This window comes from Lonchura striata, chromosome 1 (genome assembly GCF_046129695.1).
Source record: "Lonchura striata isolate bLonStr1 chromosome 1, bLonStr1.mat, whole genome shotgun sequence".
NCBI lineage: Eukaryota > Metazoa > Chordata > Aves > Passeriformes > Estrildidae > Lonchura > Lonchura striata.
Window position 1 is genome coordinate 140,742,295 of NC_134603.1, and position 131,170 is coordinate 140,873,464.

Genomic DNA, 131,170 nt, shown 5'->3' on the forward strand with positions numbered 1-131,170 from the left:
CTGCCAGTCAGTGACTGAGAAAGGCTTTTGGGATCTGCTGTGCTGTCCCTGGGATGGGAAACTCTCCCCACTGCCAAGAGTCCCCCACAAATCCTTTCTAGAGGAATCTTCTCCTCTTTGTGGGTTGAAGGAAGTCCAGGAGGAGTGCAGGGCTTAGAGCTGGGCATCCTAATGAGTTCTGATTCATTCAATTGAACTGATTCTCATCCGACAAGTTCCTTTCTCAGAATCAAGAAAAAAAAAATCATCAGTCAACTCTATCCTGGGATATTTGATTTGACCCCAAAGAGAATTCTTGTCTTTGCCATCTAATTTGTTGAAAAGATTAATATTTTGTTAGCAGAGGCTAAACAGTAAAAAGGAAGTGTCTGTGCTTGAGAAAGTCTGGGGAATTAAGTGGGGAATTCCCTCTAAAAGTAGAGACAAGAAGAAAAATACAGTACAGAGCTCTGGTCACTTGTGGGGAGTGTCCTTTGTCAACACAAGCAACAATACATCATTCCAGATTAACTAAGTTTTGTACAAGTTTGTGTGTTTGTGAAATGTTCACATTTTAACCTAATATTTATTCAATGGTAAATGTATAATTGTTGGACTGGACTGACAGTGCTTCTGTCTTGTGCAGCCCAGGAGATGGAGATCGAGACTGCAGATGAAGTTGCTATTGTTGGAATAGGATGCAACTTTCCTGGAGGTAACTTTGGGGTAAAAGCAAAGCAGGCTGTGAGTGAACATTGAAAAGCAGAGTCTTTTATTAATGTTGAAATGGAGAAAACCAACAGTTGTTGGTTTGTCCCTTAGTTGAATTCGTTGCTTTGCTGCTTGTGGGATCTTTTTGAAAGGTGGTGCTGTGGTGGAAAGGAATTAGTTTAAATTGTTTGCAGACAGACAAACAGAGAAAAGAAGCTGCAGTGCTGGCTGTGGGCAGGGCATTGGGCTGCACCTGAAACTCATACAAATGAGCTGGATGGGTCTGGGATGATTTGAACTTTCTGTGTGTTCACTGGCTGGGTGATTGTGCATTGTTACAGGACTCTACATGCATAGGAACAGGACAGATGAAGGGCTGGACATTCTTATCAGCAATGCCTGTAAAATCAACTGGTTGGGTTTTCCTAAAAGAAAGCTTTTTGCTTTGTTGCAGTAGGTGGAGTAGATAGAGTGAGAGGGTAGGGAAATGGGGAGAGAAGGTGGTTAAGGGTTTTGTGGGGTTCCTTTGCTTTTAGACAAGCAGGGAGGGGATCAGTCATGATTTTTCATTTTCCTCTCACTAAAGAATGATCACTTCTTTCTGTGGCAAGTCTGCTTGAGCAGCTTAGATTTACATGTGGGAGGTCCTTGTTGCTGATTGTGCATTTCTGAGTCTGCATGGGGCAGGAGAGCACATAATTTAATCTGTTTTTAAAACTTTGTACAACAGGAAGTGGAATTGACAATTTCTGGAAAGTCTTGGAAGAAGGCAAAAACTGCACTGTAGAAATCCCCCCCGAGAGATTTAATGTCAAGGAGTGGTATGATGCAGATGGCAACAAGCCAGGAAAAATCTGTACAACACGAGCTGCTCTTCTTGATGAGTGAGTCTCTTACCCTGCTGCACCACTGACTTTTGTAGTACTTAGACCATGGGTACAGAATAGCAAATTACAGTAAGGTCAAAAGAAGTGTCTTTTATTTGAATTCCTCATTCACCTAAAATCCTCAGGCTGTAGAGCTTCATTCAAAGGAGAAGTTGGCATGCACAGAAGAAATCTTATTGTCTCCTGAAATTTATACTTGGCAGGGTTGAATCATAGGACCCAGAATTACTTTAGTGCTTAGTCCCATGTTAGATATTGAATCCTGCTCTGAAATCAAGAAATGATAGAAGGTCATATAAATCTGATCTTGGTATACATGATTAAAGTTGGTCTTTTGTAAGCATGGGCCTATTTTGAAGATGCTTTTAAATACAAATACAAATACAAATACAAATACAAATACAAATACAAATACACACAAAGTATTGTTAGGGAAGCATTGGTATCTGTTGAAAACACCTGAGCTGATCCTCTACTTTTTGGTTTTAAATTGTAAAGTATTGGCTAAAAACAAGGTAGAAAACTTTTTGTGTATAACTTACTGGCAATGGCCAGATTATAGCAGAGGAAGTCTCATTCTGCACAGTCTGCACTGCATAGTCTGAGAATCAAGTTGGTAGTAGTGCAATAACCATAAGAAAAATGGGTTGGAGTGAGTTCTTAACTCTGAAATGCAGAATCATTGATAAAATGACATATCTTGTGGTGGGGCATAAAACATCTTTGGCTTATAAACATTTTCTTCTGAATTTCATAAATAGAAACTGTGGCCTAAATACCAGTTACTGCTTGGGTTTTCATGAAATTGCAAATAATGTGTACTGTGAGTCTAGAAGTAAATGCATCTTCTATACTTATGTCATATTTTATTCTGGTCTTTGTATTTCAGATTTAATTCATTTGACAACCACCTGTTTGGGATTAATAATATGGAAGCAGAACGCATGGATCCACAACAGAAATTACTGATAGAGTGCACATACAAAGCCCTGGAGGATGCAGGAGTTCCTGTGGAATCTGTCAGTGGCACCAAAACAGGTGTTTTCATTGGTAAGATGAAAATTTCATGGCAAAGAAAGTGTGTTTGAACCTCGCAAAGATTGGAGCAATCCTTTATAACCTTTCAATATCTTATCTAGCACTGAATCTAGGCTGGAACTAGACTGGAGTTCTAAAGCTACTCTGCTATGACACTAGTGGTAGGAATTACCAGGCTACTCTAGAAGTTCATGGTACAATTCATGTATCTCTTTTTGGTGGTCTTCTTCCTGTGGTCAGGCACAGAAGGGAATAGGGAACTGCAACTGCAATCCAGCCCTTCTTAGCAAAAATGTTCCAGCCAGGCTGTGATGTTCCACCCTTAAGGGGAACACCAAGATATGTAATTTTTCAGGTCTACAGGAAACGTTTTCTTAGTAAATTACACACTCGGCAAAGAAATTGGAATATTGACCTGATGTATCAGCACATGGCAGTGGGTTGTGGATAAGGTGTAACGTGGAAGAAAAGAGGGAAGAGATAAATTAAAGAAGGGGAGAGAGAAAAAGAGGGAAAAAGTGATCACCAGTCCTTGTTCCAGTGTTGGTCAGGCCAATGGTCTATGGTCCTGAAGGACCCCCAGGTTTGTTTCAGGTAGCTTTTTATAGATAGGCTTCCCTGCCCTGAGGACAGATTGCTCTCTTTCTATGCAAATTATTGTGTCCAGTCCCTTCTTTCAGACTTTATTGGAATTGCATCAGAGGCTTTGGGGTTCTTGGGTGGTCTTCATCCCCTCCCTCCCCATATTGAACTTGGGTCAATGTTTCATTCTTGTTTCTGTGCTGGTGCTGCCTTTTGTTGTTTGATGGGGTCAGAGTGGTGTGAAAGTGGCCCAGCGGAAAAGGACCTGATGGTACTGGTGGACAGCAGCTGAACATGAGCCGTGTGTGCCCAGATGGCCAAGAAAGCCAATGGCATCCTGGCCTATATCAGCAATAGTGTCACCACAGGAGCAGGGCAGTGATTCTTCCAACTGCATATGGCACTGGTGAGGCCACAAGTCATGTCCTGTGTCCACTTCTGGGGCCCTCAATTGAGGAAGGACATTGAGGTGCTGGAGTAGGTCCAGAGAAAAGCAGCAGATCTGGGGAAAGGTCTGGAGCACAAGTCCTGTGAGGAACAGCTGAGGGAGCTGGGGGTGTACAGCCTGAGAAGAGGAGGCTCAGGGGTGATTTTATTGCTCTCTACAACTGCCTGAAAGGAGGGTGTGGTGATGTGGGGATCAACATCTTTCACAGGTAACTGAACACAGGATGAAGGGACATGGCCTCAGGCTGTGCCAGGGGAGGCTTAGACTGGACATTAGGGAGAAATTCTCCACATAAGGGGTGACTGGATATGGGAATTGGCTGCCCAGGGAGGTGGTGGAGTCACTGTCCCTGAAAGTGTTTGAGGAAAGACTGGATGTCTCTGTGAAGCAGAACAAGGGTGCTTATCCAAGAAAAGTGCTGCCCTACCTTCTCATGGTCCTGTCTGGTTTTGGCTTTTTTAACAATTCTTGCTTATTACTGACAGTCCTTGGCTGGCTCCCTGGCTATCTGGCAATCGGTGTTTGACACATGCACATTAGCCCTTTATCTTCTGGGCTTCTACACAGGCCTACACTTTTCCCCAGTATGCTGTTTTCCAGTATCACTTTGGGTAAGGTATTTTGGGGATTAATATCCTTTTAAAGAAGCAGAAATCCTCCTGTGGCCATTAGAATGGTACCAAGGTGCACTTGTCCAACTGCCTTTGTCAGTACCCAAACAGTTACAGAGGAGATGATACCAGATGCTGTTGAAAGATATTTAAAAGACAATAGTAGAGTAACAGCACATTATTGCTGGTGCAATCTGTGTCTCTTTAAAAAAGGAGTTTTCTAGGGGTGTTTGACTGATGCACCTGTAGGGGAAATGCTTTAAATTACCTTTTAGTCTGAGAGATGCTCTTCCTCCACTGAGGGCACTATTCCTTGCTCTCTGAATAGAGCTACTGCACTTTCCACACGTGCTCATGGACTTGAGGATCTACCATATTTCCAGCACAGTGTTCTCAAAAAGAGGACACAGCTACTCTCACAGGTCCTGCTCTTCTTTACTATTTCTTACTGGTTTCAAGTGTGAAAAAAAAAAAAAATAGAGAATATTGGATGTAGTTTGTGCTGTGACCTTTAACTTGGAACATCTGAGGAACTGAAGCTAATGTCTTGTACATTTATGTCTGAACTACCCTCCTTGTAACTGGTTGATAAATGTTCTCATAGCTAAACTAAAACAACCTGAGTCTCAAAACTGAATCTCAGTCTCAAAGTGAGATACAGGGGTCTAAGCAGACTACAGAGATCTTAGCTGCATCATACAGTGAGCTAAGCCATTAGGAAAGGCCATTTCCTGGGCAGGAATTTCCTGTCATTTCTTGGGCAGGTAGGAATTTCCAGTGTTATGTGTGTGTGTGTAAGTTGGGTCCAGGGGAAATTGCTGAGACTTCTGCCTTTGACTTGTGTTGGAGCAAAGCTTCATGACAGGAGCCCTGATGCCATATGGTTTCATCTTAACACTGAAAACCAAACCACACCATCAGGTTTTGAGCTGTACATGCCTATTGTTGGCTTGGGTTAACTTGACATGTATCTGATGTTTTCCAGGTCTCATGAATCGAGACTATGGAATCATAACCAGCAGAGCTGTGAATGAAATAAATCATTATGATGGTACTGGAACAGCAATGAGCATTGCTGCCAACAGGATCTCTTTCACATTTAATCTGACTGGACCCTCTCTGACTGTCGACACTGCATGTTCGTCTTTTCTTTTTGCTCTGCACTACGCCTTGCGAGCCATTAAATCAGGTAATGAGACTGAAGAGGTGCTGGACAATGAAATCAGGATTGTTACGGTTTCTTCTATCACCAGGGCCATTTCAACATGAATATTTGTTTCTGTTTAACTCCAGGAGACTGCGAGGCAGCAATCTGTGGTGGGGCGAACTGCATCATCGATCCCCGCACATTTGTATCTCTCAGTAAAGCCAAAATGATCTCTCCAGATGGCATAAGCAAACCCTTCTCCAAAAAAGCAGATGGCTATGGAAGGGGAGAAGGCTGCGGTGTTGTTTTCCTCAAACCACTGAAAAAGGTAAGGTTGCTTGTAGAGCAACCTGAAATAAGACTGGTTGTGTGCTTGAATTTTGTGTCTTCAGCTTTAATAATGACTATTCCAGAGAGGTTTTTCCAATCAAATTGTAAGATTAATGAAGCATTTCTTTAGAATATATTCATTTCGGTATCATAGGGAAAGGATCTTGCATTTAAAAGTTAGCATCATGTTCTGGTTATTCCTGGCTTTGTTGTGGCTTTTTGTTGTCTTCCTTACAAAGAAACTGCGTTTATTAAAGACAATTTAACTTTTCATGGAACAGGCAAAGGAAGACCACAGCAAAATCTGGGGCGTGATAAACATCAGTGCAGTCAATCAGAACGGCAGGTCCACGACTCCAATCACGAGACCATCTCAAATAGAGCAAGAGAACTTACTGCGCAACATTTATGAAAGTCATGTTGATCCCGCAGTTGTGCAGTACATTGAAGCTCATGGCACAGGAACTGCTGCTGGAGATCCTGTAGAAGCAGAGAGCCTGGGCAGTGTCATTAGCAAAAGCAGGTCTTCCCAAGTTCCCATTCTGAAAATCGGCTCAGTGAAAGGAAATATTGGACACACGGAATCAGCTTCTGGAGCAGCCGCATTAATCAAAGTGCTCCTGATGATGCATCATGGAAAGATTGTTCCATCCTTGCATTACTCAAAGGAGATGAGCAGCATCGATACAGAGAAATTAAACCTTGCTGTTGCCACAGCTGTAGAGCCCTGGGAAGGATCTAGTGAGTATGGAAGAGTAGCTGGCATCAACTGTTTTGGATTTGGAGGAACCAATGCTCATGTTGTAGTCAGGCAGGTGAAGCAGCCAGAGCCTCTTCCTGCCTTTAAGAAGCCCCTGGAATTAGTTCTGCTGTCAGCAGCATCCCCTAAGTCCCTTCAGATGACAATGGCCGACACAGCTGAGCAGCTGAGCACAAGGAACTCCGTAACTCTCCCAAGCCTGGCCTATACATCTGCCTGCAGAAGAAGCCATGCCAGCTACAGGTACCGAAAAGCGTTTGTCACAAACTCCCTCCAACACCTGCAGCAAGAGCTTAAGTTGGCAGCGAGCACGGAACCTGCCATGTCCAAAGTGGAACCACAGCTGGTGTTTGTGTTCTGTGGCAACGGCGTAACGCTGAAGGAGTTCAGTGAGGCACTGCTGAGCTCAGAGCCCATGTTCAGAGACAAGTGTAAGGAAATAGAAGACCTTTTTCAGCAGCACGCTGCCATCAGCCTCCTGCCAGCAAGCAATCATAGCCCAAAGGACTTGTTGAATCCAGAGCTTTCTCAGCCCTTGCTGTTTGCCCTGCAGGTTGCTGTAGCTTCCCTCCTGAAGCACTGGGGTATTAAGCCTGTTGCTGTTGTTGGTCACTCGGTGGGGGAAGTTGCTGCTGCACATATAGCTGGGTACCTTTCCCTGGCAGATGCAGTCAAAGTGATTTATCACCGGAGCAGGCTGCAGGCAAAGACTGCCAGCGGCAGAATGCTGGTGGTTGGGAACATCCCTGTTGAAGAGATTGCTGCACGCCTGCATCCCTACTCAGGAAAGGTGTGCATTGCTGCTTTCAACAGCCCCATTTCCTGCACCTTGTCTGGGAGTGTAGAGGCTGTGGAAGCTGTCCAGAGAGAGTTAGCTGAAGTTTTCAGACAGAGAAACATCTTTCTTCATGTTTTAAATGTTCCAGCTGCGTACCACAGCCTCAGCATGGATATGATAGTCGAGGAGCTGGAGGAGCAGATAGAGCCTTTAGAAAGGCAGGAGGGGGAAATGGAAGTGATTTCAACACTGACTGGGGCGGCTGCATCTGAAAATGACTTTGCTCAGGGCAAATTCTGGGCACAGCATACTCGCAAGCCTGTTGCTTTCACACAAGCCATCCAAACTGCAGCCAGAGGCAGGGAAAACGTGGTGTTTGTGGAAATAAGTCCTCACCGAGCACTGCAGCGAAGCATAAAAGAAACGCTAGGGAAGGGCACAAAGGTGTTGTCCTCTTTGCAAACAGACGCAGAATATCAGACGCTCTTCACCCTGGTAGGAAATCTGTTTGAACTGGGTTTTAATCCCAACTGGCAGCACTTTTATGATGGGTATCAAAGTGTTCCTGTGGCCATTCCACGATATCAATTTGATCACCAAAAACTCATGACCTGCCTGGATATCCATCAACAAACAAACCAAGGAGGTGTCAGTTCCAGTCATCCATTGATTTACAGCATAAATAGTGACAACGTGGAGCTTGGCTGCCTGGTGTCCCAGGACACGACACCATACTTATATGAGCACAAGAACAATGGGGTGGCCTTAGTCCCTGGTGCTTTCTATGTGGAACTTGGTCTGGCCTCTGTGATGAGCAGGTCAGAACCTAAAGTGCCTCTGAGCACTTGCCAGCTGAGTATCAGTTTTTCTGCACCGTGTGTTCTTACACAGAATTCCCAAGTGCTGAGTATCAAGCTGAGTCCGCAAAAAGCCACAACAACCTTTGAAGTTCTCTCTTCCTCCAACGCAGTTTATGCTGCTGGCCAAGTGGCAAAGGGGATTGAAGGAGTGGTGGAAGAAAGTAGCATCTCCTTCCAAGCCATCTATCGAAGATGCAGGTCAGTGATTAGCAGAGAGGAGCTTTATGAAGCACTGTCTCAGGTTGGCTTTCAGTATGGCTCCATATTCAGGCAGCTCAGTGATGTGCATTACTGCCAGGAGCTAAAGGAAGCTATAACAAGCATCAAGGTGAATGAGGAGATTGCCAGAGACATGTACAGCTACTGTATCCACCCAGTGCTGCTCGACTCTTTTCTGCAGATGACCGCTGTCCTGACCTCAAGGACACTGCCGTCCAGAGCAGGCTTTCCTTCCGGGATAGGCAGCCTGGTGGTGCTGCGCCCGCTGGAGGAGGAAATGATGATATACATGAGAATGAGCAAATCCACTGGGAACTGCCTTGAGGTCTGTGGATGCTTTGTGGACAAACACGGCTCAGTTTTGGCTGAGCTCAAGCGCGTTGCCATCACTTTCATGAAGGAATCCTCTTCCAGAGACAATGAGTTTCTGTTTGAAAACAAATGGAAAGAAGTCTCTCTTTCACAGACAATTGGACATCTGGGGTTTAAGCCCAGAGTCCTTGTGTTTGCAGACAGATTTGGGATAGCTGAGCAGCTCAAAAAATACTTGCATCCTGCTTCGAGATATGTTATGTATGAAGGCTGGGAATGCCTTGTGGAAGGGGACACACAGAATAAAATGAGAGCAGAGGTTAAGGATTATGATGAAATTCTCTTCCTGTGGGGAATCCAAAAGTTAAATGAAGATTCCCCAAGGAAAGCAGTAGATCAGTTGGCAAAGTGCTGCGAAGCCTATCGCCAGGTAGTGGTGGCACTAAAAGAGAAGACGTCCCGCTGTTCCATCAGAGTGATCACCTACAGAACAACAGAGAGATATGTGGACCACGTTAACTGTGGGTTTGCATTGTATGGCATGACCAGAACTTGTACTGTTGAAGTTCCAGAAATCACATTTCAGTTGATTGACCTCAGCTCCTCCACTTCCCTGGACATCTCAGTGTTAGCAGATGTTCTTGTCAAGTACCAAGGTGGGGAATATCCAGAGGTGTGCATCAGCCAGGGAAGAATTTATGTGTCCGAAATCAGACGCACACCTTTTGTAGATGCAGATTTCATCCAACCTGTAAGATCTCTCCAGAAATCACAATCATTCACTTTGTACACTTCTGATCCATACACAGCAAAAAACTTGTCCGGGGAATTGTCCACCAGCACTGCTACTCAGCTTGACAAACAGAGTGTTGAAATTCAAGTGGAGAAAATTTGTCTGCACTCAGAAGATTATTTTCCCATTAGTGTTTCTAGCTGCAGCTTTGGTAAGACGCTGTATTGGAACTCACAGGCAGGAGACAAACACAGGCTTCTAGCTCTTGATTTCAGTGGCACGGTCACTGCAACAGGCAGTGATGTGAAAAAAGTGAAAGTGGGAGATCATGTGGTTTCATGTTACCCCACTGCTGCATCATCCAGAGTTCAGATTCCAGGAACAGTTTGTCTCAATGCAAGGAAATCGCCATTCCTCCAGAATGTCCCTTGTTTGTCATACTTCATCATTGCATGGGAAATCTTCACTCAGAGATTACCCAAAGGGAAGCATGGCAGAACATTGGGTATTATTACTACAGAGCCATCCTCAGTTTTGTGCCATGTTCTTTCTGCAGCAGCAGAAGAGATGGGTTGGAGAGCAGTCCTTGCTAAGCCCACTCCTAATGTGTTCCTGTATATCAACCTGTGCAGTGCCCTTGTTGTTCTTCCTCCAGTCAACAGACTGTCTCAGGAGGATCTGGCCCACATGTACTCTCTTAAAGATGTGGTCATCGTGTGTGGCAGTCAACAGTCTGAATGTATCCAGAATGTCAGTGAAATTGATCATGAAAACATCAGCTTTCATATCCTTGCCGTTGCCAGCCTTTTCCAGAAAGCACCGCTAAAGGACGTGCAGAAGACCGTACATGCCTGGATCAGTTCCATGGATATGAAAGGGTTTAGACATCTCTCAGGTTCTGTTTTTCAGCAGGCTGAGAACTTTGAAGGGCTAAATTCTGTAATGTCCTATTTTACCTGCACTTCTGTCCCCCTTGCTGTTCTGGGAAGGCAGAAGGACATCAGTGTGCTTTCAGATATCCCGCTGTACCAGCCCCAGAAGCAGCTGTTCAAGCAGAACGCTGTTTATGTAGTAGCTGGGGGGCTCACCGGACTTGGCTTTGAAACAGTGAAATTCATAGCTGAGAACGGAGGAGGGTGCATTGCAATCCTCTCCAGGAGAATTCCCAGCAGTGAGAAGCAAGAAGAGTTAAGGGCTTTGCAGCAGCAGTACAAAGGGAGCAAAGTAGTGTCCGTGCAGTGTGATGTGGCTTTGACCAGTGATGTTGAGAAAGCTTTCCAGTCCATTGCCAACACCTTTGTGGGGAGTCCGATCAAAGGGGTGTTCCAAAGTGCTGTTGCTTTACACGATGGCCACCTTGAAGTGCTGAAGCTGGCTGACTTTCATAAAGTGCTGAGCCCAAAAGTAGCAGGGACCCTAAATCTTCACTGGGCTACCAGAGACCAGGAGCTTGACTACTTTGTGTGCTACTCCTCTGTTACTTCTTTTCTGGGCAATGCCACTCAGACAAACTATGCAGCTGCAAACTCTTTCCTGGATGTCTTCTGCCTCTACAGGAGGAACTGTGGGCTTTCAGGCCAGGCCATTAACTGGGGCGCGTTGAACCTCGGCATTCTGCTCAACCAAAACTACATTCAGAGCATTCTGGGATCCAAGGGCATAGACATTCTGCAAGTACATGAAATTCATGACTATCTCAGGAAGACCTTACTTATAAACAACGCACACCAAGCTGTGGTCAAATTGAACTTTCAAGCTTTGTATCATCATGTTTTTACTCAGATTACTTCTCTCAAAAGTCGCTTCATATCACTTATTTCTGAAGATTTCAAGAACAAGATTGAAACGTTTGAGGAAACTGAAGTCCCAGATGCTGCCTTTCTCAAATCTGAGGACTACATCACCTCATTGGTGAGTGACCTCACAGGAGTGAACGCAGAGGAACTAACCATGAATACACCACTTTCATCTCTGGGCATAGACTCTATGTTAGCCATGACAATTCAGAACCGTGTCTTTCAGGAGCGAAAGGTGGACATCCCCCTTGTGAAACTGCTTGATCCTCAAACAACTCTGTCAAGCTTAGTGGTAGTGTTAGAAGAAAGAAGTGATGCAAATGGAACAGTTGAAAACAAGAATGCTGTGATTGAAAATGCAGAAAATGGGAGCTGGCTATAGGAATCTTCCCAATCAGGAATTGTGTAACTTTGACAATACTCAGTCCCTTTGTAGCATGTCAGAATGTGTGATCGCAGAACATCTGGTGATGCTGAATGTACTCATCTACACTGACTCAGAAAAACCCACACCAGGTTCTTCTGCCATTATTCTGCTAGCTGTGTTAATTTTGGTCAATTGTTTGACTTTTTACTTTCATTGTCTTTTACCTTAATTTTCAATATTTTTAACTGAAAATAAGTTGGTCATTTCCTACACATTTTATTGCACATTGCATTTTTAAAATTGTATTCAAGTTTTGATGAAAATTGTATCTTTGCACCTCTAAACGGTAAATATACACATAAAGGTGCATAAGCTTATCAGCATTTTTGTTATATTCTATTGTTAATATATCATTATTTTTTGAATATTACCAAATGTTTATAAATACAGACATCTTTTTGAAAGTCTGATGTTGCCAATTTCAAAAAACACTAGTGTTTTGCTCATGTTTTCAAAAATATTAACAATTTACCATTTGTTACCAATTGTGAAGCATACAGAAAAGCAAAGGTTTTTTTTATGAATTAACAAATTTTTATGAAAGCCCAAATAAACAGGAGTAGTAAAATGTTTAAAAAAACCCTGAAATGTATTTTTATCCTATTTGATTATTTTGGTCCCTTATCTGCTCTCCTGCTTCAAAATTTTGTAACCGCAATACCTACCCTTCTTTTGTTCCAGTGAGAAAAAACAGACTCTTCCTCAAAGACACTGAAGAAAACTTTGTTTATAGTCTTTTAATATGGGAATAGTATATTGTATTATTTCTCCCTTTTCTCCCTAATTCTAATGAGTTGTCCCTTGCAGATCTGGTTCTATCCTCCAGTGTGTGGAGTATCCATGGTCTGTGAGGTCCCCCTGAAATAATGTGATCTCCAGGCTGAAAAGTTCCTTTAGTCTCTCTTAGCTCTGATGTGTCAGCCCCAAAGATGTTGGTGGTTTTATGCCAAACGTGCTCAGGCCCATCTGTATCTTTCTCATAGTGGAGGGCCCAGAGCTGGACCAGGGTTCAGGATGGGATGTCATGAGTCAAGTGTGGTGTACTGGTGGTGCACATTACACCAGTGTGATGCAGAGTTCCCTGCCCAGCTGGCTGCTGGCTTTCATTGCTGTCAGTGTGTACAGTGAACTCCTGTTCAGTCCACTGCCCATCAGGACCCCCAGTCCTTTTCATCCCGGCTGCTCTGCAGCCAGTCAGTTCCTGCTCTGTAATGCTCCGGTGCTTCTCCTGTCTCCTGAGTGGAACAGATGCAGGGGGGCTAAGCCATCCCAGGAGCAAGGCCTTGCATTCACTATGGTTGGAAATAATGAAGATTCTGTAAAGCTGTTTGTCCTTGTGAGTAGTGGCCTTCCCTTTCAATGTGCCAGATGCTCTCACCTGACTTGATGCTGGCCAGGCTGTTAATAAAGAGCCTTCAGGGTGCTGCTATTGACTCACTGCCAGATGGACCTGGCACAGCTGATCTCACCCTTTAGGCCTGGCAGTCCAGTGAATACTCCACCCAGTTTATAGTTGTCTTCAATCTATCTAGCATCAGTTTGGCTACAAGGATGCATTGAGACACTGCTGAAAGTCTTCATGGAATCAAGATGCATAAAAGCTCCCTCTCTTCAGTGTTTTCATTCTTCAAGGTGATCAGGCTAGTCAGCCACCATATCTCTGTGGAAAATCCATGATGGTTGTTCCTAACCACTTTGTTAATGTTCCTTACTACTTGAGTCATTCTGAGCTTATGGTTCTGTATGGGCAGAGATCCCTGTGACCTTGCCCAAACATTTTGAAGGGAAATATAGTAATGTAATGAGGAGCAGTTACCTCTATACATACATATACATATACACATACATATGCAGAAAAGCACAGAGAGGATTTCAAATCCAGAGGGGTTCTAGTGTGGCATAACCTGACCTACAGCCAGGCAAATTACAAAGCAGAGAAACACATTTTTTGTACTCATTTTTTGTGCTGTTCCCTGTGCAAAAACCCAAGAATCTTGTAGCACTGTTGTCAAGGTCAAAGCAGTAATCCAACAGGGCTGCTTTGCACAGCAGGAGTAGATAAAGGTATGTTAGACAGATATTAGGTGTATGACAATCTCTCATAGATGTCCACATTGCACAGTTGTGACTGAATCTATTGATTTTGGCCGTTATATCAGACAGGTCTGATTCTGAAAGCACCAGCTTTGGCTGGCTGCAGCTCTTTGGTTTTCTCTCACCAAAGAAATCATTGCTCTGAAAGCACTGTGAAATCCCTCTCTTATCTCTTCTATGTGTTTTGCTTTTGACTGCTTCTGTGAAACTGCCATAAATGTCCCAAAAGTCAGAATATATGAACAAAAGCAAGACCATTGCCAGCCTCCAGAAATACAGTGAGAAACCTAAGCTCAAAAAATGCTCTGGCAAAGGAATTTTCAGCTGCAGCCAGGGCAATTAGAATTAGCAGTTTGTAAGACAGGGTAAAGCAGCAATGGCAGAGCACTGACGATTATTTCATTTGTGCCTGATAAATACATAGAAAATATGACCAGAAAAATAGCCCAGAAAATCCACACAGATGACAAAACAGCTCAGAGATTTGATTGATGTCCTGAAGGCAGCAACTAGCTGGAGGAGAAGGCAAAGATATCTACAAGCAACAGAATGGACTGCAAAATCAGAAACAACCCGCAGTACGGTAAGAGCAGTGAGAAAGTCCTAAGTCCTTTTCTGTCCTACCAAACATTATAAATGGAACAGATAAACAGCCCTTTGCAGTTGGAAATTATTTTCCTAATACAGCCCAGGGTACCATCGGCCTTCTTGGACCCCAGGATGAACTGCTGGCTCATGGACAACTTGTTGTCCTCCAGGACCCCCAAGTCCTTCTCCTCAGAGCTGCTTTCCAGCAGGCTGACCCCCAACCTGTCCTGGTGCAGGGCGTTATTCCTCCCCTGGTGCAGGACCCTTCACTTGCCCTTGCTGAATTTCAGACAGTTCCTCTCTGTCCATCTCTCCAACCTGTCGAGGTCCCTCTGAAGGGCTGCACAGCCCTCTGGGGTATCGGCCACTGCTGCCAGCTTTGTGAACTTGCTGGAACAGAAGAGGCCTCTGCCCCTTCCTTCAAGCCATTGATGAATAAGACAAACAATACTGGGGCCTGGTATTGAACCCTGGGGAACCCTACTAGTGACAGACCTCCAGCTACACCCTGTGCCACCGATTATCACCTCTGGGACCTGCCATTCAGCCAGTTTAGTTTAAATAGATTTAAAAGGTTTTTTTTCCCTTCATCAGCTCTCAAACATGATTACATGATTGCAGAGACCTGTACTGCCGCTTCCTCCTGAAAAAATTATGTTCTTCTCAAAACCTGAATTTTACTTAGATAAATTACTAGTGGAAAAAAAAATATGTATCTGTGTTTAACAAAAGGCTTTTAGTGACAATGTTCTTTGGTGTTTGCAATTAATCTCAGATAGTTAATCACATAGGGGCATTTTTAATGATTCTGAGCCCTCAGTCTCCAAACTCTCAATACTGTTATTAGAGGAAGGATCCCATTAACAGGATGCGTATTTAGTAATCAGATAAATGTGGCTCTGGGACAATACTTGAAAAACTATTAATTTTTCCAGGCAGAGCCTGAAGTGATATAACATTTGGACAAACTGCTAAAACACCTGGCTCCCCTTCTCTGAGTACAACCATAAATGCAATTAGTCAGATATGTTCTAAACAGAAGCAACATAAATACAGAATTAATGGCACAGAGCCCTAATGTTTCTTTGGAAAATGTGCTTGTGGATGGACTTTTTGCTTAGGCACTTCATCAAAACATCCTCCTATTGCGTAACAGGACCTTGCAAGCTGAACTAATAAATGCATTATCCTGTGAGTAAACCAATGTCTGTTTCTGGTTTCGCCTGGATCATAAAACACCTGATAACATCCCTGTTGGCCCCGAGGTGTGTTCTGCACCTGGATCAAGGGCCACAACCAGCCTGTGGCAGGACTACGACACGGCGCTGGCCGAAGCTCTGCCAGGGCCCAAGCCCAGGGCTGGCTGTATCCACAGCCTCCCCACCACCTCTGGGAGCCTTTCCCCGTGGGCCCAGCTGATCTGCCTTGGCCCCAGGCCACCAAACCCCAGGATTTCATGAAGCCAACATGTTCTTTCTCCTTCAGATAACACTCCAGAGAAGCAGGCATTCAGTTGATAGTGGGAATGATACTGATAATGGCTCTTCCAGTCATACCTTACAAGTGCCTCAAACATTGATTTTCACTGTAAAGCAAAAATGCTGTATCCTAAATGGACCCATGTAAATGTTTTACTTAATGTAGTCAACAGATTAAGACATGTTTTACTCAACAGGCTGTTCCTATGGTGCTGGTGGAATGTAATCCTGACTCTGCTATGCAGTGTTTGCACCTGTGATCTCAGAGCCAGTTATAAGAAATGGTGACATTAGTAACAAAACAAGACATACATTTTGCAAGATCCTTGGAAAGCTACAGCAAAATTACTCAGATACGTGAGGCTGTTTGGATGATGAAGGGACTGGAGCACTTCACACATAAGGCAAGCTGAGGCAGCTGGGAATGTTCAGGAGAGAAGACTCAGGGAGATCTTATTAGTATATATAAATTCATGAGGGGAGGGTGCAAAGGGGGCAGAGCCAGGCTCCATTCGTGCCAAGTGACAAAACCAGAGTTAACAGGCACAAACTGAAACATGAGAGGTTCCCTCTGAACACCAGAAAACACTTTTTTGTTGCAAGGATGACCAAGCACTGGCACAGATTGCCTGGAGAGCTTATGGAGTCTCCATCCTTGAAGATATTCAAAAGCCTTTTAGACATGAGTCCTGGCAACAGGTTCTGTGTGTTCTAGCTTGAGCAGGGAGTTAATCCAAATGGCTTCTGGAGATCTCTCCCAAGCTGCTGTGATTCTGTGAAATTCATTGGCAGATGGATTTGATCATCTCCATCAGTTCAAATCTTGAGTAATATGTGACACAACCACATTAAATAGAACTTTGTGGAAAAAAAATCCAATCAATTCAGAAGCCTGTGACTGATCTCCCTCATTCCCCTTTACATCCTTTTTGACCACCTTTCATGCTCTCAGGGAAGACCAATCCCTCACTGTTGAAAGAAGTGCCCAGAGAGACAAATTTAATTATATTTATGTATTAGTAAGACAATACCATAAATTCCAGAGTATTTTAAAAGGTATTTTTGTTAAAAATCAGACCATCATATTCAGTTTGACATCTAACTAGAGGACATAATTTTTATACTTTTAAGAAAGCATTTTCTATTGCAAACTAAAAGCAAATCCTATGCATCAGTAAAAACACAGAATACACTTTCCATGCATGCTGTCATTACCTGTGACTTTATATGCTACCTGGAATTCATTAGGAGATGACAGCTGTGGCATTCACATGCCCTCTGAACAGAGAGAGACTTAGCTTTCTCAGGATTTCTCCTGAGAGAAGCTGTGAGAGAAGCAGAGAAAAGAGAATCAAAACAACTCTTATCTCATTCACTGCTCCTGTTTGTGCCCATGTGGAATGTGGTATGGAGATCGTTTACCCAAGGTGATTGCTTGATTGGATTCTGCTGATGGTGTTTGGATTCATTGACCAATTGGATCCACGTGTGTGTCGAGATTCTCAGGCAGAGAGAGTCACGGGTATTCTAATCAGTTAGTTAGTGATAGCTCTTGTTAGTGTAATATAGTTATAGTATAATATAGTATAATAAAGTAATTAATTAGCCTTCTGAAAGCATTGGAGTTCAGACATTATTCTTCCTGCCAGTTGGACACTGCATTTTACAATAGACAGTCTTATCTACCACTTCATGCAAAGACCCTCTTCAGTTAGACTCTTCAGGTCAGACCAAATAATTCTTGAAGGGTGAGAACAGTACTTTGAGGATAGCTGACACACCTCACAGAGCAGACAGGCTGCTTGTTTCAGCTGCAGTATTGATTTTGACTCCTTGGACAACAGTATGGGACCCTGCAAGAAAGAAGCTGACCCATTCCTTCTATTATTTTCATGGATGGATTTAGCAGAGTGACATCTTTGATGCAAAGTTAGTCACAGACACTCCATGCACACATACACAAAGAAAAAAGAAATCTTTTCCAAGATAAAACCATTCAATAGATTTGAATGAGGCCTAATGACTCCCCTCTCTAAAATATCTGCTTTGCACTCATAGCAGGAGGCATCTAGGGCAGCTGGCTCACACAGTTCTCTCTTGGAGACAGCCAAACTGATTTTGTTCAATATTCATAGAAATTCAACTGGCATAAGCATGGATGGAAAAATCTGTAGCCTTCTGGCCTATGTTTGGCATAAGTCTGTGCAACTGGACAGGGGGCTGAGTATGGCAAATGTCAGACAAAATTCATTATGGTGTTACTCCAGTCTAGATGTATCAGTCCCCAGTAGAGGAGGGGCCTTGTCCATGCTTGTTACATGGATGAGAGCTGATGGAACTGCTTGAGCCATAGTACTGGCTCAGAAAGACACACTCACATCTTTCATGTAAGAATAAAGGAAGATTTTGTTCAATTGATGGGTTTCTTTTCAATACTCAGAACAGGAAGAACAGGCTTCTGTATAGAAATGCAATTTCTTGTTATGACACCACTTATTGCAAAACTATCAAGAAATTCTGAGAATGCAATGTTTCATATTGACATAATGTACCTTTACTTCCATAGGTGCACTAAAGAGAAAAAAGCTGGTTATTCTGCTTTTTAAGTAATAAAGCCACTAGGTGAAGGAACTGATCATTTCTGGGAAGAAACTAAACTAATATGATGGAAATACTATTAGAAAGATTTAATATCAAAACATTGTGTACACAGCAGAAAATGTGCATGGTGTGAGCTGTCTTCTTGTTGAGTAGATATGTTACTGCAATCTGAAACTTCAGGTTTTTAGCATGGAGACTCTAATACTGTTCTCCATGAAGTAAATAACTTTGTTTTTCATGAGCTGTGGAAGTCTGCCCCACTGACCATACAGACAGTCATTGCTTAGGCTTCCAGCAATCTAACCCTTGTTTTTTCTTGTAAATCTTCTTGGCTTTACATCCTGAAAGTGCCATAGGAAACAGTGGTGATGACTGGATTTTGCTCCCTCCCAGCTTCTTGTGCACCTGCTCACTGGCAGAGCATGGAGAATTGAAAGTCCTTGATTAAGAGTAAGAACTAGAAACAGCAAAGAAGCTATTAGTTTGTTATCAACTTTGTCCTCATAGTACCTCTAAAACACAGCACTATACTAGCTAGTAAGAAGAAAATTAACCATCTCAGCTGAAACCAGAACAAGCATGCAAAAGAAGAAATGTTTGTCCTTACCTTTTAGATGTCCCAGTTGTGCTACACAGCTTGAATACCCACTAGAAACCAAGGAAAAATAGTATTGTATTTAAACCAACAGAAGTGGATTCTGGGGGTTTGCTGCTTGGGATTGCTGCTTCTTCAGAGGAGGCCACTAAGCAATGCACAAAAAACTTGTTTTTAGGCAAGCAGTAGCACAGAAATAGGATAAAACCTCAAGTGTTTGTAGAAACATGTCCTCAGAGAGGTTGATATGTAGACACTTAGCACACTAACATTGGCTATCACAAACATGTTTGACCTGGGATGTACAACAGACTGGCAGCCCCTCTGTACATCATTTGTGCATCTCTTTACCTGAATCATTTCTCTGACTGTCCCAGTGCCCATTCCACAGTACCACTATGATCACAAGAAATCCATGGTCTGTCTGTATATTTCTGCTGCTGAGAAGTTTTGAACCTGGAACTGTCAAAGGCTTTTTCACTGCCAGGTCTGGACTACCCAGAGGACACAGGGGCAAAAATACAAAAGCTGAGTAAACCTGGCATTTTCTGAACTCAAATTCCATTTCTACATTTGTCAAATAAAGAGAAAGATCAGGTGCAGAACATCTGTCATGGTTTAATGGTAACTAAGCCACACAGAGCCATTCACTATCTACAGGATGAGGGAGTGAATTGAAAGGGTAAAAGTCAGAAAACTTTTGGGTTGAGATGAAGACAGTTTAGCAGGTAAAGGCAAAAGCTGCATGCACAAGAAAAGCAAAATAAGGAATGAATTCACTACTTCCCATTGCAGGCAGGTGTTCAGCCATCTCCAGGACAGCAGGGCTCTATCACACGTGTAACAATGACTTGGGAAGACAAATACCATCACCTTTACTTTCCTTCCTTCTTCTTCCCCCAGCTTTGTATACTGAGCATGACACCACACAATCTGGGATATCCTATGGGCTGGCTACACTTGGCTATCCTGGTTGTGTCCCCTCCCAACTCCTTGTGCACCCCCAGCCTCCTTCCTGGTGGGGCGAGGAGCAGAAAAGGCCTTGACACTGTGTAAGCATTGCTCAGCCATAGCTAAAACATCCCTCACTTATCAAGTTTCCAGCACAAATCCAAAGCACAGCCCCATACCAGCTACTGTGAAGAAATTAACTCTATCCCAGAGAAAACACCAAAAGCTCCAAGCATTAAAATTAAACTAATAAAATTGCTTTTATGGGGCAGAGAAGAAGCATTAAAATTTTGACTATGGCCATTAATTGTAGCATCACCTACATTTGTCTCTTGAAAATTTTATTTCCCCTTGCAGCTTTTACAGTGTTCATATAACATGCAGCAAAGCTGAAAGCAGTGGGAGTATCACTTCTCTTTGCCAGTGCAATGAGCTGTGAGCTGTATGTTTGTATTTGGGGTTTTTTCCATTTCTGTGGAAGGGTGGGGACAAGGAAGTGGGTTTTGCTTGCATCAAGCTCCTCCATTCTTTTCAGTGGGAAGCTCCCAGTCCCAGAGCCATTTCTCAGCAATGGTGCCTCCTGCCTGTGAGCACTTCCCAAGGCTGACCCCCTGTGCTGTGCAGCTGGGCAGGGTCAAGTGCAGCAGGAAGCCCTCTGCCCATCATGCCCCATGTCCTGGGCTGGGTGCAGTGCCTTGTTTCCACTGATGAAGCGATATGCGGAATAAATAAATAGACTCCACAACTTGGGGTACTTATGAAGTGAGCATGTATTTGCAGCACCCAGCACAAGTGAGATAACTCTCCAAGACTTGACACAAACTTTTATTCACAAAGGTGTTCCATATGCAATACATTACACAACTTTTCTATGCGTATTCAACCCCTGGCCCTGCCTGTCCTCGCCTCTCATGCTAAATAGGTCCACACCTTTCTAGTGGTTTGCCGTGGTGGTCCTGTGGGGGTCTCTGGTGGTCTCTTGGGGCTGAAGATCGTGGTCATCCTCATGGTTGAACTTTTGAACTTTTCTCCTTTGCGCATGCGCTTTTTGGTCTTTTGGTGCTTATCTGAATACAGTCTGTCAGTCTCGGTAGGCTTAGGGACAGAGGAGCCTCTTTATCTGGGTTCTTTGTATCTTCAGTCCTTTCTGGTATTGTTCCTTATGCAAGAAGCTTCAGAAATTTGCATTCTCTTATGCCCTTTTGTACCTTGGCAGAGGTTTCTTAAGTAAAAGGTTAAAATTCAACACATAACTCTACAAGCTAGACTATAAATTCATTTGGTTAACTTAAGTGAAATCCAAAAATCTCTGCTTTGCTGACCACAGGGGATCTCTGCAGTACTGCAGTGGCATTGGTCCAACAGTGCTTGGTATGAATAAGTGTTTAAGATTGCTTAAGAAATCACTGGCAAGAGTATCAGTGAAAACCAGATTTAACATTAAGCAACAGCACAACAAAGTTTGTTGCCAAGGTTCACTACTACTTACAGAAGAGTTAAGACAAAGTGAGGGAAAAAACCGAAACAAAATACAGTCAATCAAAACATAAATGACCTGAGAACTATTTATGTAAGTTTGAATGTGTGTGTTTAGTTGCTAGGGCATTTCTCAGATGGCAGTGCAGCCTGAAAAAGAGAGGGGAATGCACCACCACAATGCTCCATTGTCTTTGTTGACCAGGCCTCCATTAACTGTTAAAGACACTTAGACACTCATCTCTTGTGGCTGGGCTGTTCTAGGTAAAGAGGCTTCAATTTATGTGTGAAGATTTATTTGAATCTACAGCAGACTCCCCCCTTACAGTTCATGTGCCTGTCTGCCACTTCCATAAAGTCTGTTTAGAAGAAAAATATCTTTTAAAGATATTCTGCCAGTAAAACAAGAATTTATCTGTCCAGATTCTTCTGGGTCATTCTAAGGTTACAGGATGATAAAAACAAGATTTTCGGGAGAGGCAAATTGCCAGGAAGTATTTCAAATTCCTTTTCTGTCTCATGCATTATTGTGAATGGACTGAGTTTAAAATAAACCCAGTAAATTGAAAAGCAACAAACTCATTCTACCTGAATAGGGAGAACTGTTGGCATGGTCTCAACAGGCAGGCAGGCCAACTCTGTAGAGAATGTGTTTACAGCACTATATTGCCCAAAGTCTCCCTGAACATGTATAATTACCTGCCTTCCTCACTTTTGTGATTGCACTCAGAGTTGTTGTCACACAAGAGAACATAATCCTGGTGGGGAGTTCCCTGCTGAGGGGTAAGTTAATTCTCCCTTAGGGACACAGTGGGTCAAGTCTGTCTTGTGTTCTTCATGCTTTCATCTGAAGCAACATGATACCTGTCTGTGAATGGGGTCTTCTCTGTGATTTTGGAGGCTCTAAGGGGTGTTTTTGATTTTCCTTTGCTTTCTTGCTGCTGTTCATTAGATCATGCAGAAAAGTAGACAGGTGACAAAGATTAGATGATGATCCTGTGTAGGTTAACTTTTTATGAAATAGATTGTAAAGAAGTACCATTTCACTTGACTCTGAACTGTTTCTACAGCTTTCATCATCAATGATGAATGGTTTGAATATTGCTCAATATTTCAATATAATAAAGTGTAAGAGCCTGAGACGAGAGATGCGAGACTCCAGGCAGCTCTTCCAAATGCTGTTTATTGTATAGACGATGTTACAGCAGTCTTGGGTTGTGGGCAACAAAGCCACACCTACAGCTGTCAGCTCCAGGTACAGACAAGGCTGAAGATGTCTTAGTTTTGGTTACATTGCATTCTATATTTTTCTTTGCTGAGCATCTTAATACATTACAACCAATCAGCATCATATACCATGCTTTTACTATTACCTATAGCTTATCATAACTACTATCATTACCATATTATGGTCATAATGTCCAATCATATGAGTTAGTATGTTACAGTTAAAGCTTAAAGTTGTTTTTCAGTTTTCTTGTGGGAAATTTCAGTTTTGTGGGAATTTTCAGTTTTCTTGTGGGAAACTTCAGTGGGAAATTCTCAGACCTTTTTTTCTACTTGCAACATTGGCATGTTTGGTTGCTTATGGTACCTTTCTGCTTTTCCTAAGACCTATTTCTGCTTGGCAAAAATACATTTTTTGCTTGTGGTCAACATAATCTTTGGTCTAGTCATAAAACCTCCTTCCAATTCCACTTAACCTTTGTTTTCTTAGTTGTCCAGTAACGACTGGCTCGGCAATTGCCAATTCAGACATATTTTGTTCTTCTATGTCAAAACTTGCTTTCATCTCTATTCTGTTCTCAGGTTCTACATTCAGAAAGCTTTCTGCCAAGCATACATATCTGTGAAACTTTCTTTTCAAACTTTCATCTCTTCCAACAATAAAGAAATATAGGTCAATATGTTTTCAGGAGCTGTTTAATTTATGTGCCTTCCTTATAAAGCCTGTGTAATTAAGTTTATAGGCAATTATAAGTTTAGTATATTTTCCACTTTAACTTCTATAAACACTAAATGTTACGATTGTTTATAGTTTACCTTCCAAGAGAAACTGTTTTTACATGGGGCACACCCAGATCATCAAGGCAGCAAGCATAATGTGGTTTCTTAGTGGTTTTGGAGCACAGCAAAGGCACCTAAAATCCTCAGGCTGTAGAGCTTCATTCAAAAGAGAAGTTGGCATGCACAGAAGAAATCTTATTGTCTCCTGAAATTATACTTGGCAGGGTTGAATCATAGGACCCAGAATTACTTTAGTGCTTAGTCCCATGTTAGATATTGAATCCTGCTCTGAAATCAAGAAATGATAGAAGGTCATATAAATCTGATCTTGGGATACAAGATTAAAGTTGGACTCGGTCTTTTGTAAGCATGGGCCTATTTTGAAGACGCTTTTAGAGACAAAAATGCACATGCACACACACAGAGCATTTTGAAAGTATTGTTAGGGAAGCATTGGTATCTGTTGAAAACACCTGAGCTGATCCTCTACTTTTTGGTTTTAAATTGTAAAGCACTGGTCTGTATTGGCTTAAAATAATGTAGAAACCAAGGTTTTGTGGGGGATTCTTTGCAATGAAGAGAGATTGTAATTTTGTTTATAGCTTATTGAAGCAGTCTCTTTCTGCACATTTCATAGTCTGAGGAATCCAGCTGGTAGTAGTGCAATAACCATGAGAAAAAAAATGGGTTGGAGTGTGCTCTTAAGTCTGAAATGCAGAATCATTGATTAAATTGACATATCTTGTGCTGGAGCATAAAACATCTTTGGCTTATAAACATTTTCTTCTGAATTTCAAAAATGAGAACTCTGGCCTAAATACCAGTTACTACTTGGCTTTTCATGAAATTTCAAAAAATGTTTACTGTGAGTCTAGAAGTAAATGCATCTTCTATACATATGTCATATTTTATTCTGGTCTTTGTATTTCAGATTTAATTCATTTGACAACCACCTGTTTGGGATTAATAATATGGAAGCAGAACACATGGATCCTCAACAGAAATTACTGATAGAGTGCACATACAAAGCCCTGGAGAATGCAAGAGTGAGTTGAGTAGAGTAGCTTGTACTCTAAGGTATTGTAAATGCAGGCAAACCCAATGGGAAGAAATTATGATGTCTGACTCAATTCAGAAGACCGAATGATTTCTTTATTACAACTATGCTAAAATACATGAATATACTATATAAAAATGAAGATACTAAAACTGCATACTACTTTCTCTAAGTCTAACCCAACTTGTGACCCCCTCCCGAGAGTCACAGATGGATTGGTTTGGCCATCAGGCTCAAACAATCCTCACCAGAATCCAATCAAGCACTCACTCCAGGCAAACAATTCTCCAAACCCATTCCACATAGGAAAAACAAGGAGCAGAAATGCGGCTTCCGGGGGTCACTTGCTGCTGTCCCCCGTCCTTCCCCGGCCCCCTGGGACCCTCTGGCTAGCTGTTCCCTTTGGGGACCGCGGTTTGCCGCGGTCCCGCTGCCCTGGGCTCACCAGGCAGCGGCTGGGTCAGCACGGTCCGAGCTCCAGCATTGCCTCGGTCGCCGCAAGGGATCGGGATAAAGAGACAAAGAGAGGCCAGTGGTATGCGGTCCAGAGAGATTGTATTGCCTGAAGCATTGCAGGGACCAAAGGCCCCGGGCTATTGCCCAGATACAGTTTTATACAGCAAAATTAAGAGATAAGGTCTAAACAATGGGGAGATACTGTCCAGCTTAGGCACATCAGAATCACCCCAGGGGTCAGGTCCAATGGGAACTGCTCAGGGGTGGGGAGAAGGGGGTTTACAGAGGAATGCTGAAGCGAAACTTTCCCGAAACAAAGGGGCATACAGAAATGTATCTTTTCCTCAGTTTCTCATTCCCAAGGCCTTTCTAAAAACCCTTCCTCCATACTACCATGCCAGCATGATAGCAACACAGAAATAGAAATTTTTTTCTCTTTCATTTCTCTCTGTTCAGCTCTATGAAAAATCCTAAGAGTGAGAGAAATGTGCTTGCCACACTAAGGTATGTTACACAACAGCTGAAGCCATCTCCAATGTCCAGCTCACTTGCCCGGGAAGATTTGTGAGCAGGTGCTTCAGCTGCATGGCCAGGAGTCGCGGTCTGCCTCCGCTGTCCGTGCTCTCCGTCGCTGGTGCATTGTTCGCATGGCCCTTTCGCTGCCCCCGGGACCCCTCCGGGCGCTTTCCCGGGCAGCGCCGGGGGCGCTGCGGCGGCAGTGCCCGCGCGCGGCCAGCTTTCCCGGGCAGTGCCCGCTGTGCTCCCCGCTGGGGCTTCGCGCTGGAGCCTCGCGCCAGACCCGGACGGAGGGCCATGGTGGTGGGCTTGGCCTTTGGCAAGCTGTGCGCCGGGGTCTGAGGATGGAGGGCTAGTCAGCACCCTCTGCCAGTGGCTCTGATTTGTGCTGACTGCACTTGAAGTCTTACAGAGATGAGTCAAGGGCTCCTGAGGTAGTAGATGCTGCCACAAAAGTATCTCAATGTAATTAGGGGTGCTCCTCTTAAGAAAGCAACATGGCCAATATCGCAGCTGAAGTGTCTCTAGACCACTGCATGCAGCATGGGCAACAGACAGGAGGAGCTGGAAGCCACCTGCTGTTATAAAGTGAAAGAAAGAGTATCTTCCTTGTTTAACAAAGGCCAGCAAATGGTCACAAAAGACAAGGAGAAGGCTGAGGTACTCAGGTACCTTTTTTGCCTGTCTTGAATGGCAACCTCTCGTCTTACACCTCTTGAGTGGGTGGACTGCAAGATAGGGCTTTGGGAGAAAAGTCCCTTCCAGTGTAAGAGAAGAGATTCATGACCACTTGAGGAACCTGAGCATACATGTATCTATGGGACTTGACGAGATGCATCCCAGAGCTTTGTAGAAATTAGTTAATGTAAGTTGCCAAGCCACTTTCTATGCTGTTCAAAAAGTTATGGCAGTCAAGTGAAGTTCAAGGTGACTGGAAAAAGGGAAACACTGAACCCATCTTCAGAAAGGGTAGAAAGGAGAATCCTGGGAACTACTGATTTCTGTGCTTGTGAAGATCATGGAACAGATCCTCCTAACCTATGCTAAGGTGTGTCGAGGACAGAAAGGTCATTTGAGACAACCAGTATGGTTTCACCAGAACAAGTTCTGCCTGACCAACCTTCTGTGATGGAGTGACAGTGTCAGTGCATATGGGAAAGGCTATTGTTTTCTCTGTCCTTCTCCAAGGCCTTTGACATGGTACCCCAAAACACCTTTTTCCCTAAATTAGAGAGATATGGATTTGATGGGTAGACTGCTAGGTGGATGAGGAACTGGTTAATTGGTTGCATCTGAGAGGTAGTGGTCAGTGTCTCAGTGTCCCAATGGGTATTGGTAACAGGTGGTATCCCTCAGGGGTCCATTCTAGAACCAGTGCTATTTAATATCTTCCTCAATGATACAGACAAAGGGATTGAACAAGTCTGCAGATGGCACTGAGCTGAGTGGTGGAAGTGACATGCCTGAGGGTCAGGATTGACATTCAGAGGGACCTGGACAACCACAAGAAATGGAATCTCATGAAATTCAACAAGGCCAAGTGCAAAGTCCTGCACATGGGTTGGGGCAACCCCTGGTATCAAAACAGGCTGGGAGATGAAGAGAATGAGAGCAGCCCTGCTGAGAACAACTTCAGGGTACACTGCTGGATGGGAGGCTGGACATGACCCAGAAATCTGTGCTTGAAGCCCAGAAAGCCAATTCTACCAGGTCTGTATCAAAATAATCATAGCAACCAGGTCAATGGAGGTGTTCTGCCCCTCTACTCCACCTGGAACACTGCATCCAGCTCTGGGGTCCTGAGTATTAGAAGAACATGGACTTGCTGGCATGAGTCTGGAAGAGGCTACAAAGATGATCAGAGGGCTGGAGTACCTCTCCTGTGAAGATAGATGGGGTTGTTCAGCCCGGAGAAGAGATGGCTCTGGGCAAAAGGGGACCCGGAATAGTGACAGGGACAAACATTTTAGTGGGGCCTTTGATACAAGACCAGCAGTAATGAGTGAACTAAAAGACAGTTGACTTAATTTAAGGATTTTTTTTACAATGAGGGTTGTAAGACATTGAAGCAGGTTGCCCAGAGAACTGGAAACATTCATGGTCAGATTGGAGTGGACTCTGAGCAACCTGATCATGTTGAAGATGCCCCTGCTTATTGCAGAAGGGTTGGACTAGATGACCTTTAAAATGTTGTGGTTTGACACTGGCCAAATGCCAGGTGCCCACAAAAGCTGTTTGCTCAACTTGTGCTCTCAGCTAGGCACAGGAGAGGAAAACAAAAATAACAAAGGGCTCACAAGTTGAGATGAGGACTGGGAGAAAGCATTCTAAGGGCAAAGCAGGTTAAAATTTAAAGGTATAAAGTGAATTTATTATTAACAGAGTCAGAAGAGGACAATTAGATGTAAAATAAGTCTTTAAAACACTTCTTTCCCCCAGCCCCTCCATCTTTCCCACTGACAGCACAGAGAGATAGGATGTGGGGGTTTTGTTCAGTTCATCACCCAAGATATTTTTCTGTTCAGTCAGGAAGAGGAGTCTTTCTTCTGCTATGCCAGAGGGTCCCTCCCACAGGGGACAGTTTTCTGTGAACTTCCTCCAGTGTGGCTCCAATTTCCAAGGAGCAGCAGTCCTGCCTAAACTACTGCAATGTCTTTCCAAAACAGCTGTGGCATGAGTCACTTCTCCACAGTGTGTCCTCTAAGCAAGGGTCTTCTTTCTTGATCTCAGGAAGCAGGGGCACTCTCTCTCCATTTGGGTCTCCCACTTGATCACACCTTTCTCCAGTATCCACCCACTCCAGTGTTAGTACTTCTGCCATGGGCTGCGAGTGGATCCCTGCATCTTCCTTAGACCTCATGGTCTGCAAGGTGCCTGTTTCACCATGGTCCTCACCACAGCCTGCAGAAGAATTTCGGCTCCACCACTTGGAGCAATTCCTCCCCTTTTCCACTGACCTGGGTGCCGCCATGTTGTTTCCCCTCACCTGTCCTCAACTCCTCTTCTCTGACTAGAAAAAAAGCTGTTGCCTGTAGGTACCACTGCCAACAAGTTCCACCAATTAAAAAAATTCCTGCAGGATCCCGCAGTGCCGAGAGGGCCATCTTGTTTAGGTTCCTTGCCAGGAGTTGCTCGCCATACTTTTGCACCAGCCACACAGCCCTGCTGCCACTGATGGGCAATGGTGTCTGCTGCAGTGCTGGTGCTGTTTAATGCCTCTCTTTACATGCAGCACCGGGAAGGGGAATCTGTGGCAGCTGCCCCTGCCCTTCTGTCTTTGGCACAGCTCACTAGGGGTGGCCAGGCAGGCAAGGCTTGCTGTGGGCCATGCTGCAGTGCATTGCCTCATGCTGCCAGGATGGCCTTGGTGGCGGCACCTTGCCACCCCAGAAAAAAGCTGCACATGCGCTGTTTTGATTTTCTTCTTAAGTATGTCATCACAGAGGCATTACGAACCTCTCTAATTGGGCTAGCAGCACGTCCATCTTCAGAGCCATTAGAGATTGGCTCTGTCAGACATGGTGGAAGCTTCTAGCAGCTTCTTACAGAAGCTGCTTCTGTGGCCCTCCCCTGCTACCAAAAAACCAGACCATGCCAAATCAACATAAATGTCCCTTCCAACTCAAGCTGTTCTATGACTCTATGAATAAGAAGGATCTTGCCCTGTTTACTCATGAAACTGGCTAGATATCCACAGGGAACAGAGGCAGTCCCTGGCTTTGTCACACTTGCTCAGACTCTCAGAAGAAACCCACCACAGCAGCAGATTTGGACTGAATGATTTAATAAGTTCTACACCAATTTTTCCAGAATTACAAATACTGGTTACCATTGCTTATTTTATTTCCAATGGGCCTATCATGATACTGGCAACAAATTATGAACTGATTTTCACCTAATGCCTTATTCCCATGGGTTTGAAGATCATCTCATATATTACTAGCTACTACTCAGTGAAAGCTCCTCTGCTCTACCAGTGCATCCCAGGATGCACTGATGAACACAATGGAATTTATGAGTTTACAGTTTTAGGACTGATCTGCATAAACTTTGGGTTATTTTTCACTTTGTCCCGAATCAGGCTGCAATTGTCTCTAATGAATCCCTGCCCTCTCATACCATGCAACAACATCTCCCAAGGTGGTGGTAACTCAAGAGGTCCATGCAAATTGCAGTCTACAGAAGCACACACAAACTTCTTAAGGGTTGCAGATGTTCAACCTTAGCTAGAAAATGGGATGCCAAGAAAAAGCTTTGAACAGAAAACAGGAGTCACTTTGGGGTGAGTCTTCCCCAAGGTTTTCTTGTGCTGCATTCGGAACCTAAGCACATTTTGTCTCCTGAAGGCTTACAAATTATTACAGTCTGAGACAGTTCTGACCTCTTGTAATTTTGCTGTATTTGAGCCTCTTGGGTAAAAACTGTGTTTCAGCTCAGTGCTGGGATGAGTTAGAGCATCAAGGCAAACAATGAGGAAATACAGTCCAATGGGAGGTACTCTAGGACTGTGTCCTACACACATGTAACATAGTCCATTCACCTGATGCAATGGCCAGTGTTTGTAATAATTTTAGAACATTCAGTAAAAAGATCACACAAAAAAAAGATAAATAGCAACATTAAGGTGGTAGATGAACATACACAAAGGTAAAAAATGCAAATCCATTCTGTGCAGTTTGTTATTTTTCTTACCAGGCTTTTCTGAAGTCCTGAAGTTGATCTGATGTATTTATTCTTCTGCTTTTCATGTCGTGTATTTCCTGACAGTCACTGCATTTGAGTGCCCACATAGTAAATATATAAAATCTTATATTTAAATAATTCATGGACAGTCTTTATCATTTCTAAACCTATGCTCTAACTTTTTAGACACGGTATTGTGAGGTGAACTGCCAAAGTTTCCAAAAAAGGTTAAAAACACTGGAATAAAAACAAGACCATGAAGAGCCCCAAACAAAATAACAAGGAACATGATCTTGAAGAATGTCCTAAAGATATAGGCGTTTGATGCAGCCAGGACAACTACGCCTAATATCGTAGAAACTGCACCCTGTAGAACTGGGTAACCTAGCAGGGACAGAGCTTCAATTGACCTTTTATTGGCTGATGACTCTCCACTCGTAACAAAGGCATAGGAAATATGAGCAGAAAAATCTACTGAAAACCCAATGCAAATGACCAGGTTGATCATGGATATGGAATCGAGGTTGACGTTCCAGAATGTCATGAAACCAGCAACGCCAACTATAACAGAGGCTATAGCAAAAGTCACCCACAAGCAGCACAATGGGTTGGGAATGAGCAGAAGGGAGACAACGAGCATGGCCCCGGCAGCAATGACAACGTTCTGAACAGTGTTCTGCACTATTACCAGGTACTGGTCATAGTAGATGAAGGCTGGGTGATACACCTTCAGTGGAATGCTGCACTGCTTGGCTGCCTCCCTTAACTGACTGAGGAGATTCTTCTCGTCCACGGCTGATGTCACATTCACTGTCTGGATGAAGAAGCGCGAAGCCTCTATTTCATCCTGAGTCTTGTTTATGTCCCACTCAAAACTGGGAAGAATTCTGAACAGTACAGTTAAGTTATTTAAGAAGTCAGTCTTACTGTCTATATTTACCAAACCCCTTTTGGCAAGTCCTGTGTATACTCTCAGCCATGACTCCGAGTAGTTCTTATCTACATAGGAAATGTTCTCTAAATTCTGTGTGCAGCTCTCAATGCCAAGACGCACCGACTCATTCCAGTAATCTACACTCTCAGCAATGACAACCATGACCCGGGGTCCATATGTGGAGAAGTATTTGTCTTCATCATCATAGTATGGAATAACGTAGGAGGCATCATTTGCCAGATTTCGGAGATCGATGCCTTCCCTGATCTGAGTACACCCATAAATGCTGCCACCCAAATATGCTCCATACAGCAACACCATGAGCACCTTGATCCATTTATTTGTAATAAAAGGGCCATAATATTTTTTAAAGAATGTGCTCATTGGATGCTCACCTTCTGGCTGAGATGGCTGCCCAGAACAGCTGCCAATACAGCAAGCATTATACAAGCAGGAGTTCTCAGCCTGATCTTTACCTACATCCACACGCATACAAGTCAGCCAGTGTCGGTTCCCTTGCTCCCTTTTGTGATTTAATACCAGAACTGCCCCAAAGAAGGTCAGGGTATATACATAGCAGAAGACAAAAGCTGTGCCCGTATAGAGGCAAAAAGACCTCACAGATGGAAAAACAGTCCAGGTGCCAATGAAGAAGGCCAAAACATCTGTCAGAGTGGTGATGGTCACAGAAAGCGCTGCCTCTGTGTAAGTCTCAGCCAGCAGAGATTTAACATTGGACTTCTCTTTTTTCCTTAAACTTTGTTCCCAGGAAGCAATCATGATGAACATGTCATCAACGCCAACCCCTGCAAGAGGAGAGACTGTTAATGCTGCACTGCCAATGGCAGCTTCCACCAACACCCAACGAAACTACAACATTAGTCACATTTCATTCTGCCTAAAATCTGAAAAAGGAGATTGGGCTACAAACACTGCTCCAGTGCTGATGCAAGTTGCAAGAGAATCTGGAGAACAGATGCTTTGTATGTGGCTGAATGTATTACCTTTTAGCACTTCCTGGTGACCTAATGGGCTGTTGATCCCTCAGGGACCCCGATGAAGGATTGAGCACATCTACTGCAGCTCTGACAAGTGTCTTGTAGCTGATGTCCATTTGTCCCCTGATGCAGATGACACAGATTTCAAAGCATCACATATTCTGATGCTCAACTGTTCTTACTGGAAGCATCCCCCATTATCTCTGCAATCTCTTCCCCCCCCACTGCAGCAACTTAGACCAATAATTTCTTGTTCTGCCTTCAGAAGGCAGGAAGAGCAGTTGCTATCACATGGGAGAAGAGAGATTCCAGTTTTCTGATGGCTTGCTTTTTTTATGCTCTTTCCGTCTATTTCTCTCCAGTTTATCTTCCAGCACTTAGTCACAATTTATTATTCATTTTTGTTCACATTTACACCAATGTGCTCATAAATATTACCTGACAGGTCCCTGGGAAAGCCTGCCAGGAAGATTTGGGATTTTGCTAAGATGCCAGAGTGAGTGAGCTGAAGTTCAAAAATGAAGAGCAATGGGCTTCTCTCACCTCTGCTAACTCTCAAGATTATTATCTCACACTTTTCAGTATTTTGCCATGCTGTCAAGGGCTCTTCTATTCACTGAAAATTAATCACACAAAAGGGAAAACAAGGCTGCCCGAATAGCGGAGTGAGATTTGGCCAAGCACAGAAGAAGAGATGAAATCATTACCTGCTACCTGAAAGGCAATTGCCAGCAAACATGCAAAGAATCATTAAGCAGCACATCAAAAGGTATTACGGGATGGCAGCGAGCCAGGCTGCTTTGGAAAGCAAGCAGCCTTCAAAGCAAAGCCTCTGATGTACTGAGAATTTGTTTGCTTTAACGCAAGGAAGACAAAAGTCTGTGTGTTATTTCTGAAGATCTGAAGAGACTGGCTTAAGTCTTTTCCCAGGTATACAGAAGGGCCTCTTTGATAGTAAGAGCCACTGCAATTGATGAGCAAACAAAAGTAAATAAAAAATGCATTAGAATTATGCAGAAAACAAAGAAACAATGCCTGCCCAAAGGAGCATTTGCATCGGATAGCTTAGGATGATGCACAGCCTCTGTCAACCTGAGAGCTCCATGTGTTTTCCTCAGCATGAGACCAAGCCAAAGAAAACATCAGAAGAATGTATGATACTGGAGACCAGTAAGGATTTTAAAAGCAGTAATTTGTTTGCAGCAACATTATGTAATTGGAAACATGATCTAATTGCAGCAACACTATCAGTATTTGGAAAGTTCAGCACTGGCTGTTAAGCACTCTGTGAAGCAAGGATGCAATACCAACTTCCTTGGGATTTTGGGGGGAGCTGCTTGCACAAATGGTGCATCACTTCAGTTGTGCAGCCGACTGAGACTGGTTCGTACACAGATGTTATACTGCAGAGGATTAATCATCCTGGCTACATTTCCAGGGACACTAGAACAATGCCAGAAGTGCTAACCTTACCATTCTCCCATTTACAATCTTCCTGCTGTAGCAGTGGATCTAGATGAGGCCTTGTCTTCTGGGGAAAGCTGCCCTTGCACCAGAACCCAACTCCAGTCCCACTGAGCTGAGCTGAGGGGCTTGCCTACCTGTAGGTGCTCTGAGGGGGCTGCACCTCTGGGTATCTCCTACACTCGCTTCAGGAGAAAATGTTGTATTATCTGACATTCACATCATAAAAGACTGATACCATTACATTGTTTTAACTTCGCTCTGGTCTTCACTACTCACTTTTTCTACTCACCCAGAATCAGGAATGGTGCATTTGCTACAGTGACCACAAATGGCACTCCACAGAAGAGCAGCAATCCAAAGCTGCTTAATACTGCTAAGCCAGAAGAAAGCACTCCACAGCTTGCAAGCCAGGTGTTATTTCTTATGCAGTTCAGTCTGAAAATATTTCAAGGAGTATCTTAGTAATGTGTCATATATTTCCCAGACAATACCCTGTCTGAAGAGAACACCTGATGAATGATGTTCTAAGAGATCCTAGGTGTCAGCAGTGGACAAGATTAATTTCTCTAGGAAGTGAGCATTCAAGTTGGTCATGTCCACACTGAAGACTTGTTAATGTATCTGGTACTTACCATGAACCCCATCTAAGCAGTTAGGAAATATGCACAGATAGACAAGAAAAAGCAAAGGAATACCCTTTGCATATCATTAAATGTCACTGGAAGCCTGCAGTTTCAAGAATGCCTACACTCTGGCAAGTGCAGAAATCAACTGAAGGAAGGTAAGAAGAGCAAAGATCACTGCTCATTGAGCCATAGCCTACAGATATTTTACCTTAGGCAAGAGATGATTGAAAAGGTTATTGTCAGGAAATATGTTATGGAGAAGAGCGGGATCACACTCCTGGTATTGCCTTCAAACTCCTCTTGTCTGGACAGCGAGGTAAAGTAAGTCACCTGCCGTTAAAACAACAAGAAACGATAAAGCACTTTTCCTCTTCTTGTTCTTTTTACAAACGTACAGGCAAGGCCAAATATCACGTTGGCAGAAGAGCATTGCCCTGGCCCTCGCAACCTACTCTCCTTCTTCCGCCACCGTCCTTTTCCTATTCCTATTCCTTTTCCTTTTCCTTTTCCTTTTCTTTTCCCTTTCCCTTTCCCTTTCCCTTTCCCTTTCCCTTTCCCTTTCCCTTTCCCTTTCCCTTTCCCTTTCCCTTTCCCTTTCCGTGGCGGGGCCGCCCGGACATTTCGGGCTCGGCGGCTCCGCACGGCCCCCGCGTTACCTGAATGGATCCGAGGCGCAATTCCTTCACTTTGGCCGGGATGTCCTGCAGGAAGCTCTCCAGCCACTGCCGGCTGTCCTGCGCCTCGGGGCCGTCCTCCCGCAGGTAATACACCAGCTTCAGGGCCCGCGCCCCGAGCAGCCGCCCGCCGTCCGTCTCCACGCCGCCCAGCGCGGCCCCCAGGAACTCGCTGCCGTTGATGGGGAAGCGGAGGCTGCCCGGGGCGGGCGGTCCCGCATCGCCCCGCCGCGACAGCAGCGGGTTGGGGCTGGCACAGCCGCCGGCGCTGCGGGCGCAGAGCCGCTCGTAGTCGGCGTCGCGCACGGCCGCGTTCAGCCGCAGCACCTCTGCCCACGCCGCCGGCTCCAGGACCGAGGTCCCGTTCGTCGCCACGGCGATGAGGGCGGCGTAGGCGCCCTCGGTGGGCAGCCGCGGGGCGGAGAAGCGCTCCGAGTCGTCGGTGGGGAAGTGCCGCCGCACGAAGTCGCGCTCGGCCTTGGCGGGCCCCCACGTCGGCGTGAACTGCTCCTCGATGTCGTTCGCCTGCCGCTGCGGTAAGAAGACGAAGCCGGCGCCCAGCACGCCGGACAGCAGCAGCGGCACCAGCACGAAGGGCCAGGGGCAGGCGGCCACGGCGCTCGCCAGCCCTTCGAAGAGCCGGCGCAGCGGCCGCTCCACGCAGTTGGTGTTGCGGCAGGAGCAGCGCTCCGCGGGGTCCCGCGGCCCCGCCATGGGCCAGGCGGGCACGGGCTGCCGGCCGCAGCGCCTCGCCGCGGGGGGGCCCGACGGTGCGGCCTGTGCCGCCGCCGGAGGAGAGGAGAGGAGAGGAGAGGAGAGAGAGGAGAGAAAGAGGGACAGGAGTTCAGAGCAGCCCTCCGCCCGTTGGGGCCGTGGAAGTAACGCGGAGCTTTCAGAGGTGGGCGCGGCCGGGGCCCTCCCTCGCCGTGACTCACGGGCTCTCCGGGACGGGCGGGAGGGCAGACCGGGCTCCCCTTGTGCGCTCCGCCGCAGCCTGCCCCGGCTCCGTGTGCTCCCGTTTCCTGGCCCCTCGTTTACCCTACCCCACAAAAAGTGACATTTTCTGTGTATAGTGAGCTGAACAAATTCACTGGGGAATGAGATGTGTGCTGGGCCTGTTATGAGGCGAAGAGTCAGGTACAGCAGGAGGAAAGAGCATCTGGAATCAAGACTGTGTCATGCACAGTTGTCCATGTAAGCTCACATGTAGTGGACAACAGGGATTTCAAGTAAATTTGGGGCTAGTGCCTTGAACTTGGGGCTCTTGGGATCTAGTGCCTTGAACTCCCTTGTAGTAAACAAGATTTAATGTGATCTTTGGGTATATGAACAGACAACAAGCCTAGGGAAAGGACTTCCACAATATCTAATAAAATCAGTAAAGCAGTTGTTACAATATTAAATACAGAACTAGCTTCCATGTTGTAAGTAGGAGAGAGGAGAGTTAAAAGGCGAGTGGTGAGGTGTAGTGATCCTGAGCAGGAGACCATTGCCAGTTGAGGAGATGAAGATCATGTGGCAGTGAGCCTGTGCTGTGCTATATGCCCAGCGTGGCCCTTGCACCAGTGCCTGCAGGATAGCCTCAGCCAGCCCATGGTACCAGAGAAGCCTGCAATGCATCTCCCACTTGGTACCAGTGATCAGAAAAGTGAGACTTGAAACTTGTTTTCTTCAAATCTGCTGCAGCTGTTACTTCACCACTTAAGATTATTCTTCTGTCTGGGAGCAAAACACAGACAGTGGTGATGTGCATCTTGCAGTGTTTCCTCTTTCAGTGTACGTGTTTACAAAACAGGGCAGTGACAGCAGAAGAAATAAAAGACTTTGAAACAAGGGTTAGCGATTCCAGTTGGCAAGTCACAAGAATATCAGTGGAGTGATATGCCAGAGCTTTATGCAGTAGCAGTGATAGAAAGGGTCTTTCCAAGCCCAAAACCTATCCTGCAGCCTGGTGTTCTTGAACTGGTAAGTGACAGTGCTTTGAGTGGCTTCTGGCTGAGAACATTAAGCTCAGATGTGACAGTGCTAGTCAGGTGTCCAGATAATTAGCTAATACCTAACAGGCATGCACTTCTTCTCCTTGCCTTTGCAAGAAGCAACTATCTCGTCTTCTGCCAGTACTTGCAGAAAAGTTGTAGGTATTTCTTCTCCCCCATCTAGGGAAGACAGGCTTGACACCTGTGGGTATAAAAGAGCCAGCCAGGCTCCGAGCAAGATTATATATCTCCTGCTGCAATCAGCACCTAGAGCAGGTTGGATCCTGGTGATTTCCCTTTTCAGTGCACAGGTGTTCTGGGACAGGTATGTCAGCTCTGAATTTCTCTCTGGGAGACAGACACTTTTAAGCTATTTCCTGTAGCTCCTAACTTGTCAAAATCTAAGTAAGGAGAATTATCAAATTCTCAGGTGGCTTATTTCTGCCTTGCTTTTGTAATGCCAGAACAGAGGGACATTTCCTAATGCACCCAGGCCGCAATTGGAAAGTGCTTTGCCAATTGTGTGAGACACACTGGACACTGGAATAATAAAAAAAAAATACTGCCATCAAGAAGACTTTTATCCCATTTCTCCCATCATAATGCAGCATCAAGCATGACTGTGCCATTTATGAAGGAAATTTCACTAGCCTGATTTTTACAGTGCACACCGTAGCACCTGACAAAGACAGAGAAGTTGTCTCCTATCCTATCCTATCCTATCCTATCCTATCCTATCCTATCCTATCCTATCCTATCCTATCCTATCCTATCCTATCCTATCCTATCCTATCCTAATCCTATCCTTTCCATGCATTTTGATGAGGCAGGAGTGCACTGAGGGCTGCTTAGCTACTGCCGTGTTTGCATGCATGGCTGAAACAATAGGACATTGTTACCTGTGCTAGGCAGTGACAGCCTGTGGCCCTGAGGTTGCCTGACCACAGATGATGTGGGAAATGCAGTGCCTCAAAGCCCTGTGTCCAAAGGGAGCAGTTTAATTGTCAAACTGGGGGCTGCCAGAGGGAGATGTGTGCCCTGTGTGCCTTCACCAACCAGCGTGCAAGAAAGGATCACATTTTCTTTGGCCTTCAGGAAAATGCCCACAAGGAATGACCAGGGTGGCTGGGTGATGGTGACAGCAGAATGGGAGGTGAATTATTGGTTTCCTCTAGGGTGGCTTGTCTCTCTAGAATATAAGATTCCAAAGAAACTCCAGAAATTATTCTGTCACCAGGACCCAGAAGTAACAGATGTTTATTCATGTTGAGAAGCCACTTTTCCTTTGTTTTGGGAGCACACAGTGACACTGTGGAATTACCACATGCTGGGTGGTGGCAGGGTGAGTGGCTCCTCTGCTGCAGGATGAAATTGCATTCATTTGATTTTTCATTTTTGTTTTTGGGCAGAGTGAAGGTGCCTGAGTGTTTTAACTGTCTGGGTGATACTGTGGATAGAAACTGTTTCAATTGAACATTGTCATGATGAACAGAATTTCAGTTTATCAGTGTAGGATACCCGAAAGGCAAGGTATGTTGCCAGATTTTATTACTTTAATTCTGGGGAATATTTCTTTTCAAGCTGACTTAAAGAAAAATTCCTGTCTCCACAGTGATTTCTTAATCACGACTCTTCGGAAGAAGACTGCATAAAACCCTGGAAGGCAATGATATGATGTAAGGTGAACATCATTCTACCAAAAACCTAATCAACATTTGTGCTTGTATATCCTTATAAAGGGTCCATAACATTTCACTTTCCTTAATATACATGAATGATTTCCCAACTTATATCCATGAGAACTGCAAATTTTTTGCCTCTTTGACCAGTTGTTTTTACTAGGGAGTATGCTATCTTTGTAGTCTGATTTTTTTTTTTGCATATATGTTTATGGATTTCATCATAAAATGGTCAGGTCTCAGAGATCTTCAGGAACTGTAAGCACATTATTTATGGAGAAAAACCACAGCATAAAACTACAGAGCCTCTCTTTCACTCCTGCTTTGATCAGGAAATGTCTGCTTGAAATTTTTTGATAGTAGCTTTTATTTTAAACACTACTGTATAATTTTGACTGTGTATATCAGAGAATACTGATACTGGACATTAACTATACTTTGATTTATTAGAGCTTAGAGACACTGTTACAAGTTCAGGAGGATGCCCATGCACAAAAAACTCGAGACACTCAGAGTTACAAAGGAAATTAATTTTATTAGTCATGTTAACAATTAATATATACCAACCCCTGGATTCTGGAAAAGCCACTGAGCCACACAAGGAGATGGAGCATGGCTTCTGAGAGGGAGAGCTAGGAAGGTAGCACACTTTCAGGGCATCCCCTAGATGAAAATGATGTGCATCATGTCATCCTCTCCCCTCCACTCCAGGACCACACCTTGTATCTTCTCCTCAGGAGCAGCCATTTTCAATATCATCACATGTGGGGCCAGCACATGAGATGAGGTCGTAACAGCCCATAACACTTCCATGCCAACAATGGTTTTATTGTGTATTATTCCCCTTTCACAGGATGAATCGCACCAGGTGTCCAATGCATAGTATAATTTCTGAAGGTTAGAGTCCTACCAACTAACAGTGTCTTCTTCTACATTATCTTGTCGACATGCACAACAGTGCACCAAATATGGCAGGCCTTAGACACATTTTGGTCCCTGACACAGGCACAGTAAAGATATCCCAGGGGCTAATGTGAGCACTTGTTCTGTTATCTGATGAGGGAATGGCCTTGCACATCCCTGCCCATTTAATTTACTGGAAGAAAATTTTATACTTCCTTGTCAGGGAAATTTTCTGGCAAACACACAACTAACATATCATTGACCTGCACCAACAGGATATTACAGAAGTTATCTCCGTAAGTTAATCTAGTCTCTCCTGGCATATGTTGATTTATTATGGGTGTGCATGTCAGGATAATATCTTCTTTGGTTGCTGGTGCAAACTTGCAAATCTGCTTGTCTGGCTCTATGTGTGCCTGTGTATTTTTATCAATGTGTCATTTTAATTTTGTGAGCCAGAATGTTTGCAGAGGTGTCACTAACTGGGTGACTTGTTTTACATCCAATATAGAAGAACGCTCTAAGGAATTTCTGCTTTTTCTAGAATGCTGACATGTCAGATGGTGACTTCATGTCCTTAGAAAAAGATCTTTCTGATCCTTGGTTTTTGACAGGCACATCCAATGTTACTTCACAAAAATGAACCAGAGTGCATCCTGATCCCACCTTGGTCTTTCCCTGGTACCTTCACTTTTCTTCAGCCTTGGAATATGGTCCAGGGAAATCACTACTGTTCAGTTAGCAATGCTCTCAGATTATTAATTGTAAAACACAAATGTAATGCTGGCTGCCTTCCATTCCATTTCCCTATCATGGGTAGGATTTACCCTCTAACTAAAAGAGTGGTTTTCCTTCCTTCCTTTCCCAGGACATTCCTCAAACAATCATTGTGTCCACTTGGAGTGGGAGTGCAGTGTCCACCTGCACTGATCCAACAGCCAGCTCTCTTCATTGCTTGTTGTGAATGAGAGTTTGAGATAGCTTGAAAAATAACTGGTAAGAGTATCAGAAAAAGCCAGATTTAATAATAAGCAACAGTGCAACAAAGTTCATTGGCAAGGCTCACTCTACTACTTAAAAGACAGTTAAGGCACACTGAGAAAAAAAACCCAAGAAAATACAGTGAATCAGAACAGAAACTAACTGAGAAATATGTGTGTGCATATGTGCTTAGGTGTGTGCGACAAAGGACAGGAAGGGCAAAGATAAAAAGGAATACAACCTAAAAGATTACAGCATGCAATGCAATGAATTAACAGTTCTTAATTTATAACTTAACTGTAACAATTTATCAGGGAATAGCACTTAACAGCATTAAACACAGTTTATAATTCAAACTTACTTGCAGGCCTAATTTACTTCGATATCTAAAGTATTTAAATATCCAAGAGAGCAGCATTTCTCCCAGTCTTGCTATAGCATGTGTGTATGTGTATATGCACACAGACATAAAGGTCAGTGCAAGGTACCTGTGGTAAATCTCTCTTGAAGGTCATGAAATACTTTGGATGCTTTTGCGCCTCCTCAATGCATGAAGGGTTGAGCCTTGAGGAGTGGGGGTTTTGGCCCAGGATTTGTTGTTCAGTGATCCCACAAGTACAGCAGACCTCAGAGCTTGCAGGCTCTGAGAGGCCCCACTCAGATGGAAGTCACTGGTCACACCACACTGCAGCCCAAAGAGCTCAAAGGACCCATTTTATACCCCTGCTTATAGGACTGCAAGAGAGGGGCCACACTTCAGGTCAGCACACTTTCTCTGAAACTGTGAGAACAAGGATATTACACTATGGAGGCAATGAAAATAGTTACTAAGGCGGTTAGTGGAAAAAAAAAAAATGGAGCTAATTAGACAGCAGCAGTTCCTGGGAGCAGACAGTGTTTCTGATAAGCTCAAGAGGAGCTGAGCCCAGGTGCTGTTCATCAAGGCTGAGACCTAATGAGCATTTCTCAGATGGCAGTGCAGCCTGAAAAAGAGAGGGGAATGCACCACCACAATGCTCTATTCTTTGTTGACCAGGCCTCCATTAACTGTTAAAGACACTTAGACACTCATCTCTCGTGTAAGTAGATCCTTACACAGCCACCATCTAGAGTGGCTGGGCTGTTCTAGGTAAAGAGGCTTCATTTTATGTGTGAAGATTTATTTGAATCTACAGCAGACTCCCCCCTTACAGTTCATGTGCCTGTCTGCCACTTCCATAAAGTCTGTTTAGAAGAAAAATATCTTTTAAAGATATTCTGCCAGTAAAACAAGAATTTATCTGTCCAGATTCTTCTGGGTCATTCTAAGGTTACAGGATGATAAAAACAAGATTTTCGGGAGAGGCAAATTGCCAGGAAGTATTTCAAATTCTTTTTCTGTCTCATGCATTATTGTGGATGGACTGAGTTTAAAATAAACCCAGTAAATTGAAAAGCAACAAACAAACTCATTCTACCTGAATAGGGAGAACTGTTGGCATGGTCTCAACAGGCAGGCTGGCCAACTCTGTGGAGAATGTGTTTACAGCTGTATATTGCCCAAAGTCTCCCTGAACATGTATAATTACCTGCCTTTCTCACTTTTGTGATTGCACTCAGAGTTGTTGTCACACAAGAGAACATAATCCTGGTGGGGAGTTCCCTGCTGAGGGGTAAGTGAGTTTATTCTCCCTTAGGGACACAGTGGGTCAAGTCTGTCTTTTGTTCTTCATGCTTTCATCTGAAGCAACATGATACCTGTCTGTGAATGGGGTCTTCTCTGTGATTTTGGAGGCTCTAAGGGGTGTTTTTGATTTTCCTTTGCTTTCTTGCTGCTGTTCATTAGATCATGCAGAAAAGTAGACAGGTGACAAAGATTAGATGATGATCCTGTGTAGGTTAACTTTTTATGAAATAGATTGTAAAGAAGTACCATTTCACTTGACTCTGAACTGTTTCTACAGCTTTCATCATCAATGATGAATGGTTTGAATATTGCTCAGTATTTCAATATAATAAGAAAACATAGGTCAATATGTTTTCAGGAGCTGTTTAGTTTATGTGCCTTCCTTATAAAGCCTGTGTAATTAAGTTTATAGGCAATTATAAATTTAGTATATTTTCCACTTTAACTTCTATAAACACTAAATGTTACGATTGTTTATAGTTTACCTTCCAAGAGAAACTGTTTTTACATGGGGCACACCCAGATCATCAAGGCAGCAAGCATAATGTGGTTTCTTAGTGGTTTTGGAGCACAGCAAAGGCAGTGCTTGTCTTCAGTCCAGCCTCTGTCATACCCATAACCGTGCCTTGCTCCAGGAGCAGCCCCCCCAGACTGGGAGGGAAAACAGCCAATGAACTTCTGTCACTGTGGGAAGCCATAGGCTCTTTTCTTTTATTCAGTGTACTGTATGGAAATATACTGGTATCAGATGAGGTCTGAGCCATAAGAAGATTCATGTTTACATGCAGGTCCAAAATTCAGACTTGCAGAGCTGCTGCATCTCTTGCTTGAGACCCCTTGACAACCCCTCTCAGGGTGCCTGCCAAGCTGCACATACAAACAGGGAGGCACCAAGATCTTCCCCTTGACTATTTATCTCAAAGCTGTCTGCAGCCTTTTACTTACCCTCTTGCTTCTGTCCAGAAGTCCCAATGCTCTGTGTCAGATCTCTGTGCTGTGCATGTCACTGTCAGGCTGGAGTAGACTTGTGACCATCTGGGGTTGGTCATTGCTGAGCAATGCTTGCAGAGAGCCAAGTCTTTGTGTTTCTCACTCTCCTCTTCAGGGTCATTTGGGGGTGGGCAAGAGGCAGGGAGGGGACACAGCTGGGACACGTTGCTGAACCTTGTGCTAACAAACCACGAGGGACGGGTTGAAGATGTGAAGTTTGGGGGCAGCCTTGGCTGTAGTAACCATGAGCTGGTGGAACTAAGGATCCTGCATGGAGGAAGCAAAGCATTAGGAAGGACTAGATCCCTAAACTATTGGAGAGCAAACTTTGGCCTTTTGAAAGACCTACTTAGAGGAATCCCATGGGTTGGGGCTTTAGAAGAGAAGGGCTTCTACAAGCACAGCAGCATTAAAGGGAGACTGGGGAGAATGCTGGGTCGCTGCTGAATCAGAAGGATGTTCTGGTCACAGAAGGCACATGAGAGAATGACTGAAAGCCTTCTTTTCCTCAGACTTTACTGCTGGGAATGGCTCTTGGGAGCCCCAGAACTGGGAGGTGAGAGAAGGCTGGAGAAAGTAAGGCTTTCCCTTGGTCTTGGAGACAGTGATGAGATTGACGAGGCAGCCTTAACACCCATAAATCCATGGGGCCTGATGGGATCAAGCCAGGTGTGCTGAGGGAGCTGGCAGATATTGTTGCTAAGCCACTCTCCAGGGAAATCATTAACCATCTATAAAAGCAACTCTGTGTTTCCATTACAATGTCAGAAGAGGAGAAAGATGAGTTTAGGTGGTTGGGATGAAGTCAGATGAGCGAGAGTGAAAAAGGGATCTTGCAATGACTACAGGACTTGATCCCTTCAGAGGTTATTTCTGGATATTCCGGTGTTATTTGGGTTTTAAGCAGATGGCAGTTTTTAGACAGAAAGTTCAATATTGCCTTTAATGTTGTGGTAGGCTCAGAAATATTTGGGGACTTTTTTGTATTTTGACAAGCCTTTTTTTTTCTTGTACATTTAAATGGTCGTGCTCAGAAAAAGAAAGCAGCTGTGGAATGAAACATGAGACTCAGGTTTTAAGTTTATACATAATTTCTTCTTCATTTTCAGAATTGATGCCTCCAGCAAATAGATAGGTCGTTAACACTAGTTAATGTTTATTGATATTAAGAACAAACCAAATTGAATTGTAACTTTAAAGACAGAGTCTTTTAAAACATATTCCTGGGATCATAAAAATTTACTGGGCTATTTCATGATGATCTGAGGGCTGGAGCACCTCTCCTATGAAGATATAGACTCAGAGAGTTGGGGTTATTCAGCCTAGAGAAAGAAGGCCCTAGGAAGATCATATAGCAGCCTGCCAGTACCTATAGACCCCTCTAAGAAAGATGGAGAGGGACTTTTTTGGAAGGTCATGTGCTGATGGGACAAGGAGGAACGGCTTTAAACTGAGAGAGAATAGGTGTAGATTAGGTATGAGGAAGGGGGGTTGGAGCCAGAGGATGTTTGAAGTACCTTTCTGTGGAAACCATTCTGTGATTCAGTGGCTCCTAACAACATAATTTCAGGTTATTCTTTTGCTAACTGTAAGATGTTGGATAAGATAGAGACACTACTCTTGTCCTGTAGTGAACCTTGTGACTTCAACAAATTTACTACTTCCATGGAGTAGTATTGAAGTATAGCCAAGGTCACTGACTAATCCCATTTGCTTTCTTTCTTTAAATTGTGTTAGCACTTTCACCACAATTTAGCATGGGTATTTGAAGAAGAAACCACACAGAATTATATATAAACGACTTCCACAGATTCAGGCTATTATTCGACATCATTTGGATGATATAAGTAAGGTTAGAGTTATATAGATCACAGGATAGCTCTAGAGATGCCAAAAATATGTTTTATGTTGTGATTGGAAGGTCCTTAATTTTCTATTGCTTGCTATTTTAATGCTAACTTAGGAAAAATGCTTAAAAGTAATGTTGTGATAAAAGTATTTAGTTGGAATTTCCAGCTTTAGTTTAGCAGGTACCTTAAAATAAGAAATCATAGAATAATAGAAATCATAGACAAGTATGCAAGAATTTAAAAAGGAAGGAAACAAATTTAAAGGAAAAAATTCTTGTGTCAATTTTGAATTTACATTATTAGTAAAATAGAATTTAGTCCTAGAAAACCAGGTTCTGGTCTACTTATTTTTGCTAGGCGCCTTTTAAATTTTTTCTGACTTTTCTGTTCTTAATGGACCTAGAAGTAAATTTTTCAAAGTAGGAATCTGAGCAGTTATTCCTAATTTCACCTTTCAAAGCAAACCTCCAAGAAGTGATAACTCTGAGTGAGGTGTGGGGCTGTGAAACAGCCTCATCTCTGCTTCACTGCTGCCAGTCAGTGACTGAGAAAGGCATTAAAGAGAGATTGGGGAGAATGTTGGGGCGCTGCTGAATCAGAAGGATGTTCGGGTCACGGAAGACACAGAGAATGCAGAATGACTGAAAGCCTTCTTTTCCTCAGACTTTACTGCTGAGATTGGCCCTCAGTAGTCCCAGAACTGGGAGGTGAAAGAAGGCTAGTGAAAGTAAGTTTTCACCTTGGTCTTAGAGGGTGTTGAGATTAAATTATTAAAATTATTAGCAATGCCTCTGCCCAAATTAAGGTGAAAATGAGAGTGTGAGGTGAGGGTCTGTAGTGATGCCCGATCCCCAGGCCAGTGCAGAGGAGAGCCCTTTATTCCAAAAACCTGGGCTTTTTAAGCGATTAGCCAGTCATCAGCTACATAGCTTTTAATCATAACAAACATATTTCAACTAACCACCATACACCACGATGTGAACACACAATGGTTACATAACTTACTTTTCTACCACTAATTCAGCTGAATCACTTTCCCACAGTCCTTTTCTACTTAGCCAAAGTAGCTGACCTGAGCCATGATTTCCCATGGCCTTCCCTTTGTAAGGTTTTACCTATATGGCACATGAGACCATATCCTAAAGTCAGTAGTATGGGTTTTATTTGATAGTAAATATGAGAGAGAGAGAGAGAGAGAAAAAAAAAAAAAAGAACTAAAAAAGAGGTGGGGGGACAGAAAGAAAGTGACAGAGAGAATAAAGAAAATATCACTATCCACGGATCACAACGATGGTCCATTGATCCTCTGTGTCTGGTATTTTTGGTGATGAAGGTGTCCCCAAAAAGCTCCCAAAAACCCATAGAATCCAATGGGTTAATAAATGCTCAGGCTAGGTAGGACAACCCAGCTACCTCCCTTGGGGACAAGGGTGTTTGCTGTTGTCTCTTACAACAGTCTGGATTTGTTGCATCACCCTGGGGAGCACTTTGGGGTGTCTTTGATGGATTAAGGCACCTCCCTCAGCTGCCTTTCACTTGAATGTCCTGTAGATGTGGCCTGTGGGGTTGGGGGTTCCACTGCTTGTGTAAGGGAGGACGGTTTGCTGCCTCTGACCAGAGGTTATCCCCCCAAACCTCCTTCTCCTGCATTTCAGGGGGGAGTCTTTGTAAACCTGGCTTCTGTGGGCTGTAATCTTCCCCCACCCCAAACCCAGCCAGGGAAGAATCTCAGCACAGCTGCAGTGTTTGACTTTCCTTTTCCTTGTTTACTTCTCCCTGAATCTCAGATGAGTGACAAATGGCTTTCTCTTTATCTAATCTCAGCATTTTGATTTTTAGTCCGAAGTTCCAGTCCAGCATTTTTTCTAGGGAGGGATGGGCTTCAATGGCTTCTTTATATAGTTTTGCTACAATGAGGAAGACTATATATCAGTGTTTGAGGCATTAACTATTTCAGTCTCTGACATCCAACCCGTAACTCAAACAGCATAATAAATGTTCTTTCCCAGCTTCTTATTCAGTTTGTGGGCTGTCCACGGAGTTGATGAATAAAGACAAGAGGAGAAAAGATAGAAACAGCTGAAGCAATAACACAAGTAATCATACAGCATTCAATAGTTCAAAATGTAATTTCAGTTGTAGTCATCAACCCATTTCTCATTAGTCAGTGCCCTTACCCCATGAATCCTAGGAATCAGTGGAATTTTTTTAATGGGTAGTGGGTATGAGTGATATCACAATATTGTAGCTCTTAGATGTTGGTTCAATATGTTTTGAAATAGTTGTAGAATTTTACAGCAGGCCTTAATTTTTATATTCCATAGAGGGGTATCTTCAACAGATTCACTTATTAGCATGTGTCAATCAGCCGAGTTTCAAGCGGGGTCCTCGCTCTTGTAATATAATTGATTTATTTTACACCATGGAATAAATAGGAATGGATTTGCTGATGATGTATGTCTTGACTGCATTCACATGTAGTTGGAAGAATTTTATAGGTAAAATTCTTACTCAGCTGGATAATTCTATACATTATGAAAATTAGCTTTTATGATACAAAATTAACATACAAAACATTTTCATACAAAATGTTCTCATGCAAACATATTTTTACATAAAGGCTATGCTCTGTTTTCCAGGAGACAGATTATCTGTCTCCTGGAAAATATTATGTAATATTATGTAATTTAATATTGACATAAAATAGAAACTGTGGCTTTATTATTGGTGTCATTAAGAATGAAATTAATTCCCTTTCAAACTTAGTTGTATTATCCTAAGTAGATTTTTTCCTTTGAATTTTAGTGAGCAAATTACCTTCTTCACATTCTGCACCCACAACTGGAAAGCATGTGTATTGCAGAATATGTTATAGTCACCACATGGATTAGTATAAATAGAAATGAGACAACGTTAAAATACTTTCAAAATTAAAATACTCTCAAAGTTAAAATAGGACATATGACAGGAAATTCAACAGAACATTGCCTTGAGGGCTGGTGGAAGGCTTTTCTGTACTTTATTCATGTTCTATTTGCAGTCCATGGCTATCCCTCCTGGTTTGGGAAGGGGGATTCAGTAATTTCTCATGTAATATTTGCTTGTGTTTTGTTAAGATTCTTTAGTTCACTGATTATTAACTCTGAAAAGTATAGCCAAATCCTAAAAATTTAAAGCCTTCTGAGGCAGAACTGGGAAGGTTCATTTTCACAATGCCTCCAACAAATAGGTCGTTAACACTAGTTCATATTTATTGATACTAAGAGAAAACCAAATTGAATTGTTACTTTAGAGTCTTCTAAAATATATTCCTAAGATCATAAAAATTTACTGGGCTATTTCATGATGATCTGAGGGCTGGAGCACCTCTCCTATGAAGATAAAGACTCAAGAGAGCTGAGGTTATTCAGCCTAGAGAAAGAAAGCCCTAGGAAGATCATATAGCAGCCTGCCAGTACCTATAGACCCCTCTAAGAAAGATGGAGAGGGACTTTTTGGAAGGTCATGTGCTGATGGGACAAGGAGGAATGGCTTTAAAGTGAGAGAGAATAGGTGTTAATTAGGTATAGGAAGAAATTCTTTACAGGTTGCCCAGAGAATCTGTGGATAATCCATCTCTGGAAGTAATAAAGGTCAGGCTGTATGGGGTTTTGAGCAACCTGGTCTAGTGTAATATGTACTGCCATTGGCAGAGGGGCTGAATGTAGAGGATCATTAAGGTCCCTTACAATGCAAAACATTCCATGAATCTATGTTGTTAAAACATAACCTCAGTTTATTATTTGATAGCTGTAAGATGATGGATAATACTCTTGTCCTTGCTAACTTCAGTAAATTTACAACTTCAAGGAAGTAATTTTGAACGTTAGTCAGGTCACTGATTAATCCTATTTGCATCTCCCATGATTTAGTATGTGTATTTCAATCAGAAACCACACAGAATCCTACATAAATGACTTCCACAGACTCAGCCTATCTCTCCACCCCACTGGGATGATATAAGGTAAGAGTTACATAGATCACAGGATAGCTCTAGAGATGCCAAATCTATGTTTTATGTTGTGCTTGAAAGGTCCTTAATTTTCTATTGTTTGCTATTTAAATGCTAAGTCAGGAAAAATGCTCAAAAGTACCATTGTGATAAAAATATTTAGTTGGAATTTCCAGCACTAGTTTAGCAGTTACCTTAAAATAAGAAATCATAGAATCTTAAAATCATACACAATTTGGAAAGAATGTAAAGGAAAAAATTCTTGTGTCGATTTTGAATTTACATTAGTAGTAAAATAGAATTCACTCCTAGAAAGCCAGATTCTGATATAGTTATTTTTGGTAGGTGGCCTTTCAACTTTCTCTATCTTAAGTAATGGAACATAGAAACAATTTTTTAAAGTAGGAGTCTGGGCAGTTATTCCTAATTTCACCTATCAAAGCAAACCTCCAAGAAGTGATAACTCTGAGTGAGGTGTGGGGCTGTGAAACAGCCTCATCTCTGCTTCACTGCTGCCAGTCAGTGACTGAGAAAGGCTTTTGGGATCTGCTGTGCTGTCCCTGGGATGGGAAACTCTCCCCACTGCCAAGAGTCCCCCACAAATCCTTTCTAGAGGAATCTTCTCCTCTTTGTGGGTTGAAGGAAGTCCAGGAGGAGTGCAGGGCTTAGAGCTGGGCATCCTAATGAGTTCTGATTCATTCAATTGAACTGATTCTCATCCGACAAGTTCTTTTCTCAGAATCAAGAAAAAAAAAATCATCAGTCAACTCTATCCTGGGATATTTGATTTGACCCCAAAGAGAATTCTTGTCTTTGCCATCTAATTTGTTGAAAAGATTAATATTTTGTTAGCAGAGGCTAAACAGTAAAAAGGAAGTGTCTGTGCTTGAGAAAGTCTGGGGAATTAAGTGGGGAATTCCCTCTAAAAGTAGAGACAAGAAGAAAAATACAGTACAGAGCTCTGGTCACTTGTGGGGAGTGTCCTTTGTCAACACAAGCAACAATACATCATTCCAGATTAACTAAGTTTTGTACAAGTTTGTGTGTTTGTGGGAAGTTCACCTTATAACCTAATATTTATTCAATGGTAAATATATAATTGTTGGACTGGACTGACAGTGCTTCTGTCTTGTGCAGCCCAGGAGATGGAGATCGAGACTGCAGATGAAGTTGCTATTGTTGGAATAGGATGCAACTTTCCTGGAGGTAACTTTGGGGTAAAAGCAAAGCAGGCTGTGAGTGAACACTGAAAAGCAGAGTCTTTTATTAATGTTGAAATGGAAAAAAACAACAGTTGTTGGTTTGTCCCTTAGTTGAATTTGTGCTTTGCTGCTTGTGGGATCTTTTTGAAAAGTGGTGCTGTGGTGGAAAGGAATTAGTTTAAATTGTTTGCAGACAGACAAACAGAGAAAAGAAGCTGCAGTGCTGGCTGTGGGCAGGGCATTGGGCTGCACCTGAAACTCATACAAATGAGCTGGATGGGTCTGGGATGATTTGAACTTTCTGTGTGTTCACTGGCTGGGTGATTGTGCATTGTTACAGGACTCCACATGCATAGGAACAGGACAGATGAAGGGCTGGACATTCTTATCAGCAATGCCTGTAAAATCAACTGGTTGGGTTTTCCTAAAAGAAAGCTTTTTGCTTTGTTGCAGTAGGTGGAGTAGATAGAGTGAGAGGGTAGGGAAATGGGGAGAGAAGGTGGTTAAGGGTTTTGTGGGGTTCCTTTGCTTTTAGACAAGCAGGGAGGGGATCAGTCATGATTTTTCATTTTCCTCTCACTAAAGAATGATCACTTCTTTCTGTGGCAAGTCTGCTTGAGCAGCTTAGATTTACATGTGGGAGGTCCTTGTTGCTGATTGTGCATTTCTGAATCTGCATGGGGCAGGAGAGCACATAATTTAATCTGTTTTTAAAACTTTGTACAACAGGAAGTGGAATTGACAATTTCTGGAAAGTCTTGGAAGAAGGCAAAAACTGCACTGTAGAAATCCCCCCCGAGAGATTTAATGTCAAGGAGTGGTATGATGCAGATGGCAACAAGCCAGGAAAAATCTGTACAACACGAGCTGCTCTTCTTGATGAGTGAGTCTCTTACCCTGCTGCACCACTGACTTTTGTAGTACTTAGACCATGGGTACAGAATACCAAATTACAGTAAGGTCAAAAGAAGTGTCTTTTATTTGAATTCCTCATTCACCTAAAATCCTCAGGCTGTAGAGCTTCATTCAAAGGAGAAGTTGGCATGCACAGAAGAAATCTTATTGTCTCCTGAAATTTATACTTGGCAGGGTTGAATCATAGGACCCAGAATTACTTTAGTGCTTACTCCCATGTTAGATATTGAATCCTGCTCTGAAATCAAGAAATGATAGAAGGTCATATAAATCTGATCTTGGGATACAAGATTAAAGTTGGACTTGGTCTTTTGTAAGCATGGACCTATTTTGAAGATGCTCTTAGAGACAAAAATGCACATGCACACACACAGAGCATTTTGAAAGTATTTTTAGAGAAGCACTGGTATTTCTTGAAAAAACCTGAGCTGATAGTTTACTTTTTGGTTTTAAATTTAGAGCATTGGTCTGTATTGGCTTAAAATAATGTAGAAACCAAGGTTTTGTGGGGGATTCTTTGCAATGAAGAGAGATTGTAATTTTGTTTATGACTTGTTGAAGCTATGACCACATTAGAGCAGTCTCTTTCTGCACATTTCATAGTCTGAGGAATCAAGCTGCTAGTAGTGCAATAACCATGAGAAGAAAAATGGGTTGGAGTGGGCCCTTAAGTCTGAAATGCAGAATCATTGATTAAATTGACATATCTTGTGCTGGAGCATAAAACATCTTTGGCTTATAAACATTTTCTTCTGAATTTCAAAAATGAGAACTGTGGCCTAAACACCAATTACTGCTTGGCTTTTCATGAAGTTGCAAAAAATGTTTACTGTGAGTCTAGAAGTAAATGCATCTTCTATACATATGTCATATTTTATTCTGGTCTTTGTATTTCAGATTTAATTTATTTGACAACCACCTGTTTGGGATTAATAATATGGAAGCAGAACGCATGGATCCACAACAGAAATTACTGATAGAGTGCACATACAAAGCCCTGGAGGATGCAGGAGTTCCTGTGGAATCTGTCAGTGGCACCAAAACAGGTGTTTTCATTGGTAAGATGAAAATTTCATGGCAAAGAAAGTGTGTTTGAACCTCGCAAAGATTGGAGCAATCCTTTATAACCTTTCAATATCTTATCTAGCACTGAATCTAGGCTGGAACTAGACTGGAGTTCTAAAGCTACTCTGCTATGACACTAGTGGTTGCTTTTGGTAGGAATTACCAGGCTACTCTAGAAGTTCATGGTACAATTCATGTATCTCTTTTTGGTGGTCTTCTTCCTGTGGTCAGGCACAGAAGGGAATAGGGAACTGCAACTGCAATCCAGCCCTTCTTAGGAAAGATGTTCCAGCCAGGCTGTGATGTTCCACCCTTAAGGGGAACACCAAAGATATGTAATTTATCACGTCTGCAGGAAACGTTTTCTTAGTAAATTACACACTCGGCAAAGAAATTGGAATATTGACCTGCTGTATCAGCACATGGCAGTGGGTTGTGGATAAAGGTGTAAGGTGGAAGAAAAGAGGGAAAGGAAGAGATAAATTAAAGAAGGGGAGAGAAAGAGAAAATGAGATAATGAAAGAGAAAAAGAGCTCACCACTCCTTGTTCCAGTGTTGTTCTGGCCAATGGTCCTGGAGGACCCCCCAGGTTTGTTGTGGTTACCTTTTTATAAATAGGTTGCCCTGCCCTGAAGACAGGTTGCTCTCTTCTATGAAAATTAGTTACCATGTCCAGTCCCTTCTTTTAGACCACTTTAGAGGTCTTGGTTCTTGGGTGGGCTTGGTCCTCCCCAGACTAACCTTGGGTCAATGCTTCATTCCCGTTTTTGTGCTGGTGCTGTCCACTGTTTGTTGATAGGGGTAGAGTAGTCTGAAAGTGGCCCAGCTGGTGGTGCTGGTGGACAGCAGCTGAACATGAGCCGTGTGTGCCCAGGTGGCCAAGAAAGCCAGTGGCATCCTGGCCTATATCAACAATAGTGTCACCACAGGAGCAGGGCAGTGATTCTTCCAACTGCATATGGCACTGGTGAGGCCACAAGTCATGTCCTGTGTCCACTTCTGGGGCCCTCAATTGAGGAAGGACATTGAGGTGCTGGAGTAGGTCCAGAGAAAAGCAGCAGATCTGGGGAAAGGTCTGGAGCACAAGTCCTGTGAGGAACAGCTGAGGGAGCTGGGGGTGTATAGCCTGAGAAGAGGAGGCTCAGGGGTGATTTTATTGCTCTCTACAACTGCCTGAAAGGAGGGTGTGGTGATGTGGGGATCAACATCTTTCACAGGTAACTGAACACAGGATGAAGGGACATGGCCTCAGGCTGTGCCAGGGGAGGTTTAGACTGGACATTAGGGAGAAATTCTCCACATAAGGGGTGACTGGATATGGGAATTGGCTGCCCAGGGAGGTGGTGGAGTCACTGTCCCTGAAAGTGTTTGAGGAAAGACTAGATGAATCTTCTACTGCCAAGGTCTAGTTGGCATGGTGGTGCTTCACCCTGCAATGGACTCGACCTCAGTGGTTTTTACAACCTAATAGATTCTGTGATTTTGTGATTGTGTCTCTGTGAAGCATAACAAGGGTGTTTATCCAAGAAAAATGCTGCCCTAGCTCCTCATGGTCCTGTCTGGTTTTGGCTTTTTAAACAATTCTTGCTTATTACTGACAGTCCTTGGCTGGCTTCTTGGCTATCTGGCAATCGGTGTTTGACACGTGCACATTAGCCCTTTATCTTCTGGGCTTCTACACAGGCCTACACTTTTCCCCAATATGCTGTTTTCCAGTATTACTTTGGGTAAGGTATTCTGGGGATTAATATCCTTTTAAAGAAGCAGAAATCCTCCTGTGGCCATTAGAATGGTACCAAGGTGCACTTGTCCAACTGCCTTTGTTAGTACCCAAACAGTTATAGAGGAGATGAGACTAGATGCTGTTGAAAGATATTTAAAATACTGTAGTAGAGTAACAGCACATTATTGGTGGTGCAATCTGTGTCTCTTTAAAAAAGGAGTTTTCTAGGGGTGTTTGGCTGATGCACCTGTAGGGGAAATGCTTTAAATTACCTTTTAGTCTGAGAGATGCTCTTCCTCCACTGAGGGCACTATTCCTTGCTCTCTGAATAGAGCTACTGCACTTTCCACACGTGCTCATGGACTTGGGGATCTACCATATTTCCAGCACAGTGTTCCCAAAAAGAGAACACAACTGCTCTCACAGGCCCTGCTCTTCTTTACTATTTCTTACTGGTTTCAAGTGTGAAAAAAAAAAAAAAGATAAATAGAGAATATTGGATGTAGTTTGTGCTGTGACCTTTAACTTGGAACATCTGAGGAACTGAAGCTAATGTCTTGTACATTTATGTCTGAACTACCCTCCTTGTAACTGGTTGATAAATGTTCTCATAGCTAAACTAAAACAACCTGAGTCTCAAAACTGAATCTCAGTCTCAAAGTGAGATACAGGGGTCTAAGCAGACTACAGAGATCTTAGCTGCATCATACAGTGAGCTAAGCCATTAGGAAAGGCCATTTCCTGGGCAGGCAGGAATTTCCTGTCATTTCTTGGGCAGGTAGGAATTTCCAGTGTTATGTGTGTGTGTGTAAGTTTGGTCCAGGGGAAATTGCTGTGACTTCTGCCTTTGACTTGTGTTGGAGCAAAGCTTCATGACAGGAGCCCTGATGCCATATGGTTTCATCTTAACACTGAAAATCAAACCACACCATCAGGTTTTGAACTGTACATGCCTATTGTTGGCTTGGGTTAACTTGACATGTATCTGATGTTTTCCAGGTCTCATGAATCGAGACTATGAAATCATAACCAGCAGAGCTGTGAATGAAATAAATCATTATGATGGTACTGGAACAGCAATGAGCATTGCTGCCAACAGGATCTCTTTCACATTTAATCTGACTGGACCCTCTCTGACTGTCGACACTGCATGTTCGTCTTTTCTTTTTGCTCTGCACTACGCCTTGCGAGCCATTAAATCAGGTAATGAGACTGAAGAGGTGCTGGACAATGAAATCAGGATTGTTACAGTTTCTTCTATCACCAGGGCCATCTCAACATGAATATTTGTTTCTGTTTAACTCCAGGAGACTGCGAGGCAGCAATTTGTGGTGGGGTGAGCTGCATCATCGATCCCCGCACCTTTGTATCTCTCAGTAAAGCCAAAATGATCTCTCCAGATGGCATAAGCAAACCCTTCTCCAAAAAAGCAGATGGCTATGGAAGGGGAGAAGGCTGCGGTGTTGTTTTCCTCAAACCACTGAAAAAGGTAAGATTGCTTGTGAAGCAACCTGAAATAAGACTGGTTGCATGCTTGAATTTTAATAATGACTATTCCAGAGACGTTTTTCCAATCCAAGTGTAAGACTAATGAAGCATTTCTTTAGAATTTATTCATTTCTGTATCATAGGATACAGAAAAGGATCTTGCATTTAAAAGTTAGCATCATGTTCTGGTTGTTCTTGGCTTTGTTGTGTGGTTTTGTTCTCTTCTCTACACTAAAAGCATGAGATTACCACAGAATAAGTCAGATTGGAAGGGGCCAGTGAATTTTCTGGTCCAAACTCCTTGCTCAAGCTGGGTTGTTTTAGATCAATTTGTACAGTTTTGTGTTCTGATAATTCTTGACGCATTCTGTCTCTAGTGAGAGAGAATCCAATCCCTTTCTGAGCAACCTGTTCTAGTGCTTTGTTACTTGAACAGTGAAGAATGTCTTCCTCATATTCAGATGGAACTTCCTATGCATCAGTTTCAGCCTGTTGCTTCTTGTCCTGTTGCTTGGCACCACCAAAGGCCTAGTTCTATCTTCTTGACACCCTCCCTTAAGATTCTGACACACTAATGAGGCCCCTTCTCAGTCATCTCTTCTCAAGGCTGAACAGGCCCAGCTCCCTCAGCTTTTCCTCATAAGAGAGATGCTCCAGCACTTTCATCATCTTTGTAGCTCTCCTCTGGACCCACTCCATTAGCTCCATGTCTTTCTTGTCAGGAGCCCAGAACTGGACACAACACTCCTGATGTGGCGTCACCAGGGCTGAGTAGAGGGGCAGGATCACCTCCCTCAACCTACTGGCAATGCTTTTCCTAATACAGCTGAGGATCCCATCAGCCTTTTTGGACCCCAGGATGCACTGCTGGCTCATGGACAACTTCTTGTCCTCCAGGACCCCCAAATCCTTCTCCTCAGAGCTGCTTTCCAGCAGGCTGACCCCCAACCTGTCCTGGTGCAGGGCGTTATTCCTCCCCTGGTGCAGAACTCTGCACTTGTCCTTGCTGACTTTCAGACAGTTCCTCTCTGTCCATCTCTTCAACCTGTCGAGGCTACCTTCTGGGGTATCGGCCACTCCTGCCAGCTTTGTGTTGACAGTGAACTTGCTGAGGAGGCTCTGCCCCTTCATCCAAGCCTTGATGAGTGAACTAAACAATATATGCCCAGGGGATACCACTAATGACAGGTCTCCAACTACACCCTGTGCCACTGATTACCCTCTGGGACCTGCCATTCAGCCACCTCTCTCTCCACTCATGCAGTCCACACTTCCTGAGGTTTTAATGAAGATGCTGTGAGAGATAATGACAAAAGCCTTGATAAAGTTGAAGTAGACAATATCCACTGCTCTCCCCTCAATCATCCAGGTGGTGATTTCATCATAGAAGTCAGTCAGGTTAGTCAAACACGATTTACCTTCAAGGAATTTATGTTGACCACTCCTGATCACCTTATCTTCTTTGTGGATAGAGATGGCTTCCAGAATGAGGTGCTCCATCACCTTTCCAGGGATTGAGGAGAGGCTGACTGATTGGTAGTTCCTTGGTCCTCCTTCTTGCCCTTTTTGAAGATTGGGGTGACATTTGGTTTCTTCCAGTCCTCAGTCATGTAATGTCTCTCATGATAGCCACAACCTTTCAAAGATGATTGTGAGCAGCCTTGCTATGTTGTCCCCCTGCTCTCTCACACCTCATGGATGCATCCTGTCAGGGCCCCTGGACTTGTGGATGTTGAGTTCATTTAGGGGTTCTCTGACCCAATCCTACTTGGGCAAGGGAAGGTCTTGCTTTCAGCAGTCCTTTAACCTGGTCTCCTGGGTCAGAAATTCCTGAGGGCTGGTCTTGTCAGTAAAAACAGGTGCCAAGAAGGCATTCAATAATGCTTCCTTCTCTGCATCCCCTGTTACCAGGCTCCTCCCTCAATTTACTAATGGACTCAGGAGTCCTTTAGTATTAAAATTAATCCTTAATTTTCCTTTTGTTGTGATGGATTTGAAAAAGCCCTTTTTGTTATCCTGAAAATCTTTGGACAGATTTAATTCCAGATGTGTCTCGGCCTTTCTAGTCTAATTTCTGCTTACTCTGACAACCTCTCTATATTCACTCTGAGTGGCCTGATCCTGCTTCCATCTCCTGTATTTTTCTGGCTTATATTTGAGTAATGATAGGAGTTCTTTATTCATCCACAGAGATTTGTTGTCCCCTTTACCCACTTTCTCTCTTATTGGGATGCATTGTCCTTGAGCCTGTAGAAAGTGAGCCTTGAGTGTCGACTAGCTCTCTTGGACCCCTCTTCCCTTCAGGGTCTTGTCCCATGGTATTCCTCCAGGAAGTTCCCTAAAGATGCTAAAATTAGCTCCCCTGGAGTCCCTGTTTGAAATCTTGCTCTCTGTCCTGCTACCTTTTCCTTCAATACTGAACTCTACAGTCTTGTGGTCACTGCAGCCATGCTGCCCCAACCATCACATGTCCAACAAGGCCTTCCCTGTTTGTTAGTATAAGGTCGGGCAGCCCAGCATTCCTTGTGGGATCCTTCACTACCTGTGACAGAAGTTGTCATCAGTGCTTTCCAGAAACCTCCTGCACTGCTTGTGCTTTGCTGTTTTGCTTCTCCAGCAGATGTCAGGGTAGTTAAAGCCCCCCAAGACCCAGGGCCTGTGACTGTGGGGCTGTTTCCAGCTGCCTGTAGAAGCCTCATCCACTCCCTCCTTCTGATCAGGTGGCCTGTAGCAAACACCCACAGTGATGTCACCCTTACTAGTTCATCCTTTTATCCTCACCAGGGCAGAGCTTGGCACTCTCCAAGTGTTGCTTCACATCGAGGACAACTCCACCACTGCACCTTCCTGGTCTGTCTCTCCTAAACAGCCCATGGCCCTTCATGATAACATTCCAGTCATGGGAGCTATCCCACCATGTCCATAATTGCAATGAGATGGAAGCCCAGTGGCTGCATGGAGATCTCTAGTTCCTCCTGTTTGTTCCCCATATTGTGTGCATTGGGGTACAGCACTTCATAGAAGTATTTTATGGTGACAATATTCTAGTGGGGGTGTGAAGGGATGTTCCATAGCCCTGTCTAGTGGTTGTGTCTTTGACTGTAGGTGCTTGATCAACATAATCCCTCATAAGCCTCCTTTTGATACTAAGGTGTTTCTCTGATATTTCTCTCTTGGCTTCTGTTATCTCAGGAGCCCCTTGCTTGTCTCTGTAAGACTGCTAGTATACTCCAGTGTGGCTGGTACATCCCAGAGTCACCTCCAGAGGGGCCTCAGACGTACCCTCTAACTTTTCCATACTATTAACCACTTTGTTAGGGACAAGCCTGGTATAATTGCCCTCTCCCATCATAACTAGTTTAAAGCTTTCCAAGGAGTCTTGCTGGTCCCTGTGCAAAGACTCTCCTTCCTTATTCAGAGAGGTGAGCCCCATCTGATGCCAGCATGCCTGGCTCTGCAAGGGCAATACCATTGCCAAAAACCCCAAAGTCTTGGTGGTGACACCAGTCACAGGGTCATGTTTTAGTAGACTCAATCTGCCTGTTTCTTTCTATATAGATGCTTTCAACTACTACTGTTTTAAATATTTTTTGTTCAATATTGCTGCTTTGAACTGGAAGTATGGAGGAGGAAATAACTTGTGCCTCAGATTTCCTTAGAAACATCCCAAACCCGAAATCTTTCTTGGTCACTCTAAGACTATGTATTGTCATTACCTCACCCCCTACATGGAGAATAAGGAACAGGTAGTAGTCTGTGGGCTGCACCAGGCTTGGAAGGTTCATGGTAACATCTTTAACCATAGACTAATATTATTAAAGAAAATGACACTTTTCATGGAACAGGCAAAGGAAGACCACAGCAAAATCTGGGGCGTGATAAACATCAGTGCAGTCAATCAGAATGGCAGGTCCACGACTCCAATCACGAGACCATCTCAAATAGAGCAAGAGAACTTACTGCGCAGCATTTATGAAAGTCATGTTGATCCCACAGTTGTGCAGTACATTGAAGCCCATGGCACAGGAACTGCTGCTGGAGATCCTATAGAAGCAGAGAGCCTGGGCAGTGTCATTAGCAAAAGCAGGTCTTCCCGAGTTCCCATTCTGAAAATCGGCTCAGTGAAAGGAAATATTGGACACACGGAATCAGCTTCTGGAGCAGCCGCATTAATCAAAGTGCTCCTGATGATGCATCATGGAAAGATTGTTCCATCCTTGCATTACTCAAAGGAGATGAGCAGCATCGATACAGAGAAATTAAACCTTGCTGTTGCCACAGCTGTAGAGCCCTGGGAAGGATCTAGTGAGTATGGAAGAGTAGGTGGCATCAACTGTTTTGGATTTGGAGGAACCAATGCTCATGTTGTAGTCAGGCAGATGAAGCAGCCAGAGCCTCTTCCTGCCTTTAAGAAGCCCCTGGAATTAGTTCTGCTGTCAGCAGCATCCCCTAAGTCCCTTCAGATGACAATGGCCGACACAGCTGAGCAGCTGAGCACAAGGAACTCCGTAACTCTCCCAAGCCCTGGCCTATACATCTGCCTGCAGAAGAAGCCATGCCAGCTACAGGTACCGAAAAGCGTTTGTCACAAACTCCCTCCAACACCTGCAGCAAGAGCTTAAGTTGGCAGCGAGCACGGAACCTGCCATGTCCAAAGTGGAACCACAGCTGGTGTTTGTGTTCTGTGGCAACGGCGTAACGCTGAAGGAGTTCAGTGAGGCACTGCTGAGCTCAGAGCCCGTGTTCAGAGACAAGTGTAAGGAAATAGAAGACCTTTTTCAGCAGCACGCTGCCATCAGCCTCCTGCCAGCAAGCAATCATAGCCCAAAGGACTTGTTGAATCCAGAGCTTTCTCAGCCCTTGCTGTTTGCCCTGCAGGTTGCTGTAGCTTCCCTCCTGAAGCACTGGGGTATTAAGCCTGTTGCTGTTGTTGGTCACTCGGTGGGGGAAGTTGCTGCTGCACATATAGCTGGGTACCTTTCCCTGGCAGATGCAGTCAAAGTGATTTATCACCGGAGCAGGCTGCAGGCAAAGACTGCCAGCGGCAGAATGCTGGTGGTTGGGAACATCCCTGTTGAAGAGATTGCTGCACGCCTGCATCCCTACTCAGGAAAGGTGTGCATTGCTGCTTTCAACAGCCCCATTTCCTGCACCTTGTCTGGGAGTGTAGAGGCTGTGGAAGCTGTCCAGAGAGAGTTAGCTGAAGTTTTCAGACAGAGAAACATCTTTCTTCATGTTTTAAATGTTTCAGCTGCGTACCACAGCCCCAGCATGGATATGATAGTCGAGGAGCTGGAGGAGCAGATAGAGCCTTTAGAAAGGCAGGAGGGGGAAATGGAAGTGATTTCAACACTGACTGGGGCGGCTGCATCTGAAAATGACTTTGCTCAGGGCAAATTCTGGGCACAGCATACTCGCAAGCCTGTTGCTTTCACACAAGCCATCCAAACTGCAGCCAGAGGCAGGGAAAACGTGGTGTTTGTGGAAATAAGTCCTCACCGAGCACTGCAGCGAAGCATAAAAGAAACGCTAGGGAAGGGCACAAAGGTGTTGTCCTCTTTGCAAACAGACACAGAATATCAGACGCTCTTCACCCTGGTAGGAAATCTGTTTGAACTGGGTTTTAATCCCAACTGGCAGCACTTTTATGATGGGTATCAAAGTGTTCCTGTGGCCATTCCACGATATCAATTTGATCACCAAAAACTTAATGGCTTCCTGGATATCCATCAACAAACAAACCAAAGAGGTGTCAGTTCCAGTCATCCATTGATTTACAGCATAAATAGTGACAACGTGGAGCTTGGCTGCCTGGTGTCCCAGGACACGACACCATACTTATATGAGCACAAGAACAATGGGGTGGCCTTAGTCCCCGGTGCTTTCTATGTGGAACTTGGTCTGGCCTCTGTGATGAGCAGGTCAGAACCTAAAGTGCCTCTGAGCACTTGCCAGCTGAGTATCAGTTTTTCTGCACCGTGTGTTCTTACACAGAATTCCCAAGTGCTGAGTATCAAGCTGAGTCCGCAAAAAGCCACAACAACCTTTGAAGTTCTCTCTTCCTCCAACGCAGTTTATGCTGCTGGCCAAGTGGCAAAGGGGCTTGAAGGAGTGGTGGAAGAAAGTAGCATCTCCTTCCAAGCCATCTATCGAAGATGCAGGTCAGTGATTAGCAGAGAGGAGCTTTATGAAGCACTGTCTCAGGTTGGCTTTCAGTATGGCTCCATATTCAGGCAGCTCAGTGATGTGCATTATTGCCAGGAGCTAAAGGAAGCTATAACAAGCATCAAGGTGAATGAGGAGATTGCCAGAGACATGTACAGCTACTGTATCCACCCAGTGCTGCTCGACTCTTTTCTGCAGATGACCGCTGTCCTGACCTCAAGGACACTGCCGTCCAGAGCAGGCTTTCCTTCCGGGATAGGCAGCCTGGTGGTGCTGCGCCCGCTGGAGGAGGAAATGATGATATACATGAGAATGAGCAAATCCACTGGGAACTGCCTTGAGGTCTGTGGATGCTTTGTGGACAAACACGGCTCAGTTTTGGCTGAGCTCAAGCGCGTTGCCATCACTTTCATGAAGGAATCCTCTTCCAGAGACAATGAGTTTCTGTTTGAAAACAAATGGAAAGAAGTCTCTCTTTCACAGACAATTGGACATCTGGGGTTTAAGCCCAGAGTCCTTGTGTTTGCAGACAAATTTGGGATAGCTGAGCAGCTCAAAAAATACTTGCATCCTGCTTCGAGATATGTTATGTATGAAGGCTGGGAATGCCTTGTGGAAGGGGACACACAGAATAAAATGAGAGCAGAGGTTAAGGATTATGATGAAATTCTCTTCCTGTGGGGAATCCAAAAGTTAAATGAAGATTCCCCAAGGAAAGCAGTAAATCAGTTGGCAAAGTGCTGCGAAGCCTATCGCCAGGTAGTGGTGGCACTAAAAGAGAAGACGTCCCGCTGTTCCATCAGAGTGATCACCTACAGAACAACAGAGAGATATGTGGACCACGTTAACTGTGGGTTTGCATTGTATGGCATGACCAGAACTTGTACTGTTGAAGTTCCAGAAATCACATTTCAGTTGATTGACCTCAGCTCCTCCACTTCCCTGGACATCTCAGTGTTAGCAGATGTTCTTGTCAAGTACCAAGGTGGGGAATATCCAGAAGTGTGCATCAGCCAGGGAAGAATTTATGTGTCTGAAATCAGACGCACACCTTTTGTAGATGCAGATTTCATCCAACCTGTAAGATCTCTCCAGAAATCACAATCATTCACTTTGTACACTTCTGATCCATACACAGCAAAAGACTTGTCCGGGGAATTATCCACCAGCACTGCTACTCAGCTTGACAAACAGAGTGTTGAAATTCAAGTGGAGAAAATTTGTCTGCACTCAGAAGATTATTTTCCCATTAGTATTTCTAGCTGCAGCTTTGGTAAGACACTGTATTGGAACTCACAGGCAGGAGACAAACACAGGCTTCTAGCTCTTGATTTCAGTGGCACAATCACTGCAACAGGCAGTGATGTGAAAAAAGTGAAAGTGGGAGATCATGTGGTTTCATGTTACCCCACTGCTGCATCATCCAGAGTTCAGATTCCAGGAACAGTTTGTCTCAATGCAAGGAAATCGCCATTCCTCCAGAATGTCCCTTGTTTGTCATACTTCATCATTGCATGGGAAATCTTCACTCAGAGATTACCCAAAGGGAAGCATGGCAGAACATTGGGTATTATTACTACAGAGCCATCCTCAGTTTTGTGCCATGTTCTTTCTGCAGCAGCAGAAGAGATGGGTTGGAGAGCAGTCCTTGCTAAGCCCACTCCTAACGTGTTCCAGTATATCAACCTGTGCAGTGCCCTTGTTGTTCTTCCTCCAGTCAACAGACTGTCTCAGGAGGATCTGGCCCACATGAACTCTCTTAAAGATGTGGTCATCGTGTGTGGCAGTCAACAGTCTGAATGTATCCAGAATGTCAGTGAAATTGATCATGAAAACATCAGCTTTCATATCCTTGCCGTTGCCAGCCTTTTCCGGAAAGCACCGCTAAAGGAAGTGCAGAAGACCGTACATGCCTGGATCAGTTCCATGGATATGAAACGGCTAAGACATCTCTCAGGTTCTGTTTTTCAGCAGGCTGAGAACTTTGAAGGGCTAAATTCTGTGATGTCCTATTTTACCTGCACTTCTGTCCCCCTTGCTGTTCTGGGAAGGCAGAAGGACATCAGTGTGCTTTCAGATATCCCGCTGTACGAGCCCCAGAAGCAGCTGTTCAAGCAGAACGCTGTTTATGTAGTAGCTGGGGGGCTCACCGGACTTGGCTTTGAAACAGTGAAATTCATAGCTGAGAACGGAGGAGGGTGCATTGCAATCCTCTCCAGGAGAATTCCCAGCAGTGAGAAGCAAGAAGAGTTAAGGGCTTTGCAGCAGCAGTACAAAGGGAGCAAAGTAGTGTCCGTGCAGTGTGATGTGGCTTTGACCAGTGATGTTGAGAAAGCTTTCCAGTCCATTGCCAACACCTTTGGGGGGAGTCCGATCAAAGGGGTGTTCCAAAGTGCTGTTGCTTTACACGATGGCCACCTTGAAGTGCTGAAGCTGGCTGACTTTCATAAAGTGCTGAGCCCAAAAGTAGCAGGGACCCTAAATCTTCACTGGGCTACCAGAGACCAGGATCTTGACTACTTTGTGTGCTACTCCTCTGTTACTTCCTTTCTGGGCAATGCCACTCAGACAAACTATGCAGCTGCAAACTCTTTCTTGGATGTCTTCTGCCTCTACAGGAGGAACTGTGGGCTTTCAGGCCAGGCCATTAACTGGGGTGCGTTGAACCTCGGCATTCTGCTCAACCAAAACTACATTCAGAGCATTCTGGGATCCAAGGGCATAGACATTCTGCAAGTACATGAAATTCATGACTATCTCAGGAAGACCTTACTTATAAACAACGCACACCAAGCTGTGGTCAAATTGAACTTTCAAGCTTTGTATCATCATGTTTTTACTCAGATTACTTCTCTCAAAAGTCGCTTCATATCACTTATTTCTGAAGATTTCAAGAACAAGATTGAAACGTTTGAGGAAACTGAAGTCCCAGATGCTGCCTTTCTCAAATCTGAGGACTACATCACCTCATTGGTGAGTGACCTCACAGGAGTGAACACAGAGGAACTAACCATGAATACACCACTTTCGTCTCTGGGCATAGACTCTATGTTAGCCATGACAATTCAGAACCGTGTCTTTCAGGAGCGAAAGGTGGACATACCCCTTGTGAAACTGCTTGATCCTCAAACAACTCTGTCAAGCTTAGTGGTAGTGTTAGAAGAAAGAAGTGATGCAAATGGAACAGTTGAAAACAAGAATGCTGTGATTGAAAATGCAGAAAATGGGAGCTGGCTATAGGAATCTTCCCAATCAGGAATTGTGTAACTTTGACAATACTCAGTCCCTTTGTAGCATGTCAGAATGTGTGATCGCAGAACATCTGGTGATGCTGAATGTACTCATCTGCACTGACTCAGAAAAACCCACACCAGGTTCTTCTGCCATTATTCTGCTAGCTATGTTAATTTTGGTCAATTGTTTGACTTTTTACTTTCATTGTCTTTTACCTTAATTTTCAATATTTTTAACTGAAAATAAGTTGGTCATTTCCTACACATTTTATTGCACATTGCATTTTTAAAATTGTATTCAAGTTTTGATGAAAATTGTATCTTTGCACCTCTAAACGGTAAATATACACATAAATAAGCTTATCAGCATTTTTGTTATATTCTATTTTTAATATATCATTATTTTTTGAATATTACCAAATGTTTATAAATACAGACATTTTTTTGAAAGTCTGATGTTGCCAATTTCAAAAAACACTAGTGTTTTGCTCATGTTTTCAAAAATATTATCAATTTACCATTTGTTACCAATTGTGAAGCATACAGAAAAGCAAATGCTTTTTATTATGAATTAACAAATTTTTATGAAAGCCCAAATAAACAGGAGTAAAAAAAACCTGAAATGTACTTTTATCCTATTTGATTTTTTTGGTCCCTTATCTGCTCTCCTGCTTCAAAATTTTGTAACCGCAATACCTACCCTTCTTTTGTTCCAGTGAGAAAAAACAGACTCTTCCTCAAAGACAGTGAAGAAAACGTTGTTTATAGTATTTTAATATGGGAATAGTATATTGTATTATTTCTCCCTTTTCTCCCTAATTCTAATGAGTTGTCCCTTGCAGATCTGGTTCTATTCTCCAGTGTGTGGAGTATCCATGGTCTGTGAGGTCCCCCTGAAATAATGTGATCTCCAGGCTGAAAAGTTCCTTTAGTCTCTCTTAGCTCTGATGTGCCAGCCCCAAAGATGTTGGTGGTTTTATGCCAAACGTGCTCAGGCCCATCTGTATCTTTCTTATAGTGGAGGGCCCAGAGCTGGACCAGGGTTCAGGATGGGATGTAATGAGTCAAGTGTGGTGTACTGGTGGTGCACATTACACCAGTGTGATGCAGAGTTCCCTGCCCAGCTGGCTGCTGGCTTTCATTGCTGTCAGTGTGTACAGTGAACTCCTGTTCAGTCCACTGCCCATCAGGACCCCCAGTCCTTTTCATCCCGGCTGCTCTGCAGCCAGTCAGTTCCTGCTCTGTAATGCTCCGGTGCTTCTCCTGTCTCCTGAGTGGAACAGATGCAGGGGGGCTAAGCCATCCCAGGAGCAAGGCCTTGCATTCACTATGGTTGGAAATAATGAAGATTCTGTAAAGCTGTTTGTCCTTGTGAATAGTGGCCTTCCCTTTCAATGTGCCAGATGCTCTCACCTGACTTGATGCTGGCTAGGCTGTTAATAAAGAGCCTTCAGGGTGCTGCTATTGACTCACTGCCAGATGGACCTGGCACAGCTGATCTCACCCTTTAGGCCTGGCAGTCCAGTGAATACTCCACCCAGTTTATAGTTGTCTTCAATCTATCTAGCATCAGTTTGGCTACAAGGATGCATTGAGACACTGCTGAAAGTCTTCATGGAATCAAGATGCATAAAAGCTCCCTCTCTTCAGTGTTTTCATTCTTCAAGGTGATCAGGCTAGTCAGCCACCATATCTCTGTGGAAAATCCATGATGGTTGTTCCTAACCACTTTGTTAATGTTCCTTACTACTTGAGTCATTCTGAGATTATGGTTCTGTATGGGCAGAGATCCCTGTGACCTTGCCCAAACATTTTGAAGGGAAATATAGTAATGTCATGAGGAGCAGTTACCTCTATACATACATATACATATACACATACATATGCAGAAAAGCACAGGGAGGATTTCAAATCCAGAGGGGTTCTAGTGTGGCATAACCTGACCTACAGTCAGGCAAATTACAAAGCAGAGAAACACATTTTTTGTACTCATTCTTTGTGCTGTTCCCTGTGCAAAAACCCAAGAATCTTGTAGCACTGTTGTCAAGGTCAAAGCAGTAATCCAACAGGGCTGCTTTGCACAGCAGGAGTAGATAAAGGTATGTTAGACAGATATTAGGTGTATGACAATCTCTCATAGATGTCCACATTGCACAGTTGTGACTGAATCTATTGATTTTGGCCGTTATATCAGACAGGTCTGATTTTGAAAGCACCAGCTTTGGCTGGCTGCAGCTCTTTGGTTTTCTCTCACCAAAGAAATCATTGCTCTGAAAGCACTGTGAAATCCCTCTCTTATCTCTTCTATGTGTTTTGCTTTTGACTGCTTCTGTGAAACTGCCATAAATGTCCCAAAAGTCAGAATATATGAACAAAAGCAAGACCATTGCCAGCCTCCAGAAATACAGTGAGAAACCTAAGCTCAAAAAATGCTCTGGCAAAGGAATTTTCAGCTGCAGCCAGGGCAATTAGAATTAGCAATTTGTAAGACAGGGTAAAGCAGCAATGGCAGAGCACTGACGATTATTTCATTTGTGCCTGATAAATACATAGAAAATATGACCAGAAAAATAGCCCAGAAAATCCACACAGATGACAAAACAGCTCAGAGATTTGATTGATGTCCTGAAGGCAGCAACTAGCTGGAGGAGAAGGCAAAGATATCTACAAGCAACAGAATGGACTGCAAAATCAGAAACAACCCGCAGTACTGTAAGAGCAGTGAGAAAGTCCTAAGTCCTTTTCTGTCCTACCAAACATTATAAATGGAACAGATAAACAGCCCTTTGCAGTTGGAAATTATTTTCCTAATACAGCCCAGGGTACCATCGGCCTTCTTGGACCCCAGGATGCACTGCTGGCTCATGGACAACTTGTTGTCCTCCAGGACCCCCAAGTCCTTCTCCTCAGAGCTGCTTTCCAGCAGGCTGACCCCCAACCTGTCCTGGTGCAGGGCATTATTCCTCCCCTGGTGCAGGACCCTTCACTTGCCCTTGCTGAATTTCAGACAGTTCCTCTCTGTCCATCTCTCCAACCTGTCAAGGTCCCTCTGAAGGGCTGCACAGCCCTCTGGGGTATCGGCCACTGCTGCCAGCTTTGTGAACTTGCTGGAACAGAAGAGGCCTCTGCCCCTTCCTTCAAGCCATTGATGAATAAGACAAACAATACTGGGGCTTGGTATTGAACCCTGGGGAACCCTACTAGTGACAGACCTCCAGCTACACCCTGTGCCACCGATTATCACCTCTGGGACCTGCCATTCAGCCAGTTTAGTTTAAATAGATTTAAAAGGTTTTTTTTCCCTTCATCAGCTCTCAAACATGATTACATGATTGCAGAGACCTGTACTGCCGCTTCCTCCTGAAAAAATTATGTTCTTCTCAAAACCTGAATTTTACTTAGATAAATTACTAGTGGAAAAAAAAATATGTATCTGTGTTTAACAAAAGGCTTTTAGTGACAATGTTCTTTGGTGTTTGCAATTAATCTCAGATAGTTAATCACATAGGGGCATTTTTAATGATTCTGAGCCCTCAGTCTCCAAACTCTCAATACTGTTATTAGAGGAAGGATCCCATTAACAGGATGCGTATTTAGTAATCAGATAAATGTGGCTCTGGGACAATACTTGAAAAACTATTAATTTTTCCAGGCAGAGCCTGAAGTGATATAACATTTGGACAAACTGCTAAAACACCTGGCTCCCCTTCTCTGAGTACAACCATAAATGCAATTAGTCAGATATGTTCTAAACAGAAGCAACATAAATACAGAATTAATGGCACAGAGCCCTAATGTTTCTTTGGAAAATGTGCTTGTGGATGGACTTTTTGCTTAGGCACTTCATCAAAACATCCTCCTATTGCGTAACAGGACCTTGCAAGCTGAACTAATAAATGCATTATCCTGTGAGTAAACCAATGTCTGTTTCTGGTTTCGCCTGGATCATAAAACACCTGATAACATCCCTGTTGGCCCCGAGGTGTGTTCTGCACCTGGATCAAGGGCCACAACCGGCCTGTGGCAGGACTACGACACGGCGCTGGCCGAAGCTCTGCCAGGGCCCAAGCCCAGGGCTGGCTGTATCCACAGCCTCCCCACCACCTCTGGGAGCCTTTCCCCATGGGCCCAGCTGATCTGCCTTGGCCCCAGGCCACCAAACCCCAGGATTTCATGAAGCCAACATGTGCTTTCTCCTTCAGATAACACTCCAGAGAAGCAGGCATTCGGTTGATAGTGGGAATGATACTGATAATGGCTCTTCCAGTCATACCTTACAAGTGCCTCAAACATTGATTTTCACTGTAAAGCAAAAATGCTGTATCCTAAATGGACCCATGTAAATGTTTTACTTAATGTAGTCAACAGATTAAGACATGTTTTACTCAACAGGCTGTTCCTATGGTGCTGGTGGAATGTAATCCTGACTCTGCTATGCAGTGTTTGCACCTGTGATCTCAGAGCCAGTTATAAGAAATGGTGACATTAGTAACAAAACAAGACATACATTTTGCAAGATCCTTGGAAAGCTACAGCAAAATTACTCAGATACGTGAGGCTGTTTGGATGATGAAGGGACTGGAGCACTTCACACATAAGGCAAGCTGAGGCAGCTGGGATTGTTCAGGAGAGAAGAAGACTCAGGGAGATCTTATTAGTATATATAAATTCATGAGGGGAGGGTGCAAAGGGGGCAGAGCCAGGCTCCATTCGTGCCAAGTGACAAAACCAGAGTTAACAGGCACAAACTGAAACATGAGAGGTTCCCTCTGAACACCAGAAAACACTTTTTTGTTGCAAGGATGACCAAGCACTGGCACAGATTGCCTGGAGAGCTTATGGAGTCTCCATCCTTGAAGGTATTCAAAAGCCTTTTAGACATGAGTCCTGCCAACAGGTTCTGTGTGTTCTAGCTTGAGCAGGGAGTTAATCCAAATGGCTTCTGGAGATCTCTCCCAAGCTGCTGTGATTCTGTGAAATTCATTGGCAGATGGATTTGATCATCTCCATCAGTTCAAATCTTGAGTAATATGTGACACAACCACATTAAATAGAACTTTGTGGAAAAAAAATCCAATCAATTCAGAAGCCTGTGACTGATCTCCCTCATTCCCCTTTACATCCTTTTTGACCACCTTTCATGCTCTCAGGGAAGACCAATCCCTCACTGTTGAAAGAAGTGCCCAGAGAGACAAATTTAATTATATTTATGTATTAGTAAGACAATACCATAAATTCCAGAGTATTTTAAAAGGTATTTTTGTTAAAAATCAGACCATCATATTCAGTTTGACATCTAACTAGAGGACATAATTTTTATACTTTTAAGAAAGCATTTTCTATTGCAAACTAAAAGCAAATCCTATGCATCAGTAAAAACACAGAATACACTTTCCATGCATGCTGTCATTACCTGTGACTTTATATGCTACCTGGAATTCATTAGGAGATGACAGCTGTGGCATTCACATGCCCTCTGAACAGAGAGAGACTTAGCTTTCTCAGGATTTCTCCTGAGAGAAGCTGTGAGAGAAGCAGAGAAAAGAGAATCAAAACAACTCTTATCTCATTCACTGCTCCTGTTTGTGCCCATGTGGAATGTGGTATGGAGATTGTTTACCCAAGGTGATTGCTTGATTGGATTCTGCTGATGGTGTTTGGATTCATTGACCAATTGGATCCACGTGTGTGTCGAGATTCTCAGGCAGAGAGAGTCACGGGTATTCTAATCAGTTAGTTAGTGATAGCTCTTGTTAGTGTAATATAGTTATAGTATAATATAGTATAATAAAGTAATTAATTAGCCTTCTGAAAGCATTGGAGTTCAGACATTATTCTTCCTGCCAGTTGGACACTGCATTTTACAATAGACAGTCTTATCTACCACTTCATGCAAAGACCCTGTTCAGTTAGACTCCTCAGGTCAGACCAAATAATTCTTGAAGGGTGAGAACAGTACTTTGAGGATAGCTGACACACCTCACAGAGCAGACAGGCTGCTTGTTTCAGCTGCAGTATTGATTTTGACTCCTTGGACAACAGTATGGGACCCTGCAAGAAAGAAGCTGACCCATTCCTTCTATTATTTTCATGGATGGATTTAGCAGAGTGACATCTTTGATGCAAAGTTAGTCACAGACACTCCATGCACACATACACAAAGAAAAAAGAAATCTTTTCCAAGATAAAACCATTCAATAGATTTGAATGAGGCCTAATGACTCCCCTCTCTAAAATATCTGCTTTACACTCATAGCAGGAGGCATCTAGGGCAGCTGGCTCACACAGTTCTCTCTTGGAGACAGCCAAACTGATTTTGTTCAATATTCATAGAAATTCAACTGGCATAAGCATGGATGGAAAAATCTGTAGCCTTCTGGCCTATGTTTGGCATAAGTCTGTGCAACTGGACAGGGGGCTGAGTATGGCAAATGTCAGACAAAATTCATTATGGTGTTACTCCAGTCTAGATGTATCAGTCCCCAGTAGAGGAGGGGCCTTGTCCATGCTTGTTACATGGATGAGAGCTGATGGAACTGCTTGAGCCATAGTACTGGCTCAGAAAGACACACTCACATCTTTCATGTAAGAATAAAGGAAGATTTTGTTCAATTGATGGGTTTCTTTTCAATACTCAGAACAGGAAGAACAGGCTTCTGTATAGAAATGCAATTTCTTGTTATGACACCACTTATTGCAAAACTATCAAGAAATTCTGAGAATGCAATGTTTCATATTGACATAATGTACCTTTACTTCCATAGGTGCACTAAAGAGAAAAAAGCTGGTTATTCTGCTTTTTAAGTAATAAAGCCACTAGGTGAAGGAACTGATCATTTCTGGGAAGAAACTAAACTAATATGATGGAAATACTATTAGAAAGATTTAATATCAAAACATTGTGTACACAGCGGAAAATGTGCATGGTGTGAGCTGTCTTCTTGTTGAGTAGATATGTTACTGCAATCTGAAACTTCAGGTTTTTAGCATGGAGACTCTAATACTGTTCTCCATGAAGTAAATAACTTTGTTTTTCATGAGCTGTGGAAGTCTGCCCCACTGACCATACAGACAGTCATTGCTTAGGCTTCCAGCAATCTAACCCTTGTTTTTTCTTGTAAATCTTCTTGGCTTTACATCCTGAAAGTGCCATAGGAAACAGTGGTGATGACTGGATTTTGCTCCCTCCCAGCTTCTCGTGCACCTGCTCACTGGCAGAGCATGGAGAATTGAAAGTCCTTGATTAAGAGTAAGAACTAGAAACAGCAAAGAAGCTATTAGTTTGTTGTCAACTTTGTCCTCATAGTACCTCTAAAACACAGCACTATACTAGCTAGTAAGAAGAAAATTAACCATCTCAGCTGAAACCAGAACAAGCATGCAAAAGAAGAAATGTTTGTCCTTACCTTTTAGATGTCCCAGTTGTGCTACACAGCTTGAATACCCACTAGAAACCAAGGAAAAATAGTATTGTATTTAAACCAACAGAAGTGGATTCTGGGGGTTTGCTGCTTGGGATTGCTGCTTCTTCAGAGGAGGCCACTAAGCAATGCACAAAAAACTTGTTTTTAGGCAAGCAGTAGCACAGAAATAGGATAAAACCTCAAGTGTTTGTAGAAACATGTCCTCAGAGAGGTTGATATGTAGACACTTAGCACACTAACATTGGCTATCACAAAACATGTTTGACCTGGGATGTACAACAGACTGGCAGCGCCTCTGTGCATCATTTGTGCATCTCTTTACCTGAATCATTTCTCTGACTGTCCCAGTGCCTATTCCACAGTACCACTATGATCACAAGAAATCCATGGCCTGTCTGTATATTTCTGCTGCTGAGAAGTTTTGAACCTGGAACTGTCAAAGGCTCTTTCACTGCCAGGTCTGGACTACCCAGAGGACACAGGGGCAAAAATACAAAAGCTGAGTAAACCTGGCATTTTCTGAACTCAAATTCCATTTCTACATTTGTCAAATAAAGAGAAAGATCAGGTGCAGAACATCTGTCATGGTTTAATCCCAGATGGTAACTAAGCCACACAGAGCCATTCACTATCTACAGGATGAGGGAGTGAATTGAAAGGGTAAAATACAGAAAACGTTTGGGTTGAGATGAAGACAGTTTAGCAGGTAAAGGCAAAAGCTGCGTGCACAAGAAAAGCAAAATAAGGAATGAATTCACTACTTCCCATTGCAGGCAGGTGTTCAGCCATCTCCAGGACAGCAGGGCTCTATCACACGTGTAACAATGACTTGGGAAGACAAATACCATCACCTTTACTTTCCTTCCTTCTTCTTCCCCCAGCTTTGTATACTGAGCATGACACCACACAATCTGGGATATCCTATGGGCTGGCTACACTTGGCTATCCTGGTTGTGTCCCCTCCCAACTCCTTGTGCACCCCCAGCCTCCTTCCTGGTGGGGCGAGGAGCAGAAAAGGCCTTGACACTGTGTAAGCATTGCTCAGCCATAGCTAAAACATCCCTCACTTATCAAGTTTCCAGCACAAATCCAAAACACAGCCCCATACCAGCTACTGTGAAGAAATTAACTCTATCCCAGAGAAAACACCAAAAGCTCCAAGCATTAAAATTAAACTAATAAAATTGCTTTTATGGGGCAGAGAAGAAGCATTAAAATTTTGACTATGGCCATTAATTGTAGCATCACCTACATTTGTCTCTTGAAAATTTTATTTCCCCTTGCAGCTTTTACAGTGTTCATATAACATGCAGCAAAGCTGAAAGCAGTGGGAGTATCACTTCTCTTTGCCAGTGCAATGAGCTGTGAGCTGTATGTTTGTATTTGGGGTTTTTTCCATTTCTGTGGAAGGGTGGGGACAAGGAAGTGGGTTTTGCTTGCATCAAGCTCCTCCATTCTTTTCAGTGGGAAGCTCCCAGTCCCAGAGCCATTTCTCAGCAATGGTGCTTCCTGCCTGTGAGCACTTCCCAAGGCTGACCCCCTGTGCTGTGCAGCTGGGCAGGGTCAAGTGCAGCAGGAAGCCCTCTGCCCATCATGCCCCATGTCCAGGGCTGGGTGCAGTGCCTTGTTTCCACTGATGAAGCGATATGCGGAATAAATAAATAGACTCCACAACTTGGGGTACTTATGAAGTGAGCATGTATTTGCAGCACCCAGCACAAGTGAGATAACTCTCCAAGACTTGACACAAACTTTTATTCACAAAGGTGTTCCATATGCAATACATTACACAACTTTTCTATGTGTATTCAACCCCTGGCCCTGCCTGTCCTCGCCTCTCATGCTAAATAGGTCCACACCTTTCTAGTGGTTTGCCGTGGTGGTCCTGTGGGGGTCTCTGGTGGTCTCTTGGGGCTGAAGATCGTGGTCATCCTCATGGTTGAACTTTTGAACTTTTCTCCTTTGCGCATGCGCTTTTTGGTCTTTTGGTGCTTATCTGAATACAGTCTGTCAGTCTCGGTAGGCTTAGGGACAGAGGAGCCTCTTTATCTGGGTTCTTTGTATCTTCAGTCCTTTCTGGTATTGTTCCTTATGCAAGAAGCTTCAGAAATTTGCATTCTCTTATGCCCTTTTGTACCTTGGCAGAGGTTTCTTAAGTAAAAGGTTAAAATTCAACACATAACTCTACAAGCTAGACTATAAATTCATTTGGTTAACTTAAGTGAAATCCAAAAATCTCTGCTTTGCTGACCACAGGGGATCTCTGCAGTACTGCAGTGGCATTGGTCCAACAGTGCTTGGTATGAATAAGTGTTTAAGATTGCTTAAGAAATCACTGGCAAGAGTATCAGTGAAAACCAGATTTAACATTAAGCAACAGCACAACAAAGTTTGTTGCCAAGGTTCACTACTACTTACAGAAGAGTTAAGACAAAGTGAGGGAAAAAACCGAAACAAAATACAGTCAATCAAAACATAAATGACCTGAGAACTATTTATGTAAGTTTGAATGTGTGTGTTTAGTTGCTAGGGCATTTCTCAGATGGCAGTGCAGCCTGAAAAAGAGAGGGGAATGCACCACCACAATGCTCCATTGTCTTTGTTGACCAGGCCTCCATTAACTGTTAAAGACACTTAGACACTCATCTCTTGTGGCTGGGCTGTTCTAGGTAAAGAGGCTTCAATTTATGTGTGAAGATTTATTTGAATCTACAGCAGACTCCCCCCTTACAGTTCATGTGCCTGTCTGCCACTTCCATAAAGTCTGTTTAGAAGAAAAATATCTTTTAAAGATATTCTGCCAGTAAAACAAGAATTTATCTGTCCAGATTCTTCTGGGTCATTCTAAGGTTACAGGATGATAAAAACAAGATTTTCGGGAGAGGCAAATTGCCAGGAAGTATTTCAAATTCCTTTTCTGTCTCATGCATTATTGTGAATGGACTGAGTTTAAAATAAACCCAGTAAATTGAAAAGCAACAAACTCATTCTACCTGAATAGGGAGAACTGTTGGCATGGTCTCAACAGGCAGGCAGGCCAACTCTGTAGAGAATGTGTTTACAGCACTATATTGCCCAAAGTCTCCCTGAACATGTATAATTACCTGCCTTCCTCACTTTTGTGATTGCACTCAGAGTTGTTGTCACACAAGAGAACATAATCCTGGTGGGGAGTTCCCTGCTGAGGGGTAAGTGAGTTTATTCTCCCTTAGGGACACAGTGGGTCAAGTCTGTCTTGTGTTCTTCATGCTTTCATCTGAAGCAACATGATACCTGTCTGTGAATGGGGTCTTCTCTGTGATTTTGGAGGCTCTAAGGGGTGTTTTTGATTTTCCTTTGCTTTCTTGCTGCTGTTCATTAGATCATGCAGAAAAGTAGACAGGTGACAAAGATTAGATGATGATCCTGTGTAGGTTAACTTTTTATGAAGTAGATTGTAAAGAAGTACCATTTCACTTGACTCTGAACTGTTTCTACAGCTTTCATCATCAATGATGAATGGTTTGAATATTGCTCAATATTTCAATATAATAAAGTGTAAGAGCCTGAGACGAGAGATGCGAGACTCCAGGCAGCTCTTCCAAATGCTGTTTATTGTATAGACGATGTTACAGCAGTCTTGGGTTGTGGGCAACAAAGCCACACCTACAGCTGTCAGCTCCAGGTACAGACAAGGCTGAAGATGTCTTAGTTTTGGTTACATTGCATTCTATATTTTTCTTTGCTGAGCATCTTAATACATTACAACCAATCAGCATCATATACCATGCTTTTACTATTACCTATAGCTTATCATAACTACTATCATTACCATATTATGGTCATAATGTCCAATCATATGAGTTAGTATGTTACAGTTAAAGCTTAAAGTTGTTTTTCAGTTTTCTTGTGGGAAATTTCAGTTTTGTGGGAGTTTTCAGTTTTCTTGTGGGAAACTTCAGTGGGAAATTCTCAGACCTTTTTTTCTACTTGCAACATTGGCATGTTTGGTTGCTTATGGTACCTTTCTGCTTTTCCTAAGACCTATTTCTGCTTGGCAAAAATACATTTTTTGCTTATGGTCAACATAATCTTTGGTCTAGTCATAAAACCTCCTTCCAATTCCACTTAACCTTTGTTTTCCTAGTTGTCCAGTAACGACTGGCTCGGCAATTGCCAATTCAGACATATTTTGTTCTTCTATGTCAAAACTTGCTTTCATCTCTATTCTGTTCTCAGGTTCTACATTCAGAAAGCTTTCTGCCAAGCATACATATCTGTGAAACTTTCTTTTCAAACTTTCATCTCTTCCAACAATAAAGAAATATAGGTCAATATGTTTTCAGGAGCTGTTTAATTTATGTGCCTTCCTTATAAAGCCTGTGTAATTAAGTTTATAGGCAATTATAAGTTTAGTATATTTTCCACTTTAACTTCTATAAACACTAAATGTTACGATTGTTTATAGTTTACCTTCCAAGAGAAACTGTTTTTACATGGGGCACACCCAGATCATCAAGGCAGCAAGCATAATGTGGTTTCTTAGTGGTTTTGGAGCACAGCAAAGGCACCTAAAATCCTCAGGCTGTAGAGCTTCATTCAAAGGAGAAGTTGGCATGCACAGAAGAAATCTTATTGTCTCCTGAAATTATACTTGGCAGGGTTGAATCATAGGACCCAGAATTACTTTAGTGCTTAGTCCCATGTTAGATATTGAATCCTGCTCTGAAATCAAGAAATGATAGAAGGTCATATAAATCTGATCTTGGTATACATGATTAAAGTTGGACTTGGTCTTTTGTAAGCATGGGCCTATTTTGAAGACGCTTTTAGAGACAAAAATGCACATGCACACACACAGAGCATTTTGAAAGTATTGCTAGGGAAGCATTGGTATCTGTTGAAAACACCTGAGCTGATCCTCTACTTTTTGGTTTTAAATTGTAAAGCACTGGTCTGTATTGGCTTAAAATAATGTAGAAACCAAGGTTTTGTGGGGGATTCTTTGCAATGAAGAGAGATTGTAATTTTGTTTATAGCTTATTGAAGCAGTCTCTTTCTGCACATTTCATAGTCTGAGGAATCCAGCTGGTAGTAGTGCAATAACCATGAGAAAAAAAATGGGTTGGAGTGTGCTCTTAAGTCTGAAATGCAGAATCATTAGTAAAATGACATATCTTGTGGTGGGGCATAAAACATCTTTGGCTTATAAACATTTTCTTCTGAATTTCAAAAATGAGAACTCTGGCCTAAATACCAGTTACTACTTGGCTTTTCATGAAATTTCAAAAAATGTTTACTGTGAGTCTAGAAGTAAATGCATCTTCTATACATATGTCATATTTTATTCTGGTCTTTGTATTTCAGATTTAATTCATTTGACAACCACCTGTTTGGGATTAATAATATGGAAGCAGAACACATGGATCCTCAACAGAAATTACTGATAGAGTGCACATACAAAGCCCTGGAGAATGCAAGAGTGAGTTGAGTAGAGTAGCTTGTACTCTAAGGTATTGTAAATGCAGGCAAACCCAATGGGAAGAAATTATGATGTCTGACTCAATTCAGAAGACCGAATGATTTCTTTATTACAACTATGCTAAAATACATGAATATACTATATAAAAAGGAAGATACTAAAACTGCATACTACTTTCTCTAAGTCTAACCCAACTTGTGACCCCCTCCCGAGAGTCACAGATGGATTGGTTTGGCCATCAGGCTCAAACAATCCTCACCAGAATCCAATCAAGCACTCACTCCAGGCAAACAATTCTCCAAACCCATTCCACATAGGAAAAACAAGGAGCAGAAATGCGGCTTCCGGGGGTCACTTGCTGCTGTCCCCCGTCCTTCCCCGGCCCCCTGGGACCCTCTGGCTAGCTGTTCCCTTTGGGGACCGCGGTTTGCCGCGGTCCCGCTGCCCTGGGCTCACCAGGCAGCGGCTGGGTCAGCACGGTCCGAGCTGCAGCATTGCCTCGGTCGCCGCAAGGGATCGGGATAAAGAGACAAAGAGAGGCCAGTGGTATGCGGTCCAGAGAGATTGTATTGCCTGAACCATTGCAGGGACCAAAGGCCCCGGGCTATTGCACAGATACAGTTTTATACAGCAAAATTAAGAGATAAGGTCTAAACAATGGGGAGATACTGTCCAGCTCAGGCACATCAGAATCACCCCAGGGGTCAGGTCCAATGGGAACTGCTCAGGGGTGGGGAGAAGGGGGTTTACAGAGGAATGCTGAAGCGAAACTTTCCCGAAACAAAGGGGCATACAGAAATGTATCTTTTCCTCAGTTTCTCATTCCCAAGGCCTTTCTAAAAACCCTTCCTCCACACTACCATGCCAGCATGATAGCAACACAGAAATAGAAATTTTTTTCTCTTTCATTTCTCTCTGTTCAGCTCTATGAAAAATCCTAAGAGTGAGAGAAATGTGCTTGCCACACTAAGGTATGTTACACAACAGCTGAAGCCATCTCCAATGTCCAGCTCACTTGCCCGGGAAGATTTGTGAGCAGGTGCTTCAGCTGCATGGCCAGGAGTCGCGGTCTGCCTCCGCTGTCCGTGCTCTCCGTCGCTGGTGCATTGTTCGCATGGCCCTTTCGCTGCCCCCAGGACCCCTCCGGGCGCTTTCCCGGGCAGCGCCGGGGGCGCTGCGGCGGCAGTGCCCGCGCGCGGCCAGCTTTCCCGGGCAGCGCCCGCCGTGCTCCCCGCTGGGGCTTCGCGCTGGAGCCTCGCGCCAGACCCGGACGGAGGGCCATGGTGGTGGGCTTGGCCTTTGGCAAGCTGTGCGCCGGGGTCTGAGGATGGAGGGCTAGTCAGCACCCTCTGCCAGTGGCTCTGATTTGTGCTGACTGCACTTGAAGTCTTACAGAGATGAGTCAAGGGCTCCTGAGGTAGTAGATGCTGCCACAAAAGTATCTCAATGTAATTAGGGGTGCTCCTCTTAAGAAAGCAACATGGCCAATATCGCAGCTGAAGTGTCTCTAGACCACTGCATGCAGCATGGGCAACAGACAGGAGGAGCTGGAAGCCACCTGCTGTTATAAAGTGAAAGAAAGAGTATCTTCCTTGTTTAACAAAGGCCAGCAAATGGTCACAAAAGACAAGGAGAAGGCTGAGGTACTCAGGTACCTTTTTTGCCTGTCTTGAATGGCAACCTCTCGTCTTACACCTCTTGAGTGGGTGGACTGCAAGATGGGGCTTTGGGAGAAAAGTCCCTTCCAGTGTAAGAGAAGAGATTCATGACCACTTGAGGAACCTGAGCATACATGTATCTATGGGACTTGACGAGATGCATCCCAGAGCTTTGTAGAAATTAGTTAATGTAAGTTGCCAAGCCACTTTCTATGCTGTTCAAAAAGTTATGGCAGTCAAGTGAAGTTCAAGGTGACTGGAAAAAGGGAAACACTGAACCCATCTTCAGAAAGGGTAGAAAGGAGAATCCTGGGAACTACTGATTTCTGTGCTTGTGAAGATCATGGAACAGATCCTCCTAACCTATGCTAAGGTGTGTCGAGGACAGAAAGGTCATTTGAGACAACCAGTATGGTTTCACCAGAACAAGTTCTGCCTGACCAACCTTCTGTGATGGAGTGACAGTGTCAGTGCATATGGGAAAGGCTATTGTTTTCTCTGTCCTTCTCCAATGCCTTTGACATGGTACCCCAAAACATCTTTTTCCCTAAATTAGAGAGATATGGATTTGATGGGTAGACTGCTAGGTGGATGAGGAACTGGTTAATTGGTTGCATCTGAGAGGTAGTGGTCAGTGTCTCAGTGTCCCAATGGGTATTGGTAACAGGTGGTATCCCTCAGGGGTCCATTCTAGAACCAGTGCTATTTAATATCTTCCTCAATGATACAGACAAAGGGATTGAACAAGTCTGCAGATGGCACTGAGCTGAGTGGTGGAAGTGACATGCCTGAGGGTCAGGATTGACATTCAGAGGGACCTGGACAACCACAAGAAATGGAATCTCATGAAATTCAACAAGGCCAAGTGCAAAGTCCTGCACATGGGTTGGGGCAACCCCTGGTATCAAAACAGGCTGGGAGATGAAGAGAATGAGAGCAGCCCTGCTGAGAACAACTTCAGGGTACACTGCTGGATGGGAGGCTGGACATGACCCAGAAATCTGTGCTTGAAGCCCAGAAAGCCAATTCTACCAGGTCTGTATCAAAATAATCATAGCAACCAGGTCAATGGAGGTGTTCTGCCCCTCTACTCCACCTGGAACACTGCATCCAGCTCTGGGGTCCTGAGTATTAGAAGAACATGGACTTGCTGGCATGAGTCTGGAAGAGGCTACAAAGATGATCAGAGGGCTGGAGTACCTCTCCTGTGAAGATAGATGGGGTTGTTCAGCCCGGAGAAGAGATGGCTCTGGGCAAAAGGGGACCCGGAATAGTGACAGGGACAAACATTTTAGTGGGGCCTTTGATACAAGACCAGCAGTAATGAGTGAACTAAAAGACAGTTGACTTAATTTAAGGATTTTTTTTACAATGAGGGTTGTAAGACATTGAAGCAGGTTGCCCAGAGAACTGGAAACATTCATGGTCAGATTGGAGTGGACTCTGAGTAACCTGATCTTGTTGAAGATGCCCCTGCTTATTGCAGAAGGGTTGGACTAGATGACCTTTAAAATGTTGTGGTTTGACACTGGCCAAATGCCAGGTGCCCACAAAAGCTGTTTGCTCAACTTGTGCTCTCAGCTAGGCACAGGAGAGGAAAACAAAAATAACAAAGGGCTCACAAGTTGAGATGAGGACTGGGAGAAAGCATTCTAAGGGCAAAGCAGGTTAAAATTTAAAGGTATAAAGTGAATTTATTATTAACAGAGTCAGAAGAGGACAATTAGATGTAAAATAAGTCTTTAAAACACTTCTTTCCCCCAGCCCCTCCATCTTTCCCACTGACAGCACAGAGAGATAGGATGTGGGGGTTTTGTTCAGTTCATCACCCAAGATATTTTTCTGTTCAGTCAGGAAGAGGAGTCTTTCTTCTGCTATGCCAGAGGGTCCCTCCCACAGGAGACAGTTTTCTGTGAACTTCCTCCAGTGTGGCTCCAATTTCCAAGGAGCAGCAGTCCTGCCTAAACTACTGCAATGTCTTTCCAAAACAGCTGTGGCATGAGTCACTTCTCCACAGTGTGTCCTCTAAGGACAGGCTGCTCTAGTTTGGAAGCAAGGGTCTTCTTTCTTGATCTCAGGAAGCAGGGGCACTCTCTCTCCATTTGGGTCTCCCACTTGATCACACCTTTCTCCAGTATCCACCCACTCCAGTGTTAGTACTTCTGCCATGGGCTGCGAGTGGATCCCTGCATCTTCCTTAGACCTCATGGTCTGCAAGGTGCCTGTTTCACCATGGTCCTCACCACAGCCTGCAGAAGAATTTCGGCTCCACCACTTGGAGCAATTCCTCCCCTTTTCCACTGACCTGGGTGCCGCCATGTTGTTTCCCCTCACCTGTCCTCAACTCCTCTTCTCTGACTAGAAAAAAAGCTGTTGCCTGTAGGTACCACTGCCAACAAGTTCCACCAATTAAAAAAATTCCTGCAGGATCCCGCAGTGCCGAGAGGGCCATCTTGTTTAGGTTCCTTGCCAGGAGTTGCTCGCCATACTTTTGCACCAGCCACACAGCCCTGCTGCCACTGATGGGCAATGGTGTCTGCTGCAGTGCTGGTGCTGTTTAATGTCTCTCTTTACATGCAGCACCGGGAAGGGGAATCTGTGGCAGCTGCCCCTGCCCTTCTGTCTTTGGCACAGCTCACTAGGGGTGGCCAGGCAGGCAAGGCTTGCTGTGGGCCATGCTGCAGTGCATTGCCTCATGCTGCCAGGATGGCCTTGGTGGCGGCGCCTTGCCACCCCAGAAAAAAGCTGCACATGCGCTGTTTTGATTTTCTTCTTAAGTATGTCATCACAGAGGCATTACGAACCTCTCTAATTGGGCTAGCAGCACGTCCATCTTCAGAGCCATTAGAGATTGGCTCTGTCAGACATGGTGGAAGCTTCTAGCAGCTTCTTACAGAAGCTGCTTCTGTGGCCCTCCCCTGCTACCAAAAAACCAGACCATGCCAAATCAACATAAATGTCCCTTCCAACTCAAGCTGTTCTATGACTCTATGAATGAGAAGGATCTTGCCCTGTTTACTCATGAAACTGGCTAGATATCCACAGGGAACAGAGGCAGTCCCTGGCTTTGTCACACTTGCTCAGACTCTCAGAAGAAACCCACCACAGCAGCAGATTTGGACTGAATGATTTAATAAGTTCTACACCAATTTTTCCAGAATTACAAATACTGGTTACCATTGCTTATTTTATTTCCAATGGGTCTATCATGATACTGGCAACAAATTATGAACTGATTTTCACCTAATGCCTTATTCCCATGGGTTTGAAGATCATCTCATATATTACTAGCTACTACTCAGTGAAAGCTCCTCTGCTCTACCAGTGCATCCCAGGATGCACTGATGAACACAATGGAATTTATGAGTTTACAGTTTTAGGACTGATCTGCATAAACTTGGGGTTATTTTTCACTTTGTCCCGAATCAGGCTGCAATTGTCTCTAATGAATCCCTGCCCTCTCATACCATGCAACAACATCTCCCAAGGTGGTAACTCAAGAGGTCCATGCAAATTGCAGTCTACAGAAGCACACACAAACTTCTTAAGGGTTGCAGATGTTCAACCTTAGCTAGAAAATGGGATGCCAAGAAAAGGCTTTGAACAGAAAACAGGAGTCACTTTGGGGTGAGTCTTCCCCAAGGTTTTCTTGTGCTGCATTCGGAACCTAAGCACATTTTGTCTCCTGAAGGCTTACAAATTATTACAGTCTGAGACAGTTCTGACCTCTTGTAATTTTGCTGTATTTGAGCCTCTTGGGTAAAAACTGTGTTCCAGCTCAGTGCTGGGATGAGTTAGAGCATCAAGGCAAACAATGAGGAAATACAGTCCAATGGGAGGTACTCTAGGACTGTGTCCTACACACATGTAACATAGTCCATTCACCTGATGCAATGGCCAGTGTTTGTAATAATTTTAGAACATTCAGTAAAAAGATCACACAAAAAAAAGATAAATAGCAACATTAAGGTGGTAGATGAACATACACAAAGGTAAAAAATGCAAATCCATTCTGTGCAGTTTGTTATTTTTCTTACCAGGCTTTTCTGAAGTCCTGAAGTTGATCTGATGTATTTATTCTTCTGCTTTTCATGTCGTGTATTTCCTGACAGTCACTGCATTTGAGTGCCCACATAGTAAATATATAAAATCTTATATTTAAATAATTCATGGACAGTCTTTATCATTTCTAAACCTATGCTCTAACTTTTTAGACACGGTATTGTGAGGTGAACTGCCAAAGTTTCCAAAAAAGGTTAAAAACACTGGAATAAAAACAAGACCATGAAGAGCCCCAAACAAAATAACAAGGAACATGATCTTGAAGAATGTCCTAAAGATATAGGCGTTTGATGCAGCCAGGACAACTACGCCTAATATCGTAGAAACTGCACCCTGTAGAACTGGGTAACCTAGCAGGGACAGAGCTTCAATTGACCTTTTATTGGCTGATGACTCTCCACTCGTAACAAAGGCATAGGAAATATGAGCAGAAAAATCTACTGAAAACCCAATGCAAATGACCAGGTTGATCATGGATATGGAATCGAGGTTGACGTTCCAGAATGTCATGAAACCAGCAACGCCAACTATAACAGAGGCTATAGCAAAAGTCACCCACAAGCAGCACAATGGGTTGGGAATGAGCAGAAGGGAGACAACGAGCATGGCCCCGGCAGCAATGACAACGTTCTGAACAGTGTTCTGCACTATTACCAGGTACTGGTCATAGTAGATGAAGGCTGGGTGATACACCTTCAGTGGAATGCTGCACTGCTTGGCTGCCTCCCTTAACTGACTGAGGAGATTCTTCTCGTCCACGGCTGATGTCACATTCACTGTCTGGATGAAGAAGCGCGAAGCCTCTATTTCATCCTGAGTCTTGTTTATGTCCCACTCAAAACTGGGAAGAATTCTGAACAGTACAGTTAAGTTATTTAAGAAGTCAGTCTTACTGTCTATATTTACCAAACCCCTTTTGGCAAGTCCTGTGTATACTCTCAGCCATGACTCCGAGTAGTTCTTATCTACATAGGAAATGTTCTCTAAATTCTGTGTGCAGCTCTCAATGCCAAGACGCACCGACTCATTCCAGTAATCTACACTCTCAGCAATGACAACCATGACCCGGGGTCCATATGTGGAGAAGTATTTGTCTTCATCATCATAGTATGGAATAACGTAGGAGGCATCATTTGCCAGATTTCGGAGATCGATGCCTTCCCTGATCTGAGTACACCCATAAATGCTGCCACCCAAATATGCTCCATACAGCAACACCATGAGCACCTTGATCCATTTATTTGTAATAAAAGGGCCATAATATTTTTTAAAGAATGTGCTCATTGGATGCTCACCTTCTGGCTGAGATGGCTGCCCAGAACAACTGCCAATACAGCAAGCATTGTACAAGCAGCAGTTCTCAGCCTGATCTTTACCTACATCCACACGCATACAAGTCAGCCAGTGTCGGTTCCCTTGCTCCCTTTTGTGATTTAATACCAGAACTGCCCCAAAGAAGGTCAGGGTATATACATAGCAGAAGACAAAAGCTGTGCCCGTATAGAGGCAAAAAGACCTCACAGATGGAAAAACAGTCCAGGTGCCAATGAAGAAGGCCAAAACATCTGTCAGAGTGGTGATGGTCACAGAAAGCGCTGCCTCTGTGTAAGTCTCAGCCAGCAGAGATTTAACATTGGACTTCTCTTTTTTCCTTAAACTTTGTTCCCAGGAAGCAATCATGATGAACATGTCATCAACGCCAACCCCTGCAAGAGGAGAGACTGTTAATGCTGCACTGCCAATGGCAGCTTCCACCAACACCCAACGAAACTACAACATTAGTCACATTTCATTCTGCCTAAAATCTGAAAAAGGAGACTGGGCTACTAACACTGCTCCAGTGCTGATGCAAGTTGCAAGAGAATCTGGAGAACAGATGCTTTGTATGTGCCTGAATGTATTACCTTTTAGCACTTCCTGGTGACCTGATGGGCTGTTGATCCCTCAGGGACCCCGATGAAGGATTGAGCACACCTACTGCAGCTCTGACAAGTGTCTTGTAGCTGATGTCCATTTGTCCCCTGATGCAGATGACACAGATTTCAAAGCATCACATATTCTGATGCTCAACTGTTCTTACTGGAAGCATCCCCCATTATCTCTGCAATCTCTTCCCCCCCCACTGCAGCAACTTAGACCAATAATTTCTTGTTCTGCCTTCAGAAGGCAGGAAGAGCAGTTGCTATCACATGGGAGAAGAGAGATTCCAGTTTTCTGATGGCTTGCTTTTTTTATGCTCTTTCTGTCTACTTCTCTCCAGTTTATCTTCCAGCACTTAGTCACAATTTATTATTCATTTTTGTTCACATTTACACCAATGTGCTCATAAATATTACCTGACAGGTCCCTGGGAAAGCCTGCCAGGAAGATTTGGGATTTTGCTAAGATGCCAGAGTGAGTGAGCTGAAGTTCAAAAATGAAGAGCAATGGGCTTCTCTCACCTCTGCTAACTCTCAAGATTATTATCTCACACTTTTCAGTATTTTGCCATGCTGTCAAGGGCTCTTCTATTCACTGAAAATTAATCACACAAAAGGGAAAACAAGGCTGCCCGAATAGCGGAGTGAGATTTGGCCAAGCACAGAAGAAGAGATGAAATCATTACCTGCTACCTGAAAGGCAATTGCCAGCAAACATGCAAAGAATCATTAAGCAGCACATCAAAAGGTATTACTGGATGGCAGCGAGCCAGGCTGCTTTGGAAAGCAAGCAGCCTTCAAAGCAAAGCCTCTGATGTACTGAGAATTTGTTTGCTTTAACGCAAGGAAGACAAAAGTCTGTGTGTTATTTCTGAAGATCTGAAGAGACTGGCTTAAGTCCTTTCCCAGGTATACAGAAGGGCCTCTTTGATAGTAAGAGCCACTGCAATTGATGAGCAAACAAAAGTAAATAAAAAATGCATTAGAATTATGCAGAAAACAAAGAAACAATGCCTGCCCAAAGGAGCATTTGCATCGGATAGCTTAGGATGATGCACAGCCTCTGTCAACCTGGGAGCTCCATGTGTTTTCCTCAGCATGAGACCAAGCCAAAGAAAACATCAGAAGAATGTATGATACTGGAGACCAGTAAGGATTTTAAAAGCAGTAATTTGTTTGCAGCAACATTATGTAATTGGAAACATGATCTAATTGCAGCAACACTATCAGTATTTGGAAAGTTCAGCACTGGCTGTTAAGCACTCTGTGAAGCAAGGATGCAATACCAACTTCCTTGGGATTTTGGGGGGAGCTGTTTGCACAAATAGTGCATCACTTCAGTTGTGCAGCCGACTGAGACTGGTTCGTACACAGATGTTATACTGCAGAGGATTAATCATCCTGGCTACATTTCCAGGGACACTAGAACAATGCCAGAAGTGCTAACCTTACCATTCTCCCATTTACAATCTTCCTGCTGTAGCAGTGGATCTAGATGAGGCCTTGTCTTCTGGGGAAAGCTGCCCTTGCACCAGAACCCAACTCCAGTCCCACTGAGCTGAGCTGAGGGGCTTGCCTACCTGTAGGTGCTCTGAGGGGGCTGCACCTCTGGGTATCTCCTACACTCGCTTCAGGAGAAAATGTTGTATTATCTGACATTCACATCATAAAAGACTGACACCATTACATTGTTTTAACTTCGCTCTGGTCTTCACTACTCACTTTTTCTACTCACCCAGAATCAGGAATGGTGCATTTGCTACAGTGACCACAAATGGCACTCCACAGAAGAGCAGCAATCCAAAGCTGCTTAATACTGCTAAGCCAGAAGAAAGCACTCCACAGCTTGCAAGCCAGGTGTTATTTCTTATGCAGTTCAGTCTGAAAATATTTCAAGGAGTATCTTAGTAATGTGTCATATATTTCCCAGACAATACCCTGTCTGAAGAGAACACCTGATGAATGATGTTCTAAGAGATCCTAGGTGTCAGCAGTGGACAAGATTAATTTCTCTAGGAAGTGAGCATTCAAGTTGGTCATGTCCACACTGAAGACTTGTTAATGTATTTATCTGGTACTTACCATGAACCCCATCTAAGCAGTTAGGAAATATGCACAGATAGACAAGAAAAAGCAAAGGAATACCCTTTGCATATCATTAAATGTCACTGGAAGCCTGCAGTTTCAAGAATGCCTACACTCTGGCAAGTGCAGAAATCAACTGAAGGAAGGTAAGAAGAGCAAAGATCACTGCTCATTGATCCATAGCCTACAGATATTTTACCTTAGGCAAGAGATGATTGAAAAGGTTATTGTCAGGAAATATGTTATGGAGAAGAGCGGGATCACACTCCTGGTATTGCCTTCAAACTCCTCTTGTCTGGACAGCGAGGTAAAGTAAGTCACCTGCCGTTAAAACAACAAGAAACGATAAAGCACTTTTCCTCTTCTTGTTCTTTTTACAAACGCACAGGCAAGGCCAAATATCACGTTGGCAGAAGAGCATTGCCCCTGCCCTCGCAACCTACTCTCCTTCTTCCGCCACCGTCCTTTTCCTTTTCCTTTTCCTTTTCCTTTTCCTTTTCCTTTTCCTTTCCCTTTCCCTTTCCCTTTCCGCGGCGGGGCCGCCCGGACATTTCGGGCTCGGCGGCTCCGCACGGCCGCACCCGGCCCCCGCGTTACCTGAATGGAGCCGAGGCGCAATTCCTTCACTTTGGCCGGGATGTCCTGCAGGAAGCTCTCCAGCCACTGCCGGCTGTCCTGCGCCTCGGGGCCGTCCTCCCGCAGGTAATACACCAGCTTCAGGGCCCGCGCCCCGAGCAGCCGCCCGCCGTCCGTCTCCACGCCGCCCAGCGCGGCCCCCAGGAACTCGCTGCCGTTGACGGGGAAGCGGAGGCTGCCCGGGGCGGGCGGTCCCGCATCGCCCCGCCGCGACAGCAGCGGGTTGGGGCTGGCACAGCCGCCGGCGCTGCGGGCGCAGAGCCGCTCGTAGTCGGCGTCGCGCACGGCCGCGTTCAGCCGCAGCACCTCTGCCCACGCCGCCGGCTCCAGGACCGAGGTCCCGTTCGTCGCCACGGCGATGAGGGCGGCGTAGGCGCCCTCGGTGGGCAGCCGCGGGGCGGAGAAGCGCTCCGAGTCGTCGGTGGGGAAGTGCCGCCGCACGAAGTCGCGCTCGGCCTTGGCGGGCCCCCACGTCGGCGTGAACTGCTCCTCGATGTCGTTCGCCTGCCGCTGCGGTAAGAAGACGAAGCCGGCGCCCAGCACGCCGGACAGCAGCAGCGGCACCAGCACGAAGGGCCAGGGGCAGGCGGCCACGGCGCTCGCCAGCCCTTCGAAGAGCCGGCGCAGCGGCCGCTCCACGCAGTTGGTGTTGCGGCAGGAGCAGCGCTCCGCGGGGTCCCGCGGCCCCGCCATGGGCCAGGCGGGCACGGGCTGCCGGCCGCAGCGCCTCGCCGCGGGGGGGCCCGACGGTGCGGCCTGTGCCGCCGCCGGAGGAGAGGAGAGGAGAGGAGAGAGAGGAGAGAAAGAGGGACAGGAGTTCAGAGCAGCCCTCCGCCCGTTGGGGCCGTGGAAGTAACGCGGAGCTTTCAGAGGTGGGCGCGGCCGGGGCCCTCCCTCGCCGTGACTCACGGGCTCTCCGGGACGGGCGGGAGGGCAGACCGGGCTCCCCTTGTGCGCTCCGCCGCAGCCTGCCCCGGCTCCGTGTGCTCCCGTTTCCTGGCCCCTCGTTTACCCTACCCCACAAAAAGTGACATTTTCTGTGTATAGTGAGCTGAACAAATTCACTGGGGAATGAGATGTGTGCTGGGCCTGTTATGAGGCGAAGAGTCAGGTACAGCAGGAAGAAAGAGCATCTGGAATCAAGACTGTGTCATGCACAGTTGTCTCATGTAAGCTCACATGTAGTGGACAACAGGGATTTCAAGTAAATTTGGGGCTAGTGCCTTGAACTTGGGGCTCTTGGGATCTAGTGCCTTGAACTCCCTTGTAGTAAACAAGATTTAATGTGATCTTTGGGTATATGAACAGACAACAAGCCTAGGGAAAGGACTTCCACAATATCTAATAAAATCAGTAAAGCAGTTGTTACAATATTAAATACAGAACTAGCTTCCATGTTGTAAGTAGGAGAGAGGAGAGTTAAAAGGCGAGTGGTGAGGTGTAGTGATCCTGAGCAGGAGACCATTGCCAGTTGAGGAGATGAAGATCATGTGGCAGTGAGCCTGTGCTGTGCTATATGCCCAGCGTGGCCCTTGCACCAGTGCCTGCAGGATAGCCTCAGCCAGCCCATGGTACCAGAGAAGCCTGCAATGCATCTCCCACTTGGTACCAGTGATCAGAAAAGTGAGACTTGAAACTTGTTTTCTTCAAATCTGCTGCAGCTGTTACTTCACCACTTAAGATTATTCTTCTGTCTGGGAGCAAAACACAGACAGTGGTGATGTGCATCTTGCAGTGTTTCCTCTTTCAGTGTACGTGTTTACAAAACAGGGCAGTGACAGCAGAAGAAATAAAAGACTTTGAAACAAGGGTTAGCGATTCCAGTTGGCAAGTCACAAGAATATCAGTGGAGTGATATGCCAGAGCTTTATGCAGTAGCAGTGATAGAAAGGGTCTTTCCAAGCCCAAAACCTATCCTGCAGCCTGGTGTTCTTGAACTGGTAAGTGACAGTGCTTTGAGTGGCTTCTGGCTGAGAACATTAAGCTCAGATGTGACAGTGCTAGTCAGGTGTCCAGATAATTAGCTAATACCTAACAGGCATGCACTTCTTCTCCTTGCCTTTGCAAGAAGCAACTATCTCGTCTTCTGCCAGTACTTGCAGAAAAGTTGTAGGTATTTCTTCTCCCCCATCTAGGGAAGACAGGCTTGACACCTGTGGGTATAAAAGAGCCAGCCAGGCTCCGAGCAAGATTATATATCTCCTGCTGCAATCAGCACCTAGAGCAGGTTGGATCCTCGTGATTTCCCTTTTCAGTGCACAGGTGTTCTGGGACAGGTATGTCAGCTCTGAATTTCTCTCTGGGAGACAGACACTTTTAAGCTATTTCCTGTAGCTCCTAACTTGTCAAAATCTAAGTAAGGAGAATTATCAAATTCTCAGGTGGCTTATTTCTGCCTTGCTTTTGTAATGCCAGAACAGAGGGACATTTCCTAATGCACCCAGGCCGCAATTGGAAAGTGCTTTGCCAATTGTGTGAGACACACTGGACACTGGAATAATAAAAAAAAAATACTGCCATCAAGAAGACTTTTATCCCATTTCTCCCATCATAATGCAGCATCAAGCATGACTGTGCCATTTATGAAGGAAATTTCACTAGCCTGATTTTTACAGTGCACACCGTAGCACCTGACAAAGACAGAGAAGTTGTCTCCTATCCTATCCTATCCTATCCTATCCTATCCTATCCTATCCTATCCTATCCTATCCTAATCCTATCCTTTCCATGCATTTTGATGAGGCAGGAGTGCACTGAGGGCTGCTTAGCTACTGCCGTGTTTGCATGCATGGCTGAAACAATAGGACATTGTTACCTGTGCTAGGCAGTGACAGCCTGTGGCCCTGAGGTTGCCTGACCACAGATGATGTGGGAAATGCAGTGCCTCAAAGCCCTGTGTCCAAAGGGAGCAGTTTAATTGTCAAACTGGGGGCTGCCAGAGGGAGATGTGTGCCCTGTGTGCCTTCACCAACCAGCGTGCAAGAAAGGATCACATTTTCTTTGGCCTTCAGGAAAATGCCCACAAGGAATGACCAGGGTGGCTGGGTGATGGTGACAGCAGAATGGGAGGTGAATTCTTGGTTTCCTCTAGGGTGGCTTGTCTCTCTAGAATATAAGATTCCAAAGAAACTCCAGAAATTATTCTGTCACCAGGACCCAGAAGTAACAGATGTTTATTCATGTTGAGAAGCCACTTTTCCTTTGTTTTGGGAGCACACAGTGACACTGTGGAATTACCACATGCTGGGTGGTGGCAGGATGAGTGGCTCCTCTGCTGCAGGATGAAATTGCATTCATTTGATTTTTCATTTTTGTTTTTGGGCAGAGTGAAGGTGCCTGAGTGTTTTAACTGTCTGGGTGATACTGTGGATAGAAACTGTTTCAATTGAACATTGTCATGATGAACAGAATTTCAGTTTATCAGTGTAGGATACCCGAAAGGCAAGGTATGTTGCCAGATTTTATTACTTTAATTCTGGGGAATACTTCTTTCCAAGCTGACTTAAAGAAAAATTCCTGTCTCCACAGTGATTTCTTAATCACGACTCTTTGGAAGAAGACTGCATAAAACCCTGGAAGGCAATGATATGATGTAATGTGAACATCATTCTACCAAAAACCTAATCAACATTTGTGCTTGTATATCCTTATAAAGGGTCCATAACATTTCACTTTCCTTAATATACATGAATGATTTCCCAACTTATATCCATGAGAACTGCAAATTTTTTGCCTCTTTGACCAGTTGTTTTTACTAGGGAGTATGCTATCTTTGTAGTCTGATTTTTTTTTTTGCATATATGTTTATGGATTTCATCATAAAATGGTCAGGTCTCAGAGATCTTCAGGAACTGTAAGCACATTATTTATGGAGAAAAACCACAGCATAAAACTACAGAGCCTCTCTTTCACTCCTGCTTTGATCAGGAAATGTCTGCTTGAAATTTTTTGATAGTAGCTTTTATTTTAAACACTACTGTATAATTTTGACTGTGTATATCAGAGAATACTGATACTGGACATTAACTATACTGTGATTTATTAGAGCTTAGAGACACTGTTACAAGTTCAGGAGGATGCCCATGCACAAAAAACTCGAGACACTCAGAGTTACAAAGGAAATTAATTTTATTAGTCATGTTAACAATTAATATATACCAACGCCTGGATTCTGGAAAAGCCACTGAGCCACACAAGGAGATGGAGCATGGCTTCTGAGAGGGAGAGCTAGGAAGGTAGCACACTTTCAGGGCATCCCCTAGATGAAAATGATGTGCATCATGTCATCCTCTCCCCTCCACTCCAGGACCACACCTTGTATCTCCTCCTCAGGAGCAGCCATTTTCAATATCATCACATGTGGGGCCAGCACATGAGATGAGGTCGTAACAGCCCATAACACTTCCATGCCAACAATGGTTTTATTGTGTATTATTCCCCTTTCACAGGATGAATCGCACCAGGTGTCCAATGCATAGTATAATTTCTGAAGGTTAGAGTCCTACCAACTAACAGTGTCTTCTTCTACATTATCTTGTCGACATGCACAACAGTGCACCAAATATGGCAGGCCTTAGACACATTTTGGTCCCTGACACAGGCACAGTAAAGATATCCCAGGGGCTAATGTGAGCACTTGTTCTGTTATCTGATGAGGGAATGACCTTGCACATCCCTGCCCATTTAATTTACTGGAAGAAAATTTTATACTTCCTTGTCAGGGAAATTTTCTGGCAAACACACAACTAACATATCATTGACCTGCACCAACAGGATATTACAGAAGTTATCTCCGTAAGTTAATCTAGTCTCTCCTGGCATATGTTGATTTATTATGGGTGTGCATGTCAGGATAATATCTTCTTTGGTTGCTGGTGCAAACTTGCAAGTCTGCTTGTCTGGCTCTATGTGTGCCTGTGTATTTTTATCAATGTGTCATTTTAATTTTGTGAGCCAGAATGTTTGCAGAGGTGTCACTAACTGGGTGACTTGTTTTACATCCAATATAGAAGAACGCTCTAGGGAATTTCTGCTTTTTCTAGAATGCTGACATGTCAGATGGTGACTTCATGTCCTTAGAAAAAGATCTTTCTGATCCTTGGTTTTTGACAGGCACATCCAATGTTACTTCACAAAAATGAACCAGAGTGCATCCTGATCCCACCTTGGTCTTTCCCTGGTACCTTCACTTTTCTTCAGCCTTGGAATATGGTCCAGGGAAATCACTACTGTTCAGTTAGCAATGCTCTCAGATTATTAATTGTAAAACACAAATGTAATGCTGGCTGCCTTCCATTCCATTTCCCTATCATGGGTAGGATTTACCCTCTAACTAAAAGAGTGGTTTTCCTTCCTTCCTTTCCCAGGACATTCCTCAAACAATCATTGTGTCCACTTGGAGTGGGAGTGCAGTGTCCACCTGCACTGATCCAACAGCCAGCTCTCTTCATTGCTTGTTGTGAATGAGAGTTTGAGATAGCTTGAAAAATAACTGGTAAGAGTATCAGAAAAAGCCAGATTTAATAATAAGCAACAGTGCAACAAAGTTCATTGGCAAGGCTCACTCTACTACTTAAAAGACAGTTAAGGCACACTGAGAAAAAAAACCCAAGAAAATACAGTGAATCAGAACAGAAACTAACTGAGAAATATGTGTGTGCATATGTGCTTAGGTGTGTGCGACAAAGGACAGGAAGGGCAAAGATAAAAAGGAATACAACCTAAAAGATTACAGCATGCAATGCAATGAATTAACAGTTCTTAATTTATAACTTAACTGTAACAATTTATCAGGGAATAGCACTTAACAGCATTAAACACAGTTTATAATTCAAACTTACTTGCAGGCCTAATTTACTTCGATATCTAAAGTATTTAAATATCCAAGAGAGCAGCATTTCTCCCAGTCTTGCTATAGCATGTGTGTATGTGTATATGCACACAGACATAAAGGTCAGTGCAAGGTACCTGTGGTAAATCTCTCTTGAAGGTCATGAAATACTCACTTTGGATGCTTTTGCGCCTCCTCAATGCATGAAGGGTTGAGCCTTGAGGAGTGGGGGTTTTGGCCCAGGATTTGTTGTTCAGTGATCCCACAAGTACAGCAGACCTCAGAGCTTGCAGGCTCTGAGAGGCCCCACTCAGATGGAAGTCACTGGTCACAGCACACTGCAGCCCAAAGAGCTCAAAGGACCCATTTTATACCCCTGCTTATAGGACTGCAAGAGAGGGGCCACACTTCAGGTCAGCACACTTTCTCTGAAACTGTGAGAACAAAGATATTACACTATGGAGGCAATGAAAATAGTTACTAAGGCGGTTAGTGGAAAAAAAAATGGAGCTAATTAGACAGCAGCAGTTCCTGGGAGCAGACAGTGTTTCTGATAAGCTCAAGAGGAGCTGAGCCCAGGTGCTGTTCATCAAGGCTGAGACCTAATGAGCATTTCTCAGATGGCAGTGCAGCCTGAAAAAGAGAGGGGAATGCACCACCACAATGCTCTATTCTTTGTTGACCAGGCCTCCATTAACTGTTAAAGACACTTAGACACTCATCTCTCGTGTAAGTAGATCCTTACACAGCCACCATCTAGAGTGGCTGGGCTGTTCTAGGTAAAGAGGCTTCATTTTATGTGTGAAGATTTATTTGAATCTACAGCAGACTCCCCCCTTACAGTTCATGTGCCTGTCTGCCACTTCCATAAAGTCTGTTTAGAAGAAAAATATCTTTTAAAGATATTCTGCCAGTAAAACAAGAATTTATCTGTCCAGATTCTTCTGGGTCATTCTAAGGTTACAGGATGATAAAAACAAGATTTTCGGGAGAGGCAAATTGCCAGGAAGTATTTCAAATTCTTTTTCTGTCTCATGCATTATTGTGGATGGACTGAGTTTAAAATAAACCCAGTAAATTGAAAAGCAACAAACAAACTCATTCTACCTGAATAGGGAGAACTGTTGGCATGGTCTCAACAGGCAGGCTGGCCAACTCTGTGGAGAATGTGTTTACAGCTGTATATTGCCCAAAGTCTCCCTGAACATGTATAATTACCTGCCTTTCTCACTTTTGTGATTGCACTCAGAGTTGTTGTCACACAAGAGAACATAATCCTGGTGGGGAGTTCCCTGCTGAGGGGTAAGTGAATTTATTCTCCCTTAGGGACACAGTGGGTCAAGTCTGTCTTGTGTTCTTCATGCTTTCATCTGAAGCAACATGATACCTGTCTGTGAATGGGGTCTTCTCTGTGATTTTGGAGGCTCTAAGGGGTGTTTTTGATTTTCCTTTGCTTTCTTGCTGCTGTTCATTAGATCATGCAGAAAAGTAGACAGGTGACAAAGATTAGATGATGATCCTGTGTAGGTTAACTTTTTATGAAATAGATTGTAAAGAAGTACCATTTCACTTGACTCTGAACTGTTTCTACAGCTTTCATCATCAATGATGAATGGTTTGAATATTGCTCAGTATTTCAATATAATAAGAAAACATAGGTCAATATGTTTTCAGGAGCTGTTTAGTTTATGTGCCTTCCTTATAAAGCCTGTGTAATTAAGTTTATAGGCAATTATAAGTTTAGTATATTTTCCACTTTAACTTCTATAAACACTAAATGTTACGATTGTTTATAGTTTACCTTCCAAGAGAAACTGTTTTTACATGGGGCACACCCAAATCATCAAGGCAGCAAGCATAATGTGGTTTCTTAGTGGTTTTGGAGCACAGCAAAGGCAGTGCTTGTCTTCAGTCCAGCCTCTGTCATACCCATAACCGTGCCTTGCTCCAGGAGCAGCCCCCCCAGACTGGGAGGGAAAACAGCCAATGAACTTCTGTCACTGTGGGAAGCCATAGGCTCTTTTCTTTTATTCAGTGTACTGTATGGAAATATACTGGTATCAGATGAGGTCTGAGCCATAAGAAGGTTCATGTTTACATGCAGGTCCAAAATTCAGACTTGCAGAGCTGCTGCATCTCTTGCTTGAGATCCCTTGACAACCCCTCTCAGGGTGCCTGCCAAGCTGCACATACAAACAGGGAGGCACCAAGATCTTCCCCTTGACTATTTATCTCAAAGCTGTCTGCAGCCTTTTACTTACCCCTCTTGCTTCTGTCCAGAAGTCCCAATGCTCTGTGTCAGATCTCTGTGCTGTGCATGTCACTGTCAGGCTGGAGTAGACTTGTGACCATCTGGGGTTGGTCATTGCTGAGCAATGCTTGCAGAGAGCCAAGTCTTTGTGTTTCTCACTCTCCTCTTCAGGGTCATTTGGGGGTGGGCAAGAGGCAGGGAGGGGACACAGCTGGGACACGTTGCCGGACCTTGTGCTAACAAACCACGAGGGACGGGTTGAAGATGTGAAGTTTGGGGGCAGCCTTGGCTGTAGTAACCATGAGCTGGTGGAACTAAGGATCCTGCATGGAGGAAGCAAAGCATTAGGAAGGACTAGATCCCTAAACTATTGGAGAGCAAACTTTGGCCTCTTGAAAGACCTACTTAGAGGAATCCCATGGGTTGGGGCTTTAGAAGAGAAGGGCTTCTACAAGCACAGCAGCATTAAAGGGAGACTGGGGAGAATGCTGGGTCGCTGCTGAATCAGAAGGATGTTCTGGTCACAGAAGGCACATGAGAGAATGACTGAAAGCCTTCTTTTCCTCAGACTTTACTGCTGGGAATGGCTCTTGGGAGCCCCAGAACTGGGAGGTGAGAGAAGGCTGGAGAAAGTAAGGCTTTCCCTTGGTCTTGGAGACAGTGATGAGATTGACGAGGCAGCCTTAACACCCATAAATCCATGGGGCCTGATGGGATCAAGCCAGGTGTGCTGAGGGAGCTGGCTGATATTGTTGCTAAGCCACTCTCCAGGGAAATCATTAACCATCTATAAAAGCAACTCTGTGTTTCCATTACAATGTCAGAAGAGGAGAAAGATGAGTTTAGGTGGTTGGGATGAAGTCAGATGAGCGAGAGTGAAAAAGGGATCTTGCAGTGACTACAGGACTTGATCCCTTCAGAGGTTATTTCTGGATATTCCGGTGTTATTTGGGTTTTAAGCAGATGGCAGTTTTTAGACAGAAAGTTCAATATTGCCTTTAATGTTGTGGTAGGCTCAGAAATATTTGGGGACTTTTTTGTATTTTGACAAGCCTTTTTTTTTCTTGTACATTTAAATGGTCGTGCTCAGAAAAAGAAAGCAGCTGTGGAATGAAACATGAGACTCAGGTTTTAAGTTTATACATAATTTCTTCTTCATTTTCAGAATTGATGCCTCCAGCAAATAGATAGGTCGTTAACACTAGTTAATGTTTATTGATATTAAGAACAAACCAAATTGAATTGTAACTTTAAAGACAGAGTCTTTTAAAACATATTCCTGGGATCATAAAAATTTACTGGGCTATTTCATGATGATCTGAGGGCTGGAGCACCTCTCCTATGAAGATATAGACTCAGAGAGTTGGGGTTATTCAGCCTAGAGAAAGAAGGCCCTAGGAAGATCATATAGCAGCCTGCCAGTACCTATAGACCCCTCTAAGAAAGATGGAGAGGGACTTTTTTGGAAGGTCATGTGCTGATGGGACAAGGAGGAACGGCTTTAAACTGAGAGAGAATAGGTGTAGATTAGGTATGAGGAAGGGGGGTTGGAGCCAGAGGATGTTTGAAGTACCTTTCTGTGGAAACCATTCTGTGATTCAGTGGCTCCTAACAACATAATTTCAGGTTATTCTTTTGCTAACTGTAAGATGTTGGATAAGATAGAGACACTACTCTTGTCCTGTAGTGAACCTTGTGACTTCAACAAATTTACTACTTCCATGGAGTAGTATTGAAGTATAGCCAAGGTCACTGACTAATCCCATTTGCTTTCTTTCTTTAAATTGTGTTAGCACTTTCACCACAATTTAGCATGGGTATTTGAAGAAGAAACCACACAGAATTATATATAAACGACTTCCACAGATTCAGGCTATTATTCGACATCATTTGGATGATATAAGTAAGGTTAGAGTTATATAGATCACAGGATAGCTCTAGAGATGCCAAAAATATGTTTTATGTTGTGATTGGAAGGTCCTTAATTTTCTATTGCTTGCTATTTTAATGCTAACTTAGGAAAAATGCTTAGAAGTAATGTTGTGATAAAAGTATTTAGTTGGAATTTCCAGCTTTAGTTTAGCAGTTACCTTAAAATAAGAAATCATAGAATAATAGAAATCATAGACAAGTATGCAAGAATTTAAAAAGGAAGGAAACAAATTTAAAGGAAAAAATTCTTGTGTCAATTTTGAATTTACATTATTAGTAAAATAGAATTTAGTCCTAGAAAACCAGGTTCTGGTCTACTTATTTTTGCTAGGCGCCTTTTAAATTTTTTCTGACTTTTCTGTTCTTAATGGACCTAGAAGTAAATTTTTCAAAGTAGGAATCTGAGCAGTTATTCCTAATTTCACCTTTCAAAGCAAACCTCCAAGAAGTGATAACTCTGAGTGATGTGTGGGGCTGTGAAACAGCCTCATCTCTGCTTCACTGCTGCCAGTCAGTGACTGAGAAAGGCATTAAAGAGAGATTGGGGAGAATGTTGGGGCGCTGCTGAATCAGAAGGATGTTCGGGTCACGGAAGACACAGAGAATGCAGAATGACTGAAAGCCTTCTTTTCCTCAGACTTTACTGCTGAGATTGGCCCTCAGTAGTCCCAGAACTGGGAGGTGAAAGAAGGCTAGTGAAAGTAAGTTTTCACCTTGGTCTTAGAGGGTGTTGAGATTAAATTATTAAAATTATTAGCAATGCCTCTGCCCAAATTAAGGTGAAAATGAGAGTGTGAGGTGAGGGTCTGTAGTGATGCCCGATCCCCAGGCCAGTGCAGAGGAGAGCCCTTTATTCCAAAAACCTGGGCTTTTTAAGCGATTAGCCAGTCATCAGCTACATAGCTTTTAATCATAACAAACATATTTCAACTAACCACCATACACCACGATGTGAACACACAATGGTTACATAACTTACTTTTCTACCACTAATTCAGCTGAATCACTTTCCCACAGTCCTTTTCTACTTAGCCAAAGTAGCTGACCTGAGCCATGATTTCCCATGGCCTTCCCTTTGTAAGGTTTTACCTATATGGCACATGAGACCATATCCTAAAGTCAGTAGTATGGGTTTTATTTGATAGTAAATATGAGAGAGAGAGAGAGAGAGAAAAAAAAAAAAAAAGAACTAAAAAAGAGGTGGGGGGACAGAAAGAAAGTGACAGAATAAAGAAAATATCACTATCCACGGATCACAACGATGGTCCATTGATCCTCTGTGTCTGGTATTTTTGGTGATGAAGGTGTCCCCAAAAAGCTCCCAAAAACCCATAGAATCCAATGGGTTAATAAATGCTCAGGCTAGGTAGGACAACACAGCTACCTCCCTTGGGGACAAGGGTGTTTGCTGTTGTCTCTTACAACAGTCTGGATTTGTTGCATCACCCTGGGGAGCACTTTGGGGTGTCTTTGATGGATTAAGGCACCTCCCTCAGCTGCCTTTCACTTGAATGTCCTGTAGATGTGGCCTGTGGGGTTGGGGGTTCCACTGCTTGTGTAAGGGAGGACGGTTTGCTGCCTCTGACCAGAGGTTATCCCCCCAAACCTCCTTCTCCTGCATTTCAGGGGGGAGTCTTTGTAAACCTGGCTTCTGTGGGCTGTAATTTCCCCCCACCCCAAACCCAGCCAGGGAAGAATCTCAGCACAGCTGCAGTGTTTGACTCTCCTTTTCCTTGTTTACTTCTCCCTGAATCTCAGATGAGTGACAAATGGCTTTCTCTTTATCTAATCTCAGCATTTTGATTTTTAGTCCGAAGTTCCAGTCCAGCATTTTTTTTAGGGAGGGATGGGCTTCAATGGCTTCTTTATATAGTTTTGCTACAATGAGGAAGACTATATATCAGTGTTTGAGGCATTAACTATTTCAGTCTCTGACATCCAACCCGTAACTCAAACAGCATAATAAATGTTCTTTCCCAGCTTCTTATTCAGTTTGTGGGCTGTCCATGGAGTTGATGAATAAAGACAAGAGGAGAAAAGATAGAAACAGCTGAAGCAATAACACAAGTAATCATACAGCATTCAATAGTTCAAAATGTAATTTCAGTTGTAGTCATCAACCCATTTCTCATTAGTCAGTGCCCTTACCCCATGAATCCTAGGAATCAGTGGAATTTTTTTAATGGGTAGTGGGTATGAGGGATATCACAATATTGTAGCTCTTAGATGTTGGTTCAATATGTTTTGAAATAGTTGTAGAATTTTACAGCAGGCCTTAATTTTTATATTCCATAGAGGGGTATCTTCAACAGATTCACTTATTAGCATGTGTCAATCAGCCGAGTTTCAAGCGGGGTCCTCGCTCTTGTAATATAATTGATTTATTTTACACCATGGAATAAATAGCAATGGATTTGCTGATGATGTATGTCTTGACTGCATTCACATGTAGTTGGAAGAATTTTATAGGTAAAATTCTTACTCAGCTGGATAATTCTATACATTATGAAAATTAGCTTTTATGATACAAAATTAACATACAAAACATTTTCATACAAAATGTTCTCATGCAAACATATTTTTACATAAAGGCTATGCTCTGTTTTCCAGGAGACAGATTATCTGTCTCCTGGAAAATATTATGTAATATTATGTAATTTAATATTGACATAAAATAGAAACTGTGGCTTTATTATTGGTGTCATTAAGAATGAAATTAATTCCCTTTCAAACTTAGTTGTATTATCCTAAGTAGATTTTTTCCTTTGAATTTTAGTGAGCAAATTACCTTCTTCACATTCTGCACCCACAACTGGAAAGCATGTGTATTGCAGAATATGTTATAGTCACCACATGGATTAGTATAAATAGAAATGAGACAACGTTAAAATACTTTCAAAATTAAAATCCTCTCAAAGTTAAAATAGGACATATGACAGGAAATTCAACAGAACATTGCCTTGAGGGCTGGTGGAAGGCTTTTCTGTACTTTATTCATGTTCTATTTGCAGTCCATGGCTATCCCTCCTGGTTTGGGAAGGGGGATTCAGTAATTTCTCATGTAATATTTGCTTGTGTTTTGTTAAGATTCTTTAGTTCACTGATTATTAACTCTGAAAAGTATAGCCAAATCCTAAAAATTTAAAGCCTTCTGAGGCAGAACTGGGAAGGTTCATTTTCACAATGCCTCCAACAAATAGGTCGTTAACACTAGTTCATATTTATTGATACTAAGAGAAAACCAAATTGAATTGTTACTTTAGAGTCTTCTAAAATATATTCCTAAGATCATAAAAATTTACTGGGCTATTTCATGATGATCTGAGGGCTGGAGCACCTCTCCTATGAAGATAAAGACTCAAGAGAGCTGAGGTTATTCAGCCTAGAGAAAGAAAGCCCTAGGAAGATCATATAGCAGCCTGCCAGTACCTATAGACCCCTCTAAGAAAGATGGAGAGGGACTTTTTGGAAGGTCATGTGCTGATGGGACAAGGAGGAATGGCTTTAAAGTGAGAGAGAATAGGTGTTAATTAGGTATAGGAAGAAATTCTTTACAGGTTGCCCAGAGAATCTGTGGATAATCCATCTCTGGAAGTAATAAAGGTCAGGCTGTATGGGGTTTTGAGCAACCTGGTCTAGTATAATATGTACTGCCATTGGCAGGGGGGCTGAATGTAGAGGATCATTAAGGTCCCTTACAATGCAAAACATTCCATGAATCTATGTTGTTAAAACATAACCTCAGTTTATTATTTGATAGCTGTAAGATGATGGATAATACTCTTGTCCTTGCTAACTTCAGTAAATTTACAACTTCAAGGAAGTAATTTTGAACGTTAGTCAGGTCACTGATTAATCCTATTTGCATCTCCCATGATTTAGTATGTGTATTTCAATCAGAAACCACACAGAATCCTACATAAATGACTTCCACAGACTCAGCCTATCTCTCCACCCCACTGGGATGATATAAGGTAAGAGTTACATAGATCACAGGATAGCTCTAGAGATGCCAAATCTATGTTTTATGTTGTGCTTGAAAGGTCCTTAATTTTCTATTGTTTGCTATTTAAATGCTAAGTCAGGAAAAATGCTCAAAAGTACCATTGTGATAAAAATATTTAGTTGGAATTTCCAGCACTAGTTTAGCAGTTACCTTAAAATAAGAAATCATAGAATCTTAAAATCATACACAATTTGGAAAGAATGTAAAGGAAAAAATTCTTGTGTCGATTTTGAATTTACATTAGTAGTAAAATAGAATTCACTCCTAGAAAGCCAGATTCTGATATAGTTATTTTTGGTAGGTGGCCTTTCAACTTTCTCTATCTTAAGTAATGGAACATAGAAACAATTTTTTAAAGTAGGAGTCTGGGCAGTTATTCCTAATTTCACCTATCAAAGCAAACCTCCAAGAAGTGATAACTCTGAGTGAGGTGTGGGGCTGTGAAACAGCCTCATCTCTGCTTCACTGCTGCCAGTCAGTGACTGAGAAAGGCTTTTGGGATCTGCTGTGCTGTCCCTGGGATGGGAAACTCTCCCCACTGCCAAGAGTCCCCCACAAATCCTTTCTAGAGGAATCTTCTCCTATTTGTGGGTTGAAGGAAGTCCAGGAGGAGTGCAGGGCTTAGAGCCGGGCATCCTCATGAGTTCTGATTCATTCAATTGAACTGATTCTCATCCGACAAGTTCTTTTCTCAGAATCAAGAAAAAAAAAGTCATCAGTCAACTCTATCCTGGGATATTTGATTTGACCCCAAAGAGAATTCTTGTCTTTGCCATCTAATTTGTTGAAAAGATTAATATTTTGTTAGCAGAGGCTAAACAGTAAAAAGGAAGTGTCTGTGCTTGAGAAAGTCTGGGGAATTAAGTGGGGAATTCCCTCTAAAAGTAGAGACAAGAAGAAAAATACAGTACAGAGCTCTGGTCACTTATGGGGAGTGTCCTTTGTCAACACAAGCAACAATACATCATTCCAGATTAACTAAGTTTTGTACAAGTTTGTGTGTTTGTGGGAAGTTCACCTTATAACCTAATATTTATTCAATGGTAAATATATAATTGTTGGACTGGACTGACAGTGCTTCTGTCTTGTGCAGCCCAGGAGATGGAGATCGAGACTGCAGATGAAGTTGCTATTGTTGGAATAGGATGCAACTTTCCTGGAGGTAACTTTGGGGTAAAAGCAAAGCAGGCTGTGAGTGAACACTGAAAAGCAGAGTCTTTTATTAATGTTGAAATGGAAAAAAACAACAGTTGTTGGTTTGTCCCTTAGTTGAATTTGTGCTTTGCTGCTTGTGGGATCTTTTTGAAAAGTGGTGCTGTGGTGGAAAGGAATTAGTTTAAATTGTTTGCAGACAGACAAACAGAGAAAAGAAGCTGCAGTGCTGGCTGTGGGCAGGGCATTGGGCTGCACCTGAAACTCATACAAATGAGCTGGATGGGTCTGGGATGATTTGAACTTTCTGTGTGTTCACTGGCTGGGTGATTGTGCATTGTTACAGGACTCTACATGCATAGGAACAGGACAGATGAAGGGCTGGACATTCTTATCAGCAATGCCTGTAAAATCAACTGGTTGGGTTTTCCTAAAAGAAAGCTTTTTGCTTTGTTGCAGTAGGTGGAATAGATACAGTGAGAGGGTAGGGAAATGGGGAGAGAAGGTGGTTAAGGGTTTTGTGGGGTTCCTTTGCTTTTAGACAAGCAGGGAGGGGATCAGTCATGATTTTTCATTTTCCTCTCACTAAAGAATGATCACTTCTTTCTGTGGCAAGTCTGCTTGAGCAGCTTAGATTTACATGTGGGAGGTCCTTGTTGCTGATTGTGCATTTCTGAGTCTGCATGGGGCAGGAGAGCACATAATTTAATCTGTTTTTAAAACTTTGTACAACAGGAAGTGGAATTGACAATTTCTGGAAAGTCTTGGAAGAAGGCAAAAACTGCACTGTAGAAATCCCCCCCGAGAGATTTAATGTCAAGGAGTGGTATGATGCAGATGGCAACAAGCCAGGAAAAATCTGTACAACACGAGCTGCTCTTCTTGATGAGTGAGTCTCTTACCCTGCTGCACCACTGACTTTTGTAGTACTTAGACCATGGGTACAGAATAGCAAATTACAGTAAGGTCAAAAGAAGTGTCTTTTATTTGAATTCCTCATTCACCTAAAATCCTCAGGCTGTAGAGCTTCATTCAAAGGAGAAGTTGGCATGCACAGAAGAAATCTTATTGTCTCCTGAAATTTATACTTGGCAGGGTTGAATCATAGGACCCAGAATTACTTTAGTGCTTAGTCCCATGTTAGATATTGAATCCTGCTCTGAAATCAAGAAATGATAGAAGGTCATATAAATCTGATCTTGGGATACAAGATTAAAGTTGGACTTGGTCTTTTGTAAGCATGGACCTATTTTGAAGATGCTTTTAGAGACAAAAATGCACATGCACACACACAGAGCATTTTGAAAGTATTTTTAGAGAAGCACTGGTATTTCTTGAAAAAACCTGAGCTGATAGTTTACTTTTTGGTTTTAAATTTAGAGCATTGGTCTGTATTGGCTTAAAATAATGTAGAAACCAAGGTTTTGTGGGGGATTCTTTGCAATGAAGAGAGATTGTAATTTTGTTTATGACTTGTTGAAGCTATGACCACATTAGAGCAGTCTCTTTCTGCACATTTCATAGTCTGAGGAATCAAGCTGCTAGTAGTGCAATAACCATGAGAAGAAAAATGGGTTGGAGTGGGCCCTTAAGTCTGAAATGCAGAATCATTGATTAAATTGACATATCTTGTGCTGGAGCATAAAACATCTTTGGCTTATAAACATTTTCTTCTGAATTTCAAAAATGAGAACTGTGGCCTAAACACCAATTACTGCTTGGCTTTTCATGAAGTTGCAAAAAATGTTTACTGTGAGTCTAGAAGTAAATGCATCTTCTATAGTTATGTCATATTTTATTCTGGTCTTTGTATTTCAGATTTAATTTATTTGACAACCACCTGTTTGGGATTAATAATATGGAAGCAGAACGCATGGATCCACAACAGAAATTACTGATAGAGTGCACATACAAAGCCCTGGAGGATGCAGGAGTTCCTGTGGAATCTGTCAGTGGCACCAAAACAGGTGTTTTCATTGGTAAGATGAAAATTTCATGGCAAAGAAAGTGTGTTTGAACCTCGCAAAGATTGGAGCAATCCTTTATAACCTTTCAATATCTTATCTAGCACTGAATCTAGGCTGGAACTAGACTGGAGTTCTAAAGCTACTCTGCTATGACACTAGTGGTTGCTTTTGGTAGGAATTACCAGGCTACTCTAGAAGTTCATGGTACAATTCATGTATCTCTTTTTGGTGGTCTTCTTCCTGTGGTCAGGCACAGAAGGGAATAGGGAACTGCAACTGCAATCCAGCCCTTCTTAGGAAAGATGTTCCAGCCAGGCTGTGATGTTCCACCCTTAAGGGGAACACCAAGATATGTAATTTTTCAGGTCTGCAGGAAACGTTTTCTTAGTAAATTACACACTTGGCAAAGAAATTGGAATATTGACCTGCTGTATCAGCACATGGCAGTGGGTTGTGGATAAGGTGTAAGGTGGAAGAAAAGAGGGAAAGGAAGAGATAAATTAAAGAAGGGGAGAGAAAGAGAAAATGAGATAATGAAAGAGAAAAAGAGCTCCCACTCCTTGTTCCAGTGTTGTTCTGGCCAATGGTCCTGGAGGACCCCCCAGGTTTGTTGTGGTTACCTTTTTATAAATAGGTTGCCCTGCCCTGAAGACAGGTTGCTCTCTTCTATGAAAATTAGTTACCATGTCCAGTCCCTTCTTTTAGACCACTTTAGAGGTCTTGGTTCTTGGGTGGGCTTGGTCCTCCCCAGACTAACCTTGGCTCAATGCTTCATTCCCGTTTTTGTGCTGGTGCTGTCCACTGTTTGTTGATAGGGGTAGAGTAGTCTGAAAGTGGCCCAGCTGGTGGTGCTGGTGGACAGCAGCTGAACATGAGCCGTGTGTGCCCAGGTGGCCAAGAAAGCCAATGGCATCCTGGCCTATATCAACAATAGTGTCACCACAGGAGCAGGGCAGTGATTCTTCCAACTGCATATGGCACTGGTGAGGCCACAAGTCATGTCCTGTGTCCACTTCTGGGGCCCTCAATTGAGGAAGGACATTGAGGTGCTGGAGTAGGTCCAGAGAAAAGCAGCAGATCTGGGGAAAGGTCTGGAGCACAAGTCCTGTGAGGAACAGCTGAGGGAGCTGGGGGTGTATAGCCTGAGAAGAGGAGGCTCAGGGGTGATTTTATTGCTCTCTACAACTGCCTGAAAGGAGGGTGTGGTGATGTGGGGATCAACATCTTTCACAGGTAACTGAACACAGGATGAAGGGACATGGCCTCAGGCTGTGCCAGGGGAGGTTTAGACTGGACATTAGGGAGAAATTCTCCACATAAGGGGTGACTGGATATGGGAATTGGCTGTCCAGGGAGGTGGTGGAGTCACTGTCCCTGAAAGTGTTTGAGGAAAGACTAGATGAATCTTCTACTGCCAAGGTCTAGTTGGCATGGTGGTGCTTCACTCTGCAATGGACTCGACCTCAGTGGTTTTTACAACCTAATAGATTCTGTGATTTTGTGATTGTGTCTCTGTGAAGCATAACAAGGGTGTTTATCCAAGAAAAATGCTGCCCTACCTCCTCATGGTCCTGTCTGGTTTTGGCTTTTTAAACAATTCTTGCTTATTACTGACAGTCCTTGGCTGGCTTCCTGGATATCTGGCAATCGGTGTTTGACACGTGCACATTAGCCCTTTATCTTCTGGGCTTCTACACAGGCCTACACTTTTCCCCAGTATGCTGTTTTCCAGTATTACTTTGGGTAAGGTATTCTGGGGATTAATATCCTTTTAAAGAAGCAGAAATCCTCCTGTGGCCATTAGAATGGTACCAAGGTGCACTTGTCCAACTGCCTTTGTTAGTACCCAAACAGTTACAGAGGAGATGAGACCAGATGCTGTTGAAAGATATTTAAAAGACAATAGTAGAGTAACAGCACATTATTGCTGGTGCAATCTGTGTCTCTTTAAAAAGGAGTTTTCTAGGGGTGTTTGGCTGATGCACCTGTAGGGGAAATGCTTTAAATTACCTTTTAGTCTGAGAGATGCTCTTCCTCCACTGAGGGCACTATTCCTTGCTCTCTGAATAGAGCTACTGCACTTTCCACACGTGCTCATGGACTTGGGGATCTACCATATTTCCAGCACAGTGTTCCCAAAAAGAGAACACAACTGCTCTCACAGGCCCTGCTCTTCTTTACTATTTCTTACTGGTTTCAAGTGTGAAAAAAAAAAAAAGATAAATAGAGAATATTGGATGTAGTTTGTGCTGTGACCTTTAACTTGGAACATCTGAGGAACTGAAGCTAATGTCTTGTACATTTATGTCTGAACTACCCTCCTTGTAACTGGTTGATAAATGTTCTCATAGCTAAACTAAAACAACCTGAGTGTCAAAACTGAATCTCAGTCTCAAAGTGAGATACAGGGGTCTAAGCAGACTACAGAGATCTTAGCTGCATCATACAGTGAGCTAAGCCATTAGGAAAGGCCATTTCCTGGGCAGGCAGGAATTTCCTGTCATTTCTTGGGCAGGTAGGAATTTCCAGTGTTATGTGTGTGTTTGTAAGTTTGGTCCAGGGGAAATTGCTGTGACTTCTGCCTTTGACTTGTGTTGGAGCAAAGCTTCATGACAGGAGCCCTGATGCCATATGGTTTCATCTTAACACTGAAAATCAAACCACACCATCAGGTTTTGAACTGTACATGCCTATTGTTGGCTTGGGTTAACTTGACATGTATCTGATGTTTTCCAGGTCTCATGAATCGAGACTATGAAATCATAACCAGCAGAGCTGTGAATGAAATAAATCATTATGATGGTACTGGAACAGCAATGAGCATTGCTGCCAACAGGATCTCTTTCACATTTAATCTGACTGGACCCTCTCTGACTGTCGACACTGCATGTTCGTCTTTTCTTTTTGCTCTGCACTACGCCTTGCGAGCCATTAAATCAGGTAATGAGACTGAAGAGGTGCTGGACAATGAAATCAGGATTGTTACAGTTTCTTCTATCACCAGGGCCATCTCAACATGAATATTTGTTTCCGTTTAACTCCAGGAGACTGCGAGGCAGCAATTTGTGGTGGGGTGAGCTGCATCATTGATCCCCGCACCTTTGTATCTCTCAGTAAAGCCAAAATGATCTCTCCAGATGGCATAAGCAAACCCTTCTCCAAAAAAGCAGATGGCTATGGAAGGGGAGAAGGCTGCGGTGTTGTTTTCCTCAAACCGCTGAAAAAGGTAAGATTGCTTGTGAAGCAACCTGAAATAAGACTGGTTGCATGCTTGAATTTTAATAATGACTATTCCAGAGACGTTTTTCCAATCCAAGTGTAAGACTAATGAAGCATTTCTTTAGAATTTATTCATTTCTGTATCATAGGATACAGAAAAGGATCTTGCATTTAAAAGTTAGCATCATGTTCTGGTTGTTCTTGGCTTTGTTGTGTGGTTTTGTTCTCTTCTCTACACTAAAAGCATGAGATTACCACAGAATAAGTCAGATTGGAAGGGGCCAGTGAATTTTCTGGTCCAAACTCCTTGCTCAAGCTGGGTTGTTTTAGATCAATTTGTACAGTTTTGTGTTCTGATAATTCTTGACGCATTCTGTCTCTAGTGAGGGAGAATCCAATCCCTTTCTGAGCAACCTGTTCTAGTGCTTTGTTACTTGAACAGTGAAGAATGTCTTCCTCATATTCAGATGGAATTTCCTATGCATCAGTTTCAGCCTGTTGCTTCTTGTCCTGTTGCTTGGCACCACCAAAGGCCTAGTTCTATCTTCTTGACACCCTCCCTTAAGATTCTGACACACTAATGAGGCCCCTTCTCAGTCATCTCTTCTCAAGGCTGAAAAGGCCCAGCTCCCTCAGCTTTTCCTCATAAGAGAGATGCTCCAGCACTTTCATCATCTTTGTAGCTCTCCTCTGGACCCACTCCATTAGCTCCATGTCTTTCTTGTCAGGAGCCCAGAACTGGACACAACACTCTTGATGTGGCCTCACCAGGGCTGAGTAGAGGGGCAGGATCACCTCCCTCAACCTACTGGCAATGCTTTTCCTAATACAGCTGAGGATCCCATCAGCCTTTTTGGACCCCAGGATGCACTGCTGGCTCATGGACAACTTGTTGTCCTCCAGGACCCCCAAATCCTTCTCCTCAGAGCTGCTTTCCAGCAGGCTGACCCCCAACCTGTCCTGGTGCAGGGCGTTATTCCTCCCCTGGTGCAGAACTCTGCACTTGTCCTTGCTGACTTTCAGACAGTTCCTCTCTGTCCATCTCTTCAACCTGTCGAGGCTACCTTCTGGGGTATCGGCCACTCCTGCCAGCTTTGTGTTGACAGTGAACTTGCTGAGGAGGCTCTGCCCCTTCATCCAAGCCTTGATGAGTGAACTAAACAATATATGCCCAGGGGATACCACTAATGACAGGTCTCCAACTACACCCTGTGCCACTGATTACCCTCTGGGACCTGCCATTCAGCCACCTCTCTCTCCACTCATGCAGTCCACACTTCCTGAGGTTTTAATGAAGATGCTGTGAGAGATAATGACAAAAGCCTTGATAAAGTTGAAGTAGACAATATCCACTGCTCTCCCCTCAATCATCCAGGTGGTGATTTCATCATAGAAGTCAGTCAGGTTAGTCAAACACGATTTACCTTCAAGGAATTTATGTTGACCACTCCTGATCACCTTATCTTCTTTGTGGATAGAGATGGCTTCCAGAATGAGGTGCTCCATCACCTTTCCAGGGATTGAGGAGAGGCTGACTGATTGGTAGTTCCTTGGTCCTCCTTCTTGCCCTTTTTGAAGATTGGGGTGACATTTGGTTTCTTCCAGTCCTCAGGCATTTAATGTCTCTCATGATCGCCACAACCTTTCAAAGATGATTGTGAGCAGCCTTGCTATGTTGTCCCCCTGCTCTCTCACACCTCATGGATGCATCCTGTCAGGGCCCCTGGACTTGTGGATGTTGAGTTCATTTAGGGGTTCTCTGACCCAATCCTACTTGGGCAAGGGAAGGTCTTGCTTTCAGCAGTCCTTTAACCTGGTCTCCTGGGTCAGAAATTCCTGAGGGCTGGTCTTGTCAGTAAAAACAGGTGCCAAGAAGGCATTCAATAATGCTTCCTTCTCTGCATCCCCTGTTACCAGGCTCCTCCCTCAATTTACTAATGGACTCAGGAGTCCTTTAGTATTAAAATTAATCCTTAATTTTCCTTTTGTTGTGATGGATTTGAAAAAGCCCTTTTTGTTATCCTGAAAATCTTTGGACAGATTTAATTCCAGATGTGTCTCGGCCTTTCTAGTCTAATTTCTGCTTACTCTGACAACCTCTCTATATTCACTCTGAGTGGCCTGATCCTGCTTCCATCTCCTGTATTTTTCTGGCTTATATTTGAGTAATGATAGGAGTTCTTTATTCATCCACAGAGATTTGTTGTCCCCTTTACCCACTTTCTCTCTTATTGGGATGCATTGTCCTTGAGCCTGTAGAAAGTGAGCCTTGAGTGTCGACTAGCTCTCTTGGACCCCTCTTCCCTTCAGGGTCTTGTCCCATGGTATTCCTCCAGGAAGTTCCCTAAAGATGCTAAAATTAGCTCCCCTGGAGTCCCTGTTTGAAATCTTGCTCTCTGTCCTGCTACCTTTTCCTTCAATACTGAACTCTACAGTCTTGTGGTCACTGCAGCCATGCTGCCCCAACTATCACATGTCCAACAAGGCCTTCCCTGTTTGTTAGTATAAGGTCGGGCAGCCCAGCATTCCTTGTGGGATCCTTCACTACCTGTGACAGAAGTTGTCATCAGTGCTTTCCAGAAACCTCCTGCACTGCTTGTGCTTTGCTGTTTTGCTTCTCCAGCAGATGTCAGGGTAGTTAAAGCCCCCCAAGACCCAGGGCCTGTGACTGTGGGGCTGTTTCCAGCTGCCTGTAGAAGCCTCATCCACTCCCTCCTTCTGATCAGGTGGCCTGTAGCAAACACCCACAGTGATGTCACCCTTACTAGTTCATCCTTTTATCCTCACCAGGGCAGAGCTTGGCACTCTCCAAGTGTTGCTTCACATCGAGGACAACTCCACCACTGCACCTTCCTGGTCTGTCTCTCCTAAACAGCCCATGGCCCTTCATGATAACATTCCAGTCATGGGAGCTATCCCACCATGTCCATAATTGCAATGAGATGGAAGCCCAGTGGCTGCATGGAGATCTCTAGTTCCTCCTGTTTGTTCCCCATATTGTGTGCATTGGAGTACAGCACTTCATAGAAGTATTTTATGGTGACAGTATTCTAGTGGGGGTGTGAAGGGATGTTCCATAGCCCTGTCTAGTGGTTGTGTCTTTGACTGTAGGTGCTTGATCAACATAATCCCTCATAAGCCTCCTTTTGATACTAAGGTGTTTGATATTTCTCTCTTGGCTTCTGTTATCTCAGGAGCCCCTTGCTTGTCTCTGTAAGACTGCTAGTATACTCCAGTGTGGCTGGTACATCCCAGAGTCACCTCCAGAGGGGCCTCAGACGTACCCTCTAACTTTTCCATACTATTAACCACTTTGTTAGGGACAAGCCTGGTATAATTGCCCTCTCCCATCATAACTAGTTTAAAGCTTTCCAAGGAGTCTTGCTGGTTCCTGTGCAAAGACTCTCCTTCCTTATTCAGAGAGGTGAGCCCCATCTGATGCCAGCATGCCTGGCTCTGCAAAGGCAATACCATTGCCAAAAACCCCAAAGTCTTGGTGGTGACACCAGTCACAGGGTCATGTTTTAGTAGACTCAATCTGCCTGTTTCTTTCTATATAGATGCTTTCAACTACTACTGTTTTAAATATTTTTTGTTCAATATTGCTTCTTTGACCTGGAAGTATGGAGGAGGAAATAACTTGTGCCTCAGATTTCCTTAGAAACATCCCAAACCCGAAATCTTTCTTGGTCACTCTCAGACTATGTATTGTCATTACCTCACCCCCTACATGGAGAATAAGGAACAGGTAGTAGTCTGTGGGCTGCACCAGGCTTGGAAGGTTCATGGTAACATCTTTAACCATAGACTAATATTATTAAAGAAAATGACACTTTTCATGGAACAGGCAAAGGAAGACCACAGCAAAATCTGGGGCGTGATAAACATCAGTGCAGTCAATCAGAATGGCAGGTCCACGACTCCAATCACGAGACCATCTCAAATAGAGCAAGAGAACTTACTGCGCAGCATTTATGAAAGTCATGTTGATCCCGCAGTTGTGCAGTACATTGAAGCCCATGGCACAGGAACTGCTGCTGGAGATCCTGTAGAAGCAGAGAGCCTGGGCAGTGTCATTAGCAAAAACAGGTCTTCCCGAGTTCCCATTCTGAAAATCGGTTCAGTGAAAGGAAATATTGGACACACGGAATCAGCTTCTGGAGCAGCCGCATTAATCAAAGTGCTCCTGATGATGCATCATGGAAAGATTGTTCCATCCTTGCATTACTCAAAGGAGATGAGCAGCATTGATACAGAGAAATTAAACCTTGCTGTTGCCACAGCTGTAGAGCCCTGGGAAGGATCTAGTGAGTATGGAAGAGTAGGTGGCATCAACTGTTTTGGATTTGGAGGAACCAATGCTCATGTTGTAGTCAGGCAGATGAAGCAGCCAGAGCCTCTTCCTGCCTTTAAGAAGCCCCTGGAATTAGTTCTGCTGTCAGCAGCATCCCCTAAGTCCCTTCAGATGACAATGGCCGACACAGCTGAGCAGCTGAGCACAAGGAACTCCGTAACTCTCCCAAGCCTGGCCTATACATCTGCCTGCAGAAGAAGCCATGCCAGCTACAGGTACCGAAAAGCGTTTGTCACAAACTCCCTCCAACACCTGCAGCAAGAGCTTAAGTTGGCAGCGAGCACGGAACCTGCCATGTCCAAAGTGGAACCACAGCTGGTGTTTGTGTTCTGTGGCAACGGCGTAACGCTGAAGGAGTTCAGTGAGGCACTGCTGAGCTCAGAGCCCGTGTTCAGAGACAAGTGTAAGGAAATAGAAGACCTTTTTCAGCAGCACGCTGCCATCAGCCTCCTGCCAGCAAGCAATCATAGCCCAAAGGACTTGTTGAATCCAGAGCTTTCTCAGCCCTTGCTGTTTGCCCTGCAGGTTGCTGTAGCTTCCCTCCTGAAGCACTGGGGTATTAAGCCTGTTGCTGTTGTTGGGCACTCGGTGGGGGAAGTTGCTGCTGCACATATAGCTGGGTACCTTTCCCTGGCAGATGCAGTCAAAGTGATTTATCACCGGAGCAGGCTGCAGGCAAAGACTGCCAGCGGCAGAATGCTGGTGGTTGGGAACATCCCTGTTGAAGAGATTGCTGCACGCCTGCATCCCTACTCAGGAAAGGTGTGCATTGCTGCTTTCAACAGCCCCATTTCCTGCACCTTGTCTGGGAGTGTAGAGGCTGTGGAAGCTGTCCAGAGAGAGTTAGCTGAAGTTTTCAGACAGAGAAACATCTTTCTTCATGTTTTAAATGTTTCAGCTGCGTACCACAGCCCCAGCATGGATATGATAGTCGAGGAGCTGGAGGAGCAGATAGAGCCTTTAGAAAGGCAGGAGGGGGAAATGGAAGTGATTTCAACACTGACTGGGGCGGCTGCATCTGAAAATGACTTTGCTCAGGGCAAATTCTGGGCACAGCATACTCGCAAGCCTGTTGCTTTCACACAAGCCATCCAAACTGCAGCCAGAGGCAGGGAAAACGTGGTGTTTGTGGAAATAAGTCCTCACCGAGCACTGCAGCGAAGCATAAAAGAAACGCTAGGGAAGGGCACAAAGGTGTTGTCCTCTTTGCAAACAGACACAGAATATCAGACGCTCTTCACCCTGGTAGGAAATCTGTTTGAACTGGGTTTTAATCCCAACTGGCAGCACTTTTATGATGGGTATCAAAGTGTTCCTGTGGCCATTCCACGATATCAATTTGATCACCAAAAACTTAATGGCTTCCTGGATATCCATCAACAAACAAACCAAAGAGGTGTCAGTTCCAGTCATCCATTGATTTACAGCATAAACAGAGACAACGTGGAGCTTGGCTGCCTGGTGTCCCAGGACACAACACCATACTTATATGAGCACAAGAACAATGGGGTGGCCTTAGTCCCTGGTGCTTTCTATGTGGAGCTTGGTCTGGCCTCTGTGATGAGCAGGTCAGAACCTAAAGTGCCTCTGAGCACTTGCCAGCTGAGTATCAGTTTTTCTGCACCGTGTGTTCTTACACAGAATTCCCAAGTGCTGAGTATCAAGCTGAGTCCGCAAAAAGCCACAACAACCTTTGAAGTTCTCTCTTCCTCCAATGCAGTTTATGCTGCTGGCCAAGTGGCAAAGGGGCTTGAAGGAGTGGTGGAAGAAAGTAGCATCTCCTTCCAAGCCATCTATCGAAGATGCAGGTCAGTGATTAGCAGAGAGGAGCTTTATGAAGCACTGTCTCAGGTTGGCTTTCAGTATGGCTCCATATTCAGGCAGCTCAGTGATGTGCATTATTGCCAGGAGCTAAAGGAAGCTATAACAAGCATCAAGGTGAATGAGGAGATTGCCAGAGACATGTACAGCTACTGTATCCACCCAGTGCTGCTCGACTCTTTTCTGCAGATGACCGCTGTCCTGACCTCAAGGACACTGCCGTCCAGAGCAGGCTTTCCTTCCGGGATAGGCAGCCTGGTGGTGCTGCGCCCGCTGGAGGAGGAAATGATGATATACATGAGAATGAGCAAATCCACTGGGAACTGCCTTGAGGTCTGTGGATGCTTTGTGGACAAACACGGCTCAGTTTTGGCTGAGCTCAAGCGCGTTGCCATCACTTTCATGAAGGAATCCTCTTCCAGAGACAATGAGTTTCTGTTTGAAAACAAATGGAAAGAAGTCTCTCTTTCACAGACAATTGGACATCTGGGGTTTAAGCCCAGAGTCCTTGTGTTTGCAGACAAATTTGGGATAGCTGAGCAGCTCAAAAAATACTTGCATCCTGCTTCGAGATATGTTATGTATGAAGGCTGGGAATGCCTTGTGGAAGGGGACACACAGAATAAAATGAGAGCAGAGGTTAAGGATTATGATGAAATTCTCTTCCTGTGGGGAATCCAAAAGTTAAATGAAGATTCCCCAAGGAAAGCAGTAGATCAGTTGGCAAAGTGCTGCGAAGCCTATCGCCAGGTAGTGGTGGCACTAAAAGAGAAGACGTCCCGCTGTTCCATCAGAGTGATCACCTACAGAACAACAGAGAGATATGTGGACCACGTTAACTGTGGGTTTGCATTGTATGGCATGACCAGAACTTGTACTGTTGAAGTTCCAGAAATCACATTTCAGTTGATTGACCTCAGCTCCTCCACTTCCCTGGACATCTCAGTGTTAGCAGATGTTCTTGTCAAGTACAAAGGTAAGGAATATCCAGAAGTGTGCATCAGCCAGGGAAGAATTTATGTGTCCGAAATCAGACGCACACCTTTTGTTGATGCAGATTTCATCCAACCTGTAAGATCTCTCCAGAAATCACAATCATTCACTTTGTACACTTCTGATCCATACACAGCAAAAGACTTGTCCGGGGAATTATCCACCAGCACTGCTACTCAGCTTGACAAACAGAGTGTTGAAATTCAAGTGGAGAAAATTTGTCTGCACTCAGAAGATTATTTTCCCATTAGTGTTTCTAGCTGCAGCTTTGGTAAGACGCTGTATTGGAACTCACAGGCAGGAGACAAACACAGGCTTCTAGCTCTTGATTTCAGTGGCACGGTCACTGCAACAGGCAGTGATGTGAAAAAAGTGAAAGTGGGAGATCATGTGGTTTCATGTTACCCCACTGCTGCATCATCCAGAGTTCAGATTCCAGGAACAGTTTGTCTCAATGCAAGGAAATCGCCATTCCTCCAGAATGTCCCTTGTTTGTCATACTTCATCATTGCATGGGAAATCTTCACTCAGAGATTACCCAAAGGGAAGCATGGCAGAACATTGGGTATTATTACTACAGAGCCATCCTCAGTTTTGTGCCATGTTCTTTCTGCAGCAGCAGAAGAGATGGGTTGGAGAGCAGTCCTTGCTAAGCCCACTCCTAACATGTTCCAGTATATCAACCTATGCAGTGCCCTTGTTATTCTTCCTCCAGTCAACAGACTGTCTCAGGAGGATCTGGCCCACATGTACTCTCTTAAAGATGTGGTCATCGTGTGTGGCAGTCAACAGTCTGAATGTATCCAGAATGTCAGTGAAATTGATCATGAAAACATCAGCTTTCATATCCTTGCTGTTGCCAGCCTTTTCCGGAAAGCACCGCTAAAGGAAGTGCAGAAGACCGTACATGCCTGGATCAGTTCCATGGATATGAAAGGGTTTAGACATCTCTCAGGTTCTGTTTTTCAGCAGGCTGAGAACTTTGAAGGGCTAAATTCTGTGATGTCCTATTTTACCTGCACTTCTGTCCCCCTTGCTGTTCTGGGAAGGCAGAAGGACATCAGTGTGCTTTCAGATATCCCGCTGTACGAGCCCCAGAAGCAGCTGTTCAAGCAGAACGCTGTTTATGTAGTAGCTGGGGGGCTCACCGGACTTGGCTTTGAAACAGTGAAATTCATAGCTGAGAACGGAGGAGGGTGCATTGCAATCCTCTCCAGGAGAATTCCCAGCAGTGAGAAGCAAGAAGAGTTAAGGGCTTTGCAGCAGCAGTACAAAGGGAGCAAAGTAGTGTCCGTGCGGTGTGATGTGGCTTTGACCAGTGATGTTGAGAAAGCTTTCCAGTCCATTGCCAACACCTTTGGGGGGAGTCCGATCAAAGGGGTGTTCCAAAGTGCTGTTGCTTTACACGATGGCCACCTTGAAGTGCTGAAGCTGGCTGACTTTCATAAAGTGCTGAGCCCAAAAGTAGCAGGGACCCTAAATCTTCACTGGGCTACCAGAGACCAGGATCTTGACTACTTTGTGTGCTACTCCTCTGTTACTTCTTTTCTGGGCAATGCCACTCAGACAAACTATGCAGCTGCAAACTCTTTCCTGGATGTCTTCTGCCTCTACAGGAGGAACTGTGGGCTTTCAGGCCAGGCCATTAACTGGGGTGCGTTGAACCTCGGCATTCTGCGCAACCAAAACTACATTCAGAGCATTCTGGGATCCAAGGGCATAGACATTCTGCAAGTACATGAAATTCATGACTATCTCAGGAAGACCTTACTTATAAACAACGCACACCAAGCTGTGGTCAAATTGAACTTTCAAGCTTTGAATCATCATGTTTTTCCTCGGATTCCTTCTCTCAAAAGTCGCTTCATATCACTTATTTCTGAAGATTTCAAGAACAAGATTGAAACATTTAAGGAAGCTGAAGTCCCAGATGCTGCCTTTCTCAAATCTGAGGACTACATCACCTCATTGGTGAGTGACCTCACAGGAGTGAACACAGAGGAACTAACCATGAATACACCACTTTCATCTCTGGGCATAGACTCTATGTTAGCCATGACAATTCAGAACCGTGTCTTTCAGGAGCGAAAGGTGGACATACCCCTTGTGAAACTGCTTGATCCTCAAACAACTCTGTCAAGCTTAGTGGTAGTGTTAGAAGAAAGAAGTGATGCAAATGGAACAGTTGAAAACAAGAATGCTGTGATTGAAAATGTAGAAAATGGGAGCTGGCTATAGGAATCTTCCCAATCAGGAATTGCGTAACTTTGACAATACTCAGTCCCTTTGTAGCATGTCAGAATGTGTGATCGCAGAACATCTGGTGATGCTGAATGTACTCATCTGCACTGACTCAGAAAAACCCACACCAGGTTCTTCTGCCATTATTCTGCTAGCTGTGTTAGTTTCAGTCAATTGTTTGACTTTTTACTGTTTGCACTTCTACATTATGAATATATATGTAAAGCAGTATAAGATTATTTTGGCATAAGTGTATTCTTAATTTATTTTTCTTTTTTTATTATCAAAATAAATCAATTATCAAGTAATTTGATTATGCAATGTATAAACACAAGCATATTTTTGAAAGTCCTTTAGATATTGTGAATTTCAAGGTTTCTTCTCAAAAATGAATCTCAATTTTTTCCTCTATGTTTTCAAAAATAATAAAAATGTACCAGGTGCAAATCATACAGTAAATCAACTGGAATTTAAAATTAATTAAACATTTTATGAAGATTGAAATAAACAGAAATAGAATAAGAGTTTAAAATGCAAAAGCTAAAGTGTAATTTCTTCTTATTTTATTGTTTTTGTCTTTCATTCACTCCCCTAGTTTAAATTTTTCTAATTCAAACATGTGCTTTTATTTTCTTCCTATGAGACCTACATTACACTTTTGAAAGGAGTACCCACAGATGGAAAAATTTAATGATATTTATGGAATAGGGATCCAATTCTAGAAGTTCCAGTATAGTTTTAAGATGTATTATGATTAAAAAACAGAGCATTGTATTCAGTTTTAAATCTTTCTGTAGTAAATAATTTTTATATGTGTAAGAAGGCATCTTCTATTGTGAACTTAACGGCAAATGCTCTGTATTGAAGTAAAATATAGAATTCAGTTTGCTATATTGTACACTGTCATTACCTGTGAATTTATATACTACCTGAAATTCATGAAGAGATGATAGTCTTATCTACAGCTGTGAACAGGGATCCTGTTCTGGTTTGAAAGCAAAACCAGTGAGAGGCTCCATGTCAGAAATACAATTTATTAGGAAATGAGGAAAAAACCAAAATACATGCAGTAATACAAAAGCAAAAAACTACTGACAGAGTCAGAATACAACCTGACACCCTGTTGGTCAGGGTGTTGGTAGCAGTCCAAATTGGAATGGCTGCAGTCTTCCTGGAGTGGCAGATGTGGTTCTGTTGGAGCAGTGATCCTGTAGAAGGGTGTAGTCTTCCTCTGAAGATCCCATGGAAAAGGCAGCTGTTCCTCTGGGAATCTAGTGGAAAGACTGAATCTGGTGTCCCAAAAACTCAGATTATATCCAGGTAGGAATGCTTGGCTCCTCCCTCTGGGCAGTGCATCTCACAATGGGATGCTGTAACTTTTATCAGTCATGCAGTGACATTCAATGACCCATTAACAGCTGATGTCTCCCCAAAGGGAAGATTGGTTTGTGGAAGAGATAAAGAAAACTGCCCAATTAACAGAAGACAACTGCCACACATCTAATAGATGGCAAATAGAATACATATTGCCTTGCAATCTAGGACAGATCCTCTTCTGTTAGTCTCTTCAGATCAGGCCAAATCATTCTAGGTAAATCTACAGTGAGGACAGTACTTTGTATTACACAGAAGAATTTATAAGTGCCTTTGATTAAACAGGAATCAGCATTTTAAATTAATCTTTTCCTAAAGGAAAAGATGCTAGTAGTATTAAATCCTAAAGAAATTATTGTTAAACCTTCTCCGCAAATGATATCTAAGAAAGGTACTTCTGCAGCTACTCACCAAAATATATTCAAATAACATTGTACTAGAGACTCCCTGTTAGCATCCCTGGAATTCCAAAGAGAAATCAAACAGAGCAATAACAGTACACTAGATTAATTCTAAAGTATTTGTACTATACAGGGAAAATGCTTATGCTTGTTTTGGAAGTGTTTGCTAATCACAGAATGGATTTAATGAAAAAATGTATATATCTTTTTACAGCTCCTTTGTCCAAAGTGGAGGGAAATGTTTAAGGACTTTTTAGGAAATGTATAGAAGAATAGTTTGAGTTGGAGTAAGCCTTTAGATAGACCTAAAACTCACACCTGCTCTCCTGAGAAGCTATATGCTGTTAAGAGTGTCTGTGGACAATATATATCAAGACAGGCTAAACCAATTCTGAGCTCAGAAGAATGTCTTAAAAACAAATGAAATCAGAATATAAAGACACCCTATTCAGGAGAACCCAGAGTCTCTCCAGGGTTACTGAGCCTGGTGCTGCCAGTGATGTGGATGGACAATGTAGTCAGGATTTAAGCTTGGAACAAGACTTGATCCTAGATTTTAGTGAAAACATTCTCTGGTCATATGGGATTCAGATGAAAGATAGCAGATATTTGTTGCCATTCAGGTTTCCTGCTCTAAAAATGCAATAAAGTGTTTGCATAGCTCTTCATCTGTGTGTTCCCAGTGTGAGCATAAAAGGGATTTCATCTGTTCAGAACTGGTTATCAAATAAACCAGTTAATAAATTATAGAGAAACAACTCTAATCCCTAGCAAAGATAAGAATAGCTGACACACCTCACAGAGGTGAGGTGTGATACACCTCACAGAGCAGGCAGGCTGCTCTTTTTACATCTGCAGTGTTAATTTTGATGATTTTGAGAACAGCATGTGACTCCAGAAGAAAGACCTGAGCTGTTCTTGTATCATTTTAATGAATAATTTTTACAAAGGCTGGCACCCTCAATGCAAAGTTTATCACTCACCAAAAAAAAAGAAAAAAGAAATCTTACCCTAGAAAAAACATGAAGTGGATTTGAAGAGCTGTACTCTAGAAAGTCTTTGAGGCCACTAATCTCCCAATCACATAATTTGCAGTGTATATCAATTGTGTACTTCCTGAATGTACTCCCCCAATTTGTTGTGACAGACTGAAGTCTGGCAGACAAAATATGGAAGAGACCATAGATTTCATAATGCAGAATACTGTTTCTGGTAATACCAAACAAGCAGTTGTAGGAAAGTAAAGCCAGTATGGTTCAGAGACGTTTTGAAGGAGGTGCATTATCTGGAGTAGAGCCATGCTTTCCTCTTAAAACAAGGACTCTTATCAATTCCCTGTGAGTCAAACTTCCGGTTTAGGACAAAGTGCAGTGGAAGACAGATGCTGATCTGAATATAAGTAAATCAACAATATAAATATGTCTGAGTTATACTCCTTATGCACAACCGACACTCCAAGCCCTGCAGCTGCAATGTGAGTTTCATGTACAGAGTGACAACTACTGGCTTCAGGGGTTGCAGTTGTAAGAGAACTGTGCCTTGCACAGAGTAGTATGTGTCTTAGAAAAAAACAACTATCTCGGAGTCACATGAGACCAAAAGAGTCAATTTTCTGGTAGAGAAAAATATGGAGCTGGCCAACACAGAGAGAGTCTAATGTGAAAGGAATGGAGGAATGGGGGATTGTGTAGTGCCACTACCAAAACAAATATCTCAAACTGGCAATAGAAAACACAGCTGAGCAACTGAATACAAGAAATCAATTGCTCTCTCCAGACTTGCCAAGTTACCTGCCCATAGAAATCTCAAGTGTTTTTGTGCTTTTGGTTTCAGCCCTCTGCAGAAGAAATGTCTGTCTTCATCTTTTAAATATCTGAGGTGTGTTCCATAGCTTGACTCCGCTACTAGAAAGTATGGGAAAACCCCCTGAATTTAAACCAATAGGAGTAGATTCCTTACTGGCTGGGGTTACTACTTCTGCAGAGGAGGTAACTGAGCAATGCATAAAAAACATGAGGCTGTGTTGGTTTTAGGAAAGCAATAGCACAGAAATAGGAGAAAAAAAATGAGAGTAAACACATCCTCAAGGTTATGTGATATGTAATAGACACTCTGCAGAAAATAAGGATTACTCCTCTGTTGGAACTCAAAATGTCTCTCAGACATTTTTAGAGGTTCCAGGCCTTGGTCAGAAGCATTTTAGACCCTGGCAAGCAGCTGGAAACATCTGTTATTTTGAGTTTGAGCCATGGAATGAGTTACCAACTTTGGAGGTGGAACAAGCAGTCACAAAAGGTTAGATAGCATAGTAAAAGTAGTTACAAAACAGAGGGGAATTTTTTTTTGTATTGTACAGGGGGGTTTTAATACTTTTACAGGGGGGTTTTTACTTTCTACATAGGGGTCAGAAGTTCTAAGATGGAGGAAAGTGGGCTGATCCTGTTCTTCCTCCTTCTTCTTCCTTGCCTCCATGTTCTTGGTGATGTTGGCACTCACAGATTGGTTTAGAGTAGAAAAGCACTTGGTAATATAGGTAGTAGGTATTGGGGGAAAACTATAAACATGTAATACGTAATATATCATATAAAAGATAGCAGCAGCCCTGGGTGGAGGGAGAGAAGAAGAAGACAGCAGACAGAGAGGATGTCAGGGTGTGTGTGTGCCTCTACCTGGGCCGCTGACCAAGCAGCTGCAGCCCAAGAAGACAATCTTTTAGATAACCAACAATAAACTGCCCTGAGACCAAACAACAAGAGCCTGCGCAGTTTTTCTTTGGAATCACGGGTTGGAGGAGGAATTTCACCACCACACGAGACCCCAGAGCAAGGCTGGGGTTCCCACACTCCTCCTCATGCACTAACACTGGATAACACAAACCTGTTTGATCTGGTGTGTAATCCAGACTTGTACATTGTTTGCTCTTTCCCTGAATCACCTGTCTCAGTGTCCCAGTGCTGCTCCCCAGTGCTCATTTGATCACAAGAAACTCATGGCCTGGCTAGACTTGACAATGTGAACAGTGGCTGATAAGAAGCAAGCCAGGATGTTTTAACCAAAGGGTAGCTTGGTGTGATGGGGTCTGCACTGTGAAACTTAAGGGACACAGCTCCGCTGGTCATGGCATGGAGGTGTGCTTGTATTCTAAAGGCATCAAGCTCCTCCATTCTTTTCAGTGGGAAGCTCCCAGTCCCAGAGCCATTTCTCAGCGATGGTGCTTCCTGCCTGTGAGCACTTCCCAAGGCTGACCCCCTGTGCTGTGCAGCAGGAAGCCCTCTGCCCATCGTGCTCCATGTCCAGGGCTGGGTGCAGTGCCTTGTTTCCACTGACCACAGGGGATCCCTGCAGTACTGCAGTGGTTCAAAGTCTTTGAACCCTCAAACTCTTCAATTCTGGGCCCACGAATGCCCTCAATCACATCCTGTTACCCAGCTCTCCTCGGGTGTTCCTCCTTTCTCCGTGGGATGCAGGAGATTCTCTCCAGATGCAGGAGGCAGATACCACATAGAACACAGTTAGTCATGCAAGTTAATTTCCCACAGAGGCCAGGCCATGCTGGGTGAGCTGTCCCTGCCACATTCCCCACTTGGCTCCTGCCATAGCCTGACAGTTCTGCACCTCTCCCTTGCACCAGTACCAGCCTAGGAGCCTCTCAGCTGGACAGGAGGATGATGAGATGCCAGCTCCAGGAAACAGAATTTCTGAAAAATTTCAGCAGCCAGCAGCCTGCTCAATTTCTTTTCCCCTTTTTATTTCCCATAATGCTCATTTGCTTTTTTCAATTGCCATATTTATTTGTTGCTGGAGCCTTGGCAGGACTTTATCTGCTGGCTCAAGTTTGTGGTAACAATCATGACTGCAGCAGTCAGATGAAAAGTGAATACTGAAATGCTGGCTTGGGTTGGAAACATCAAAATCAGGGAACCAAAAACAATATTGAAATCTGACAGAGGCTTACAACTATGAAACCTCCAAAGGCAAACAATTTGCTCTCGACAGTGCGTAGGAAGCTAGGAGAGATTTGTTTAAGGATTTTTATTTCTGTCCACCATATTGATCAAACTCAAAGGAGGCATGCCAAGAGATAATCCAAGGCAGGATGTAGTCTCCCAAAACCTTTCCTGGCAAACAATTGTTTAGCTTGAGCCTTGAAATATTCCAACAATGACAATTACACTTACCTTAAGTAATCTGCTTCAATGCTTTGTTACACTTAGTGTGAAGAAAGCTTTTCCTGATGCATTGCACTGCTTCTTGGTACTTCCCTCTTTGCTGTATTTCTGTCTGTTCTAATGGAATATTTTGGTTCTTTCTTTATGTGGCTCTTTTAAAGGTCTGAAGTTCTTTTTTTGGTGTCTTAAAACTTTGAGGCAATTTGGTTTGTTTCATATTTATCACTTGCTCATGACTCAGTTCCAAAATACATTTCTATTTCCCAAAATTATTTCACTGATGTACATTCATTATGAAACTATTTGGATTGCATATTTTTAAAGCTGCTCATTGATATAAATATTCTCCTATGAACTGGAAGCAGCTGTCTGTGAACCACATTGATAAAATTAATACAGTAAAAATGATAATGTAAGAATTGACCTTGGCTGTTACATAGTCTACACATGCTTACACATTCCCCTAAGCATTTTCCTAATATTAGTTATAAATTCAGGGTTGGGTTAATGTTTTGGCAAAATATTCAGAGCTTCCCAACTTGGCTGACTAATGAGCACCAAAACCAGATGCCCATCCTGACATTTCAAAGAAGTAGCAAATACACTTACTGCACAACTAGCAAAAGCAACAGAAATCAATCTTGTTTAACAGTAAAGCAGACCAAAAAAAAGTGGGAGAGGACCTGTCTTTTACCCAGTGACAGGGTGAATTTTTTAGAATTTCCTCATTTTCTGAAAAGCAGAGCAAAACTCTCCTTTTGGCAATATGTGAGAAAAGAAAAACCACTGGTTTTCCTCCCTGCAGTCAGCTCACAAAGCAAAACATAAGACATGTATGGAAAACTTCTAAATAGCCTACTTTCTGATGGTCATGGAAATATTTGGAATTTGCTTTGGTGAGGACAGAAGTCTAGTTTCAGATAGAAAGAGGAGTGCATCATGACCTTAGATGTCTACTTAATGGCTTTGATTCTTCTGCTTTGAAGGAAAGGACCTAAATCATTGCCAAGTTAAACTGAAATCAGAGGACTTTCCACATCAGTTCATCAAGGAATGAGCTTGCTGCTGTCTGCTTGAGGCTGCTGGGTCCAGCATTGGGAGAAAACATCAATATTTTTCTCATCCTTCAGGCTTTAAAATAACTCTGTAAGCAACACTTTAAACCAGTTGCTACTTAAAATTTTCATCACATAAGCCTGTGGATTGAGTATTCTTCTGGCTTCTTGTTATTGTCAGTCCTAATCCTGCCATATTGTTAAGGGCTCTGCTGTTATTAAGCACTGTGCCAATACCTCTCAAAAGCTACAACGCTCGGCTTTCCAAACACAGTGGTAAATTTTTAAGTAATGTTTTCAGTCATGCCAAAATGACTTGGGCTCTAAGCCAGAAACGACTTAGAGATGTATGTTTGTACTGGCAAAAACATTTAATCCTTCATTGAGCCTCACTGAGTGTCTGTGTGTTCTTTTACATGCCAAAGAGCAAGAGACAAGGAGATACATCCTTGCAAAGCTTGCAGTCCATCCTTCTTTTAGCATGCTGCTGAGCTACTTTGCAAACATGGGGTTAGTCAGGTGGCAAGAATAGTGTTAGAAATACACACACATCTATCTCTCCCTGACAGGAACACTAAATTCTCTGTGAGATTTACCGTAAAAAGAGCAAATGTTTTGGGACAATGACTTCTGGCTTTTCCCTGCCTAGTTCCTGGTGCCTAAGTCATTTATTTGCAGAGCAGATCTCTCAAAGCTGACAGATCCTGATTGCATTAAGCCAATGAAATAAATGCACTTTGCTGCCAACTAAGGATATATTTCTCAGATAATCCAGCCTACTGTCAGGACAGTGTCTCACAAGAATTGTTTCCCAAAGGCATTTCCAGCTGATTCGGTGTAGGAACTATCATGAGCTCCAGGCAGCAGCTGAGGCAGGGCAAATCAGCACCATGACAGAGCTGGTGCCCCAGGGCTGACACAGAGAGGTTCAGCTGGGTGCTGGTGAGATGGTTCAGCATGCAGGGGGCATGCTGAGAACAGCAGAGGAACAGCTCAGCTTCACTGTATTCAAATGTCTCCTCCCATTCCATGCCACAGTGCCTGAAGTCCCCCCTGTGTGCTCCTACACTAGGAAACCAAGGTTCATGGAGATTGTTAGCAAAGGTGCAAGAAGTGGGCTTCTGACACTGTCTTGAGCTATTTTCCAAGAGCAACTGGATCTGTTTTTCCTCCACAGCTGCACATACTTCAGTGCAAGTTTATGCATGAACATTCACTTAGGAGTAAGAATTTCCTATCTTGACTTAATTAAAGTTACTTAAAAAAATAAATCTCCTTAAGTCAAGAGTCTTATTTTTGTTCTCATGTAGCTTTATACCAGGGTTGCTGCAAGTGTAAATTAGACCAGATGTAGTCAGTTCAGTACCAGTGTGTGTGATGAGGAAATGCCCCTGTGAGCTGATCATCTGAGGATTTTGCAATACATTTCTTGTCAGTAGTCACAAGCAGCAAAACACTTCAAGGCCTAAGCCACAGTAGCATGGTTGGATGACAGAATCCATAAACAGCTTGCCGTGGCCTGTGATTGATAGAAATATAGAAAAATAAGTAGAATAGCTACTTTAACTTCAGGCACAAATCCACAGTTTTTCCTGGGATCAGGGAGAATTCACAGTTTGGGCACCAGTCATCAATGCCTGGCTTCTTGCCATTACAATTCATCAGAAAAGAATTATAAAAGTAATACTGGTGATGCTTACAAAGTGCCTGTAAAGACACATCAAGTAAGGTATTCTGCTCTCTCTGCTACCTACTCCTGTACATAGAGAGCTGTTTTATCTCAGCCCATTAGCTGCTCATCCTTTTACACAGAAAAAAGACATTCCAACTCTTAGTCTAAAGAGAGCAAAAATTCTGGAGACATGCAGCAACTAATATTTACTAATCTACTAGGAGCAGTTTTTCTTTGCTGGTCTCCAAAGGAAAGAGAGGGAAGGCTGAAGGGCCAGCTTCTCAGGCCAGATTTAAAAATCACCATTCTCTTCATATGCCTACATAGGCATTTATACTCGGAGATATTCCTGTGTTGGAACACCATATGAACAGATATGTGATTTATACCTACAAATTCTACCCTTACAGATTTCTATTAGGCATGTTTACAGAAAAGTAATCATTGGGAGTTGTAGGTGTAGAAAAGAAGCAAGCAAATAAGTAGTCTATTCATCTCTCAGGGGGTTATCCCTTTCAAGCCTAAGTTCTGATAAGAGTAAACAGCAGTAAAATACAATGAAGGGACAGGGAAGACAGGAAAGCTTTAAACCTCAGGAAAATATACATAACTCGTTGTTATGGTTAATATGGAGGTTTCTTTGGCTGATATCTTCAACAGCAGAGTTATAATACTTAGAGAAAACATGTGCCATCTTTTAAGTGTTCTATAATTTAGCAAAGTCCCAGGATTTAGAAGCAGAGAACTGTCCATTCCCATTTACCTTCATGTACCATTCTGACTCCTTTGCTGTTTGTTAAATTTTGAATTAAACTCAAATGACCTGACTTGCTTGAGGCTAAAGTCACCTCGCCAGTTATATTAAGGCTCTCAAAACGAAACAAAACTGTCCATGTTCCAAGAGGAATGAACAGGAGGCTGAATTAAATAATGACTACAGTCTATCTTAAATTGATTAAATGTTAAGAAATCATGAATGGCAAATGTTTTGGGCTTTCTTCTAGCTTTTTGAGGAAAAGCTACCCTAGTCTTCTTAGAGAAGAAACTGTCTGGTGTTTGGCAGAGCTCATTGGATAGTTCTAGTTGAACATCATGTATTTATTTTAACTTTAAAACTTGTCTTTGTGGAAGGTGGCATTAGATGGTTAGATTAGATTTCTTCTCAGATTACCTTCATGCCTTTTTTCTTCCATAACCAATCTCCTTCAGGTTCTCTTCTTGTAATTCCTGGCTCTCCCTTATGATTCATGCTTTCTCTCAAAGTCAAAAGGATTTTCCTTTTGCAATTTTCCTACCATTCTCCAGTTAGCTGAATTGTATTGTGACTTCTTGGGATTAAATTATTCACCAAATTTACCAGCCGGAAGGCCTAAGGTGCTTTTTCGTTGTAAAATGGCAATTTTCAGGCAGCTGAAAAAGAATTCTCAGTGCCACACAAAAGATCTGAAATTCTGAAAATAGGAATCTTTCTCTGTTTCAGACATCTCCTTCCTAACTCACCTGGCAAAGGTGCCATTTGTTGCTCACTTGCACAGATTGGTGACTGTGGCACCTCAAACATGCCCCTATCAAATCTTTGAATTCAAAGTGAGGAGGCAGAGCTGAGAGGGAGATAAGTAATCAGAAGTATATATTAAAGTCAAATTATTTATCCAACTAGGTTTCACTTCATTTTAGTGAAAGCTTTAGGAGGAAGCTGTGATTCCCACTCTCATCTTCCCACAGAGAAAGAAAATAGCAGTGCCACTGACAGTGGCACTGTCAGCTTGATTGCCTGCAGGAACTGCTTCCTTACAGGTGTTTTTTTAAATGTCTGCCAGACTACAGCAGTGGAGATATCACAGGTAGGCCCTTCCTTTTGGGCATTAGTTTATTCTAAATTACATTCCAAAATGCATACCAAAAAAGAGCTGTGAAAGAGTAAGGCTTTCTTTTACTTTCTTGCTGTGGAGGAGAATATTTCCATTTCCAGAGTCCTCACTGATGCCCTTCCTGAACACTCTTACCTTCTTCCTCCTTTTTTCTCTTGCTTTTTTCAAGTATCTGGTCAAATCTGCAAGGCTATCAAATGCTTTCTGAGTGTCCATAAATGATATTAACAGCAGGAACACTTGTGAGAAGAGGTTGTAAAGGGCATGGAACAGGATGGAGTAGGATCTACTGTCTCTGCTTCTGGCACTGAAAAGGGAGTGGCAGCAGGGAAGATTCCTTAATTGGAGATTCCAGAAACATAAGTATATATAGAGAAAGTTTGTATTTATTCTGAAAATAGAAGCAGTCAGAAGACATGGAAGGAAAGAACATGAGGTGGACAATGTTTTAAATCTTTGTATTTCCTTCAAGCACTTCAAATATCTGCTCATTAAGGGTACAGTAGAAGTTTCCAACTCTGATACTAATTTTTGCACTTGCAAGTTAATGTTTCAACATCTATATGACACAGGTTATAGTTTATTAATCAACCATAAATTGTGAAGTTCAAGTAGATAACGCTTTTATCACATATACATGAAGACATATAATTTTTTGTTTAGTTTTTTTTCTTAAGGGCCTGAGTTTCTTTAATTTTAAAGAATACGTGTGAAGTTCAATTTTTGGAACAGAACAATTCTCTTGAAGTTGAATTCTTGAAAGTCAAAACAAAGACATGAATATCAAAAAGAAAAAATTTTGAATAATGATTTTTAATATTGTTTCTGGTGATGCTGGGACTGGAAATGGACACGTTTTAAATCCACATCTGTCCCAAAGAGTCTGTGGGTGGTCCAGTGTTACAGAACAGAATCACTGAGGTTGGAATAGACCTCTAAAATCATTGATTTCAATCATTAACCCAGCACTGCCATGCTCACCACTAACAGTGTCCCCAGGTGCCACATCTCTATGCCTTTGTACACCTCCAGGAATGGTGATTCCACCACTTCCACAGCTACCCTGTTCCACCTCCCAACCACGCTTTCAGTGAAGACGTTTTTCCTTACACCCTTATATCTAACCTCCCTGAGGCTGAGGGCTATTTCCTCTTGTCTTATTGCTCATTACCCAGGAGAACGGGTGCTGCACCCTCCTTTCAGGCAGCTTAGAGAGCGAGAAATCGCTCTGAGCCTCCTTTTCTCCAGGCTGAAGCCCCCCAGCTCCATCAGCTGCTCCTCATCAGACTTGTGCTCCAAGACTTTCCCCACCCTCGCTGCTCTTCTCTGGACATGAAAACACCATATAGAATTATCCTGTACATAGAGTTCTTTAACAGTGAGTTTGTCCACTCAGACAACATCCCACAACATCCCCTGAATCTGTGTTCACCCTCCTGGCACAGTCTGGCCGCATTCCCGGCGCAATCCGGCCTCACTCCGGGCTCATTCGCGGCACATTTCTGGCGCAATCCGGGCTCATTCCCGGTGCAGCCCGGCCGCATTGCTGGTGTATTCCCGGCGTAATCTGGGCTCGTCCCCAGCGCGATCCGGGCTCATTCCCGGCGCAATCCGGGCTCATTCCCGGCGCAATCCGGGCTCATTCCCGGCGCAATCCGGGCGCGTTCCCAGAGCAATCCGGGCTCATTCCCAGCGCGATCCGGGCTCATTCCCGGCGCGATCCGGGCTCATTCCCGGCGCAATCCGGGCTCATTCCCGGCGCAATCCGGGCGCGTTCCCAGAGCAATCCGGGCTCATTCCCAGCGCAATCCGGGCTCATTCCCGGCGCAATCCGGGCTCGTTCCCGGCGCTATCCGGCTGCACTCCAGGCTCATTCCCGGCGCAATCCGGCCTCAATCCGGGTGCAATCCGGGCGCGTTCCCAGAGCAATCCGGGCTCATTCCCAGCGCAATCCGGGCTCGTCCCCAGCGCAATCCGGGCTCGTTCCCGGCGCTATCCGGGCTCGTTCCCGGCGCAATCCGGGCTCATTCCCGGCGCAATCCGGGCTCATTCCCAGCGCAATCTGGGCTCGTTCCCGGCGCTATCCGGCTGCACTCCAGGCTCATTCCCAGCGCAATCCGGGCTCGTTCCCAGTGCAATCCGGGCTCGTTCCCGGCGCAATCCGGGCGCGTTCCTGGCGCAATCCGGGCTCGTTCCCGGCGCAATCCGGGCGCGTTCCCGGTGCAATCCAGGCGCGTTCCTGGCGCAATCCGGGCTCGTTCTCGGCGCAATCCGGGCGCGTTCCCGGTGCAATCCGGGCGCGTTCCTGGCGCAATCCAGGCGCGTTCCCAGAGCAATCCCGGATCGTTCCTGGCGCAATCTGGGCTCATTCCCAGCGCAATCCGAGCTCGTTCCCGGCGCAATCCGGGCTCGTTCCCGGCGCAATCCGGGCGCGTTCCCGGCGTAATCCGGGCTCGTTCCCGGCGCAATCCGGGCTCGTCCCCAGCGCAATCCGGGCTCGTCCCCAGCGCAATCCGGGCTCGTTCCCGGCGCAATCCGGGCTCATTCCCAGCACAATCTGGGCTCGTTCCCGGCGCTATCCGGCTGCACTCCAGGCTCATTCCCAGCGCAATCCGGGCGCGTTCCCAGAGCAATCCGGGCTCATTCCCAGCGCAATCCGGGCTCATTCCTGGCGCAATCCGCGCTCATTCCCAGCGCAATCCGGGCTCGTCCCCAGCGCAATCCGGCCTCGTTCCCAGAGCAATCCGGGCTCATTCCCAGCGCAATCTGGGCTCATTCCCGGCGCTATCTGGCTGCACTCCAGGCTCATTCCCAGCGCAATTCGGGCGCGTTCCCAGCGCAATCCGGGCGCATTCCCGGCGCAATCCGGGCTCATTCCCGGCGCAATCCGGGCGCGTTCCCAGAGCAATCCCGGCTCGTTCCCGGCGCAATCCGGGCTCCTTCCCGGCGCAATCCGGGCTCGTCCCCGGCG

At 43.7% G+C, this 131,170-nt stretch overlaps 5 protein-coding genes across 5 annotated transcripts; 3 read left to right on the forward strand and 2 right to left on the reverse strand.

Annotated features, from left to right (window-relative positions):
* The first annotated feature begins 633 nt into the window (after window positions 1-633).
* On the forward strand, window positions 634-11,573 carry LOC144246206 (uncharacterized). Its single transcript, XM_077782713.1, has 6 exons — window positions 634-694; window positions 1,421-1,574; window positions 2,467-2,627; window positions 5,242-5,445; window positions 5,550-5,731; window positions 6,015-11,573. The coding sequence occupies exons 1-6, from the start codon at window positions 634-636 to the stop codon at window positions 11,571-11,573; spliced, it is 6,321 nt and encodes a 2,106-aa protein (XP_077638839.1).
* Window positions 11,574-30,259: 18,686 nt separating this feature from the next.
* Window positions 30,260-35,545, reverse strand: LOC110477308 (patched domain-containing protein 3). The gene is made up of 4 exons (XM_077782751.1): window positions 34,802-35,545; window positions 34,354-34,475; window positions 33,809-33,954; window positions 30,260-31,860 (listed from the first exon to the last, which is right to left on the reverse strand). Exons 1-4 carry the CDS (start codon window positions 35,531-35,533, stop codon window positions 30,260-30,262), a joined length of 2,601 nt encoding a protein of 866 aa, XP_077638877.1. The 5' UTR covers window positions 35,534-35,545.
* Window positions 35,546-50,000: 14,455 nt separating this feature from the next.
* Window positions 50,001-64,653, forward strand: LOC144246213 (uncharacterized). The gene is given in 7 exon segments (XM_077782791.1): window positions 50,001-50,061; window positions 50,787-50,940; window positions 51,870-52,030; window positions 54,760-54,963; window positions 55,068-55,249; window positions 59,094-59,771; window positions 59,773-64,653. Coding segments are annotated over 7 exon segments (6,321 nt in total).
* An 18,703-nt stretch (window positions 64,654-83,356) lies between these two features.
* LOC144246217 (patched domain-containing protein 3-like) lies at window positions 83,357-88,596 on the reverse strand. The gene is made up of 4 exons (XM_077782830.1): window positions 87,853-88,596; window positions 87,455-87,576; window positions 86,906-87,051; window positions 83,357-84,957 (listed from the first exon to the last, which is right to left on the reverse strand). The coding sequence occupies exons 1-4, from the start codon at window positions 88,582-88,584 to the stop codon at window positions 83,357-83,359; spliced, it is 2,601 nt and encodes an 866-aa protein (XP_077638956.1). The 5' UTR covers window positions 88,585-88,596.
* Window positions 88,597-103,011: 14,415 nt separating this feature from the next.
* On the forward strand, window positions 103,012-117,654 carry LOC110477307 (uncharacterized). The gene is made up of 6 exons (XM_031504162.2): window positions 103,012-103,072; window positions 103,798-103,951; window positions 104,881-105,041; window positions 107,766-107,969; window positions 108,074-108,255; window positions 112,096-117,654. The coding sequence occupies exons 1-6, from the start codon at window positions 103,012-103,014 to the stop codon at window positions 117,652-117,654; spliced, it is 6,321 nt and encodes a 2,106-aa protein (XP_031360022.2).
* The last annotated feature ends 13,516 nt before the right edge of the window (window positions 117,655-131,170 follow it).

Excerpts from the sequence above, each read along its gene's own strand:
- LOC144246206 (XM_077782713.1), top strand. The coding sequence starts at position 634 with ATGGAGATCGAGACTGCAGATGAAGTTGCTATTGTTGGAATAGGATGC. Across the intron at positions 695-1,420 it reads AGGATGCAACTTTCCTGGAG|GAAGTGGAATTGACAATTTC; the intron begins GTAACTTTGGGG and ends TTTGTACAACAG. Across the intron at positions 5,446-5,549 it reads CTTGCGAGCCATTAAATCAG|GAGACTGCGAGGCAGCAATC; the intron begins GTAATGAGACTG and ends GTTTAACTCCAG.
- LOC110477308 (XM_077782751.1), bottom strand. The coding sequence starts at position 35,533 with ATGGCGGGGCCGCGGGACCCCGCGGAGCGCTGCTCCTGCCGCAACACC. Across the intron at positions 33,955-34,353 it reads TCAATCATCTCTTGCCTAAG|ACTGAACTGCATAAGAAATA; the intron begins GTAAAATATCTG and ends AAATATTTTCAG. Across the intron at positions 31,861-33,808 it reads TGCACCATTCCTGATTCTGG|GGGTTGGCGTTGATGACATG; the intron begins GTGAGTAGAAAA and ends CTCCTCTTGCAG.
- LOC110477307 (XM_031504162.2), top strand. The coding sequence starts at position 103,012 with ATGGAGATCGAGACTGCAGATGAAGTTGCTATTGTTGGAATAGGATGC. Across the intron at positions 103,952-104,880 it reads CGAGCTGCTCTTCTTGATGA|ATTTAATTTATTTGACAACC; the intron begins GTGAGTCTCTTA and ends TTTGTATTTCAG. Across the intron at positions 108,256-112,095 it reads TCCTCAAACCGCTGAAAAAG|GCAAAGGAAGACCACAGCAA; the intron begins GTAAGATTGCTT and ends TTCATGGAACAG.
- LOC144246217 (XM_077782830.1), bottom strand. The coding sequence starts at position 88,584 with ATGGCGGGGCCGCGGGACCCCGCGGAGCGCTGCTCCTGCCGCAACACC. Across the intron at positions 87,577-87,852 it reads TGCGCCTCGGCTCCATTCAG|GTGACTTACTTTACCTCGCT; the intron begins GTAACGCGGGGG and ends TTTTAACGGCAG. Across the intron at positions 84,958-86,905 it reads TGCACCATTCCTGATTCTGG|GGGTTGGCGTTGATGACATG; the intron begins GTGAGTAGAAAA and ends CTCCTCTTGCAG.